A 131,924-nucleotide genomic window follows, 5' to 3' on the forward strand; every position below is an offset into this window, starting at 1 on the left:
CAGATTTTTTTTCTCTTCAAGGCATTAATTGCCACCTAGCAGCAGAGAAGGGAACTGCACACTAACTTTGGACTTCAATTTTAGAACACTTCGGTTTTAAGGGCACGTTACCTGTTTGTTTGTTTGTTTGTTTTTCAAGATTTATTTTTTTTAAAGTAATCTCTACACCCAACATGGAGCTTGAACCCACACCCTGAGATCAAGAGTCACACACTCCATGGACTGAGCCTAATGTCCATGGACATGGACACATTATTTATGTCATAACCAATACTTAAAGAATTATTAGGCTACTGATAGACTAGGGTTTGAATTTTTTCTCTCTTGTCATGAGGGAAGAAAAAGAAATATAACAAATTAAAAATTTTGGTGTATTTATAAGAATGCTCTTTCCACCATAAAATGTCTGTTTTTTTGTTTCTCAATTTACCCTTGCCACCTCAGCAATAGGCCAAAGGAAAAGAAATGCTGAAGTCACCCTGACAGTAAAAAATGCTGGCATTGGCTTATTAAAGGAAGAAATGTGTGTTTTTATACAGAAAGTGGTTTCCCAAATAATCTCGGGTTGGATTTCTAAAAAACAAGATCAGAATAGATTTTATTTTGCTAAGACAATAAGAGGTCATTTATTTTGAAAATTAGAAGACATCTTCTTATACAGAACTAAGTGATTTCCAAACCAAATGATTATCCAAATCTGTTGAAGAAGGACATCCTTATTTCAAAGTTTACCAGTCACATGTTTACTTTTATAGCACTCAGCCCTACTGAATGCCAAAACTTCAAAGGAGAGTCTCTATTATTATGTTTCATAGATCTTGACAGTTAAATAAAAATAACTTCCTGGGGCGCCTGAGTGGCTCAGTCAGGTGAACATCCAACTCTTGATTTCAACTCAGGTTGTGGGATCAAGCCACGCAACGAGCTCTGTACTGAGCATGGAGCCTGCTTAAGATTCTCTTTCTCTCTGTCCCCCACCCCAGCTGGAGTTCTCTCTCTCACTAATAAAAACAAAACAAAACAAAAAAAATCTTCTTTTTCCAAAGACATCCAGATGGTGAAGAGACACACAAAAAGATGCTCAACATCACTCACCATCAGGGAAATATAAATCAAAACCACAATAAGATATCTCCTCACATCTGTCAGAATAGCTAAAATAAAAAAACACAGGAAACATCAAGTGTTGGCAAGGATGTGAAGAAAAAGGAAGCCTTGTACATTGTTGATGGGAATGCAAACTGGTGCAGCCACTGTGGAAAATAGTATGGGGGTTCCTCAAAAAACTAAACATGGAACTACCCTATAATCCAGTAATCACACTACTGAGTACATACCCCCAAAATACAAAAACACTAATTCAAAGAGATACACACATCCCTATGTCTATTGCAGCATTATTACCATAGCCAAACTATGGAAATGCCAAGTATCCATCAATTGATGAATGGATAACAAAGATGTGGTATACATATGCAATGGAATATTGTTCAGCCATCAAAAAGAATGAACTCTTGCCATTTGGAACAACATTGATGGAGCTAGAGAGTATAATGCTAAGAAAAATAAGTGAGCTAAAGACAAATACCATATGATCTCACTCATATGTAAATAAAACAAAACAAATGACCAAAGGGGGAGGAGGAGACAAACCAAGAAAAAGACTCTTTTTTTTTTTTTAAACCTAAGCTTCACACCAAAATGGTGCTTGAATTCATGACCCTGAGATCAACAGTTGCATGCTCTACTGATTGAGCCAGCCAGGGCACAAACTCCTTTTTTTTTTTCTTTTTTTTAAATAGGCTTCAAATGCAGTGCAGAGCCCAGTATGTGACTTAAACTCATGACCCTGAGATCAAGAGTCAGACATTTAAACTGACTGAGCCATCCAGGTACCCTGAAACAGACTCTTAACTATAGAAAGCAAACTGATGGTCACTAGATAGGTAAAATGCGTGATGGGGATTAGGAGTGTATTTCTCATGATGAAAAATAAATAAAATAACTAAAAATGTTCAAAAGGAATTCAAGGAAAATTAAATATTTAGGAGGACTTCAAAAGCTAACAAGTTGGGAAAAAAAAGCTCCTGGAGAAAAGTGTGACTTATTTAAGATATTATGTATGGGGTAGTGAGTGGCTCAATGAACACTTCCATTTTGCCACTTTTTACCTAGCTAAATAATAGGCATTGCTATTGTATTGAGTCTATGAGTATATTATCACCAAGGCAACTAGCAACATTTTGGAAGACAAATGCTGGTTTTAAAATAATAATAACAGCTAATATTTTATTGAGTATTTACCATGTGCCAGGCAGTGTGTTAAACACTTTAAATGAAAAATTCACTTAGTCATCACAATGATCATAAAAGATACTAGCCAAAGTATGTCTATTTTACAGGTTTAAGCGACAACAACAACAACAAAACAAAGGTTCAGAAAGGTGAAATAAGGCATTGCAGGTCTCAGAATTTATAAGTAGCTAAGCTCAAATATAAACCCAGTTCTGTTTTAATATTGGAGTTCCCCACTGTTCAATTCTTGGAACTTTTCTCTATCTATTCTTCAGTTTGTATCTCTAAATAACTTCCCTATGATGATGACTCCCAGTTTTATTCTTTTTTTAAAGATTTTATTTTTAAGTAATCTCTATGCCCAACGTGGGGCTCAAACTCACAATCCCAAGATCAAGAGTTGCATGCTCTACCAACTGAGTCAGCCAAGTGCCCTGATGCCTCCCAATTTTAGATCTCCAGCCTCTATCTTGCCACTGAACTCCAACTCATATTCCAACAAATTATGCCTTAACTCCACTAGGATGTCTAAGAGACATCCCAAAGTTGAAATATTACAAAATTGTATCATCATCTTTGCCCCCAAAATCTGCTCCTCCTAACTCTCCATCCTTGCAGCTCACTGCAACTCCATTCTTCCATTTGTTCAGGCCAGTAATGGTAGCCATTTTGAAACTTCTCTTTCTCTTACAGGCCATATTCAACCCATTAGCAAAACATACTGTGGGTCCACCTTCTAAATACATGCAGAATCCAACTAATTCCTATCATCTGAGCATTACAATTCTGGTCCCCAAGCCATTGTCATCTCTCACTTGGATTACTAGAAGAGCCTTGATTTTATTAATCTGCTTGGCCCCCTATAGTCTGTTCTCAACACAAGGGTCAGGATAATCTTTTTAAAATGTCAGTCATGACATTTCTTGGTTCAAAACCCTCTCATAGCTATCTATCTCTCTCAGAGTCAACGTCTTTACTGTGGCCTGAAAGCCCTATACTATCTGTAACCCCATCCCATTTCCTCTCTGATTTCATCTCATTATATTCTTCCTCTGGAATTTGGTCTGTTTGTTTACTGAGGTATTCTCAGTATCTTAATGATAATGTTTAGCATATGGTAAGATCAACAAATACTTATTGAATGAATGAAAAATATCTGACTCCAGAAATTTTTCTTTTCATCATTCCCTTCTATGGGCATATTGGTGGCTCTGTGAGTTGAAGGTAGTTGGCTGGACTCTTTAGATCAACTCTTATATCAAAGTCTCACTTATGGACCAACGGAAGAGACATTTGGTCTCTTGGGGTATAAGTGGTTTTCAGTTTCTTTAAGGATGATTTGGGGACTTCGCTCAGGGTACACCTTGATTGTTAAGCAGTAGTTGCAAAATTGATCAATAAGGGTATTTAGTAGAAAGAATAGACGAAAAAAGCAGTACTATGTCTCCAATTTAAAGGCCATTTTTTGTTAGTTTAGGATTTTTCAGAATTAAATTAAAATAAAGTCTAATAAGAGCCAAGTTGAAATTTTCCCATAGACATTTAACTTTCATTGTTACTCAATTATTTAGATGATATTCTGTAATAATTGCTTCATTTCTGGAAAACATATTTCTAAACAACTCAAGTTGCCAATGGCTTTTGTACAGGCCTCACTTTTGGTAATACTGAGGGAGAGAAATTATACTATGGAGTTTAGATAAAACTTTAAATTGTTAGTCTTCCAAATTATAGCCATTAGTTCCAGTTCTATTCCAAGCTTTAGTTATTAACAGAAGAGAACCTTAGCTTCTGAATAACCAGAAAAAATAAAAATTTTAAAAAGTAGTACGTTTAGAGTGAGCTATCTAAAGGCTATGAAATGTCAATTAAATACATTGTGATACATTTGTATGATGAAGGATCTTACTGTTATACAGACACTTAAAATCATGTGGCATTAGGGGTCCCTGGGTGGCTCAGTCGGTTGAGCATCTGGTTGTTGATTTCGGCTTAGGTTCTGATCCCAGGGTCATGGGATCAAGTCCTACACTGGGCTCTGCGCTGGACATAGAGCCTGCTTGAGAATCTCTCTCTCCCTCTGCCCCTTTCCACTGCTTTTGTTCTCTCTCTCTCTCAAATAATAACATAAAAATTAAAAATTAAAAAGGCATGTGACATGAAATGTTTATGGTATACTGTTTAAATAAAAAGGCAGGTTAAAAATAAGCATTTATAATTTGATATAAATTTTTGTGGCAGGTTATTTTGTTCAGATATTAATTCTGTGTGTTCTCCTATTCCCCTGTCCCTTGTCCCCATTCAAGGAGGTATCCAGATCCTCATATTTTTGTAAGGCAAAAGTTGCTTTGAAAAACATAGGCTCTTGTTGTCTTTTGAAATAAGAAGGAGGAAAAAAAAGACAGGAATGCCTTTGAAGGTGAGGTGGAAGACAGATTCCTCAAGACTTAGAAGTCTGAAGCCCAAATGTTGAGTGAACAGCTAAGTCTTCCGTCCTGCTCTGTGACAGAGCCCAGGATGGTGGCAAAACCTCAAAGGAGAAGGCTGCACCTGGGTGCTTGGGCTGCCAGATTCACTCATTTGATTCCAGATTCCTGAGTTCCAAGGGTGGTAAAGGAATATCAGAGTCATTAGACCTGGAGGGAAGATGGCATAAAAGGGAACCTCAGCAGTAAATCAACATGGACAGACAACCAAATAATTTCCAATTATTTCCATAGTAATTAAGGCCCTAGAAACTTAGGGCCTTACAATTGTACAATGCTAGGTGGAGAGGAGATACTCAGTAAATGAGACGGACTTACCCACCAGTATGGCAGAATGGGAGCTCCGGGTTAGATTCAGGTTGGTCTGAAGAAATGCAGTATTTACTTCTGTGGAATAAGAGAGCCATACTTACAATAGGCATATGTATATATAATGTATTACATATTATTAATATTAGAAAATACATTCTCAGTATAATTTTTCTCCTTTCTTTAGATATATATTATCAAAGGGAAAAAAAATCACCAAAATTTTAATAGGGATTTTTCTCTACCTAGAGGATTATTTTTCATACTGTTTGCATTTGCAACAGTTTAAACAAGTGTGTATCCCTTTTATTATTGAAAAAAAAATTATAAAACCAACTGTAAGCTGACTTTTTTCCTGTATATTTAAGCAGGTAAAAAACATAGAAAGGTATATATCATAATCTTGGGTTCTATTCCAGCTGTTTCAGACCTACTAGTATTAATATTCTTAAAGGTATAATACAAACTCAACTTCAGGAAAAGAAAATGGGTTTTTTTCTCATTAAAAAAAAGTATCATATACCTCCTGTACCCTGTAAAATTAAAAAAAAAATTTAACACTTATTTATTTTTGAGAGAGAGAGAGGCAGACTACAAGTGGGGGAGGGTACAAAGATAGAGAGACACAGAATATGATGCAGGCTCCAGGCTCTGAGCTGTCAGCACAGAGCCTGACGCAGGGCTCAAACTCATGAACTGTGAGATCATGACCTGACTCCAAGTCGATTGTCTAACTGACTGAGCCACCCAGGCGCCCCCACCCTATAAAATTTTTAAATATTATTGAATCAGTCAGGGTCTCAGCAGGAAATAGATGGCACACTCAAAAGGCACAACTGAAGAGAGCATAATCAGAATGTGGGCAGTGAAACAGCAAGAGATGATATAGGTACCACTGCTGACTTGTGGCCAACATGGAGGGAAGGCGGGAGGTTAATAAATATCCTGATCTCTTTCTCCCACTGCCTTCTGATCTCCTGCTAGTACCCTCCATCAGCTGAGCTCAACCAGAAGCCAAGAGAGAAGGGACGCTGAGATCTATGGGGCAAAGGAGACTATCTAGCACAGTAACGTCAAGGTGAAAGCAATCTTACAATTTGGTATAAATATTTCCAAATTTATGAATTAATAGGTATAAAATTCCAGTTATAAAATAAATAAGTCACACAGATGAAAAGTACAGCATAGAGTATATAGTCATTAATATTGTAATTAACTTTGTACGGTGACAGGCGGTGACTACACTTAACATGGTGAACATTTTGTAATGCACAGAATTGTCAAATCACTATGTTGTACACCTGAAAGTAATATAATACTATATGTCAACTATACTGCAAATAAAAAAAAAATTTTAGGGGCACCTGGGTGGCTCAGTTGGTTAGCCTCTGACTTCAGCTCAGATCATAGTCTCACAGTTTGTGCATTTGAGCCCCATGTTGGGCTTTGTGCTAAAGCTCAGAGCCTGGAGCCTGCTTCAGATTCTGTGCCTCCCTCACCCACTGCTCCTTGCCCACTCATACTCTGTCTCTCTAAAATAAATAAACATTAAAAAAAAATTTTAATGGGGTGCCTGGGTGGCTCAGTCAGTTAAGCCTCCGATTTCTGCTCAGGTCACGATCCTACGGTTGATGGGTTAGAGCCCCGTGTTGGGCTCTGTGCTGACAGGCTGGGCTCTGTGCTGACAGCTCAGAGCCTGGAGTCGGCTTCGGATTCTGCGTCTCCTCTTTCTGCTCCTCCCCTGTGTGGGCTCTGTCTCTTTCTCTCTCTCTAAAATAAAAATTTTTTTTAATTTTTTTTAATTAAAAAAATGTTTTTAAGAGAAAAAATACTTCCAAATTTAAAGTTTTCTACTAGAAGAGTACTGGAAAGACAGTTTGGACACTAATCTTTCGTACTGTACAATAAATTTGGAATTATTATTACTACTGCTAAAGTACTTTTATTCATCCCTGATTTTTTAAACTATGTTAGGCACCTAGTTAGTGTGACACTTTTTATATACATATACACACACACGTCTGATTGTGTGTGTGTGTATGTATGTGGCCCCCTGTTCTCCAAGAGCTTATGATTTAATAAATGGAAATATATGTACAAATGAGTACAGTTGTTATATGCATATAGCAGGATGTTAAAGTGAGATTCTATCTCACTTTTGTGTGTGGTTCTAAGGAAGTAAATTATTCCCACATTCCACAGTGAAGTGAAGGCCATCAAAAGCAGAAATTGAAAAAAAAGCGGGGAGGAGAGAGGAGGGACTGCTTTTGCAACTCTTAACTGTCTTTCCACTTCTAAGTAAGAAAAAAAAGTTGAAGTTTAGAAGATTTTGAGAGGTCTTTTAATGTGCAGTGTGTTGACATTGGTTTTTCCTCACCTCATGCCCAGGGAAAGAGGCTTTAATGGAACTGTAATATATAGCCCTTAGAGCTGGGGGTTGTGGGGGTCACAGTGGATTAGTGTCAGGATCATGTTTGAGGAATTCATTCATTTAATAACTTCAACAGCAGTTAGTAAGTACAGGTACTATACTAGGCATAGGTGACTACAGCAGCGAATGAAATAGATGAAAAGCCCCTGCCTCCCTGGAGCCAACATTCTGGTGGAATCTGGACAAGCAAAGATGGCTGGCTAACTGCAAAGATGAGTTTTGAGTTTAGTCAAAATCTATACTCCCAGAGGTGTGAGGCAAAGCCATTCTTTGGATATCTGGAGCAGATATGGACTTGTGAAGAAAGTCACATGGAAGAGTAACAAGACTTCTACAGAAAGAAGCTGGAGGCATATAGCCCAGATGCTAGCAACTGACACTGAGCTGATTGCCAGATGGCATATTTACCCAAGTGCAAGCAAAATATTGCCCATATTTGCTCACTGGGGTAAGGTGACAATAGAGGTGTTTCCAAAGAGTGCATAAAGTAACAAGTGTCCAGTGTCAACATCTATTGAGCTCAGAGAGCATCAACCCTTAACTGCAGAATTGTATTAAGTATGTTAAGAACTCTCTTGCCCTTCTCTCTGTTGCAACTTGGGAGAATCAGGGTAACCTAGTTGGTGGTGGTAATGGAAAGGGGTATTAGAAAAGAAATTTTAGGTAGGGATACAGAAAGGAAGTCAACCACTGCCCTTTTGTCATGACAGGCTCAAGCTGCAGGAGGGAAGAGGCTTCACTCCTAAAGTTTTTATTATTTTTTAAAAATTATTTATTTTGAGAGAGTGAGTGAGCTGGGAACAGGGGCAGAGAGAATCCCAAGTAGGCTCCGCACTGTCAGCGCAGGGCCCGATATGGGGCTCGATTCCACAAATCGTGACATCATGACTTGAGCTAAAATCAAGAGTTGGGCGCTCAACTGACTAAGCCATCAAGGTGCCCCTAAAGTTTTTATTATTATACTGAACATTTTAATTACTGATCTGAGGCTGTTGAACCAACTAACTAATACTTGTGATACTTGTGTCAGGCTTCATTACAGGAGCATCAACTAACACTGGATGTGTTTTAATATACAGGGAGAAATAATAAGTTATTTGCAAATTGTACCCTACACATCTCATTTGTACAATGTGCCAATTACAGTTGCTCTGCAGAGTAACACATTGAGATTTATGGGGAAAAATTTCAACTTGGTTTTTGTTTACCATTTATTTTTTATTTGATTCTTAAAAAGCCTGACATATATTAACCAATAACCTTTAAATTGAAGAAGTACTGCTACATTTGCTGACCCAATCTTCCTACAAAATATGTTTACTGATCAATTTTTCAGTTATTGATTAAGGACCAAGATGCATTCTAACCCAAATCCCCAAAACATGCAGAGAAGAGCTGAAAGTCGTGTAAAAACTTTAGTAAGTGCCTAGGACCTTCAGTTTTGCTCAAAAGGCCAACCAAATGCCCCTTCTGATGGCTTTTGAGTGAAGCTTTGATATGAGCCACTCTGAAGAATCTAGCCAATCACTGTGAATGAAAGATATATCACAAAGCCTTAAATATTTGCTTAGGAGATAATAATCAAAAGGACAAGTTTAGGAGTAAGAGATTCACCATTTTTTTCATTTAACAAATATTAAATGAGTACCTACTATTACGCCACACTTTGTTTTAGGCACTAGGAATACCTTAGTATATAAAAAAATTTCTGGAGTGCCTGAGTGGCTCAGTGGGTTAAGTGTCCAACCGTTGATTTCAGCTCAGGTCATGATTTCACCATTGTGAGATCAAGCCCTGCATGGGGCCCTGTGTTGAGTGTGGAGCCTGCTTGGGATTCTTTCTCTCTCTCAAATAAATAAGTAACATATTTTTAAAAATCCCTACCTTGAATGTTATGTGACTCCCTGTTACATACTTACAGTAACCCCCATACTGTCCCTCCCCTTACTTTTACTTGAACTAGCTTCATTGGGTTTCTTTTCCTTGTATTCAAAGGCTCCTTCTACAAAAGTCACATGGTAGCAATAGGTTAACTTCCCAATGGAGGGGCTCCTGGAAATCAATGAGAAAATGACTAACAATAATAAACTGAGAAAGGGAATTAAGTAGCAATTCACCTAAGTAACATAAACAGCCAAAAAATACATGAAAAGACTTATTTTGCTAGTAAGCAAAAAACACAAGTAAGATTAAAGAGATTTTTTTCTTGTTTTTCTTTCTTTTTGCCTATCAGCTTGATAAAGGTAAAAGGTACTTATCCTAACCAGTGCTGGTGAAAGTATAAAAAGAGTGGATGGACTCTCAGGCACTGTAGAATATAAAATGATATAACTTTTTGCTTTTTTTGTAATTTAGTCATATATACCATAATCATAAATGAAAGTTCCCTTTGACCTGGCAATTCTGCAACTATGAATTCATCATAAGGAGGTAATCAGGAAAGTACACAAAATGTGTGTATGTATAAAAATACTATGAGTGTTTTATAAAAAATTTTCTAAAAATACTCATAGTATTTTTATACTAACGAAGACTTGGAAATAAGCTAATGGTTCACCCATAGTTAATTACTGTATTTCTACAAAATGGAATACTATGCAACTATTGAAAATAATATATATCATTACTTATGAACATGAAGACATGGCCATAACTTTTAAAGTGTAGTATAAAAAAAATAAAGCGTAGTATAAAACAGGTTAGTGATCTTATTTGCAAAACAATTACATATTTATTATACATATTTTTGAAGCATGTGAATATATACATATGCAGAAAAGAATTGCCAAAGTGTTTATGTAATATATAACAATTTTTAAATTAGTTACTTTTCATTCAACATTCATTAAATAATATTTATTAAGCATTTAGTATCTGCTAGGCATTGTGCTGGGTGCTAGAGAAACAAAAGAGCAATCTGTTAATTTAAATCTGTTAATTTAATCCACTAAATTAACAGTGATTTTTTAAAATGACAACAACTAGGGGCGTCTGGGTGGCTCAGTTGGTTAAGCGTCCAGCTTTGGCTCAGGTCATGATCTCATAGTTAATTTGTGAGTTTGAGCCAGGCTCTTTGGTGTCAACATGGAGCCTGCTTTGAATCCTCTGATCAACATGGAGCCTGCTTTGAATCCTCTGATCCCCTCTATCTCTCTCTGCCCCTTTCCCACTCACATGCGAGCTCTCTCTCAAAAACAAATAAACATTTAAATATATATATACATTTTTTAAATGATAGCAACCAGTATTGGTGAATGTAAGGAGGAGGGCACCCTCATATACTATTGTAGAAGGCACCAAATCCTAACCACTAGACCACCAGGGAGGTTTCATATACTACTGTGCAGAGTGTAAACTGATAAAACATTTCTGGAGGGCAGTTTAGCACTTTTTATGTAAAGCTTTGGAAAAATCCATCTCATTTGACCCTGAAATTCCATTTTTAGGAGTTTATTCTAAAGAAAGAAGTATTGGTGTACACAAGCAAAAATATGTATCAAGCAGGTCATAAATGAGTTGGTGAGTAGGGGGGGAACCTAGATATTAAACAGCAGGGGTTTGGGTAAATAAAAATCACATATGCTCATAATGCAGAATACTAGGGGGTCATATTTAACCTGAAAATGTTTAACAGAGGAAAAAAAAGACCAAAAAAGCTTTAAAAAGACCAAAGCTTTAAAAAGACTGTGATCCTGGGGCGCCTGGGTGGCTCAGTTGGTTAAGCGTCCGACTTTGGCTCAGGTCATGATCTCACGGTTCGTGGGTTCGAGCCCCAAGTCGGGCTCTGTGCTGACAGCTAGCTCAGAGCCTGCAGCCTGTTTCAGATTCTGTATCTCCCTCTCTCTCTGACCTTCCCCTGCTCACGCTGTTTCTCTCTCTCTCTCTTAGAAATAAATTAAAAAACATTAACAATTTAAAAAAAATAAAAAGACTGTGATCCTAAATTGCTCTGAACTTGAGCAAATCACAGAAGTGATCTGAGTCTGTTACTTCATCTGCAAAGCTTAGATCATTAAGGAACAAACTTTGAATGTGGACCTTGCCTGAGTCAGTCTAGGTACTCATCTTTCCTACTTTATAAAGAAAGTACAGGGTAGGTGGTAAGTGGGCAGGTGTTTGCAGTGCTGTGCTAAACTCTTTCCTTTGGGGATTTACCAAAAATTTTCAACAGAGAAAATAAGTGTTTCAGAAGAAAATGTCCAGCTTTTCTCAGTGGTCTAATCTACCTGATGAGACCTGAACAAAATATAGAAAAAACAAGCATCGTGCTTGATTTTGAGGCCACAGAAAGGCATTAGTGCCCTCATGGAGTTCAAAGTCTTGCAGGGAAAACTAATAATGTTAATAAAAGTGATTAATGGCAACAGAGCCTTGAAAAATGATTTCTCCAGGGAATGGAGAAAAGGATTCCAAAGTAGAAAGAAATGCGTGTACACAAGGTACTTGAAGAGTGTGGTTGACACAAACGAACGAACCAATAGTTTGTGGCCTTTCTTACAGCCTCGCTCTTCTTCCAGTCACACAACACCCCAAATCTCTGTGGACCCTGAATGAGGTGTCGAGCGGCACATTGGATCATCTGGAGTCGCAGGCGTCGTCTCGAACGATTCCAAGTGTATAGGCCGAGCAGGTGAGAAACTGGAAGGAATCTGCAATACACAGGTAATAACCACTGAGGATCCAAGAAGGGCGATTTTGTAGTGGCCGCCCCGCAGCTCTCAGCTGCCGTGGACACTCCCGGCCCAAGACTTCCCGCCAATCTCAGCCCCGCCTTCTTCCGAGGCCCCGCCTACTTGGGGGGGGTCTGAGAGTTTGAGGGTGGGGTAGCCCAGGGAGCCTATCGATATCTCTGGGATAGATTGCCTTGCCCTGCGCCGCCGCCGTCAAAACCCCGAAGGCTTGTCTGTAGATCGCCGAGCGGTAGTTTCGGCCGCGCTCCTGGATCCGCACCTCTGCTTGAGGCCGCAGCCAGACCCGCGCCGGAACCATGGTGCGTTGGATTCCGAGCTCAGGCAGGGTTGCGGCAAAGATCCGCCGACGGGGGGGAGGGGGGAGGTGGCGAGCCGCCCCTTCGGTCATCCTCAGAGCGGCCTGGGGCCACGGAGTATGGGATCCTCGGCCGACGGGAGGGTTCCAGCCGTGATTCAGCATCTCCGGCCTGGCGGGGATAGGGGCGATGGGTAGTCCGAGCGGCCTTTCTCCTGGGCGTGTTTCGCTTTCTGCCGGGCTTGGGACAGGACCTCCTCGATCAGCTAGCTGAGTTCGCCCCTCAAGGTCCTTCAGCGGAGGAGCTCAGAGCAGTTCGGGATCGCCCCTCGTGCTCTGTGTAGCAGAGGAGGAAATAGGACTTGACTTGGCTTGGGTTTGGGTTCCAGGACAGCGTCCATTTTCCTTGTGGGTCCGTCTGATTTTTCTCTCCCCTGCAGCTCTATCAGAAAGGGTTCTTTTCATTCACTTTTTCCAGTCACCTCGTTTTACAGGTGAATCAGCCGAGGCTGAGAGAAGTGGTGTTATCACGGTCACAGCCTGGGGCTCGGGGCTTCCAGTCTCACGTCTGGCATTCCAGCACTCAACTTTCTCACCTCCCTGATTATTTCCCCCAGTATTGTTCTGGTAGGCTTGTTTCAGTACCCTCATTAAAGCAGTAATGGTTCTGTCGCTGTGGCTGTTTGTGTTAACATCTAACTTCCCGAGGACATTCTTGTGTTTATTCTTCAATATGAATGTTTATAAGTACAAGGCACTGTTTTTAAGTGCAGTAAGGGTTCAAAGATAAATCTGACACGTCCCTTATAAAGTAGAAAGGGAATGTAGATAAAGAACTGATGGGAGTATGTGTTGGAATTTTGGGAGAAAAATAGAGAAGACTTAGAAAGATAGACATTTGAGCTAGGTTAAAGAAAAAGAGTGCTTTTGACCATTTATTAGGGCCCAGTATAAAGAAGAGCCTGAGGAGAGATGGGAAGGAAAGTTGACACTATGAACTTTGGGAATGGAACCCAAAGGAAATTCTACAGACAGTGGTAGAATAGCAAGTTGGAAAGATGGTTTCTATCTAGATCTGCTCCTCCCTTCTAGCTCATGATAAATTTAGAATTTGCTTGCAACTGAGTATAGCAGTAATCTTCCAGTGAGTTTGTATTAACAGCAGGTGTTAATGTTGAAACAGGTGGGAGAACATTTTTTAATGATAGAGCTTGTTAAAAATTGGAATTTGTCATGTTCTTAAGTTAACAGGACTTTTTTTCTTTTACTTTCAGTTTCGCAACCAGTATGATAATGATGTCACAGTTTGGAGCCCTCAGGTAAAAATGTTGTGTGTGTTTTTTAAATTTTTAAAAAAATTTTTAATGTTTATTTTTGAGAGGGAGAGAGAGAGCGTGAGCAAGGGAGGGATAGTGAGGGAGGGAGACACATAATCTGAAGCAGGCTCCAAGCTCTGAGCTGTTAGCACAGCACCCAACACGGGTCTCAAACCCACAAACTGCGAGATCATTGGGCGTTTAATCAACCGACTGAGCCACCTATGTGCCCCAGTAAAAATGTTTTACAATAAAAATGTTTTATACTATATCTGGGAAGTGGCTTTAGAAACTCATGAAATTGTAAGCTGTAATAAAATGGAATATAATCATTTTAGACATTCCTAGAATCTAAAATCTAAATTTATCATTAAAGTAAGTTTCCTGGTTTAAAAGAAAAATCATTTGAGTTTTAACTATACTCCCTGGGATTTGGGACCACTAAATCAATTTTAAGTATACATAAGGATTTTAAAAGATGACTCTAACATGTGTTGTTGTTTTCTCTTTAGGGCAGGATTCATCAGATTGAATATGCGATGGAAGCTGTTAAACAAGGTTCAGCCACAGTTGGTCTGAAATCAAAAACCCATGCAGTACTGGTTGCACTGAAGGTAAGTACAGCAGTAAATAAATTTTCCTCATGTAGAAAATGAAACTGTCAAATACAAGTTTCACTGTGGCAGGAATAAAATTGTAAATGTATTTTTATGTTCTGTAATGTCTCTGTTTAGAGAGCACAGTCAGAGCTTGCAGCGCATCAGAAAAAAATTCTTCACGTTGACAACCATATTGGTATCTCAATTGCGGGACTTACTGCTGATGCTAGACTGTTATGGTGAGTATGATCTCTTGAAAAGCAAAAGAAACATCCCTTTGGATTCATTCAGATATGATGTTTTAGGAAGTTGTCTGGCAAGAGTTTAGAAGTTCAGATTGTGAATACCTTAGTAGATTTGGGCTCAGTTACTAAGTATTCCAATTTTTTTTTTTTTTATGTTTCTATTTATTTCTGAGAGAAAGAGAGAGAGAGACCACATGAGCAGGGGAGGGTCAGAGAGAGAGGGAGACACAGAATCTGAAACAGGCTCCAGGCTCTGAGCTAGCTGTTGGTACAGAGCCCAGTGCGGGGCTCGAACCCACGAACGGTGAGATCATGACCTTAGCCGAAGTCAGACGCTTAACTAACTGAGCTACCCAGGCGCCCCAAGTATTCCATTTCTTGGTCCCTGTAGTAGTAGCTACTAGAATTAGCCATGTTAAGATTAAAGCTTTTGAGAAGTCACGTAAAAATGCAATGCTTGTTAATTCAGTGTATATTGTTTGAGACAATGTTATGTCTAAGAAGGGCTTGACACTTTAGTCTGGTTTCTAAGGATGGGCGGAACTACCCTTGCTTTCTTTAATATGCCAGTATTTATTAGACATTTATTTTTTGCGAAGCCCGATACTGGATACTCATTCTGTATGTAAGAGTCAGACATACATCTTATCTTCCAGGAACTTAAAATCTAGTAATGTATCTATAATACAAGGTAGAAAGTGGAGAGGAACAAGTAGATTTCTGTGAGAGTCCAGAGAAGAAGAGATCATTTCTAGTTGAGAGACATATAAGTGAAGACCTGGGGCTTTGAAACCACTTAGTATTTGAGATGAGGCTCGTTACTTAAACCATTAACTTTTAGTATTTTCTTTTTCAAGGTTATTGTTGAATACGCTAACATATAGAGCAGGTAACACAGTGCCTTTCAGGTAGTATATGAATGTATGTTTTAGGAGGTCAAAGGTAGTGAGCTGAAACTAATCTCTTAAGCCTGTGATTTAATTAGGGAAGAAAGGATATACGCACAAAAAGCCAATAGTAATGCTACTGGTGAAGATTTTCAAGTTATCCAGCGAGCCCCCTGCTCTCTTAGGTTGGCAAGATAGTGAGCTCTTGAAAATGTAAAATATGTTGCGTGGCCAAACATTTAACCCAATCTATCCAAAATATTGCCATGTAAATGTGTAATCAATATAAAAACTTCTTTAATGAGATATTTTGCATTGTTTTTTGTCCTGAGTCTTAGAAGTTTCAGGTGTATTTTGCACTTCCAATACTACATAGTGGAATACATACACACAATAGTGTTCAGGCTAGCCACTTTTCAAGTGCTTAATAGTCATGTGTAATTGGCACCTGCCTTATTGGGCAATGCAGTTTAGATAGCCTTGGGAAATGAACTTAAATAAAAGTTCTGAGGGGCGCCTGGGTGTCTCAGTCGGTTAAGTGTCTGACTTTGGCTCAGGTCATGATCTCACGGTTTGTGGTTTCGAGCCCCGCATCGGGCTCTGTAATCGCAGCCAGCTCAGATCCTGGAGCCTGTTTCAGATTTTGTGTCTCCCTCTCTCTCTGACCCTCCCATGTTCACGCTCTCTCTCTCTCTCTCTCAGAAATAAAACATTTAAAAAAATTTAAAAATAAAAAGAAATAAAAGTTCTGAACAAATAGCATGGTTCCCGCAGTCAACATTTGATGATCAGACATGACATACACATAAACGGGACAGAGCAACATGGAAAGAAAGGTGTATATCTATTTCCCTGTTGTTTATCCCATTTTCTTTAATAGTTAGATGTGGGTCTCCTCTAGAGTACTGCTTATGGATAGGAACAGCACGGGCAGGAGCATGTAGCAATGTGCTGGTATGGATTCCGTTTCTTGAGTTTGCTCTATTGGGGAAATTTCAGTCAGCTTTTAAGAAAAACAAGTAGTTACTCTTTTTGCTGGTTTAAGACCTAGAATTAAGACAATCTTGTTGACAGTGGGAAAGGATAAGACAAGAGAGCTTGCTCTTTTTCTCTTGCTCAGCCTTCTCTACTCTCTAAACTACTCAAAGACCAGGTTTATCTAAAGCTAAGGAGTATTTTAGTCTTTTTTTTTAAATCTCATGTGGCCCCAGAGTTTAGTATAAAAATGCATCCTTGTGGCATGTCTTTCTGATTTCCTTATATGGATGTAATCCATGTGAAGAAAGGAAAAAGAAATCAGACTACTTTAGATTGAAATAGCTCTGAAATAACTAATTTTTCTTGTTTCTTTTTTAGTAATTTTATGCGCCAGGAGTGTTTGGATTCCAGATTTGTATTCGACAGACCTCTTCCTGTGTCTCGTCTTGTGTCTCTAATCGGAAGCAGTATCCTTTTTATGTTAGCATTTACAGATGTGAACTTTAAAGAATTTTGATACTTAATCCTTATGTTAGTTATTGGGAATATAATACATAGGATAGGTAAGATTCTGAAAACTTTAAGATTAGTTACTTTTCAATAGCACAGTGTTTAAAATTTAGAATTGTGGGACGTTTTACCATGGAAAAAATGTGTTCTAAGTAAGGGATTGGGCTGCTCTTTCATCAGCCTGTTCCAGACATAGAGAAGCCCAATTTCAGAAAAACTATTAAGAATCATTTGAAGAGGATATTTAAAGTTTTTATTGGTGGCTCTAGATGTCCCTTCAGATTCTTGACCCCTTATCCAAAACAGATGAAGTTGTCTACATGAGAGGAGATCATTTTGCTAGCGCTCATTCTTAGATTTGGTGGATAGTCCCAATATTTTGTAAAAAAAGGTTTTTTTCATGTTTGTTTATTTTTGAGAGAGAGTGCGACTAGGGGAGGGGCAGAGAGAGAGAAGGGCACAAAATCTGAAACAGTTTCCAGGCTTTAGGCTGTCAGGACAGAGCCCGACGTGGGGCTCAAACTCACCCTGAGATCATGACCTAAGCCAAAGTTGGGCGCTCAACTGACTGAGTCACCTAGGCGCCCCCTCCCAACATTTTTAAGTATGAGGCCAAAGAAATATGGTCCTTTTATTTTCTTTTTGCTGTGATGAATTATACAACAATCAAAAAACCAAAGCTCTTTGTTAATGATGTTTAACTTGAAAATAAAGATAGTACTTTATTCTTTATTAGAATAGTTTCTTTAACTAGTTTAAGAGACCCAGATACCAACGCAGCGATATGGCCGGAGACCATATGGTGTTGGACTGCTTATTGCTGGTTATGATGTAAGTTCATAGAATATTATATTTTGATGATTTTTCAAAACTGAGTAGAAATTTTCTAATTTTTAGCTCAAAGTAAACAATTATGTGTATGCGTATATATATGTATATAATGTTTGTATATATATGTATATGTATACATATGTCTTTTATTTATTTTTATTTTTTCTATTTGTAGGATATGGGCCCCCATATCTTCCAGACCTGTCCCTCTGCTAACTACTTTGACTGTAGAGCTATGTCCATTGGAGCACGTTCTCAATCAGCTCGTACTTACTTGGAGAGACATATGTCTGGGTTTATGGAGTGTAAGTGATTTTTGTTTTGTCCCCTCTAGTCTTTAGCTAGTGAATAAACAGTGTCCTAAATGAAGAAAACTATCATCCTTACAGAAAGAGTTTTTGTTTGTTTGTTTTGTTTTATATAAACCCATGAAGTGTTTATTATTCATATCATACATACTGTTTCTTACCGCATCTGGCCATCATAGTAGTTTCAATCACTAGTGGAACTTTTTTAAAATACAAATAACAAAATACAAATGTCCTCAACCTTGAAGAGTCTTGATTCAGTTGGTCTGAAGTGTGCCCCAGCCAGAGTTGAGAACCACTGTACTGGTTACCAATTATAAGTTCTGTTAACAACTTTGAGTTTTCTATGATTCTGTTGTTATTTTTAGCCACAAAGACTTTCTGTATAAGTAGTCCATAGACAAAAAATTCCAGTAGCTATGGGAAAAAAGGGTAAAGTGTTGATGTAAGATGTGATCATGGGGCAGGTTTTCAAGTGCTTTGCTTATACAGTGGTTTTGGACTTTAACACATGTTTTTTGGACATCTCTTCAGGTGCTTGTGTGATTGTTTACCCTTCGTTCTATTGTGATGTATTGCATTATTGGACTTTTGAATATTAAACTAGCTTTGCATTCCTAGGACAAATCCCTTTTGGTCATGATTTATATCAATGGTAATCTATATAACTATATATAGAAATGTTTATGTAAGCATAATTGTTGTTGGATTCATTTTGCTGATATTCTGTTGCATTTTTTTGTGTCTGTATTCATAAGGATGATTGATCTGTAGTTTTATTTTCTTGTGATATCTTTGTCTGCTTTTGCTATCGGGTTAATACTGGCCACACAGAAGTGTTGGAGACTTTTTATAAAGAGCAAATAAATTCCATAGAATACATTATACGAAACATTGAGCTGTAGCATTTGTGAGTCAGGATTCTTATTTAATTTAGGATAAAAAAGGTGAAATTTAGTGACAAAAATCATGTATTCTCTCATTAAGTAAAATAATAGCAATGTTATTCATTATTATTAGAAGATTATATGGCTAAACATTAAAATTTTGGCTGTTTTTTGGTGATATATTTGTTATGTGACCAAAACCATAATTAATAACAGACTGTAGACCTGATAAATAAAAGTAGCCTCATATGAAGATGAAATTAAGAAATAATTGTTAATTTATTATATAGGTAATTTGAATGAACTGGTTAAACATGGTCTGCGTGCTTTACGAGAGACACTTCCTGCAGAACAGGACCTAACTACGAAGGTAGATAATCATGTTTTCCAATTTGAGATTTTAACATTACATGTTAATCATTTATTTCATAAGTATAAATAATAGAGGAGTGTATACTTAACAGTTCTTCAATTTGAGAGATGGTTGCCTTGGTTCATTCTTCGTCTTTAAGTTATTCACTAAGTGATCTGATTTTGCAGGGATTTTTAAGCATTTCTTTTTAGTGTAAAGCAATAAAGCCAGTAAGTCTTATGTAGAATGTCCTTCATTGCTTCTGCAGGTCAGAATACCTTTCTATTAACTCAATTAACAAATACATGTATTGAGCACCTACCATGTGCAGACACTAGGCATTGAGAATATAAGCACAGCAAACATCTTGGCCTTCGTGGAACATACTATCCAAGTTGGGGGAGAAACATACCCATAAGTAAAGTATATGATATATTAGAAGGTGATAAATGCCACAGAAAAAATAAAACAGGTTAAAAGGAGAAAGAATGACTATCTGGGTATAGGAAGGAGGTGTGGTGAGGAAAATTTAAAATAGGGTGGTCAAGGATGGCCTCACTGAGAAAGTGAAATTTGAGGAAAATATCTAAAGGAGTTGAGTGAGTGAGCCACTCAGACATCTAGAGCAAGATTAATCCAGGGAATACAAGTATAGGGGCCTTGAGTCCAGGACATTCCTTGTAGTTGAGGCAAGGCGACCAGTAGTGTTGGAGTCAGTGATTAAGAGGAAGAGAAGGAATAAAGTCAGATAATGTACAAACCATTGTAGGTACTTTGAATTTTATTCTGAATGGGCCGTTAGAGTTTGAACAGAAGAATACCATGATTTGATTTAGGTTTTAAAACCGTGATTCTCATTGCCATTTTGAGAACAGAGTGTAGTGGGCAACATGGGTGAAAATAGTTGTAAAACTGTTAAGATAATGCAGATGATAGCTTGTGGTGAATTAGAGCAGAGCCGTGGAGTTGGAGAGAAGGGTAAGTGGTTCAGTTTGGGGTAGGTTTTGAAACTAGAGCTAAAAATGTTTGCTAACAAATTGGTTGTGAGTGTGTGAGAACAACAAAAAATGTTGTTTTCAAAATTTTGAGCCTGATAGAGTAAGGAGAGATTTAGGTTTACTGAGATGGATAAGACAGTGGAAGGGACAGGTTTCAGGGTAGGAGTTGTGGAAGATAAGGCAGTTAGCTTAGGACTTAATAAAACTTGAAATGCCCATTGCCCATTGGAGATAGAGAACAAGCAGTTATTGGGGCCCTGGCTGGCCTAGTCAGTGGAACATGTGACTCTTGATCTCAGAGTTGGATGTAGAGCTTACTTAATTAAAAAATAATAAGTAAGCGTTTATCAGATGTGTCTCCACTGAAGTTTGGTGGAGAATGGTCTAGTCTACACTTATAATTTTGGCGTCTTTATGTAGAAATGGCATTTTTGAGTTTGGATTGGATGACACTACTAAAGGAATCATAGTTTCACAAGAGGTTTGAGGTCTGGGCCGGGGGACTCTAAACTTTAGAGATTAGAAGGTAAGTATCAGCAAAAAGGGACTAAGAAAGACGACCAGGATATAGGAGGAAAACTTGGAAAGTGAGATATTCTTGAAAACAAATGAAGAAACCATTTCAAGGAGGAGAGAACAAAAAATTGGTAATACATCAAGGGAGATGTGGAGTGAGAATTAATCATTATATTAGCAATGATGTCATGGGGAACTTGACTAGACAGTTTCATTGGAATGGTGAGCCAAAAGCCTGAAAGGAATGAATCAGTAGAGAATGGGCAAAGAGGAGTTGGAGGCACCTCCATGGAGACTTCTCTTTTGCATGGTCAGAGAAATGGATGGTGGCTAGAAAAGAATTTAGGGAAGTTTTTTGTTTGGGTTTCTTTCATTAAGGTGAGAGAAATTATAGCATGTTTGGTCCATGGTTATAGAATAATCCACTGTAAAGGGAAACATTTATGTAGGAGGAATATGAGGAAAAACTGCTAGACCAATATCCTTAAAATAGTACACAGGTGGAAAGGATATAGATGTTAGGAAATTGGACGATTCATTAATACTAACAGCAAGGGAGAGAATCTAGGGATATAGATACAAGAAAATGGATACCATAGGAGCTTGTGAACATTCTCTTTTAATTGCGTCTGTTTTTTCAGTGAAGTGAGAATGGAAAATGTTAAAAAGATGTCCAGGAGAAGAGATTGAATGATCTAGGGACCCATATAGTACAATGCCAGTTCAACTGAGGGCCTCCTTGTGGTTAACAGTCATTAACCAGAGTGATATCAGTCAGCATTTTATAAATTCATTTTGTTACAGTGATTGGATAATTATTATTTAATATGTATGTGAAGAATTTATAGCCTGATAATCGTTAAAATAATTTTTCATATCATAAAAATATTTTTTAAATATGCATTAAAATATATATTATTCTTATTTATTTAAAATGCCCATAATGCTATCACTCCAAGATGACTATCTTTTAAAATTTGGGTTTATAGTTAACTGTTGACATTTACAATTTGGAAAAGTTTGCTCAGGTATCTGGGTTTCTGATTTCATATTTTTACTGAATCATAGAGAATGCTTCAGTGAAATCATTGAGAGAAGACCTATATATCCTTATACCTCAAATTTTCACTAAAATTTTAATTTTACAGTGGATAGCATTCGCTGAGCATTTTAAGAATTGGTCTTTAATTTCAACATGTAGAACTTAGTTTCAGGAGCTCACCAACTTCAACACTTTAGAACCCAATACTTACTCTCTTTCCTTGTTAAAAACCATCATCTCTTAAACAAGAAACAAACCTGATTGTTTCTTAGGAGTTGGGCTTACTGCCTAGCTAAATGGCTTGCTCCATTACACTGGTCTGCAGCACATTCTCAGTATGAGCCAACTTGCAAATTTCTTGGTGGCATAGACCTTTGGGGTTACTCGTGATTAACAAAATATGAAATCTGCAAGTTAACAAGAGTCTACAGTTTTCTTCCTTTTTTTCTCTACAGTTGTTTTTCAAGTCTTATTTAAGTGGTATATAAACTTTTATTCTTTTTTTCACCCAACATTTAACCATAAACATATTTCCAACTTAAATTCTCTTGATTTTTAAATTTTACTTTTTTCCCCATCAGAATGTTTCCATTGGAATTGTTGGTAAAGACTTGGAGTTTACGATTTATGATGATGATGACGTATCTCCATTCCTGGAAGGTCTTGAAGAAAGACCACAAAGAAAGGCACAGGTATATAACTCATCATAACACCAGAGACTTTAGTTTTGTCATAAGCTGCTGTTCCTACCACAACTGTGTAAACCTACCATTTTTGTCTTTAATTACTCAGGCTCGAAATTCAAATGGCAGTAGGAGAACTTAGAACTGAAATACTGAGGAAGCAGTGATCTCCATAAGCAAAAAAGGGTTGATGATCTGGTTATATGTTGGCTATTTTTCACATTGCTCTGGTTGACTGGCTAAATAATTCTTTTGCTAGTCTTATTTAAGGCCTTTTGTGTTGCAGTCAGTTGAAGCAGTGGGGCTGGGACATCCAAGATGGCTCTACTCACACATCTTTTTTTTTTTTAAATATTTATTTTTGAGAGGGACAGAGTGCAAGTAGGGGAGGGGCAAAGACAGACGAGGAGACACAGAAATCTGAAGCAGGCTCCAAGCTCTGAGCTGTCAGCACAGAGCCCCATGTGGGGGCCAGAACCCATGAACCATACAAGATCATGACCCAAGCCGAAGTTGGATGCTTGACCATCTGAGCCACCTGGGCACCCCCTCCCTTTTTTTTTTTTTTTTTAATGTTTATTTTATTTATTTTTGAGAGAGAGAACACAAAACGAGGAAGAGGCAGAGAGAGAGGGAGAGACTCCCAAGTAGGCTCCACACTGTCAGAGCAGAGCTCTGCTCAGTCTAGTGAACCACGAGATCATGACCTGAGCCGAAATCAGGAGTTGGACACTTAACTGAGGGAGCCACCCAAGCTTCCCCTTACACATCTTTATGTGGATTCTCTTGGTATATTTTAGAGGGACAGTTAGAAGGCTGAGACCTGTGCTAGGATGGCTGTGTCCTCTCAGAGCCTCTCTTCACCAGGGTTTCTTCAGCAGTAGCGGCTCAGCTTGCAGAAGTTCAAAAGCTCCATAGTAGAAGCTGCCAGACCTTCTGAAAGGCTGAGGCTCAGGAGTGGTACAGCATCAGTTTTGCACATTCTGTTGGTTAAAGCAAGTCATAGGGCCAGCCATGAGTCTGTAGGAGTGAGGACTAAGGGAAAGTTCATTGAGGACCTTTGGAAACTAAGTTGGCTCTTCACAAATATTGAGAAAAGGATCAGGAAATGCTGGTCTTTTTTGTTAGATATTTAGAATACACATTGGCTATTTGTAGATACTTATTTGATAGTTGTATAATTGAAAATAAAGTGTCCTGGAGAGACACTTTTTTCTACAGTGTGAATTTTTTTCGCCTTGGAGAGGATATTGTTGGTACTATTGGGAGGAGCAAGATTTGCATTATATATAAACTTGTTGGTAAGCACCAGCACTGTTGGGGAGAATGCTGTGAGTTCCACACAGCTGGTCAGTTTGATGATGTTTTCACTCTGTTTGTTATTGCTAAAGAGGAAGAGAATGTCTAAAATGTACTGATTATATTTTAATGCTAGTAGTGATAATAAAAGGAAGGCCTTTATTCCTAAGCAAGACAAAATATGACAAAATGCTGGAATTGCTCAACGATCCTTGGGTTTTCAGACCTATAAAATTATGTCTGTTTAAAAAAAAAACAAACACCTTTGTTCAGAAATTTTAACAAGACAGTGAACTAAAATTGTATATCCAAAATATTTCCTAACCCCTTTTTCTCATAAATTCTTTCTTTTTAAATTTTTTTTCATGTTTTATTTATTTCTGAGAGAAAGAGAGACAGGATGAGCAGGGGAGGGTCAGAGAGAGAGGGAGATACAGAGTCTGAAACAGGCTCCAGGCTCTGAGCTGGCAGTCAGCACAGAGGCTGATGCGGGGCTCAAACCCACAAACTGTAAGATCATGACCTGAGCTGAAGTCAGACGCTTAACCGACTGAGCCACCTAGGCACCCCTCATAAATTCTTTCATACTGTAATATGTGTGATAAGAAGTATATATTGGTCAAGTGATTTTTTTTTTTAACCTGTTTTGTTTTTTCTTCCCCTTACAGCCTGCTCAACCTGCTGATGAACCTGCAGAAAAGGCTGATGAACCGATGGAACATTAAGCCATAAGCCAGTCTATATGTGTATTATCAAATATGTAAGAATTCAGGAGCACGTACTGATGACAATAATCTATACTTTGAACCAAAAGATGCAGGGTGGTCTTATGGTATGTTTTAAGAATCAGTCCAGATGTGTTTTTCCCAAGCCACTTCTCTGAAACCATATGATGGTATGCATTTTTCTTTGAGAGGGTCTATATAATCATTTTCTAGAAAGTATAGTTATCTGTACTAATGTTTTTATATGAAGAACATAGTGTCTTTGTGGTTTTAAAGACAACTGTGAAATAAAATTGTTTCACCTGCTGGTATATTGGGTTTTTGTTTTCTAAGTAACTTTGATTGTAAATAGTATGAGATCACAACTGATCATCTGTCATGTTTGCCAAATTAAATTGCCTTATGTTTAGTGATGGGGGAAAGTAATACCTCTTATCTCTCACAGCTTTATACCAATTTCCTGTGCACAGACTGGCTATGGAGATTTGGTTCAGAATACAACTTTCAAGGTTCAACCCTAGAGATTCTTACTAAAACCTAAGAAACCTCACTTCACAACAACTGTAGTAGCAAGATCAACAAAGGAATGTTTTTTCTTTCCAACCAGCAGATGGCAGTAGTGATAGCTCTGGTCTCAGTGTAGGGAACTTCCTGCAGAAATAACAAAGGGAAATTTTAATCCCAAACCATCATTTCCTCTTATCCTGCCCAGCCCCACACCATTGTAAGCTTTAGGTTGCTTTCCCGTTATTTTTTGTGAGCAGTGTAGATGTTGCAGAAAACTTTTTATCTTAGGCCATGCAAAATGAAATTTGAGGAAGTCTGATTTACAAAACAGTCCAACATCTTGCTGCTAAGAAGCCTAGAGGAGTTTTTCATTTCCTGAGATTCCTATCTTTCTAGAAAGGAGCAGTTCATTGTAGATAGGGAATTTGGATTTTAGACCTAATTCTGCTAATTAGTTAACCATTGTCTTTGGGCAAGTTACTTAGCCCTGTTTTAAGGAAATCCTTTGGAGAATTAGTGTGAAGGTTAAATGGGAGAATTTATGTGAAAATTTGCACATGCTAAAATTCATAAATTGTTACTTTACTTTTTTTCCAGATCACCCAAAACTTTCAAAGCTTTAGTAGATTTAAATCTCTTGCCTCTTGAAGGGAAAGTGCTAGGTGCTTTCTGGCAACCTTGTTGAGAGAAAGACCTGACTAAATATAGAAATGTGTGTGAGGTGTTGGGTCTCTGTTCTGAAAGTAGCCCCAGGAGTCTGCCATTTGAGCTTGGGATATGACCACAAGTACCCATGTGGCCATTTGACCTACAATAGAGTTGTATTAAGCACATGCAACTTTCACAAACACAGAGTGAACAAGAGGGAGTTCTCCTACCTGCCTTCAGACTCAATAGCTGGTATAGTTTGCAGGAGGCAACATAAGTGGGAGATTTCATAACCTGCTCTTTAAAGCCTCAGGCAGGTATTCTTCTGTGCCTATCATTGTGTGAGCCTCTGTCTTGAGTGATTCTGTTGTTTATGTTAACATATATGTGTATCATTTTGTACCTGTTCCGAAATGTAAATCAATTACTTGACTGGTGCTCGGGTGGGAAAAAAACGTGATCTGGATGGTACTTCAGAGGCAATTTTTTTAAATTTTTTTATTTCTAGGAGAGAGAGAGAGACAGCGTGAGCAGGGGAGGGTCAGAGAGAGAGGGAATCACAGACTCTGAAATAGGCTCCAGGCTCTGAGCTGGCAGTCAGCACAGAGCCTGACGTGGGCTCGAACCCACGAACCGCGAGATCATGACCTAAGCAAAAGTCGGACGCTTTACCAACTAAGCCACCCAGGCGCCCCCAGAGGCAATTTTAAAGATTTTTTTTTTTAATGTTTATTTTTTTGGGAGAGCAGGGGAGGGGCAGAGAGAGGGAGGCACAGAATCCAAAGCAGGCTCCAGGCTCTGAGCTGTGAGCACAGAGCCCAACTCTAGGCTGGAACTCACAAACCGCAATATCATGACCTGAGCCAAAGTCGGACGCTTTAACCGACTGTGCCACCCAGGCGTCCCTGGAGGCTATTTTAGTAATCTTTTTAATATATGATGTTAGTCTTATACATCAATCTTAGAACTTGAAATCATTTCTACCATAGTAAGATTTAATCAACTCTACTGTCTGTACAGAGTTCATTGTGGTGATCTAGTGTGGTACATTCATTCTGTTTAGCCTGTGTTAAATAATAACAATAAAATTCCTAGTCATATCCTCTCACAAAACCTATCACTGATACATAAATAATATTCAATTTACCTAGAATTTATTAGACATCTATATGTACAGCTTTGAAGAACTCCTATGGTTAAAAAATAAGAGGCAGTAAAGTAGGTGACAGGATTCAGGTTGTGGGACCAGCTTTCTCAATGTTTGACCATTTTGTGATTTTGAGAGCAAGTCTCTTTTCTTTAGGCCTTGATTTTCTCGATGGCTGTTAGGATTCTTGGTATATGACTCTCAAAAGGTCTTTGCTCTCAAAAAACTTAAATTTCACATGCATTCAAAATGGTATAATTACATAGTAGTGTAAAAAATAGAAGTCCCAAAACAAGGTGCATGTTATGATAAACGAGGAAGAAATAGTCTGTATAAGGTCATGATATCTGTTGAACAAGGTCTGTACTTAAGAATGTACATTGGGGCGCCTGGGTGGCTCAGTCGGTAAAGCATCCGACTTCAGCTCAGGTCATGATCTCCTGGTTTGTGGGTTCAAGCCCCGCTTCGGGCTCTGTGCTGAAAGCTAGCTCAGGGCCTGGAGTCTGTCTTCGGAGTCTTTATCTCCCCCTCTCTGACCCTCCCCTGCTTGTGCTGTCTCTCTCTGACTCTCAAAAATAAAAAACATTTAAAAAAAAAAAAAGAATGTACATCAATACATATACACTGCCAATGACATTTTAAGGGCAGACCTAAAATGAGGTTTTCTAAAACATATTTTCTTGCCCTCTTTTCATATGTAATAGTTTCCTAAATGACTCAGTCACGCTAAGTATCAAATTTTCTTCTGTAACACAATGAGCCTCCAGGGCAACAAGTGGGTATGGTTGGTCCCACACCATGGAGGCTCTAAACTGCTGAGCTTTCATATTGCTGTCTAGTTTTTATGCTTTTGGGGCCCCCATTTCATGCCAACTGATTGTCACTCTGATATGTAGGCTTGGAAACTGGATATTGTACTTGTAAAGTTTCATGTTAAATACATGGAAGTGAAACAACCTGTTGTATATACATCTTGGGTGGATCTCAAGGGAATTATGTTGCATGCAAAAACAATCTCAATTGTTACATTGTACAGTTCATATATGTTACATACTTGAAATGAAAAAATTACAGAGATATGGGAAATTACAGATCTTTAAAGGGATCTTTAAAATTGTTCTGTGTCATGCCTGATGGTGGTCACATGAATCTAAGCATGGTAAAATTGCATAGAGCTAAATATATAAGTGAGTGCATGTAAAACTGGTGAATCTGAATGAGGTGAGGACTGAATTATATCCATGTCAATCTCTTGGATTTGGTATTGTACTATAATGATGCAAAATGTTACTACTGAAAGAAACTAGTGGCAGAGTATATGGGATGTCTATTTAGATCACAATTATCTCAAGGTTTAAAAAAAAAATCAATGCACAGGATTTGAAAAGCATTCCTAGAAAGTGCTGCAAATGGGTGGCCTTCATGATATATTTGGGTGCTCAAAGAACTTATATTTTGCTTGATGGTTCTAAATCTCAAATAGCTAGATTCTAGATACATGAGGCAATATTTGTATTCTGTCATCCTAACTTGAAGTGAACCTGTTAAGGACAAGTTCTGTCAGATGTCTTTGTATTCATAGTATTTTGATCAAGGGTCCAAAACAAATTTTTTTAATGATAATTGGCCAGAAAAGCTCTGCTGGGAAGAGGCTGCATAGGGGAACGTGGGACCTCAAATGGGCAAAACCGAAGGTGCGATGGCTGATTGTAGCTGTAACAATTAGGTTTTTGGAGATAGGTAAAATCGTTTAAAATAGTGAGTGTCAGTCTCCCTTTGTGCATTAAAAGTTAATTTCTTGGGTGCTCAGAGAGGATCATGAGAACGGACCATTAGGAGACAAAGCGCGACCTTGATGTTGCAGTAAACCCTGCCTAACAGAGACAGATTCAGACTCCTGGAGAGGGGACGTTAAGAACTGAAATGGACCTTCATAGAATTTAGTGTTGCTTATTAGAAGAACTGAAGCGACTTTCCCAAATAGTAATCAGTTACTTTCCCTGTTTAGTAGTGGGTGAGCTAGAAAATGGCTTCCAGCTCCCAGTCTGGTGCTCTTTCCCGTTGGACCACACAGTCCTATAAAATGGGTTTCCTCTTTCTGAGCACCTCCTCCCTTGGCTGTTGTTGCAGTTCCTGGAAGAAGAAACAATTTCTAAGTAGCGTTTAAAAGACCACAGCGTTTAATTCAGCGCTTAGCTTGCGCGGAAAGCTTTACGTTTCTCCAGTACCCTATGGGGCCTGAAACAACCGTGGACTACAGGAAGAAAGTTGCTTCGTACTTGCAGAGCGCAAGCGCAGGACGGAGGAGGCATGTCCTCTCTGCGTTGCCGTAGGCGCTAGGTGGCTTGGCCTCGTCACCCCACCCCCTTCCACGTCAGCCGAGGACTGTGCGGAGCGGCGGCGGCTGCTGCGGGTTGGAGCCGGAGTCGACGGTCCCACCGTTGCCCTAGCTGCCGCCCCTTGGAGCCAGGTAGCAGGGCACAAAGCCCCCAATCTCGGAGGCGGTTGGGCTGGGCTGAGTCGGAGGAACTGGCTCTCCAGCGGGAAGATGCGGAAGGGGAGTGACTAGGCCGCTCGCGTCCGGGCCTGGCCAAGTGGAACAGGGGGCTGGGAAGCTCTGGGCCAAACGCCCCTTCTCGTCCTTGCGTACTGGCCAGGGGTCTCATCCCTCCCCGGACTCCGGGACTCCCCGTTCCAGGCCGAGGGGCTGCTTTGCTGGAGGAAGAGAACGGGGTGGGGGTGCAGCGCACCCACTGACCCGTGGACACGCAGTCGCGTCCACCCATGAACGCGATGAACTGTTGTTTTAAGGTTTTTAACTGAGTATTTGTGTGTAGGGTCTCTTAACTTAAGCAGTTCAGATAGTATGTTATGTTCAAAAAATCATTGTTCTGTTAAATGTTCGGCCGAGGCTGGGTGACTGTCACTGTATTGTGGGCCTTAGTGTTGCGGTACAGCATTCTCAAGCTCTGGGCGGGGTTGTGGGGTGGGAGGTAATATACTTTAGACCGGGGCAGACAAGCGTTTTTTAATTATGTTAGGCATTTTTATGGGACAACGTATAAATTGACTAATACTTTAAAACTCACTAGGCAAACGGAATTAACTTTAGACAGTAAGGATCGCAATAGTTACTGGTTGTGTTTCTGGTTTTTTACTTGTAATGATAGCCTTGTATTTCTTTTTCTAGATTTTCTGGGATCTAACATCCTTAAATCTTGTGTCGAGGTTTGATTATATCTCGAAACCATGACGGCTGCCGAGAACGTGTGCTATACGTTAATTAACGTGCCCATGGATTCAGAACCACCGTCTGAAATTAGCTTAAAAAATGATCTAGGTAAAGTCTGATAATATTTTGAAAATTAAATGGAGAAAAAAAGAAAATAAAAAGCTCATTTTCATTTTAAGTTTCTTTGTAATTAGAAATACTTTTGCCTAAATACTGTTTTCTATGATCTCTTTAATAGACCTGTGGTCTCATTAAAAATGGAAACTTGTTACATTTAGGCTTGCAATATTGGGTTTTTGAAATAACATCTCAATTTCTCTTAGTAAAGCTACAGAAATGTAATAGTTTAGTTGTTAGATATTCCTCAAAATAACATAACGGGTTAGGTAGTTTAATACATTATGCTGATGTATAGCTGACAGTTCTCTGTAGGTAACAGGTTAAGAATGTGTATTTGAATGTCTTTGTTTTTTTGTGCACTTCTTATTACTTAGCTTGTAAAACCAAAAGAACTTTGTTCTTTGGGTTCTCCACCTGTTGAACAAATGAAGTCAACCCTGGAATACACATGTATTTTCCAGAAAGGTTTAAGCTTTTTTAAAGCATATATACAAAAAAAAGTGGATTTTAAAAATGTATATTGTCTTCTTTCTGTGAGTGATTTTGTCAAAAAGATTTTTTAAAGCAATGCACATTCCAAAATAACAATTCTTGTTTCATTAAACTACTACAAATAAGTTTAACCTACACTGATAGCTAATCAAAGAGTAGAGTGAGAATTATGCTTCAGATCTTGGAAGTATCTTTTAGAAGATAATTTGCAGTTTGAAAGGAGACAATATTTTACTTGCCTCATGCCACCTCTTGATCAGCAGTAATGGAATACCTCCTGATTTTAGGCTACTTAATATGAAGTTTCTATCGAGATTTATGTTTAGAGAAGGAAAAAGAAACTCTCCTTTATGGCGTTTAACCCCATACTTTTATATACAAAAGCTACATACAGTTTCTTTTTTTCACGTTTATGGAAGATAATAGAATGAAATGCAAATTAATAAATTTTCATTACTATCTTTTAATTTTTTTAATATTTATTTATTTTTATTTATTAAAAAAATTTTTTTTCAATGTTTATTTACTTTTGAGACTGAGAGAGACAGAGTGAGAATGGGAGAGGGGCAGGGAGAGAGCGAGACACAGAACTGAAGCAGGCTCCAGGCTCTGAGCTGGCTGTCAGCAGAGCCCGACATGGAGTTCGAACCCACGAACCGTGAGATCCTGACCTGAGCTGAAGTCGGACACCCAGCCGACTTGGCCACCCAGGCACCCCAATTTTTAAGAAAGAGAATGCGAACAGGGAACAAGCAGAGAGAGAGGGAGACAATCTGAAGCAGGCCCCAGGCTCTGAGCTGTCAGTGCAGACAGAGCCTGATGCAGGGCTGGAACTCACAGACTGCAAGATAATGACTTGAGCCAAAGTCGGACACTTTACCGACTGAGCTACCCAGGCACCCCACTATTTTTTCTTATAATAAAAGTTTTCACTTTTAGACCCTAAGATACTAATTACAGCTGAGAAAATAAAGAGCAAAATCTGTCCTTAATTGTAACACCTTTTTCTTAATTGCAGCTGCCTTAATTACCCTCCCTTTCCAAGAAAGAAATGGTCTCAAATCTCAAATTTTGTATGTGTGTGTATGTATTATTTATTAAAAATTAAGAAAAAAATTTTTTGTTGTTCTTGAGAAACAGAAACAGCATGTAGGAGGGAGGGACAGAGCTAGAGAGGGACACCGAATCCGAAGCAGGCTCCAGGCTCTGAGCTAGCTGTCGGCACAGAGCCTTAGGCGGGACTCAACCCCACGAACCATGAGATTGTGACCTGAGCCAAAGTCGGACACTTAACCGACTGAGCCACCCAGGCTCCCCTAAAAAATTTTTTTTAACATTCATTTATTTTTGAGAGACAGAGCATGAGAGGGGGAGGGGTAGAGTGAGAGAGGGAGACACAGAATCTGAAGCAGGCTCTAGGCTCTGAGCTGTCAGCACTGAGCCTGACGCAGGGCTTGAAATCACAAGCTGTGAGATCATGACCTGAGCCAAAGTCGGACACCTAACCAACTGAGCCACCCAGGTGCCCCATATACACACACACACACACACATTTTAATGTTTACTTATTTATTTTGAGAGAGAGAAGAAGCCAGAATCCCAAGCAGGCTTCTCAGTGTAGAGCCCATTGTGGGGTTCAAACCCACAAACCATGAGATCATAGCCTGAGCAGAAACCAAGAGTTGATCACTTAACTGACTGAGCCACCCAGCTACCCCTTATGTATATGTGTATTTTTTACATTATCTCAAAAGAGTTGAGATGAAAAAAAATTTAGAAATAGTTTCTAGTTAGAGTAACAAATACTTTTTGTGTGATGATATATTGAGTTACTTTATATTTTTATTAGTCACTGGGTATGAGTTATGACTTTATGTTATCTGGAGTAGGAAGTTCTTGGTTTATTTTGGTGAATTGAATTAATAGTTGAAGTTTTCTATATTTTAGTAGTGTTCATAGAGGAAAAGGAGTTCTGAAAATTTTGAAGATGTAGGAAAAAAAGCATCCTTTACCTCACTTTGAATTGTTGGAATAAATGGAAATTGGGGTTAAGGGGACTTGAAATAGCAATGATTATAGATTTTTTTTTACAGGTTTTCTATTTAGTAACCAGTTAAAATTTCTGCTAAACTTTTAGGATTTGCTAATGTGGGAAAAGTAGTAAAAAAAAAAAAAAACTGGAACAAAAGAAGACATCAGCATTATAATACAGTTTTATGCCTTTTGGACTTTGTGTCCTTTATGTTATCAAACAGATTAGGGGAAAAATTTTTTTTTTTTTTTTTTATTCAGTAAGCTTCCGGACAGAGATAAAACCTGTTTACGCTTGCAAACCCAACTTTAGCTACTTAAAACTTAGCCCAATCTGTCATCTTATCATAGTTTTTGCTATCAGCTACTGTCACCTCTCCTGATGCTTTGTTTTTGTCATCCTCACAGAGTTTGCATAGATTGATACTTCATTATTTTTCAGTTGTTTGTTTCTCGACTTGATGTGACATGTACCAGTTTTTTCATATGTGGCAGGAGATGTAATACTCTGAAGCAGGGAGAGATGCATGAGAAGTTGGTCTGTTTTAAACAAAATTTTGTTTTGTTTTGTTTGTTTTAAACAAAATTGTTGATACTTGTGGGATAAATTTGGCAAGAACCTTTAGTGTGGCTTAGTCCAAATACTTGAGGATATTCTCTATTTTGTAACGTGAAAATATCACATCAAGGTAGGAATAGAAAAATAGCCTCTGAGGGCCAGAAAGAAATTTCGATTTACCTGCTATAATTCTTCCAAAGCTTACATCCTTTCTGTAACTCTACCAGCTGGTCATTCACAGTCTCTTGTCTCTTTGGCAACCACATGGGACTCTTTATTTGATAGCCACTGAGCTCTATCTGTTGGAACTATATTTCTAGTTTCATTCTGGTCCTCATGATAACTCCTTGAGATTATTAAAAACTTGTCATCCCTCTTTGTTGCTCCCTCTCCTAGATAATTTATTTCTATAATCTAAATAGTTGTTGTGGTGTGCTTGCCTCTTACATTCCTGTCTTCAGATTTTGAATACGAAAGGTTTTTCCATAAATTCTTTAGTATGCAGTGATAATGATATGAAATTATAGATTATTTTGAATAAAGCAGTTTATAGTACAAGTTGTTTTAGGCTAAGCAACGACAATAAACTTATTTCTTAAACCTGTTATCCTTAATTCCAAATAGTGGCTTCTAGTACATTTTAATTTCTTTCCAGTTTTTTAGGTGATTTCTAAAGAAAGATTCTGAAGTTTTATGGTCTGTAGATATGTGATGGAATTTTGGAATTAATCTACTGTATTAGTTCCCAGCCTTTTTGAGTTTGAAGATCTAATGTTGAAAACAATGCCACTGATCCTCCTCCTCTTCCCCTCAAGATAGTGATTGTAACGTTGATTGATGAAATACACACTAACTGAAAGCCACTTTGAATTCAGAAGTACTTATCTTAACAACATCTATTTACACTTTGAAAAATAGCTGCATATGTGTTTGAGAAATGTACTGTTTGGTACACCTGTAGATTCATGGCCTGTGCATTAATTTCATAGGTTGGGGACCAGAGATCTAATCCAGTGCCTTCATGTTATATGTCATGAGGTTTGGGGATAAATGACATCTGTAAGTCATTCAGCTCATTTGTAGCAGAGATAGGTGGGGAAACCTTGTCACTCTCATTAGTGCCTTTATTACTGTTACTGCTGATAAAGTGAGAAAATGTTTTATTTTGTTAATCGTAAAATTATCTGAGGAATTTTCCTTTGAAATGTGTGGGTTTCTTTTTTCCTTTAATCAGAAAAAGGAGATGTGAAGTCAAAGACTGAAGCTTTGAAGAAAGTAATCATTATGATTCTGAATGGTGAAAAGCTTCCTGGACTTCTGATGACCATCATTCGTTTCGTGCTACCCCTTCAGGACCATACCATCAAAAAATTACTCCTCGTATTTTGGGAAATTGTTCCTAAAACAACTCCAGATGGAAGACTTTTACATGAAATGATCCTTGTATGTGATGCGTACAGAAAGGTAAACCAAACCATAGTTATTTCTGAATATTTCTTTGATTTTAATTGTAAAATTGGTGGAATGGACTTAGTTTTAATTTTTTTTTTAAAATGTTTTATTTATTTCTAGGAGAGAGAGAGACACAGCACGAGCAGGGGAGGGTCAGAGAGAGAGGGAGTGACAGACTCTGAAACAGGCTCCAGGCTCTGAGCTGGCAGTCAGCACAGAGCGTGACGCGGGGCTCGAACCCACGAACCGCGAGATCATGACCTAAGCGAAAGTCAGACACTTAACCGACTAAGCCACCCAGGCGCTCCAGTTTTAATTTTTAAAATTAGATCTTGCATGAGATAAAAGTTATTGATGTTTAGAACTGAAGTTGTAAGTTACTGTAAAAAGTTTTATTGTTACTTTTTTGAGACATTTTCTATACATTTTTATGTGTTCTTAATAAAAAAACAGTGACACATAGAATATGAGACATTGCTGTGATAAGTAAAACTTGATTTGACAGGGGCACCTAGGTGGCTCAGTTGGTTAAGTGTCCCACTCTTAATTTCGACTGAGGTCATGATCTCACAGTTCACATCTACTGTCAGTGTGGAGCCTCCTTGGGATCCTCTCTCCCACTGCTTCCCTTGCACATGTGCACAAAGCACTCTCACTCTCTCTCAAAAATAAGTAAATAAACTTTAGAAGAGAAAAATTGATTTGACAGGAGTCTAAAGGAAATTGTCTAGTAATCTAGGTCTGTTTCCTCAAACCCACTTTCTTATTTTTTCCCATAGGAAAATTTTGCTCTTAAAAATTGTGTGTTGTTTTGTAAAATGCTGGAACTCAACATTTCATATTTAAATTTTATCAGGATCTTCAGCATCCTAATGAATTTATTCGGGGATCTACTCTTCGTTTTCTTTGCAAATTGAAAGAAGCAGAATTGCTAGAACCTTTAATGCCAGCTATCCGTGCTTGTTTGGAGCATCGACACAGCTATGTTAGAAGAAATGCTGTTTTGGCCATCTATACTATCTATAGGTAAGTAAAGGTACTCCTGTGGCTTTGTTTTGTGAGGCTTGTTTTCTTTTAGACTAGAGGCTCCAAAGCAGTTACTTGCAAGTCATGTCTTTTACAGATACTGTTTGGTTTGGCATGAACAGTATTTTTTTCTTCATATCATTATGTTGTCAACATTGAAAAGATCTGACAACATTGGGTCCTGGTTTCTGTATGACAATATGCTGAAATTGAATGACAGTAGCCCCCTTTAAATAAGTTGTACACTCTCCAGTTTACAGTGCCTATCATGCTCAACTGTAGTATCTTCAGTGCATTTAATTAATTAACTGGTTTAGACCCTGTAGGTTTTGAGTTTTTTGACCTTGTTGTTGAATTTTCTTTATATGGAATGTGGGTCTTGTCTTTTTACCCTTAGAGGCATAAGAAGGGAACTTTTTAATGAGAAAGGTTGCAGTTCTCAACTGACTCCTGTTCTTGCAAAGCTGAAGATTTTGGACTTTAAAAATGATTCAGAGAATCAGTTAGATAAGGCTAGCATGCTTGGTTTTTACAATCACTGGTGTCAATCCATTTAGAAGTAGGATGTAATTTTTGTGAATATCTTTGTACTTTAAGAGTTGATTGTTTTATAATTTCATAGTTCTCTTATTACTATAAGATTTTTTTTTTTTAACCTGTTAGGGAAGTGGTATTCTGTTTAATAACGTAAAGTTCTTTCTAAGTTACCACACAGACTATACAAATACCAGAATTTAAACTAGATTGCACACACAGAAATTATAACATTTATAAGACAGTTAGAAATTTGAACACTCTATATGATGATATTAAGGAATTTTAGTTTAAAGGATGATAATGGTATTATGATTAGTTTTTTAAAAAGAAACCTTAATATGCTGATATATTTACAGAAAAAATGAAAAGTGGTCTGAGATTTGCTTCAAAATAATATGGTGGGAGAAGCGGGCAGAGGTATAAGTGAAACAGAAATGACTATAAATTAACAGTTGTTGAAGTTAGGTTTTTAAGCTAGTATTCATTATTCTGTATACTGCAAGTACTTAAAAATTTCCAGAATAGAAAGTTAGTAAGTACATAAATATAGTGCATGATTAGTAAAATTTAAGGGACTCTTTTTTTTTTTCTGATAATTTTTAAGTTTATTTACTTATTTTGAGAGAGAGTGTGAATGAGCAGGTAGGGCAGGGGTAGCAAGACAGAGAAAATCCCAAGCAGGCTTCACCCTGTCAACACAGAGTCTGACACAGGACTCAAACTCATGAACCATGAGATTGTGCCTTGGGCTGAAGTCAAAAGTTGGATGATTTACCAACTGAGCTACTCAGACACCCTTCTGATAATTCTTAATAAAGAATCTTTTAGTACCTTGAGATGGTCATTATGAGCATTAATATTGTATTCCTAAAATTTATGAAAGACAATTCTTAGAGATATTCAGGTGATAGGTAGTATGTGGAATAAGTCAGCTTTTTCTTTATTGAACTAGAAAACATATAATTTGTAATTTAATAGATGAAGATGTAGGTTTGTGATTCCTACCCACAATTTTAATTGATTTAAAGTTTCAAAAGGCAGGCATCTGGGTGGCTCGGTTAAGTGTCTGACTCTTGATCTTGGCTCAGGTCATGATCTCACTTCATGATATCAAGCTCCATGCTGACAGTGTGGACCCTACTTGGGATTCTCTCTCCCTCTCTCTGCTCCTTCCCCACTCAAGTTTCTCTCTCTCTCTCAAAATAAATAAACTTTAAAAAAAAAAAAAAACTTTAAAAAAAAGTTTCAGAAAGCAAGACAATTGATAGTGTTATAAAGCTTGTTAAAGATTAAGTTTGGGGTACCTGGGTGGCTCAGTAGGTTAAGCATCCAACTTTGGCTCAGTCATGATCTCATGGTTCGTGGAGCCTGGAGCCTGTTTCAGATTCTGTCTTCCTCTGTCTCTGATCCTCCCCTGCTCATGCTGTCTCTCTCTCTCAGAAATAAATAAAACATTTTAAAAAATTGATAAAGATTAAGTTTAAGTTACTAAAATAACAGGTTTTTATTAAATATGAATATTACCTGTTTTATTTCAAGGAATTTTGAACATCTTATACCTGATGCTCCTGAACTGATCCATGATTTTCTCGTGAATGAGAAGGATGCAAGTTGCAAAAGGAATGCATTTATGATGCTAATTCATGCAGATCAGGTGAAGTACTTTTTAAAAATACTTGTGTCTATAATTCAGTGAGAATTAAAAGTACTACATAGGCCTAATCAAAGTTTTAGTCAGTAATTTTGTTTATAGTACAAGTGTTTGTATATTTTGGGGTTTTTTTAGATTTTTGAACTTGATTTGTATAAAATAATTTTNATACATACACACACTTTTTTTTAAATAAGCATTTGAGAGATATTTAATAAAAGCCACTTGCCAGTTTTTCCAGATTGAAATTGTTATGGCCCTATTTTGTGACAGTCTATTTTGGGGCTCTGAACCTGTTTTTCCTTCTGTTGGTATACCTCTAAAATGGTTTAAGAGCAAAGAGTAGTAGCTTCGTATTAAGGTTTGCCCGGAGTCTGAAAGAAGTGTGGCCTTCAGTGTAGATGTGTATCCTTATTAGGCTCTTCCAATTTCATAAGTTGGTGTCAACTCTGCATTCAGCTCTGCTGGTGGCTTAGCAGTGACTGTCCATACTTTGGTGGCATCTGATCTTGGAATTTTTGCTATCCAGTATTACCAAAATGTGGAAAATAATATGCAGGAAGACTGAAAGATAAAGAATCTATCCATTTCTCTGAAATCTAGATGCTGTCATTTTATCTTCATGAACAAGATTGTAAGAAAGCTGCTTATTTGGGCCAGAATATTTTGTCTTCTTGTAGAGTTGGTTTTATTGACCTGTATATTTGGTGTTACGCTCTTTACCTACATGGGGGGACATAATCAGAAAAAGTTCAGTAAAATTTCCTGATACTTTCGCTGTAGAGATATTGTTGAGGTCACAGCATTCAGTTTATGAGAATCAATGAAATTTTTCTTTTAGGTCTTAGAAATAGAAGTAACCATGCACCTAAATAACTGGTTTATTTTGATTGTATGGGTACTCTGAGTCACGTAACACATAGTGTTTTTCTCCTCCATTTAGCTGCTAGAAAATTCAGACCCCAGATTTGTGGCCCATTTCTAGAAAGTGTATTTTTCTTAGATTTATGTGTTAACGTTTTTTTCCCCTTTATTTAATTTTTCTTTCCCCTGCTTGCCTCATTTGTTTTATATTCAGTTGTGTATGTTTAAGATTGTATCAAGTAAGTTCTTTTATTGAATGAAGTGGAATTTGATAGATATATTTTTATTTTGTTAGGATCGAGCTTTGGATTACCTAAGTACTTGCATTGATCAAGTTCAGACATTTGGAGACATTCTTCAACTGGTTATTGTTGAACTAATTTATAAGGTAAGACTGATCTATAATGGGTAAAATAAACTCCTAAAATAAACTTCAGCAGTTTAAGACAAGGTTAAATCCTCTCTTACTGGAATGCTGCTTAATTGCTGGGATAACGTTTTAATAGTAGAAATATTTTATAGCATAGCCTATGAAAGACTTTTTTTGTTTCTTTTTTCCATTGGTTTATTTTGTTTTCCCAGCACTTCCTGTTTTCCTAAACTTCTGTAAAGAATTCTATTAAAAACTCATGGCTTGACTCAATACAGCTGCAGAGAAATCATTGTGCACTATTCCATACCTGAATAGATTATGAATCAGGCTTTGGAATAAAATTCAAGATCTTTACTTGAGTACATACCAGACTACTTTGAAAATCTAAAAACAAACCGAAAAAGATTAAAATATTTTCCATGTTCCTTGTTTGTAAAAGAGAATAGAGAGACTTTAAATATGTAAATATGACATTGTAGGCCATTGACAAACAGGGAGTCTAAAGCTAGGTAAGAGATTTGGGTTTTAAAATGAAGTGCTTTATTGGCAACATTTAAATTTGTTGTAGCCTTTGAAAGAATTGATTGCATCTTAATGTTCTGATAAAAGATGTAATATCCAGTTTTGCTATTGATATCATTGGAGGAGGACAAGAAAAATACACATCAGGAATGACTTCACTAAATAGGATGACACTGACAAAGTACCTACAGCAGACACTGCTGGTTACAGCTGTCTTTGATTCTGAAAGAAAAGGCCCCTTTCAATACAGGGTGCCAGTCATTTGGAATTGGCATTTAAGATGAAACCAGACTGTAAATATATACAGTAAAACTGGTTTGGGAACATAATTAATTCCGGAAACATGCTTGTAATCCAAAGCACTTGTATATCAAAGTGAATTTCTCCATAAAAAATAATGGAAACTCAGATGGTTCATTCCACAACCCAAAAATATTTACGTAAAAATGATTACAGTACATAATACAAAGTAATAAAGAAAATACAAAATATAAAGAAAAATAAATTAACCTGCACTTACCTTTGAAAATCTTCACGGCGGGTGTCAGGGAGACAAGAGAGGAGAGTTATTGTGAAGGACAACTTTCACCATCACTAACAGAATCACTGCTACCTTTTGGCTCCATGAAATCTTTTTCTTTTCATGTAACTTTAACCAGGAACCTATCCATGACACTTGCTTTTGCCTCCTTTTGAGGATTTTATGGAAATGTGACATTATATTATCGTTAAGCAGATTCATGCTCACACTGCTACAGCCTTATTTGGGTGGTGCTTTTCTACAAAGTTTTGCACTATTTCCCACATTTTACACATCTCCCTAATGTCTTTTGAAGTGAGGGATTCCTCCACCTTTTTCTCTTCCTCTTCTCAGAGGAGATGCAGACATAGCCTTCTTATAAAATCTTGCAGGTTCAGCTACTTGTATACCTCATTGGTACTTCTCAGTGATTTCCCTCTTAACTTACACCATAATCGTCATCTTCTTATCGTCTTTCTCTTCAACCTTTTTCTGCATGAAGCCATTGTATATGCTCGCCTGGATGTTGACTACAGTATTAATAAACAGTTGTCATATACTGTATTTAATGTAACTGGGAATAAGGCAGCAGAGGAAAGAGTCTGTATCTGCAGGCAGGCTGGCCTAGAATGAAGCAAAGCATTCCTAAGCTTACTCTTGTATGGAAAAGCAAAGGACTGTCCGTAGGTGTTTTGAAGTGACAAAAAAATAACACTAGTGCCTGTTGTGGGCACCTTCCAGCATTCTGAAAAATCACTGATTCCTGCCAAACACCACAGCCTAGGATGCATCCGAGCATGGAAGACAATCACAATCCGTCCATTAAGAGAGAAAGAAGAAAGATTGGCTCAGTTATGATCATGTGACTTTTGGCATTCTGTACTACTCGTATTGCAAGACATCACTTGTTTATCAACTTAAAAATTATTAGAAATGTTTCCTTATCTTGCAGAACACTTGCAGAACGAGTTACTTGGAATTCAGGGTTTTACTATAGTTCTGTGTAATTCATTTTATGGGTTAGAGATGCCACTGAGGTTCTCAAAAATCGGGACTATCTGTTATTCAGAGACTTCTTTGTCTAACAGAATCCAGTTTATAGCAAGAGGGAATAGTGTTTGAGTCATGCCTGAATAGGAGAGATTTGACTGTACATATTTTAGGAAAATCTGACAGAAATACCAACATCAAAAAAAAGAGTAAGCAATATTTGCTTCATAAGTAAAGGTATTATAATATATTGAGGACAGCATAGAAAATTAGTTGTCTCCACAGAATGAAATATAGTTCCAAATAATAAGTAATAGTACTAAAAAAAGGGAGTTATCATTCTTTAAGAACAGAGATTTTCCTTTTATTAGATATTGAGATAACAATCATGTTTTCCTTTTTGACATTACATCCAGAATAAAAATTTAGGATCAAATTTAATATCACAGTACCCATATTAGTGCACTTGGTTAATGAGTTTATCCTTGATTTTGTTACTTTACATTTTCTTTTTCTATTTCATTTGTGTATAGTATGCGTATCTTTTATTATAAACCATTTGAAAACCTTTTGTGAAAGAGAGTATTTACGAATGAATGAATAATTGAATGAGTAGCTATAACAATTACCCGAATTAAAACCTATTTCCTTCTGAAATTACTAGTCACAGTGTCTCATCTCATGTTGGGTGACATCCTTAGATGCCCCTAAAAAGACTATGTTTAGCCTTCAAATTATAAGAACTAGCATCCCATGAGCTGACACCTGTAAAAAATCTGTTTGAAAGCAAGTATCCTTGAAGTCCATTGAAACCTAAATGTTTTCTTCTCCAGGTCTGTCACGCTAATCCATCAGAAAGGGCTCGTTTCATTCGCTGCATCTATAACTTACTACAGTCATCTAGCCCTGCTGTAAAATATGAAGCCGCTGGAACCTTAGTGACACTTTCTAGTGCACCCACCGCAATCAAGGTACTGCTTATTTCTTCTGGTGCCGGTTAGTGATACATATACTGTCTCAGCACTAATGATTTAGTGGCATTGCCATTTTCTCTGTGATTACCTGGCACAGAGACAACAATTTATACATTTTGTGAACTTACTGGATGCCTTACATACTCCAATGTTTTTTTTCTTCCTTCCTGCTTTCATATATATATGTGGGGAGAAAGACAGAGAATACTAATATTTCTAGTTTCTAGAGAATGATACTGGTATTTTAAGATCACTCTCCATACTTTAATTACATTAAAACCTAGATCTGGGAAAATGAATTTTGGATACTACATGATGGATCCTAAAAAGATTACAGTACTTATTTTAAATAATGGAATATTAGCTTACTCTTTAATTTACTGTATCAAGACTGCATGACAAACCTCTAGTATATTCAGAGAATGAATTGTTCTATAAAACCAGCTTGTATACATAGGAGACTTGATTGCTTTGCCCACCAGTACTTAGAAAAAAATTTTCTAACTCTTTATTTGAAATAATTTTAGACTTACAGAACAACAAAACAACAGAAGTTGTAAAAGTAGGACAAAGTTCACCCTTCACCAGCTTCCCATAATGTTCATGTCTTATATAGCAATTGTATAATTGTCAAAATTAAGAAATTCCCATTGCAACAATATTGTTAACTATAGGCTTTATTTGAATTCCACCAGTTTCCCCACAAATGTCCTTTCTTGGGGGCCAGGATTCAATCCTGAATCCCATATTACATTTAGTTGTCATGTGTTAGTCTCCTCTAATCAGTGACACTTTCTTAAGCCTTTCCTTGTTTTTCATGACCTTGACACTTGAAGAGTAGTGGCTCACTTTGTAAAATGTCTCTCAACTTGAGTTTGATGTTTTCTCACAGTTAGATTGAGGTTAGGTGTTTTGGGGGAGAATACTGTGGAAGTGATGTACCTTCCTCAGTATATTAGATCAAGAAGTACATTATTTAAAAATATTATTAGTGGTGTTAACCTTGATCAGTTAGTGAAGACGGTGTCTGCCAGATTTCTCCACTGTTGATTTATGATTTCTCCTTTTGTAATCAGTAAATAACACGAGGGGTGCCTGGGTGGCTTAGTCCGTTGAACATCCTACTTCTGCTCAGGTTATGATCTCACGGCTCATGAGTTCGAGCCCTGCGTTGGGCTCTGTGCTGACAGCTCAGAGCCTGGAGCCAACTTCAGATTCTGTGTCTCCATCTCTCTCTGCCCGCCCCTCCCTCCCTCCCTCTCTCTCTCTCTCAAAAATAAATAAGAAAACGTTAAAAGAAAAACTGTAGTCAGTAAATAACATAGAAAGATACTTTGAAATATCCTATTCCTGCTCAAACTTAAACCAACTAATTGTAGCATTTCTGTACAGCAATTTTTTTAATGTTGATTTTGAGAGAGAGAAATCACATGGGGGAGGGACAGAGAGAGAGGGAGAGAATCCCAAGCAGGCTCTACACTGCCAGCACAGAACCTGCTATGGGGCTTTAACCCGCGAACCATGAGATCTTGACCTGAACCACAGTAAATAGTTGGGCATTTAACTGACTGAGCCACCCAGGCACCCCTCTGTACAGCAGTTATTAATGTGATATTCTAATCCTGATTTTCTATTTTCCTCATTCTACATTTAATAATTGGAGTCCTGCAAGGAAGACCTGTGCTTTTTCCTCCCTCCCCCTTTCTTTCTCTCTACATGTCAGCATGGCTATTTCATTCTGTATATGTAGTCATTGTTATTTATTTTATCAATTATATTATTCCAGCTTTGGTTATTGGGAGCTTTTTCAGGTTTGCTCCTTTGTCCTCTGCTTTTAATGAGTCAGGGCCATCTTCATAGTCTTAATTTTTTTGTATTGTAATGCAGGTGTGTTAGACTTTGCACCTAAACTAAAAGGTACTCAATAGCTGTATCTTAGGGGATACTCTGCTTTTTTCTGCCTTGTTCCTTGGTTTCAACTCTTAATTTTTGACTGTTAATATTTCTGTCTATAGCAGCCCCTTTTCATGCCTTTAATTTGTGATGCTTCTTAACTTTATTAAACTTGAGAATAATGAGATTTGTTAGAATTTAGGAAATAGAGGAACACATTCCTTTGGGGAAAATGCGTAAAGTTTTAGTGCAGTTCTAGTGAGTATATTTTGGCTTCTTGGGGGCTTATTTCCCTTATCTTCAGATTCTATGTTTAAGATGGATGTGTTCTTAAAATTTGTTTTCTTTTATATAGGCTGCTGCTCAGTGCTACATTGATTTAATTATTAAGGAGAGTGACAATAACGTAAAGCTCATAGTTCTGGATCGATTGATAGAATTAAAAGAGCATCCTGCTCATGAACGAGTACTACAGGTAAACATTATCTGAAAGAAAGAAATCCTAGATAAAATCTTCTTCAAATTGAGATAATACTTAAGCCTTGCTATCTTGGTTAACTTAAATTCTTGGCAACTGGGCACTTTGAAGTTTGGTCAACTAGGATGTAACTTTTGAATCACCATAGCCTTTGGGGTTTTGTTTTTGTCATAAAAATAATTTCTGAAATGAATTAATATGTTATATGCATTCTATTTGTACTGCATTGGGTATTCTTAGTAATAGGAATACATTTATTTTCATTTGAATATTTATAGTTTTTGAAAAATAATCATGCCAATTGATTGAGAATAAAAAATAATTGAATTGGGGCACATGGGTGGCTCAGTCGGTTGAGCATCTGACTCTTAATTTTGGCTCAGGTCATGATCTCACAGGCTCATGGGTTTGAGCCCTACATTGGGCTCTGTGCTGACACTGTGAAGCCTGCTTGGGATTCTCTCTCTGCCCTTCCCTTGTGCCTGCATGTGCTCTCTCTCTCTCTGAAAATAAATAAACTTAAAAAAAATAAATTCTATGGAATTATCAGCATACCTCTTTAATCTGTAAGAATAATAATTGTGATACAAATAAACCCCCATGACAGCTAACTCCAGTGCTATTCTGGATCAGAGCAGCAACAAAAAATTTGCTAATACAGGACATTTTTGTGACAGTTGGAGAAATCTACATTATAGACTGTGTATTAGTTAATATCATTGTTCCCAGTGTTAAGTTCTCTGAATTTGACCATTGCACTGTGGTTATGTAAGAGCTTGTCCTTCTTTAGAAGTGTACACTACGATGTTTAGAAGTAGAGAGAGTGTAATAAAGTATATGCAGGAGAATGTTAACAACTTGTGAATGTAAGTGAAAGTTACACAGAAATTGATTTTTAGAACTTTTTTATCAGTGAAATTTTTTGTAAATAAAGTCTTTGAGAAGTAAAATCATGTCTAAATTAGTTTTGCTATATTTAAAATTTTTTTTAAGTTTATTTATTTTGAGAGAGCACACGTGAGTGCACAAGAAGGAAGGGCAGAGAGAGAAGGAAAGAGAGAATCTCAAGCATACTCCACACTGTCAGCATGGAGCCCGATGCCAGGCTCAGTCTCATGAACTGGGGCATCAAGATCTGAGCAGAAATCAAGAGTCAGATGCTTAACCAACTGAGCCTCCCAGGCACCCCTAGTTTTGTTATATTTTAAGATATTTTTCTGCCATAGGATTTTTTAAAGTATGTGCCTTTAAAACATTACATTTTTTTGCAGAGCAAAAATAACCTTATCACACTTAATGAAATGATTATAATTTCTTATTACCCAGTGCCAACTTCAAAGTCACATTTTCCCAGATGTTCCTGAAATGCACTTTTGTTTGGCTTGTTCCTGACCATATGGCTTACTGGTTATGTCCTTTATGTGTTAGTTGGAGCAGTATTTTTTTTTTCATGATGTGGGCTTGTTGAAGGGACCAGACCAATTGTTCTGTAAGATGCTCTTCCTTATGGGTTTGTCTGATGACTTTCCAGTTGTGTCGTTCAGTTTGTTTCTCTGGCTCCTGTATTTCCTATAAACTGTATGTTTGATCTAAAGCTTGATAGAGTCAGAGTAAATGTAGTTTGCATCATATGTGATATTATATACTTCATATTGTATTACATCACGACCCCCCAGTACCTGATTCTTCTACCACCAGTGGTTTTATTATTGATTAAAGAATTAAAATGGTGATAGATACCCATTCTGTGGTTAAGATTTTTCTTCTCTTAATAATTGTATTAATTCTAGATTTTTTGTTCTTTCTCAGGATCTGGTTATGGACATCCTGAGAGTATTGAGCACACCAGACTTAGAAGTACGCAAGAAAACTCTGCAATTAGCACTGGATCTTGTCTCTTCTAGGAATGTTGAAGAGGTAAAACAAAACTCTGAAAGAAAGCACTGTTGTAAGCTGTCAGACCAAACATGGTATAATTCTCACTTACTATTATTTTCTTCTCCAGCTGGTTATTGTTCTGAAGAAGGAAGTGATTAAAACAAATAATGTGTCTGAGCATGAAGATACTGACAAATACAGACAACTCCTTGTGAGGACATTGCATTCTTGTTCTGTCCGATTTCCAGATATGGCTGCAAATGTTATTCCTGTGGTATGTAATTCCAGTGACTTGACTTTTGAAATCCTCTAAAAGAATAAAAAGGATATTATATAGCAGTTAAACTCTGGAACTGTCTAGTAGATTCACTAAATCTTGTGGTCAAACAGGCTCTTTGTGTTCACTGTTGAGCTCAGAAATTAAGGACTCTGACTTCTTCCTCTTACATCTATGTCAAAAAAGTAAACAGGGAGTCTGAGTGGCTCAGTTGGTTAAGTGGCTGACTCTTGATTTTGTTTCAGGCCATGATCTCAGGGTTCATCATTTCAAGCCCTTCATTGAGTTCTGCACTGACAGTGTGGAGCCTGCTTGGGATTCTCTCTTTTTCTCAAAAATAAATAAACTTTTTTTTTTTTAAGTAAATACAGAAAAACATAGCGGCAAGAGTACTTTCCATGGATTATTATTATTGATGTTTGTTACAATTACCTGTGGTAAAATTATGCTGTGTATATGTGATTCAGTAGGGCAGATAAGTATTTCTCTCAAATAGTTTTATCTCTTTAAAAGTTGAAGGATTTAGGGGTGCCTAAGTGGGTCAGTTGGTTAAGTGTCCAACTTCAGCTCAGGTCATGATCTCATAGTTCATGAGTACAAACCCCATGTCAGGTTCTGGGCTAACAGCTCAGAGCCTGGAGCCTACTTTGCATTCTGTGTCTCCCTCTCTCTACCCCTCGCCTGCTCACACTCTGCCTCTCTCTGTCTCTCAAAAATAAATAAAACATTAAAAAAATTTTTTTTTAATTTGAAGGATTTAGGGGCACCTGGGTGGCTCAGTCGGTTAAGTGTCTAGCTCTTTGTTTCAGGTCGGGTCATGATCTCATGGTTTGTGGGTTTGAGCCCTGCATTGGGCTCCACACTGATGGTGCGAAATCTGCTTGGAATTCTCTCTCCCTCTCTCTCTTTCTGCCTCTCCCCTGCTTGCTCTACCTCTCAAAAAAAAAAAGTTGAAGGATTTAGTTATAGGAAAAATATACATACCTAGAATCTTTGGCTTCTATCCCTCTCAGGTAGATGAGGTATGTTACTGTAATTTGAAATTTTGTCTTTGAACTCCAAATTTCTTCTGAAATGATTTTGCTTTTAGTTACAACAGAGGTGTATCCAATTAACTTATTTTGAGTTGTGTATTTCCACCTTTTGTTTTATAATAAGTGAGGGTTTTTTTTTGTAGTAAACTTGACTGCACAAAAACCAGAAAAGACATTGTGACTTTGTTTACATAACAGTACTTGTCTTTCAACTTTAAAAAAAAATTTTTTTAAATGTTTTTTATTTCTGAGAGAGAGAGAGAAATAGAAAGACAGCGTGAGCAGGGGAGGGTCAGAGAGAGAGGGAGATACAGAACCTGAAACAGGCTCCAGGCTCTGAGCTAGCTGTCAGCACAGAGCTCGATGCTGGGCTTAAACCCACGGACCATGAGATCATGACCTGAGCCGAAGTCAGACGCTTAACCAACTGAGCCATCCAGGCGCCCCTTGTCTTTCAACTTAAATTTTGTTACATGTTTGAAAGTTATTAATTATATTTCTTGTGAATTTGTTTACTTCTTAAAACTTAGATAATTTTCTTTCTGAAAATTCTATAACTTACCCTATATTTCTTTTTTTTCCTTTTAGTTAATGGAATTTCTCAGTGACAATAATGAAGCAGCAGCTGCTGATGTCTTGGAGTTTGTTCGTGAGGCCATTCAGCGCTTTGATAACCTGAGAATGCTTATTGTTGAGAAGATGCTTGAAGTCTTTCATGCTATTAAATCCGTCAAGTAGGTTTAAAGTCTGTTTAACTGTAAGGTCAAGCAAGCATTTTACCAGTTTCTTTTTTTAAAGGATCAGTTGATAGAAAATAGAAGGGGGAAGAAATGAATCAAAACACTAAAATTAACATAGGTATCACAATAAACATCGCGACCCCCACCCTCTGTAAATCTGTAGTCTATGGGCAAAATTTGTTTTTGTAGGTATGATTTACCTAGATTTCTCTACCCATATTTCCTCTAAAATGTAGTGAATCCTAAAGTGACTAAGGAACATATTTTAAAGGGTATCACTTTTTGGATATCAATATTTATCTCCCCCAGTAGCATTTATTAAAGTGAGGGATTGAAACTGCAGCCCAAATCTGACATCATGCATTTCCCTTAAAATAGCCTTTACTAATGAGAAAGGACTGTTGCATTCAAATTTTGCTTCATTGAATGCATCTGATAGGTGGTGTATAATACCATTTGTATTATGTCTGCCTGGATAGAAAAGAAAGGACCATTGGAAAATTGTTTTTATGATATGACAGTGTATTGATATTTATGGAGGTGAGAAGGATTTGCTTCCTTTGTGAGAAAAAAAAGTATACCTAAGTTTTGCCTTCAATGGCCATCATCTCTTAGAGCTTTAGTTTCTAAAATTTTGTTCTGAATAAATTTAATGAAAATCTTAGGGAAAAGGTAACTGAAGATATTATTCAGTTTCACATTAAGAAATTTTTTTTTTTTAATGTTTTCTTTCTTTCTGAGAGAGAGAGACAACGTGAAAGGGGAGGGTCAAAGAGAGAGGGAGACACAGAATCTGAAACAGGCTCCAGGCTCTGAGCTGTCAGCACAAAGCCTGATGCGGGGCTCAAACCCACAAACTGTGAGATCAAGACCTGAGCCGAAGTCGGCCGCCCAACTGACAGCCACCCAGGCGCCCCATCTATTCAGTTTAACATTTTAAACTAGAGAATTGTTAGTTTTACTATGGTTTTTGAGGTTTTTTTATTACCAATCCTTTGCACTCCTTCCTTGTAGATGGTTCTTGTTTAGCATCTTGCCTGTTCTTTTCAGTGCAATAAAAAATGAATTACTTTTTATATCAAAATAATATACTTTTTATAGTAGTAAGTGATTAAAATAAAATTACCTTAATTCTGTCATAAATGGAGGAGAACACCTTTCTGGGAAACATGGTGTTTTATTTTTACTAACGAGTTTACCAGTTTTAGAATATTTGTAATAATAATGGATGAGAACTCTTATTTTCTTATTAATCCTTGTGATTTCTGGAGAAATGCAAGGAAACTTAGTGTCTTTATTATATTCTTTTTTAAAATTTCATCCATAGCCCCTTGGAACTGCAGAACCTTGTTGTTTTCCTTGAGCTTAAATTCACAGAAAACCATCTGCTTCAAGATTTATTGGGATTGTCAGTGTTTCAGAACTTGTGTTCTTCTCTTAGGATTTACCGAGGAGCATTATGGATCCTGGGAGAATACTGTAGTACCAAGGAAGACATTCAGAGTGTGATGACTGAAGTCCGCCGGTCCCTGGGGGAGGTATGTTTTACTTTATTTCTTTTTTTTTAATTTATTTTTTCTTTCATAGTTTATTATCAAGTTGGTTTCCATATAACACCCATTGCTCATCCCAACAAGTGCCCTCCTCCATGCCCACCACTCTCCTTCCCCCATCAGCGCTCAGTTTGATCTCAGTATTCAAGAGTCTCTCATGGTTTGCCTCCCTCCCTCCCCTCACTATTTTTCTCCTTCTTCTCCCCCATGGTCCTCAATTATGTTTCTCCTAATCCTTCCATAAGTGGAAGCATATGGTATCTGTCTTTCTCTGTCTGACTCATTTCGCTCAGCATAACACCCTCAGGTTCTATCCACGTTGCTACACATGGCCAGATTTCATTCTTTCTCATTGCCATGTAGTATTCCATCATATAGATAAACCACATCTTGATTCATTCGTCCATTGATGGACACTTTAGGCTCTTTCCATGATTTGGCTATTGTTGAGAGTGCTGCTATGAACAGTGGGGTACATGTGCTCCTGTGCATCGGCACTCCTGTATCCCTTGGGTAAATTCCTAGCAGAGCTATTGCTGGGTCATAGGGGAGTTCTACTGTTAATTTTTTGAGGAACCTCCACATTGTTTTCCAGAGGCACTGCACCAATTTACTTTCCCACCAACAGTGTAGGAGGGTGCCCATTTCTCACCAGCATCTAGAGTCTCCTGATTTGTTCATTTTAGCCACTCATCTAGAGTGAGTTCATTTTAGCCACTGTGACCAATGTGAGGTGGTATCTCAGTGTGGTTTGATTTGTATTTCCCTGATGATGAGGGACGCTGAGCATTGTTTCATGTGTCTGTTGGCCATATGGATATCCTCTTTGGAGAAGTGTCTGTTCATGTCTTCTGCCCATTTCTTCACTGGATTATTTGTTTCTTGGGTGTGGAGTTTGGTGAGTTCCTTATAGGTTTTGGATACTAGCCCTTTATCTGATATGTCATTTGCAACTATCTTTTCCCATTCCGTTGCTTGCCTATTAGTTTTATGGATTGTTTCCCTTGCTGTGCAGAAGCTTTTTATCTTGATGAGGTTCCAGTAGTTCATTTTTGCTCTTGATTCCCTTGCTTTTGGGGATGTGTCAGGTAAGAAGTTGCTGTGGTTGACATCAAGGAGGTTGTTTCCTGCTTTCTCCTCTAGGGTTTTGATAGTTTCCTATCTCACATTTAGGTCCTTTATCCATTTTGAGTTTATTTTTGTGTATGGTGTGAGACAGTGATCCAGTTTCATTCTTCTGCATGTTGCTATCCAGTTCTCCCAGCACCATCTGTTAAAGAGGCTGTCTTTTGTCCATTGGATACTCTTTCCCACTTTGTCAAAGATTAATTGGCTCTACATTTGTGGGTCCAATTCCAAGTTCTCTATTCTGTTCCATTGGTCTATGTGTCTGTTTTTGTGCCAGTACTATACTGTCTTAATGATTACAGCTTTGTAGTAGAGGCTAAAGTCTGAGATGGTGATACCTCCCATTTTGGTTTTCTTCTTCAGTATTACTTTGGCTGTTCGTGGTCTTTAAAGTGTTTCCGTACAAATTTTAGGATAGTTTGTTCTAGCTTTGAGAAGAATGCTGGTGCAATTTTCATTGGGATTGAATATGTAGATTCCTTTGGGTAGTAATGACATTGTAATAATATTTATTCTTCCCATCCATGAGCATGGAATGTTATTCCATTTCTTTGTGTGTTCTTCGATTTCCTTCATAAGTTTTCTATAGTTTTCATCATACAGATCTCCTATATCTTTGGTTAGGTTTATTCTTAGGTATTTTATGGTGTTTTGTGCAGTTGTGAATGGGATCAGTTTCTTGATTTCTCTTTCTGCTGCTTCATTATTGGTGTATAAAAATGCAACTGATTCCATCAACGAATGGACGAATNATGGAGGAGGGCACTTGTGGGGATGAGCACTGGGTGTTATATGGAAATCAACCTGACAAACTATTTGTAAGAAGAAAAATAAATAAAAATAAAAAACAAACAAAAAATGCAACCGATTTCTGTACGTTGATTTTGTACCCTGCAACTTTGCTCAATTCATGGATCAGTTCTAGTAGGCTTCTGCTGGAGTCTGTTGGGTTTTCTATGTAGAGTATCATGTCATCTGCGAAAAGTGAAAGTTTGACTTCTTCTTTGCCAATTCTGATGCCTTTTATTTCCTTTTGTTGTCTGATTGCTGATGCTNAATAAATCCATTTTCATTCATGATTTTGTCTCTTTGGGTGCTCTCTCTTTTCTTTTAGAGAAGCCTGGCTAGAGGTTTGTCGATTTTGTTTATTTTTTCCAAAAACCAACGCTTGGTTTCATTGATCTGTTCAACTGTTTTTTTAGATTCTTTATTGTTTATTTCTGCCCTGATTTTTATTATTTCTTTCTCTTCTTCTGCTGGGTTTGGGGTGCTCTTGTTGCTCTCCTTCTGGTTCCTTTAGGTGTGCTGTTAGAATTTGTATNTGTCTAAGTTGTCCAGTTTATTGGCATATAATTTTTCATAGTATTCTCTGATGAGTGCTTGTATTTCTGAGAGATTGGTTGTAATAAATCCATTTTCATTCATGATTTTGTCTCTTTGGGTGCTCTCTCTTTTCTTTTAGAGAAGCCTGGCTAGAGGTTTGTCGATTTTGTTTATTTTTTCCAAAAACCAACGCTTGGTTTCATTGATCTGTTCAACTGTTTTTTTAGATTCTTTATTGTTTATTTCTGCCCTGATTTTTATTATTTCTTTCTCTTCTTCTGCTGGGTTTGGGGTGCTCTTGTTGCTCTCCTTCTGGTTCCTTTAGGTGTGCTGTTAGAATTTGTATTTGTGCTTTTTCTAGTTTCTTGAAATATGCCCAGAGGGCAATGTACTTTCCTCTTAGGACTGCCTTTGCCACATCCCACACAAACCCGTGAGATCATAATCTGAGCCGAAGAAGTAGGACACTCAACTGACTGAGCCACCCAGGCGCCCCTGCATACTTGTATTTTCATTTTCATTTGTTTCCACATATTTTTAAATTTTTTCTCTAATTACCTGTATGGCCCATTCATTCATTAGTAGGGTGTTCTTTAGTCTCCATTTTTTGGAGGTTTTCCATACTTTTTCCTTTGATTGATTTCAGGTTTCATAGCATTGTGATCTGAAAGTGTGCATGGTATGATCTCAATTCTTTATATTTATTGAGGGCTGCTTTATGTCCCAGTATGTGATCTATCTTGGAGTATGTGCCATGCGCACTTGAGAAGAAAGTGTATTCCATGGCCTCAGGATGTAGAGTTCTAAATATATCTGTCAAATCCATCTGGTCCAATGTGTCATTCAATTCCGTTGTTTCTTTAGTGATTTTCTGTCTAGTTGATCTATCCGTTGCTGTAAATGGAGTATTATAGTCCCCTGCTGTTAGCACATTCGTATCCCTAAGATTGTTTGTTTGTGATTAATTGTTTTATGTATTTGGGTGCTTCCATATTTGGTACATAGACATTTATAATTGTTATCTCTTCCTCGTGGATGGACCCTGTAATTATTATATAGTGTCCTTCATCTCTTGTTACTGCCTTTACTTTGAGGTCCAGTTTGTCTGATATGAGTATGGCTACTCCAGCTTTCTTTTGCCTTCCAGTAGCATGATAGAAATTTCTCTATCCCTATACTTTCTTTTTTTTTTTTAATGTTTTGTTTTGTTTTCCTGAGAGAGATAGAGAGACAGTGTGAACAGGGGAGGGTCAGAGAGATAAGGTGACACAGAATCAAAATCGGCTCTAGGCTCTGAGTTGGCTGTCAGCACAGAGCCTGGCATGGGGCTCAAACCCACAAACCATAAGATCATGACCTGAGCCCAAGTCGGACGCTTCACCGACTGAGCCACCCTGGCGCCCCCCCATCCCCTTACTTTCAATCTGAATGTGTCCTCAGGTCTTAAATGAATCTCTTGTAGACAGCAAATAGAGGGTTTTTGTTTTTTTTATCCATTCTCCTACCTTATGTATTTTGATTGGAGTATTTAGTCCATTTACATTCAGTGTTATTATTGAAAAATATGGGTTTAGAGTCATTGTGTTCTTTGTAGGATTCATACTTGTGGTGTCTCTGGTTCCTTGTGTTCCTTGCAACATTTCCCTCCTAGAGTCCCCTCAGGATTTCTTGTAGGGCTGGTTTAGTGGTGATGAATTCTTTCAATTTTTGTTTCTTTGGGAAGACTTTTATCTCTCCTTCTATTCTGAATGACAGGCTTGCTGGATAGAGGATTATTGGCTACATATTTTTTCTGTTCATCAGATTGAAGATTTCCTGCCATTCCTTTCTGGCCTGCCCAGTTTCAGTAGATAGATTTGTAACTACTCTTATAGGTCTCCTTTTGTATGTTAGGGCCCTTTTATCCCTAGCTGAGAATTTCAGAATTCTCTCTTTGTTCTTATATTTTGCCAGTTTCACTCTGATATGTCGCACAGAAGATTGATTCAAGTCACATCTGAAGGGTGTTCTCTGTGTCTCTTGGATTTCAGTGTCTGTTTCCTTCCCCAGATTAGGGAAGTTCTTAGCTATAATTTGTTCAAGAACTCCTTCAGTGCCTTTCTCTCTCTCTTCCTCTTCTGGAATTCCTATGATATGGATATTGTTCTGTTTGATTATATTGCTCAGCTCTCAAACTCTCCTTTCGTGTTCCTGGATCAATTTATCTCTCTCTTTCTCAGCTTCCTCTTTTTCTATAATTGTGTCTTCTAATTCACCTATTCACTCTGCCTTTTCAGTCTGTGCATTGGACACTTCCATTTTATTATGCACCTTATTTATAGCAGTTTTTAATTCATCACAACTATTTTTAAGCTCCGTAGTCTTTGTAGCAATAGCTTCTCTGATGTCTTCCATGCTTTTTTCAAGCCCAGTGATTATTTTATGACTATTGTCCTAAATTCTTGTTCAGTTATGTTGCTTATATCTGAGCATTTCTTTAGCTGTCATTTCTTCCTGGAATTTCTTTAGAGGAGAGTTCTTCTGTTTTGTCACTTTGGCTAGCTTTCTGTCTCTTGTTAGTTTTAAAAGCTTGTTATGCACTCTGCACCTGTGAGTACTGCTATATTAAGGAAGGCTCATTGACTGTCTAGGGTCTGTCCATTCAGGAAGTGTTCTTTTAATGTTGTCTCTTCTTCTCTCGTTGTTTGATTATTTTATTTTCCTACTTGTAGTGGCATTTGGGACTCCCCACCAAGTGTGCTTTGACTTGTTTCTTGAGGTAGCCCTGGAAGAGAAAAGAGACAGACACACAGGGAACAAAGGCACGCAATTGCACAGACAAATCCAACAAACAAGCAAACCGAAAGGGAAAAAGAAAAAAGAAGAAAAAGAAGAAGAAAAACCTGAAAAGACAAGGGACAGTCTAAAAGCATAAAACTGAAATTCCCAAGTACAAATAGAGACCAGGGTGTATGCAATGCTGATTGGAAGAGCATATACACAGAGAGAAATGACAGGGTGGGGAGGAAGCAAAAGTGGAGGAGAAATGACCAGGCAGAGAGACTAAGAGGCTTAATTCAGAGAGAGAAAGAGGAGAATATAGTAAAAGGAGAGGAGAAAGAAACGAAGATAATGTTACTCAGAGAAACTATGTAGTCTGATTACTGCAGAGAGAGAAGAAAGGTAGCGGTGGAGGTGTAGAATATACATCTAGAGAATGGGTTAAATGTGACTGTTTAAGCAAACCAATGGCCAGAGTGCCCAGTCCAGCAGGGGGAGAGATATGGGTGAGACAAGGGGAAAATATATCTGAATAGAAAGAATTGATCCAGAATTAATCACGGCAGTACATCTATGTTGGTCTTGCCTCCGGCTCTAGTAAAAAACAAAAAGCAGCTCTCTAGCGGGGATGGGTGTGGTTTGGTGTAGGCGAGTCTTAGTGTCTACTGTGTTCCGCTCCCTGAGGCCCCACCTTGGTGGTTGTCGGGAGCAAAGTGGTGGCTCCCCAGTCCCCTCTGGAACCAAGCATCACAAATCTCTCCCTTGCATCCAATCTCCCTGTGCCGCTGGTGCAACCACATTGGGCTGTGTTCTGTGTCCCAAGCCCCGCCTGGTTTCCAGGTCTTTGTCCAAGCGCTTTAGTGATACTGCCTGAAACACAGAGCGCAGGTTGGCCGCTTCCCCACCGCTGGGGGTTGAGCCGGAAGGGCAGTGGAGCAGTTTCTCCTTGCGCCGCCTGGGACCAAGAGCACCCAGTTCAAAGTCAGCACCCCAGTTAGAACTAAGAACAGTCTCCGTCTGAGTCAAGGTTTTTCTCTTCTCCAGGGACAGTTCTATGAGCAGTTTCAGCCATTCTTTTCCTCTCAACTCACCGCGGCTGCCCTCGAGGGGGGCTCCCTCCCTTCTGTGTCTCCAGTCCTGGCCTGCCTTTGTCTTCCCTAGTTCGCACTCACGCACTTACGAGGTTACCTTCCAAGTTTACTTGGTCTCTTTCTCTTCCCAGACTCCTGAGGCTCAGTGTCCTATGACTTCAGGCTTTCTCTGTTTGAGAGGTGGGGGCCAGCAAAATGCACAGAGCTCCCAACTTCTCCACCATCTTGTAAATTCCACCACTCCTGTTATACTTTAGAAAATGCCACTTTATGAGGTGGTGTTTACTTCAGTAAAACTGACTTTTATGTGGTGGTTTGCTTTTGTGTTTTTAGTTGCATCAGGGTTAAAGAACACTGAAAAATATGTCTTAATTATCCCTATAATTAAGGCTTAGAGGCTGTGGGAAATTAGGAGTATCCCTCTCCCTTGTATTGAGCCACAACACCTGTTCTTTTGTCTTTATTATTTACTGTTTAGGATAAGCTTTTATTTGAACAAAAGGTTCTATGTTTTAAAAAAAGACTTGTAAAACTCTGTGCTAGGAGACTGTAAATATTATAAGAACTGGGCTGACATTAGAATATTTCTGGACTAAAACTGGCAGCATTTCCTCATCCAACCATATGGTAGAATAGGAAGAACAGTGCTTGTCAGGGCACCTTGGTTGCATTCTCGCTTCTGCTGGTAATTAACTCTGGGACCTTGGATCTAAATTTCTTAACCTCACTGGACTCTTTTAAGTTTTTCATTTATGAAATAAGGGAATTGACAGTTAATGATTATAGAGCTCCTAAGTTAGATGATTGAATTGGTGTTGAGGAGTAAATATGTAGTAGCCATTTATTACTTTTTTAAAGGTAGTTGAAGTTATTATGTACACATACGTCATGTTTATTTCATTTTTAGCATAGGTGCTATTTGGGTTAGGATTTCAGGGGAAGGGATAGAGAAGAGTTAAGGCTTAGTGAGTATATACTTCGTCTTAGTCACTGTCCTAAGCATTTTCCTATAAAGTAACTTGTATGAATAGAATTAATATTTCCATGTAAGAGGGTGAGAAACAGAGACTCAAAGTAGTTTAATTAACTTGCCCAGAACCATTCAACAAGTAAGTGGCCTCCAATTCCAAAGCCCTCTTCTTCTCCCTACATTGTCCAGCGAAGGAAAGAAAATTGAATGCAGAGTCGCAAAAATCCCCTCGAGAGAATTGCCTTCTCCATAGAAATGATTGAACATTTAAATATGAATTTGCTTGTGGTTGAGATTATTACTAAATTGATATTCCAATTGATTTTTAGATCCCAATTGTAGAGTCAGAAATAAAGAAAGAAGCTGGTGAATTAAAACCTGAAGAGGAAATGACTGTGGGGCCAGTTCAGAAGTTGGTGACCGAGATGGGCACCTATGCAACTCAGAGCGCCCTTAGTAGTTCCCGACCCACCAAGAAAGAGGATGAAAGGTAATTCATGGCACCTATGCCTGACCGCCCATACTGTTTATCACTCCTGTGATAGAACAAATGGTTTTTCTCTTACTAGTTTGGTTTTTTTTGACCAAAATGGAAATCTTTGCCATTTAAGGTACTTGAAAGGAGGACATTTAATTTCTTTCTCCCAGGAATTGTGTTAATGGTTTGAATCCTCTGCTCCTTAAAACTATTTTCATTGAAATAACTGTTCTGTTTAAAATTATTTTACTCACATAGAAAATGAGAAGTAGAGGTAATTTTGTGAGTTTCATTGTCTGTATTAGCACTTGGGAAACACGTTTTGAAGATTTTCCGCTTTTAATTGATGGAATAAAATTTTGATGTTTTCTGCCTTATTTTGCACTCCCAACTTTAAAATGAAGATAAAAACGATGCCTAAAATTTTAAGTTGATTACTATATGATAGACACTGTGCAAAGTAGCTTGTCTCTTAACAACAACTTGTTAAAATGCAGTATATTATTATCCCCATTTTATAGAAGAGGAATTTGAGGTTTTGAAAGGTTTACAATTTACCCATAGGAACACAATAAAATAGGCTGGAATTTGAATGTAGCTCATTGGCCCCAATACATACGTTGGTAATCATTTTCTCTTTCCATATTCAGTGGCTCTAGCATCTTTGGAGGATAAGCTGTAAAATCATGCATATTTTCCTTTTTCCATTCTAAGAGCTAAGGATGAAGCTGATTGAGAATCCTCTTCACTGAAGGGTGGCAGTGAGATTGTTAAATAGGCTGATTGGAATCATTTCTGCAAAAGCTGTATGCTGCTTAAGAAATGGTGGGTGAGTTTCACATTTTGTGATTGCTTTGCAGGCCTCCCCTGAGAGGATTCCTTCTGGATGGAGATTTCTTTGTTGCTGCCTCACTTGCCACAACTCTGACCAAGATTGCCTTGCGCTATGTAGCTCTGGTTCAGGAGAAGAAAAAGCAAAATGTAAGTTTATTTGTCCTATATTTACTTAGCAAATATTGAGTGCCTAAAATATACGTTAAACTATGAAGGACCTAAAAGGAAAAGCTGAAGTTTGACAAGAACTCCTGGTGGGAGCACCGGGGTGGCTCAGTTGGTTAAGCCACTCTTGATTTCAGCTCAGGTCGTGATCTCATGTGGTAAGATCGAGCCCCATGTCGGGCCCCAGGCTGACAGAGGGAAGCCTGCCTGGGATTCTCTCTCCCTCTCTCTCTGCTCCAGTCCCACTCATGTGTGCCTGCCTGCTCACTCTCTCAAAATAAATATTTAAAAATACATATCAAAAATAAAGAGCTATGGTAATGGCGGAAATGGACATAGTAATATAACGTTATTATAAAATTAACAAAATAATACGATAATGGTACCCTGTGGAAGAGATGTAAAGGTTTATAAAGCCAGTCGTTTGTTCACTAGGATCAGGCAAGGCCCAGTAGAGGAAGGACCTCTCTCTCCAGTATCTTCATTTAGTCAGTCATTGTCTATTTTATCCTAGATGTGTCTCTTAAGTGGGTTTTCATTTTTATAGGTTTTTGGGTTTTTTTTAGTTTATTTATTTTGTGAGAAAGAGAGGGAGAAGAGAGAGAGAGAATCACAAACAGTCTTCCTTCTGTCAACATAGAGCCCAACACAGGGCTCAATCTCACAAACTGAGATCATCACCTGAGCTGAAACCAAGAGTCAGACACTTAACCAACTGAGCCATCCAGGTGCCCTCATTTCTATAGTTTATGCCTTTATCATAGCTTCTAACCGTTCTAACTGAACACACATTTACAATAATACACTTCCATTTCCCCAATCCCTACTGCCATCCTTTTATGCTGTTGTCTTGCTTTTTTTCTTTTATTTTACAGAGAGAGAGAGTGCAAGTGGGGGAGAGTGACACAGGGGGAGAGAGAGAGAGAACCTTAAGTAAGCAAGAGAGAGAGACAGACAGAGAGAGAATCTTAAGTAGGCTCTATGCTCAGTGCAGAACCTGACACGGGACTTCATCCCACCACCCTTTGTAAAAAAAAGTCATTGTGGTGGAAAACAATACAGAAAGCCGGGGAGGGGGGGGAACGGGAGGGGGGTACTGGTCTAGATTAGAAGGGACTGAACAGAACAGAGAATAACAGCCAACTAAGATTCATGAAGCTGATCCTGGATCAAAACAACAATAGAAACATTTTGTGACATTAGGAAAGTTTATTTGACTCTTAAGTGTACAGTATATATATTTTGGGATTGCTCTGTTTCTCAGGTGAGATAACAATATTGGGATTGTATAGGAAACTGCCCTGATTCTTAAGAGGTGTATGCTGAAGTACTTCTGTTTTGGGATAACGTACTTTCATATGGTTAGCCAAAAAGGAAGTGGACACATACAGGTAAAATAAGAAAGTAAATGTGGCATAATGTCAGCAACTGGTAAAATATATCATTCTTTTAACTTTTTTGTAGTTGGAATTTTAAAAAAAGATAGCACTGGCATGTGAAAGGGGTAGAGTAAGGGAAAGCAGTTAAAAAGCCATTGGTGTCTTTCAGTTGAAGGTTAATGAAGGTATTGGAGGGTGGCAGTTAAGATAGGAAGAAAAAGGGTGTATCAACTATATGAAGATAAAATCTAAAGCATTTGAAATCTTATTCAAGTGAAGCAAAAATTAGGTTTATTCTTGGATTGTGAGTTCTATAATAAAGTGACATTATTGAATTGGAGAATGGTGACAATAATAATCCATTTCTCTACTTTTCTAGTCTTTTGTTGCTGAAGCTATGTTGCTCATGGCCACTATCCTTCATTTGGGAAAATCCTCTCTTCCTAAGAAGCCAATTACAGATGATGATGTAGATCGAATTTCCTTGTGCCTCAAGGTCTTGTCTGAATGTTCACCTTTAATGAATGACATTTTCAATAAGGAATGCAGACAGTCCCTCTCTCACATGTTATCTGCTAAACTCGAAGAAGAGAAATTATCCCAGAAGGTAAGGTATACATGCTTAAGTCATAAAAGCGCTTTGTTGTTTGTTTTCTATTTTGTTGATTTTTCTCTTCTCATATGTGAGGGCTGTCTCTATAGGCCCACAGAAAGCTGTCTGCCTTCCCTTCTGTATTAAAGAGAGACGTGTGTATTGTTTTCTCGACACAGAAAGAATCCGAAAAGAGGAATGTGACAGTACAGCCTGATGACCCCATTTCCTTTATGCAACTAACTGCAAAGAATGAAATGAACTGCAAGGAAGATCAGTTTCAGCTGAGCTTGCTGGCAGCAATGGGCAACACACAGAGGAAAGAGGCAGCAGATCCCCTAGCATCTAAACTTAACAAGGTAACAAAATGTCAAACACATTGGTAAGTTATTTAAATTGGCCACTTAAGAAAGAAATAATCAGGGGCGCCTGGGTGGCTTAGTCGGTTAAGCGTCCGACTTTCGCTTAGGTCATGATCTCGCGGTTCGTGGGTTCGAGCCCCGCGTCGGGCTCTGTGCTGACTGCCAGCTCAGAGCCTGGAGCCTGTTTCAGTCTGTGACTCCCTCTCTCTCTGACCCTCCCCTGCTCACGCTGTTTCTCTCTCTCCTAGAAATAAATTAAAAAATAAAAAAGAAATAAAAAAAAGAAATAATCAGGAAGTGGCTGGTCCCATTGTTTTTTAAACAGGAATTTGTTTGTTTGTTTGTTTGTTTGTTGGGGGAGGTGTGGGAGATGCAGAGGGAAGAGGGAGAGTATCTTAGGCAGGCTCTACACTGTCAGCACAGAGCCGGGTGCAGGGCTTGATCTCCCTACCATGAGATTATGCTCTAAGCCAAAAATCAAGAGTCAGATGCTTAAATGACTGAGTCACCCAGGTAGCCATGGTCTCACTGGTTTTAAAAGAAAAATAACTTGTTACAAAGCATTAGTTTTTGTCACGTCACTGTGATTGATAGGTTCATGAGATATGAATTAATATTCAGATACTGGGACACCTGAGTCTCAGTTAAGCGTCCAACTTCAGCTCAGGTCATGATCTCACAGTTTGTGAGTTTGAGCCCCACATTCGGGTCCTCTTCGGATCCTCTCTCTCTTCTCTCTGTCCCTCCCCTGCTTGTGTGTGTGCTCAGTTTCTCTCTGTTTCTCAAAAATAAACAAACATTAAAAAATAATAAAAATAAAATACTTAAAAAAACTCAGATACTGATAAAGTATTTTACTACACAGCAGTATTATAAGTCCAATAGATGGTTTTATAACTTGTTCCAGTTGTTTGTGGAATCATAGACTAACACATAAATTGGGAGATCCTTAAAGGGTAACTAAAACTTTTAAAGCGCAGGGCTCTGGCCTCTACTCTGACACCCTGCCCTCAGTTTCTTCTGTCCCCTGTTATTTTATAGATTTTTTTAAATGTTTGTTTATTTTTGAGAGGGCGTGAGCACCAGTGGGGGAGGGGCAGAGAGAGGGAATCAGAGGATCTGATGTGAGACTCAAAACTCACCAACCATGAGATCATGACCTGAGCCAAAGTCGGACACTCAACCAACAGCCACCCAGGCGTCCCTTGTCCCCTATTATTTTAAACAGAGTGACTCAACTTTTATAGTCTTTGTATTTTGAGTGCCATATAGGATTTTAGTAAGAAAACTATTCTACTCTTAATATGTAAATTTACAAATCAGTGATCTAGTTCAGTCCCTTATCTATAAGGTGAGTAATAGATGGTCTAGATTGATGGTCCAAGATACGGTTAGTAGAATTGGAACTACTGAAACACTTTCTTTCCCTTAAAATTGGGAATTAACATTAAGAGTATTACAGTTATAAATTGTTTTTAATTTATTTTTTTAAATTATGATATAATCTATGTTATATAACATCAAATTTATCCTCTTTAGTATTCTTTTTTTAAAATATTTATTTATTTAGAGAGAGAGAGAGCACATGTGCACAAACAGGAAAGAGGCAGAGAGCAAGGGAGAGAGAATCCCAAGCAGACTCCTCGCTGTCAGCACAGAGCCCAACACGGGGCTGAAACCCACCTTGAGATCATGACCTGAGCTGAAATCGAGTCAGACACCTAACTGATTGAGCCACCTAGGCACCCCAATCCTTTTCACATTCTTAAGATACAGTTCAGTGGCACTGAGTATATTCACATTATTGTGCGGCTGTTACCAACATCCATCCATCCCTAGGAGTTTTTTCATCTTGCAACGCTGAGACTCTGTGCCCATTGAACAGTGATTTTCCACACACGTCTCCCCTCATTCCCTGACAACCACCAGTCTGCTTTCTATCACCATGAACTTGATTGCTCCAAGTACCTTATATTAGCAGAATCATACAGAATTTGGCCTTTTGTGACTGGCTTATTTCATTTAACCTCTTCAAGGTTCATTCATGTTATGGCATGTGTCAGAATTTCTTTTTTTTTTTAAGGCTGCATAATATTCCATTATGAATAATTATTTATCTGTTTATCTATTGATAGACACTTGGATTGCTTCTACCTTTTGGCTGTTGTGAATAATGCTCTTTTGAACATGGGTGCATGGTATCTCTTTGAAGCGATACTTTGATTTTTCAGAGGTGAAAGTGCCGGATTATAAGTCCCTTATCAGATGTATGATTGGCAAATATTTTCTCCCATTCTGTAGTTTGCCTTTTTACTCTGTTCATAATGTCCTCTGATGCACAAAAGTTTTTCATTTTGACATAATCCAGTTTTATCTGTTTTTTCTTTGGCTGCATATGTTTTGGGTGACAACATTATGTTTAAAATGCTATATACTTGGGGTGTTTTTTAAAAAATATGGTTGAGAGAAGCATATAAAATTTATCCTTATGGAATTACAAGCGTTTCTTGCTATATAATCTGTTTTGTTCCTAAGCTTAGATAGCAGGGACTACCATATGATCTGGATTTTATTTAGTTCCCAAGTTTTGGAGAGGAGCTAGTAAGTTTATATGAGGAGGGATTTTACTGAAAATGTATCCAAATCTATTCAGTTCCTAAATTGAAATAATGTTTAATATATTTGCCCATCTTTCTCCTACTGAGCTGTAAAGTCTAGGACCTGTTATTTCTAATGTCTCTGTTTCAATTACCCACGCCTACATTATAAAACAATTTTATTATGTCTATTTCAAAATGATTTGTCTAAGCACATCTGTTAGTTACCTAACAGAGTTAGTCATTTAGATAGGATATATTTGGTTAAATGATCTCAGTCACTTGATTATCTATTTTTGTTTGACAGGTCACCCAGTTGACAGGTTTCTCAGATCCTGTATATGCAGAAGCTTATGTTCATGTCAACCAGTATGATATCGTCCTGGATGTACTTGTTGTGAACCAAACCAGTGACACTTTGCAGAACTGCACATTAGAGTTAGCTACTCTGGGTAAGGACATTAACCATAAAGGAAAGATATTGTTACATAGCAAGTCTTTATGACAGATTATTAAGGGAAGTGTACAAGTTTTAGTATAAGAATTCTCTTGAGTCTTTGTGTCTTTTTTTATCAAGGCTTATTAGGTTTACATTTAATATTCTCCTTCAGCTCCAATATTTTGAACCTCTGTGACACTGCCTTTCTTAGGTTTATGCTCTCGGTACATCCAGATGTGTTCAGTAATCTAGCAAATACCAGTTTTTCTAGATATTAAATAAGAGCTATTTAAGTTATGGATTTACCTCATGATTCACTTAGTTAAATTTTTAATTGCCTTAGAACAAAACTAGGGATTTTCTGAGTTCATAACTGATACCTACCAGTATGGCCAAAGTAGTATATGATTGTTACAGTTAGCAACTTGAGATGTCTTTTTCTTCTTAATAAAGACACATGGATCCTACTCTCTTCTGACCAGTTCTACATCTGGTTTTGAAGTTGGGAAATACAAATTATGTACAGGAACAGTGAGCACAGTGCCTCTCAGAAATGTCATGTGGCTTAAGCAAGAGTTAAAGGACTTTGAGATATCAAGGGAAAAGATACTTCTCTGACTTGTCTTCCTCAGTATAGCTTGATCCCTGTATATATAAAAAAAACAAAAACAGTTAACTGTGTTTTTAAGAATTTATAAGTCTTAAAAAAAAAATAAAAAATAAAAAATAAAAAGAATTTATAAGTCTTTCTGTGGACTATTTTATCTTTTTATAATGGAGTATATTATAGTTTAAAACTCAAACTTTTTGAGAAATTTGTGTTCAGTCGTTGAAATAAAATGGTATGCCCAAAGTATATACACACACACATGATTTAAATATAGAACTATTCTGAGAAGCCTGTTTAAAAAAATGTGCATATTGATGTGCATAAGATGTTAAATGCTTTATTTTTTTCCTCAAAATATTTGAATCCTAACCCTTCTCTTGTTCCTTGTTTTGCTAGAAGCAATTAAGTTGCATACATTTTCAGATTTTATTCTTTGGGAGATGTGTGATTTATGATTTGAGAGATATATATATAAATAATGTATTTTTAACCATATCTAAATGTTTTTTCAGGGGATCTTAAACTTGTGGAAAAGCCATCTCCTTTGACTCTTGCTCCTCATGATTTTGCAAATATTAAAGCTAATGTCAAAGTAGCGTCAACAGAAAATGGGATAATTTTTGGTAACATAGGTAAGGAATTATTTTATAGCCTGTAATGTTTGAATATTTGTATTAAAGAATTTCTCTAAGGAGTATCTGTATGCCATTTCTTGAGGACAGCACCTGAAACTATTCCATTCATTCATTCATTCACCCATTCATCATGTATGAGGCACCTGCTTTTGTACTAAGCACTGTACTATGTTCATGGATGTACGGAAATGAACCATAGAGGGTTACTGTCTTCAAGAAACTGCCAAGCAAAAGGGGAGATAGATAAGTAAATATATAAGTACAGCACAATGTGATAGGTGCTGGTTTATATAGTTTATGCTTTGAGATCATATAGGAAAAATGCCAACCCTACAGAAGGCTTTACAGAGGAAGAGAATATGTTATCAAAGGATAACTTTTGAACTGAGTCTAAAACTTTGTATAGGCATTGGTTCCCGGGCCATCTAGGGACTAACTTACACAGAGGTATTTAGTCAATAGCATTTTTTTAAGCAAGTCCTGTGATAGGGATGGGCTACCATGGTGAGGACAGCCGATCTCTCCTCAAGTAGTTTGTGCTAAGGGAGAAGAGATAAGTAGAATGGATACATGTGATACAGAATGGTAAGTGCTAAGGAGGAAGCTTGTGCTGGGTAAAGTGGGAGTGTAGGCAGACATTTGGTCAGTTTTCTCAAAGTGTGGGGGGAGTAGGGAGGGAAGATTAGGAAAGGCTTTGTGGGACAACTAAATGCTCAAGTGGCTTTTTGAAAGATTATTAAGTGTTCCACAGATAGGCAAGGATTCAGCTGGAACACATGCAAGTAGTTTGATGTACTTGGAGTTCAAAGCGGGCTGGGGGTACTAAGGTTAGGAAGGTTAGTAGGAGCTATATTTTACTTGTCATGTTAAGGATTTCAGTTTGTCCTGATGTAAAGGGGAGCCATTGAGGATTTATAAGTGAGTTATGTGATTAAACAGCACGATAGAAGACTGATTGGAGGAGGCAGAAAGGTTAACTAGCAGATTATTTTAGTAGCACAGGTGAGAGATGACAGAGCCTGACCCAGTGCAGTAGTGGTTGGGATGGAGAGAAGGGCTGAATATTATTGATATTAAGGAGATAGAATTCTCAGGATACAGGCTGATTAAGGAGGAAGGGGCTAGAATAACCCTCAGATTTTTTTTATTGCCTTTCTTATGTTGATATTTATAACAGCCACCAAAACAAGGAATACAGGAGAGAAGGACAAATTTGAGAGAAAAATTAAATCTTGAGCATGTTGAGTAATAAAGTATCTAAAGACATCAAAGGGCAGTTTGATAGGAGTCTGAACTAGAGACAAATATTAGTTTGAAAGCCATAGAAATGGAAGAATCCCCCCAGAGAGGGCATGAAGAGGGATTTGAAAACCAGATCTAAGAGAACAGGAATATTGAAAGCTTATCAGCCGAGGAGAATCCTACAAAGGTATCTGAAATGTGGTCAAGAAGAAGTTAAGAAAAAAATCTTCAAAAAGAATCTGAAGCTTCAAAAGGTCAAGTAACATGAAGTCTAAAAGCAGGGTCCTTTGGATTTGGTGAACAGTGAAATGAAATAACGCTTTTGGTGTGTGTTGTGCCAGTGGTGGTGGGTTGAAGACTAGGAGATGAAGACATAAAGACAGTGACTATAGACTCTTCTGAATGTAGAACCTTGGTTTTGTTAAGAATGAGAGAGGGTAGTAGACTGAAGAGAAGTCAGGGGAGGAGGGAGATCCGCGAGTATGTTTACAGGGAAGAAAATCCATAGAGAATACAAAGATAAAGACATGAGTGAGGGAGGTAATGATTGGTGGAATGAAGTTCTGAGCCAAGGCAGGGATCACAGATGGCAGGAAATACTAACCCTGAAGAGAAGAAATAGAACTTCCCTGATACGAAGGGTAAGGAGGTAAGAAAGGATTCCGAGAGAGATAAACTTGTTTTTAGATAATGGGCTGGAAATTGAACGAACAACTTCTTGGTAACCTCATTTTTCTCTGAAAGTGTGACGGTGGGGGAATGTCAAGAGAAGAGGCTCCAATCAGATTATGACTTTCTGCTGTGGAAAAGGCAGTCATAGAAGCAAATAATCTTGTATCATTAAGCACTATGGCTTCTCAGTATTCATTCAAAAATATTAGTTTAAGTACCTCTGGGAACTCTACTACTTAAATATCCCCCTGGGGTGCCTAACACACTGCAACTGCTATGTATTTAACAACTGAGTTTGAATCCTGCCACTTCCACTTAATCAGCTCTGTGACCTTGAGCAACTTACTTGACTTCTCTTTGTTTTTGTTTCCTCATCCATAACATAACAATATTGCAACGTAGGATTGATGGGAGTATTAGTTAATATTTGTTAAGCAAATATTGCCTCTGGTGATTCAGGACCTTTGTGTGTGTGTGTGTGTGTATTGCAGTTTATGATGTCTCTGGAGCAGCAAGTGACAGAAATTGTGTAGTCCTCAGTGACATTCACATCGACATCATGGACTATATCCAGCCTGCAACTTGCACTGATGCGGAGTTCCGTCAGATGTGGGCTGAATTCGAATGGGAAAACAAAGTTAGTCTTTGGGAGATATCTTTGAACTTCTTATCTTCCTTTTTGGCTAGTGTTGAGGGGTTCTCTGATAACGTTAGTCCCACTAAAAAGTGTCAGATGTGAGAAGCTGTCTCTTGATATCTATTCTTGCAAATTAGTCTTCACCAGAAATTATGCAGTTAGGTCTGTAAGTTGCTATTGTAAATCGATGAGGGTAGCAGTTCTATGATTAATCTGATTGATCAAGACATTAAAGACAATATTCCATCCCTTGCATGTATAAATAATAATTCATCATTGAATCCAGTGTCCAAAAGATGTTTTACAGAGTCATTGGCCTTGATTTTTATTAGAAATATTTTATATGCGGCATGTTGATCTTGTATGAAGTTATCTATGTAAGAAAGTTCTGATCCCAACTTACAGTTTGTTGGATTTTGTAGAGATGTCATTTACTTTTTTTCTTGCCCGACCTCCTCACTATAACTACTATGAAGGAGGTTCCACATGAGCTGAGTGTTTTTTCAACCTGAAGATAAGAAATCCACAACTTTCTCATTGTAAGGATTCTGATCTGCTTGACTTTTTCCCTCCCTCTTTGCAGGTAACAGTTAACACAAATATAGTTGATTTAAATGACTATTTACAGCATATATTAAAGTCGACCAACATGAAATGCCTCACTCCAGAGAAGGTAAGATTTAACTGAGAACTTCTTAAATCTGGCAGAGAGTAGTATGGCAGATTCCTGGCTTTGTTGGATTTCCTTTAGTGTATTTTTGTTTCTGTTGAGCATGAGAAAAGCAGTGTCATTCTGGACTAGTTAAAAAAAGTTATCCCATGGAATGTGTCAGTCCATTTACCCCTTTCTACTGTAGTGCACCAGCCTTCTTGTTACCAGTGCAGGGACCTGTGTGAGAGTAAAGTTAGTTTTCCTTGTCAGTCTTCTCGCTTTCAGCTAAAGGCTTCTTCCAAAATAGGTTATGATACTGGATTTAAAAATGTCCATACTCTCTTTTCTCTTGGCTCTCATTATGGGTCAGAATATATCTATTTGAATACAGAATTTTGAATACAGAATTATGAAAAAAGACTAGAAAGAAAAATTAAACTGAGATTCTATGGAAATTTTTTTCTTTGTAGTATTTCTGCAAATGTTATAATACTAATTTTATCAGTAAAATTCTGCTAAATAGGTTTTAAGTTCTAGCAGATACATAAAAAATACTATATGCCCAGTACTGTATGAGCTGCTGGATGTACAGTAATGAACAAAACAAAAATGGTCTCTTCTTCCTTCTGGGAGCTTAAGGTCTAGTGGAATCAGAAAACACTGTAAGTAAACAGAGAATATATATAAATACAAACTGGAATAAGTGCTGTCTTTTTGAAGTCATTTTTCCTGAGGTGTAATACAGACACAGTAACCTTCACACTTTTACATAGACAGTTCTATGAATTTTGACACATTTAAGTAGTCATGTAACCACCACCACATGGTAAGTTCTATCTTGAAAAATGATAATTTACCTATGCTGGTGGGTCCTGCTTATATGTAGTTTGCTAGTGAAGCCCTGAATTTATTACATATTTCTTCCAGGCTCTTTCTGGTTACTGTGGCTTCATGGCAGCCAACCTCTATGCTCGTTCCATATTTGGAGAAGATGCACTTGCGAATGTCAGCATTGAAAAGCCAATTCAACAGGGACCAGAGGCCCCTGTTACAGGCCACATAAGAATTCGTGCAAAGAGTCAGGTAACAATTAAGGGGTTTTTTTGAGATCATCTCTGAACTGAATAAAAAGGAAGAATTCATTTCTTCATTATTTCTATATGTAGTATTCTCTGTCATAGTAGTGTTTTATGTATTAGATGTGTGTATGTAATAATAGTATTCTCTGAATAGAAATAAAACTTTTGCTTCATTAAAATGGCCCACTTTTTGGGCCTTTAATTCTGGACTATTTGCCTAAGATAACAAGATTGGTTCCCGTAGAGTGTTTGTGAAATGGGTTCTCTAGAGTTTATGAAATCCAAGCTACAAATCTGTTGACTGTTTATAAATCTAGAACTAAAAGTACTTGACAAAGTAAAATTCTGCTGAGTCTGTTTTGTATCTCTTTGGTTTCATTATTATTATTTTTTAATGTTTTGTTTATTTTTGAGAGAGAGAGAAAGAGTACAAGCTGGGGAGGGACAGAAAGAGGGAGACAGAAGATCTAAAGCAGGCTCTAGGCTCTGAGCTGTCAGCACAGAGCCTGACGCGGGGTTCGAACTCATGAACCGCAAGATCATGACCTGGGCTGACATCGGATGCTTAACCAACTAAGCCACCCAGGTGCCCCTCATTATTGATGTGGTATCATTGAATGGGGACTTGGTTAAGATACAATAATCTACTGGTTTTATGTAGTTTTAATAATTATAAACATTTTCATTCTTCTTTACAGGGAATGGCCTTAAGTCTTGGAGATAAAATCAACTTGTCTCAGAAGAAAACTAGTATATAAGAATTAAAAAAAAAAAGTCCTTGCAGTTTTACAGTTAACATTAGGTATGGGCTTACTGGACTCCTACATCTTTTGTACTCTCTCATGCTTTATGTTATATAGAATCTGAGTTCATGCTGAATGCATTCCAGCCAATAATTTATAGCCTTCCCTTAAATCAAGATTGAGTTTAAAATTATAGTTTGTCTTTTGTCTTAACAGTTCTGAATACTGTCCTTAAAGTATATAATATTTCTCACAGGTACCAAGACCATTTTCAAAGTACAATAAACAGATCTATTCCTAAATCTTTTGTTATTTTATAAATAAATCTATAATTACATAATTTTAGTTATGTAGCAATGGATTTCTTTTAGTTGGTTACACTTTGTTTCACACTTTTTAAATGTTTTTATTTTTGAGAGAGGGAGAGCACATGCACATGAATGGGGGGAGGGGCAGAGAGAAAGGGAGTCAGAGGATCCGAAGCAGACTCTGCACTGACAGCGGAGAGCCTGATGCAGGGCTTGAACTCACGAACCATGAGATCATGACCTGAGCCAAAATCAGACATTTAACCGACTGAGCCACCCAAGTGCCCCTTTTTTCTGTTTATTTTATTTTATATTTTTAAAATGGGTTTCTGTTATAAATTTAAATCACCTCTTGAGTTGTGTATATACAAACTTTATTAAGAGAATTTACAGGGGCACCCGAGTGGCTCATTCAATTGGGCATCCAACTCTTGATTTTGACTCAGGTTATGATCTCACAGTCAGTTGTTAAATCAAGCCCTGTGTTAGGCTGTGCGCTGGGCATGCAGCCTGCTTGAGATTCTCTCCCTCTGCCCCTCCCCCATGTGTGTACATGCACTCTGTCTCTCTCAAAAAAGAGAATTTGCAAATTGAGTGATATGACAGGTGCCTGTGTGGCTCCGTCAGTTGAGCGTCCAACTCTTGATTTCAGCTCAGGACGTGATCTCGCAGTTCTTGGGTTCAAGCCCTGCATTGGGCTTTGTCCTGACCTGCTTGGGATTCTCTCCTTCTCTCTCTGCCCCTCCTTTACTTGTGCTGTCTCTGTCTCTGTGAAAATAAACTATTATTTATTTTTAAATGTTTATTTTTGAGAGAGAGAGCACGAGTGGAAGAGGGGAAGATAGAGAGAGAGAGACACAGAATCCAAAGCAGGCTCCAGGCTCTGAGCTGTCAGCACAGTGCCTGAGACGGGGCTCAAACCCGGAAACCATGAGATCATGACTTGAGCTGAAGTTGGATGCTTAACCAACTGAGCCACCCAGTTGCCCCAAAATAAATAAACTTTAAAAAGAAAAATTCAGTGACATGAAATGAGACAGGTCTTGCGTTACTTGACTGAGTTTTACTTATTTACTATTTCAACAACCAGTATCTCCAGAAATGCCTTGTGTTCTAAAGGCTTTTCTCTGGAATTTAGCTCTAGGGGGAAAGTATCAAATAATTTGAGAAAATAGATCCATCTTTAGTTTAAAAAAGAGTATTATGAACCTCGACTTAAATAAACATACTATTCTTTTTAGAGAGAGAGCACACAACCAGGGATAGTGGCAGAGAGAGAGAATCTTAAGCAGGCTCCACACTCAGTGCAGAGCCTGATGTGAGGCTTGATCCCATGACCCTCGTTCATGAGCTGAGCCAAAATCAAGAGATGCTCAACAGCCTGAGCCACCTGGGCGCTCCAATAAACATACTACTGTTAAGAAACATACTAGTGTTATCCTGAATCATAATGAAAAGTAATAATCCAAAATAGATCTTTTAATCGTTCACATTTAGCCGCAAGTCTTAGTTTATGTTTCTTAGGAATTCCATTGGCTACAGCCAGTTCCTGAGGCTGCACTGGGAGGAGTCAACTCCAGGGGATTCATAAAGCTGTGCTGTCCCATGTCTCCTCCGAGCCTGACTCCCTCCTCCCCTTTCCTTACTTTACACCAGGGCTTGGGCACCTTCACCCCTCAGTGTGATTCCAGATGGCTCTCTGTGCTGAGTTCCCCAGAGTCTGACTGTGCTGCCCTGTTGGCCCTTGCCTTCCTTGGGGATGACTGAGGTAGTCTGATCCTTTAGCTAAGTCTGAACATTGAACTATCATACTTTGTCTTCCAGCTAGGCCACAGGCTACTTTCAGGATGTGTCCATAGGTACGGTGTGTGAAAGAACGAGAGCAGCATCTTCCATTTCAGCCCTTGAATGATTTATTTGGAATATAAAGGAAATTGATACCTTGTATGATGTCATAAACTTTGAAGCCACTTGCTTTTTTAATCAGAAAGAACCAGAGGATTACAAGGCAGTTGAGATTCCAGAGCAGAGATCTCAAAGCAAAGTGAGTGGCTGCCAGTGGGGAAGATACTAGGAATGCAGGAAAGGGGTCAGTTTGATGCACTGAGTCAAGTGCTGGAAATTTATGATGAGAGCAGAGGAACTGGTGGAACTTTAGATCATTCCCCAAACTCTGTTCCATTGAACATTGGCTTCTTTGATATCATTAGGTATTCTGGGAGAAAAAGATTTCCATAGTCCAGTAAGTCAAAAGCTTCATATCGTCCTGAACAGGAAATTCCATGTACATTAGCATACCAGAAATTCTAAGAGAGCTCCTTCAATAAAGAAGCATGTTAATTTGGTTTAACCTAGCATATCTTTTTTTTTTTTAAACACTGTATTTTCTTTTTTGAAGGAGAGAGCATGAGCAGGGGAGGGGCAGAGAGACAATAGAAATCAAAGTAGTCTCCAGGCTCTGAGCACCCAGCACAGAGTCGATGTGGGGCTCGAAACCACAAACATGGTATCATGACCTGAGCTGAAGTCGGATGCTTAACCGAGCCACCCAGGCACCCCTAACCCAGTGTATCTTAATCTTACTTGGTCAGAAAATCCATTTTTTATAGAATACCTATAGTTGATATAGGACAGAAAAAGTGACTTAGCATGTTAAAGGTTTTAGTTTTATAGTTACAGTCAACCAGTATTGCATTTAAAATCTCAAGGAATTCTGCATCTACATCTAATCTCTCTTGATAATATCAGAAAATTGCCTGCCTAACATACTAAAGCCAATTGGTGGGATCAGATTGGCTCACATTGCTGTTTTCTTAAGTTCATAAATTTAAGAGAGGAGAACAAAGAGAAAAAAGGTAATACACTTGTCAGATGTCTATACTACATTAAACTATTTACTTCATTAGCATTTTATTAGCTTCATGCAGTTAATAAATGTGAACTGAATCGGATAGCAGCACTACTTAGAGAAAGCTATTCACACTGTGCTGTCTTAGGATATAATATACATTTAAAGGTTGTGGTTGCTCATATTAGAAGATATTATATAATAGGACCATGATGTGTTATAAGAGAATAAACTTAGTATCTGACACCAGGTGAGGGCCTAATAACAGAAAAGGTATTGAATGAATAAACCTGTAAATCTTACAAGAGAATTAAATGGCGCTTCTGTTTTGCTGTAGTGACACTAGAGGGAGCTCTCAGTGCTCCCTTAGAGCTCTTAGGAAGGAAGTTACTTTCATTTTGGGATTAGAAGTGATTGGAGTTTAGGGGCGCCTGGGTGGCTTAGTCGGTTAAGCGACCGACTTTCGCTTAGGTCATGATCTCGCGGTTCGTGGGTTCGAGCCCCGCGTCGGGCTCTGTGCTGACTGCCAGCTCAGAGACTGGAGCCTGTTTCATTCTGTGATTCCCTCTCTCTCTCTGACCCTCCCCTGCTCACGCTGTCTGTCTGTCTCTCTCTCTCCTAAAAATAAAACATTAAAAAAAAAAAAAAAAAGTGATTGGAGTTTAAAGGACTTTTGTTTTTAGGTTTATTTATTTTGAGAGAGAGCTTGTGTGTAAGTGTGGGAGGGACAGGGAGAGAGAGAGTCTCAAGTATAGAGCCTGATGCAGGGCTCAAACTCACAGACCATGAGATCATGACCTGAGCAGAAACCAAGAGTCAGATTCTTTTTTTTTTCTTAATTTTTTTATAGTTTATTTATTTTTGAGACAGAGACAGAGCAAGAGCATGAGTGGGGGAAGGGCAGAGAGAGAGGCAGACACAGAATCTGAAGCAGGCTCCAGGCTCTGAGCTGTTAGCACAGAGCCCGACGCAGGGCTCGAACCCACGAACTGTGAGATCATGACCTGAGCTGAAGTTGGATGCTTAACCGACTGAGCCACCTAGGTGTCCCTCAAGAGTCAGATTCTTAACCAACCGAGCCACTCAGCCACCCCTTAAACTGTTTTTATAAAAAGGAAAAACAAGGCACTTTTCCTGTTAGCAAGGAGATTGATATTAGTGCTATTCCACTAGGTGGAATAGAAAATCATGCTATTTTCTACATGATTTATAAATAATATAGGTAACAAAACTCCTTTCAGGATATCTAAAAAGACAAGAGATCCATAAATTTTTAGACACTAAATAGTATCACAGGTGAAATAACTGTGCTACATTATTAGGTAACATAAGTAGTTTTACTGGTGATTTTTTTTTTCTTCCACATTGGTAAATGTTCTTAGCTAATAATTTATAGCCTTTCCCTTCAGTCAACATTTAGTTTTAAATTATTGTTTGTTGTTGTTGGTTTAACAATTCTAAGTACTATCCTCAAAGTAGGGTCAAGGCCTATCTGCTGCCTGCCTTAGCTGTCCTCACCCATACTCTCAGCACACCATTCATGTCATCTGTCCTTGCCCCTAAGCTGCGCTCTCCACCCCCAGGATCTCAGGTGCCTAAAGACATAACCAGGTATAGTGTAGAAGTTCAGTATAGAAACAGAAAAATGTGGACTCCTGTATTCCACTTACTTGCTGTGTTCTTAGATAGTGATATAGCTGTCTTATTGAGTGTTTATGTGTGCGGGGCAGGACATTGAGTGCTTTTTCCATGACCTAAATAATCCCCCCAGTGACTCTGAGGAAATATCATCATTTACAGATGATGATTCTTATAGTCTTAGGAGAGGGTAATTAATTAAGGCTTGATAGTAAGAGCTGAACCTAGATATAAAGCCAGACAGTCACACACTGTCAGACAGTGTCAGACAGTCACACACAACTGGTGTGCAGCAAGTCACACACTGCCACCACTGTCTACTCTGTGCCTCAGTTTCCTCACCTGTAAGGTGCTTATAATGTCTACTTAACAGAGTTGATGTGTGGACGAAGTTATATCCTGTATTTAATTGTGACTGTTTGGCACATAGCACATACTCCTCAGTAAATGTTCATTCCATTTCTTTCCTCATTTCCTTCATTCCTTAAACTGCAGTGAAGATGGAAACCTGCACTCACTCTCTTCATACCTCCCTCTGAATTTGGGTCCTAATTCTGTACTCTCCTTGAATGCTTTTGTCATTTAGCACCAGTTCAAAAGATTCTTCATTTGTCCAGAATTCCTTAAGTGAGGTGTCATTCACTGGCCCTCAACTTTATAACGTTTTTTGTGTCAAGTTTTTTCTTTTCAAATTTGTATTTAAATTCTAGTTCATTAACATGCGTCAATTTTTTAAAAAGCGTTTTAAAGTTTATTTTAAGAGAGAGGGAGCAGGCATGGGAGAGACGGGGGTGGGGGGGGAGAGAGAGAGAAAGAGAGGGAATGAATCCCAACCAGGCTCCGTGTTGTCAGTGTTCAGTGTGAAGCCCGAGGCGGTGCTCGAACTCATGAACCATGAGATCATAACCTGAGCTAAAGTCAAGAGTTGGACACTTAACCAACTGAGCCACCCAGGTGCCCCCATGTCATGTCAATTTTTTAATTAGCTCTTGGCACTTCTGCTTATCCACTGTTATCACAGTGTCTGTCACACCCATATACCTCATATGATAAATGGTCAATGATGAACATACCGGTTTTATTTGCTTTTAGAATGACAGTCACATGAGCAGTTCTTTAAAAACTGAGCCCAGCGTTCTGTGCAGCCAGCTTATAGTAATAACATGATGTTAGAGTCGCTCAGTCACCACGTCAGTTCTAGCAGTCTGACCTTTTTCTCTTTATTTTCTCCACCTAGCGATGGCAGGATCTCTTTGATTAAGAAGTCAGTTATGCAGTGAAAAAGAATGCAAGTGGGATTTGTATCTTTCATCTGGGGTTCTGTGTATCACTGTGGGATTCTGAGAAAAGAGCTCTATGTCTTTCTGAATAATTGTAAAACCAACAAGATTTACCAGTGGAATGCAGCATGGTGGGCTGAAACAATCCTCGAATGAATCTTCTGAACTCTAATCTCTGTTCTCTAAGTAACTTTCTGAAAGCAGATACATCTGTGTGGGCCTATCTCCTTATCTCTAAAATGAAATAATTCTGGGGGCGCCTGGGTGGCTTAGTTGGTTGGGTGTCCGACTTTCGCTTAGGTCATGGTCTCGCAGTTCGTGGGTTCGAGCCCCGCGTCGGGCTCTGTGCTGGCTGCCGGCTCAGAGCCTGGAGCCTGTTTCGGAGTCTGTGTCTCCCTCTCTCTCTGACCCTCCCCTGCTCATGCTGTCTCTCTCTCTGTCTCCTAGAAATAAATAAAACATTTAAAAAATTAAAAAAAATAAATAAATAAAATAAAATGAAATAATTCTGTTAGCTGACCTCCAGGGTTCCTGGCTGAAAAAACTCATATGAAAAAATAAAAATCCTTGTGTTTTTATAGCTACCTCTTTAACAAATTGTGTCATCAGCTGGGATGTCTCCTGGATATTACCCACAGGCCACTTAAAATTCACATTGTGAAATGAGCTTACCTTGCCCTTCAAACTGTCCCTCTGCTATGTTCTTTGTCTGGTCATTGGTGCTAGAAACCCAGTGGTCACCTTAACTCTTCCCTTCCATATCTCATCAGACACCCAAGTCCCATGTTCTCCCTTCCTCGGTGTTTCTATAATCTTTTCTTCTCGCCCCTACCACCATCGCCCTAATTTAGACTCTTGTCATCTTTAGCCTAGTCTGCAGTGGCCGAACCATACATTTCATATATAATCCTACATTTAAAACCTACACTTTCATCTTGACCACATGCAACAGTAGCTATACAATTCCTTCACCTACTCAGACTCTTCGCTGGTAATACCACTTTGAGATACCTACCTGAAGAAAAAGTCTAAAGATTTTAATGTATTTTTTATAATGAAAATTGAAAACAACTAGGACACCCCACGGTGAATATTAATAAGCAAATCGTATAAATTATATACTGTATATATCAGAGGACCCACTAGACAGTAGATGCCCAATAAATTCTGAGTGACCAAATGAAGGAGGCATGGAGCTATAAAGATAACAGGGTGTGGATTAAATCACACCATTGACATGTGCCTATGAAATAATGTTAGGTGGGGAAAAAAGATAGCACTCTCTAAGAATGTTTCCTGCATTAAGATGATTCCCGACATGTCACAGAGCTACTACTGCCTATCTCTCAAGTGAATAGAAAACCAAAATCTCACATCTGTCATATCACTAATACATCTTGAGAATAAATGCTGTCTACCCCCTGAGGACACTGGGTGTGGCTAAGATATTTCATTGGCCACAGTCCCCGAGTCCAGCTCTTGTGATTTTTAGATCTGTGATCTTGATCTCTGGGGTTTAAGTGGCTGAAAGCTCAGCTTCTTTTGGGCCCACCCAGAGAGCTGGCATCCCCTTGTAAGTGAGCACTGCATTCTCTTAGAAGAGGGTGGGGACTGAATCACCGTACAGGACTTCACAGCCAGGGACGGGGGGGAAAACGCCTATCTGGCTCCAGGAGTCTGGGAAAATTACTGAACTCTACTAAGCTATGTAAACTATTTCTTAAAGCCCAACAACATTAAAAAGTAAATGTAATTAGTCATAATCAAAATGTTCTCTTTCTATGAAGTTAAGGTCACACTTTTGTTTTTAATGGCCCTGTGCTTTGAGTAAAGGTGTGACTCATGACTGTTGAGAACACGGTTTTTAAACTATCTCTGCTAGTACACTAGGGTTCTACTGGCTAGACCAGTGTGTTCCCATGGCTGAAATCAAATATCGGTGGTCTTTTTCATAGGTCCAAGAAAAGCTGGTAGAAAGAATTTTGTCAATTTTATGTTTTTTCTCCATACATGTTCTCACCACATTAATACCTGCTACCAAATTTAAGAAGTAATAAAGAAGTATTATGGGAATATTTGGCTAGCTGAGTGTTCTTGGTCTAAATAGCTTTTCTTTGTGGCCACGTGTACCCCTCGTGGTTTTATGTTGCATACCTATGTTTTCTGCAAGTAAACTCTTCCTCGTTCATCAAACTGAATTAAATGTGTTACTATCATGGGGTCAGCAAAGGGTAACTTGATTTCTAGATGCTCCACCCCTGGCCTATGTGTCTGTGTGAAATATGACTTATAAAATCCAAAAGTTCTTACGTAATTCATATGGATCATATACTCACAGGCACCATTTACCTTAATGAAAATAAGCCTTGGTCATGGAAGTACAAATCCAAATTCAGGTAGTTCCTGGCTTACGCCTTCAGTGTAACAACCTCTGGAAAAGTCCTGGAAGAGTGTCAGGTTTTTGACACTCAATCTGTAAGATTTTCCCCTTATTTCCTAACCTAAGGCACAAGACGGGGACTTTCTAGGATCCTTGGGTTCTAACTACTAAGAACCGCGATGTATCTAGTGCCATGCTATGTCCTGGAGTTATTAAGGCTAAGATTCACTTTGGTGAGTATTTTAATGACCACACAATAAACACCTAATCAGAGCACCATTTAATAAGTCTTTAGACTTAGACATGAGAAAAATGTGCCAGCCGCTGAGAGAGCACAGAAAACTGGTAACAGAAGAAAAGTATGATTTCACAAGAGGTGACATTGGAACTCAGCCTTGAAAAGCGAAAATTTGCCTGCTGAATGTCACTTGAGGGTTAGAGAGAAGGGATACCAAAGCCATTCCAGCCACAGAATAGTTTGGGTACTGTCACAGAGGGGCATGCACAAGAGAGATGGGTTTGCTCAGCATAGGGTGTGTTGCAGGCCCTGGCAGAGGGTGAGGGTGGAGATGGTGGTGGACAAGGGTCAGAGCATGAAGGACAGGCTGAGGCATTTGAACTTTATCTTGGAGGGAATGAAAAACTATTAAGGATTTTGAGTAGATGAGCGAAACATTTGCATTTAGAGAAACCTCTGGCTAATGTTGGGAGAATAGATTGGGGGCATGAGAGACCAGTGAGGAATGTGTTGTAGAAGTCAAGAGTTATTTTGACAGAAGGTGGTGTGGAGGGCGGGTCATGGGGGAGGGGGTGGCAGAGAGAGTGGAGGACAGGCTTCCCTAAGGACAAACACTGCTCTGATAAGTGGGTGGGGTTGCTAAATCTGCTTCTCCTCAATATATAAAATCCTTACCCTTCCTGTCTTTAAAGGTTACTGAAATGGCACTTTACATAATCTGTAAAGGCATGTACAAATGTGCAGAGTAGTTATTAATAGTATTGTTATAATGATTTTTATCCACAGAACAAATACCATGAAGTTGAGTGATATGAAATTGCCTCTTTTATGGCCAAAAAAAAAAAAAAACAAAACCTCAGAAATTTCATATGATTCAGCCTAATAGTTTGTGACTTTTCCCCTGTTCCTGCCTCCTTTTTGGGCATATCATTGTCCCCCTGCCTTTTTTTAAGATGAGCAATACATTCCATCAGAGGGATTCCCAGGAATTCTGGGAAGGCAAGAGTATAAAGTGTACCAGCTTTGGAATCAGATTTTTCTCTGTAATTGATTAACAGCAGTCTTGGACTAGTCGGTTCATTTTATCCTTCCCCTCCCCCCAATCTGGAAAATAGAAATAATGCCTGACTCGCAGTGTTATTAAATGAGAAAAGTCATGCCTTGTGGCATGTAAAAGGTGTTGAATAAAAGTTAGTCTCAACTCCTCTTCCCTCAGCCCCTACTCATTTTTCCTACTTGTTCACAGAGGGCTGGGCACAGAACCCCAGTTATCTGCTTTCTTGTGTCCCCAGAAAGCTGAGTGAATAGCTGCATACCAGGGATTTGGGTGTTTAAGAAATGTTCAGCTGTCATAATAACTTCAAGCCAAAACCTTTTAAACTAGTGACCATTTAAACTATCAAACATGATTCCATGGAATTGTCTTAGTGCACAATTTGTGTCAAATTGTTCCGGAATGCCACAAGCCTCGTCACTTTCCACATCATTCAGGAAGTTACTCATTTAGCACTTCCAATAAACTCATACATACAGACTGTGTCATGTTCCTCTGGCAGTGTAATCACCTTCCCCCCCTTTTAATGTGATAACTGCCTTTTGCAGAAGAAAAAGAAAAACAGTTGTAGTAGTATTCATTTCCTTATATTGGTGCCTCTGAATCCAACCCAAAAGGTGAAGTCAAAATTGCTGACCTTCCACGCTCCTGGGTCCCAATAGAACAACTAGATTTTTGCCTCAGTCTCCTTGCTTGACATTTTCCCTTACGAGGAGTTCCAATTTTGTATTAATTCAGTGGTTTTTTTCTTCTTGAGCTGCACCTTTGTGTAAGCATCATTCTTGCGTATGTGGTGAACAAGACAGACAAAATCTTTGCACTCTTGAGCTTATGTTTTTGCAACAAAAATAAAATATTTTCAGAGTGGATGAGTGCTCTGCAGGAAATAAATAGGCTAATGGGACAGATACTGGCTGGTGGAGGGTAACGGTAGAAAGGGTTGACAGGGAAGTAAGGCAGGAATATGGCCCTGGGGTAGAAATGAGTTTGGTACATTTGAGGAGCAGAATGACCGAGATTCCTGCTTCCTTTTTGCTATAGAGGGATAAAGTGGTAGAAGATGCAGTAGGAGAGGAAGACAAGGAGCAGATAAAAATTATTCTCTGAGGGGTACCTGGGTGGTTCAGTCAGTTAAGCGTTGACTTCAGCTCAGGTCATGATCTCACGGTTCGTGAGTTCAAGCCCTGCATCAGACTCTCTGCTGTCAGCACTGAGTTTGCTTTGAATCCTCTCTCTCCTCTCTCTCTGCTCCTCCCTCTCAAAAATAAAATAAACATTTAAAAAAATTATTCTCTGAGCTTTGACCCCAGTTTCTCTGGAGGGTTGGATTCTGTAGATAGCTATAGACTTGGACCTTTTTTTTTTTAATGTTTATTTTTGAGACAGAGAGACAGAGAGACAGAGAGACAGAGAGACAGAGTGTGAGAAGAGAAGAGGCAGAGCAAGAGGGAGACACAGAAACTGAAGCAGGATCCAGGCTCTGTGCTGTCAGCACAGAGCCTGATGTGCGGCTCAAACTTAGGAACCGTGAGATCATGACCTGAACTGAAGTCGGTTGCTTAACCACTGAGTCACCCAGGTGCCCCAGCAGTTAATAACATGTTAAAAATGCTAGTAATTTTATATTCTTTCCAAGGCAAAGAATAGTTTAAAAAAATTTTTTTAATGTTTATTTTTGAGAGGGAGAGAGTGCAAGCGGGGCGGGAGGGGCAGAGAGAGAGGGAGACACAGAATCTGAAGCAGGCTCCAGTCTCTGAGCTGTCAGCACACAGCCTAGTGCAGGGCTCGAGCCCATAAATGGTGAGATCATGACCTGAACCAAAGTCAGCAGTCAACCAATTGAGTGCCCCTGTTTATTTATTTTTCAGAGAGACAGAGCATGAGTGGGGGAGGGGCAGAGAGAGAGGGAGACACAGAATCCGAAGCAGGCTCCAGGCTCCAGCTGTCCGCACAGAGCCCAGCACGGGGCTCGAGCCCACAAACCATGAGATCATGACCTGAGCTGAAGTCTGATGCTTAACCGTCTAAGCCACCCAGGCGCCCCTCCAAGGCAAAGAACAGATAAGTGACTTGCCTGACAACATGGATAATGAGTAACTGTGCTGAGGCAGAAATGACGTTTGTTCCACATGAACTATGGGCTAGACACAGTGCTAGTGTCAACATGGAGATAACTTCTGGCACTTCCCTTAAAACTCACAGGTCACAGCACTGTGGCCCTTCAGTGACCATCGTGGGAGAAAGGCATCTAGATGTCCACACCCACCAAGACTGTAGGTGACATACACAGAAATCAGGATGCTATTGGGAAGGGGGACATGGATGCTGAACAGCCTATGTTGACCATCTTTATTCTCTTGTCTCAGGCTACATTCCAGTCTCGTGTTCTGTTGCCCCTTCAAGATAGAGCCCCTCACCTCTTCTCTGAGGTTCATCTATAAAATGGGCATACCATGGTTTTCATTATTGTTGGCCATGCAATAGGAATAAGGCCCAGCTTTGAGTGGCCAAGCTTCCAGGAATGAGGTGGGTCCCCACCAATGCCCTTTGAAAAAGTAAGATGGGAACCATCAGAGTTTGGGAACCTAGGGAACTGAAGAAGAAGGGAACCAGATAGAATCAGATTTTTCCTTACAGTTGTTGAAGGAAAAAGTGAGAGGGAAAGGAGATGGGCAGGGGATGGGGGGAGAGGGTAGTCCTCCAGCAGCCTCATTCAGATGTGACACAATTATAGGGTGTGTGATAAGTAATGATTCCTTTAAAGCCCTGCTGGTTTCCTGGGAAAGCTGTTTCTAGGTTGACCCACTGGGCTCTCTTTAGTTCCCACAGAAGACAGACCAGACAGCCTGATGAATGGCCTTCATCAGATGGTTGGGAAGAGGCTCGGAGGCAGAAACTGAAGCCCATGCCTCATCTCTAGGGTATCTGAGCTGTGCATTCTCACCCTGACCCTAAGTTGTTGACAGCAAATTGCAAAGAGACTAAGCACGTGTCATTCCCATGGCAGCCAGACCCGTAATAGAAGCAAAGAAAATAAGCTTCTGTGTGAGACCAAAGAAGCTTCTTTTCCCTTTGTCCAAAGAGCAGTGGGGAGGTGGCACACAATGGCATGTCTGTAGCCCTGGGTTCTCTCTAGTTGGGTCTCCACCGCTGCCTCGCCAGGAGTGGAACATCTCTCCTCTTGTTGGGCTTAATCTTCAAGACCCAGCTCTTCTGCCACTTCCTTTGCAAAGCCTGCTCAGGCTCTCCCTAACTGTTCTTTTTGTGTGCTCACATAGCATCCTGTATTCCTCCATTATACCAGGTAGCAGAGCTTAGCATGTTACCATGTCTGTCTCCTCTGTTAGACTATGAACTCCAAAGTTAGGGACTCTGTCTGATTCATCTCACTATCGCCCTTGCCCAGCTCAGTGACCGACAGGCTTAGCACTCAGCAAGGTTTCTTGAATAAATGAACCTATAAAGTGGAGATAGCCTTCATCCCAGTGCTCTTCCAAATCTGGGAGTCAAGAGTCCAAATGCTACCATTAACTCCCCGTGCAATAATGATAATAACAGTTCACATGTGGACAGCAGTTTGAAGTTTACAATGCAGTTTTGCATCAATTATCTCTTTGATCCTCACACTGAGCCAATTATGACTTTATCATTTCACAGATGGGAAAACTGAGCTCAGAGAGGTGAAGTAATTGGTTAAGTTGCTCAGCATGTAAGTGATGGGGCCAGAAATGGAACTCTGACCTCTGACCCAGAGCATGTCTTCTCTTTATTACATGTTGGTACTTTGACTGCTGGGACATCCTTGTTCCATTATGAAACAATCAGGAAGACAAAACCCTCTCCATTATAAACTTTAAGTTCATGGCGGATTACTCCCTTCACCTCCTGCTTAATGGAAACTTGGCTGTCCCTCAAAGCCACACCTCCCCAAATTCTCTTCCACCCTCTTGATTGGAAGCTGCCTATCCTCACATATTCCAGTGGGGCCTCCATTGGTGGTCCCGCCATTTCCCATGGACACCAACCTACCACTGCACTTCTGTCACATGCAAATTTACTTCCCCTTTGAGGCTTATGCCATCCATTTCAACGCATCAGACCCTCTGTCCCCAGGGCTTTGAGTCTTGAATAAGTGACCCAAGAATGGAGGACGTGACAGGAGGGCCTGTCCTTAAGGCACATGCCACCTTCCAAAGCATCTTTTCAGTAGTTGTCATTTGGCCACCTCGGTCCCGAAAGTCTTCTCCACTTTAAGCCCTGCCATCACCAGGTCACTTCACCATACGAAGCCATTTACCGTCCTGGTCTCTGTATTCCTTAATGTTGGCAGTAATAACCAGTGCCTTACATCCACGGTTATACCCTGGACCTTCTCAGGACCTGGAACCACTCCCTTTGAGAGGTCTTGAGGTCTGGTGCACTGCATCTCTGACGTCATCCCCGGTTCTCTGCCCCCTCACTCTCTTGCTCTGCCATGCCTGCTCCTGGACACCCCAGTTAGCACAAGGCCATTGGCTTCACTATATTCTTCCAAGTCCATCACCCACCTTGGTATTTCCGGTCCTTCCCTATTAGCCTAGACCTTACAGTGCAGTGTGAATACCAGCATTACCCTCTTTCTGCCACGCCCATTCTGAGAAGCTTAAACTTTGTATCAGTCCAACCTCTGCCTTCTCAGTCGCTACTCTTGGGCGACTGAACACAACCACACTGACTTAAAGTAGCTGTGTGGTCATCCCTCACGGGGGCTCTCCTCGGTATTGCAGTCTTGGTCAACTCTTCCCAATAGGTGCAAATTCGTTAACTAACAAAACTGATTAACCTCTTCATTCATTTGACAAACATTTGTTTATCAACTGTTACATGCCAGGCAATGTGCTACACGTGAAACACATTAAAGTAGACAAAAACAGTCCACAAACACGGTGCCGCCTTCACAGAATTGTGGTCTGGCAGAGGAAGGAGGTTTTGTCCACTGTGTGCAAACGTGTACTCACAGCTGGGAAGAGTGCAAAGGGAGAAATTCCAAGTACCGTAACAGCACCCAACAGGGAGACCCACCCGAGTCCGATGGGCTAGAGAAGTCCTCCCTGAGACACTGACTCTTGATTTCAGAACCAAAGGAACGGTTCAGATGAACTAAGTGACAGGAGTGGGCGTGGTGGAATGGAAGGGCTTTCCAGATGGAGGGAAGAGTATCTGTGGAGGTCCCAGGGCAGGAAGAAGGAAGCAAATGAAAGGGGGCCCTGTGACAGTGCATGGAGAACACTGAGGGCAAGGCTGGAGAAGTCAACATGAGCCAGATTTGGGGGGCACTTCAAGGATTTTGAACCACTGTAGGGTTTTATGTAAAGGAGGGCATCATCTGATTGGCCGTGTCTACTACAACCCACTTGTAGTACACTGGAGAGGTTGAACGGAGATGAGGGAACCAGATAGGGAGTTATGGTCATTGTCTACTCAGTGACTAATGGCTTAGTGGAGATAGATTTGAGAGGCTTCTTCCAACTCCAAAAGGCCAATAATCTACTTCTGATCCCTCCCGTCGCCACCATGACTACCATCATGTTTGTCAATTGACTTGCTTCCTACTTCTTAAGAAACTAAAAATATCAAGTGTGAACGTTCTCTGTTTCCTGCCTCTACACCCACACATGTACCTAACTGCACTTCCTTCTGTTCCTTCCTGCCAATCTCAGAGAAAGAGGGTCGGGTCTCCTCTCTGAGGCCCATCATTCCCTCTTCCGCCTTCTCTAGGACCAATACCATGCTCCATTGCTTATTCACTCCCTGTTTTATAACAACTCCAATTCTCTTCCAATTAGACAAACAAAAATCGAAGTCCACTCACCTCCTGTCACCCTCGCTGCTACCTCAGCTCTCTCTTTCCCTTTATAACAATTTGTATGTAGCCTACCCTCCCAATGTCAGGGACATTGGCGCTCACCGGATAGTCCATGAACTCCTCACATTTCCCAGTTCCTTGGAGTTAGGCAGGCATAGGTTACTAGCATCTCACTTTGGACTAAAGTATAGAGTAGCTGAAATGTGACCTTCCCACAAGCCCTCTTCAATGGCTGAGGTCATTGTGAAGGAGGTTTTGTCCTCCAGAAGTTACAACCTCACGATGATGGAGACTCTAACACCCTGAGCTCCTTGATGACTGTGTCCAGCAGTCCCCCTAACACATAGAGTGTAAGAAGGAAACAAATTTTTGCTGCGTTAAGTCACTGAAGTTTGGGGGGTGGTTCATTACTACAGCATAGCCTAGCCTAACAAACACATGCACTGTCTCTACTTCCTCACCTCTGTGCACTTTTTAAAAAAGAATTACATTATTTATGACATAGTTTTTAGTCCTCAGACTCCTCTCTACTGACATTTTATTCAGGCAAATGTCACTACAATTCTTTTATAACTAAATCACCTAATTTGATTTCTTTTTATCTTATGACCCATATGATACTTTTTTCTCACTCTATCAAAATGGAATCAAATGGCTTTCATCAAGTCAAACCCCCATTTAAAAGACTTTTATGACTTCCAAAATCAAAGCTTATTAAACTGACATTTGAGATCCTCAACGATTAGCCACGATTTAGCTTCTCCTGCTCTCCATTACATAGCTTACACATTACTCAATACAGCCTTGATGAGCTCCTCCTCCTCTTTGACCTTCATCATGCTGTTCCCTGCACCTGTCACATGCTTCAGTCCTGGTTTCTCCTGTCGAGCAATTTAGACACGTGTGCAAAGATGCTTGTGTAAGGATTGCTTATAGTAACAAAATATTGGAAATGACCTAAATGTCCATCTCTAGGTGACGACTTAAACAGATTTTGGAAAGTTCATGCAACATATACTATGAAGACAATAATGACGATGTACAGTCATTCAAGTTTTATTAAGTATATAAAGCAGTGAGGTATACATTGTCTCGCATTTGTTAAATTGCATAGAAAAGATCTGGAGAGTATACCTCAAAACGTTAATGGTCACAAATGAAAAAAAAAATTAAGTGGACTCCATCAAAACTGAAAACTGTTGTGCTTCAAAGGTCATCATCAAGAAAGTGAAGAGACAGCCCAAAGAATGTTAGAAAATTTGCAAATCATATGTCTTTTTAAAAATTCTTTTTAACATATATTCATTTTTGAGGGAGAGAGAGAGAGCAAAAGCTAGTGCATGAGTGGTGGGGGAGGGGTAGTCGGAGGGAGACAGAGGATCTGAAGCAGGCTCCATGTTGTGAGCACAAAGCCTGATGTGGGACTCGAACTCATGAACCATGAGATCATGACCTGAGATGAAATCAAGAGTCACTCAACCAACTGAGACACCCAGGTGCGCCTGCAAATCATATCTCTGATAAGATACTTCTATCCAGGATATATAAAGAATGCTTACATCTCAATAATAAAAAGACAAGTTACCCATTTTAAAAATGGGCAAAGGACCGAAATAGATATTTCCCCCAAAAAAGACATACAAGTGGCCAGGCAGCACATGAAAAGATGTTCAAAATCGTAAGACATCAAGGAAATGCAAAACAAAACCACAATGAGATACCACTTCACACCCACCAGGGTATCTATAATCAAAAAGGCAGATAACAACAAGTGTTAAGGATGTGGAGAAACTGGAACCCTCATACACTGCTGGTGGGAATGTAACACAGTGCTGCAGCTTTAGCAAGCAGTCTGGTAGTCCCTCAGAAGATTAAGCATCAAGCCATCACGTGACCCAGTGATACCCCTCCTAAGTACAAATCCAAGAGAAATGAAAACACATCCACACAAAAACTTGTACATGAATATTCACATTATTCGTGATGGCTAACAAGTGGAAACAACCTCAATATCTATCAACATGGGTAAGCAAACTATGGTAGATCCATGCAATGGAATATTACTCTGCAATGAAAAGAAATAAAGTCCTGATACATGGGATGACTTGGATGAACTTTGACAGCATTATGCTAACTGAAGGAAGCAGTCACAAAAAACTCGCATGATTCCATTTGTATGAAAGGTCTGGAATAGATAGATCTGCAGAAACCGAAGTAGATTTGTGGTTGCCTAGGGCCGAGGGGGGAGGGAATTGAGAGGAAATAGGAGCTGACTGCTAATGGGTACAAGATTTCTTTTGTTGTGATGAAAATGTTCTAAGACTGATTGTGATGATGATAGCACAACTCTGAATAGGCTAAACACCGTTCAATTATATACTTTAAATGGGTGAATTCTAAGGTATATGAATTCTATCTCAACAAACCTGTTTCAAACTTAAAATGGTTAAAGGTATTGTTTGATAAAGCGTGGAAAGGGATAGTGGCGTCGATAGGGAAAAGGGGAGATGAATTTATAAGAAATTAATCGGCAACTTTGGCTTAAGCAAAAATAAAAACAGAAAGTGGGTAGGGAAGAATTTATCGGCAGGATACTCAGTTCATAAACTCAAATTCTTGAATAACCAAAATGTGGTAGGAAAGCAATGAGGGCAGCCCCAGGGAGTTTGGTAGTAGGAGCTTATGGGTCCTCTCTCGGGAGGGCTGTCAGTATGCCTCTGCTCTAGTGACTGCTCGCCTCAGGAGTTTCCATTCCAAGTTTCAAGTACCTGAGAGAGAGTATTCATTGTCTCCACTGAGGTCAGGTGTCCACCCTTGCATCAATCAGCTCTGGGTGAGGGGAGCAGTATCACATAGCAAGGACCTAATTGCAGGAGGCCTTTGCTTGTGTATTGGATTCACTAGTACAGTAAAAGGACAATGGCTGTAAGTGGGGCAGAAAAACAGGCACAGGAAATACTACTATTAAGTTAAAAAAAAAAAAAAAGTCAAGGTCCAGAACAGTGTATAGAATAAGATTCATTTTCTTCTTAAGAATTTCTCTCTTGTGGGGCACCTGGGTGCCTCAGTTGGTTAAGCATCCGACTTCAGCCCAGGTCATGATCTCACAGTTCGTGAGTTCGAGCCCCATGTCGGGCTCTGTGCTGACAGCTAGCTCAGAGCCTGGAGCCTGTTTCAGATTCTGTCTCCCTCTCTCTCTGACCCTCCCCTGCTCACGCTGTCTCTCTCTCTCTCAGAAATAAATAAAACATTGCAAAACAAAAAAAAATTAAAAACAAAAAAAGAATTTCTCTCTTGTACAAATGAAAACAGGGGCCAGGTAGGTGACCCACAAGTGTTACAGGCAGGTAGAGAAGACCATAGAGCATGCCGGGAACTGTGGCAAACTAGGGAGTGGGTCCTACATTGAAAGCAATCAGATGCAACTCCATTTCAGCTGATTTGGTCCTTTAGGAATGCAAGTCCTCTGTTGCTAGATCTTTGGATTTCTCAAGCAAAGCCAAACACTTGATTTGTATGTCAAATTTCCTGAGTTTAAAAACCCTCTGGGGACCAAACAAAAATCTCTATGGGCTGTATCTGTCTGCAGGCTTCCGGTTTGCAACTTCTGATGTACATATTTGTATATAAATAGTGTTTAGACACTGAGTTTGTATTGGCTGTGTGATCTTGGATAAGTTATTTCCCCTCTAACATGTAAAATGAGGACAATCGTCCAATCCTTCAGAGTTGCATCCATGAATGAGCATAAAGTGTTCAAGAGCTTTCAGTTAAAGATGGTGGATTGAATGCACACACATAATTTTGCTCTCTCCTGAAAACCCATTAAAACTATAGTAAAGGGATTTAGAGAAACAGGGATTCACAAGGATAGGAGAGAAAGGAGAAAAGAGAGGAACAATAGCATTTTGGAATCTGGGAAGTGGATGGACAAGTGGTAACTGACTTGGCAAACCTAAGAAACCATATCTTTTTTTTTTTTAATTTCCATTATTTTATTTATTTTTTTTACAAATAGTTTATTGTCAAATTAGTTTCCACATAACACCCAGTGCTCATCCCCACAAGTGCCCTCCTCCATGCCCATCCCTCCTCCCCCCCATATCCATCAGTCCTCAGTTTTTGTCAGCATTCAAGAGTCCCTCATGGTTTGCCTCTCTCCCTTTCCCCCACCATTTCCCCCCTTCTTCTCCCCCTTGTTCCTCCATCAAGTTCCTCCTAATCCTCCTATACGTGCAAACATATGATATTTGTCCTTCTCTGCCTGACTTATTTCGCTCAGCATAACACCCTCAAGGTCCATCCATGTTGCTACACATGGCCAGATTTCATTGTTTCTCATTGCCATGTAGTATTCCATGGTATAGATAAACCACATCTTCTTGATCCATTCATCTGTTGATGGACACTTAGGCTCTTTCCATGTTTTAGCTATTGTGGAGAGTGCTGCTATGAACATTGGGGTACATGTGCTCCTATGCATCAGCATTTCTGTATCCCTTGGGTAAATTCCTAGCAGTGCTATTGCTGGGTCATAGGGGAGTTCTATTGTTATAAGAAACCATATCTTATACGTGAAGAGGGACAAGCAGAGAGCCGACGTGATTTACACTATGGAATTGTCAAAAAAGCTCAGGAACTGAGGACAAAGGAGATGGAAACTAAATTTAAGAAAATCTGTGTTCAAGAAACAGATTCTTAGAGTCTCCTCCTTATCTTATTCCCCTGAGTGACTATCCCTTCTCTACTCCAGCAGAAGACTAAAGAGTTCTTCTCGAGAATTAAAAAAGGAGAGAGTCCCTTTATTAAGGGATGCATGGTCCATCTGTGGACTAATAAATATATATCTACTGAAGGCTGAACACCGAGACCTCCCAGCTCCCCTCCCCTTCCTGGATCCCAGAATGTAAACAGCCAGGCATCTATCCTCTGGGCATGATTAAAACACTTTCTAGAGGAACTAATCAGCCAAACAGGAAACAAACAGAACATAGTGACTTAGGGGGTGGGGGGCGGGAGGGGAGGCAGTGTTCTCTGACAAATGGCCCAAGATCATCCCACAGTGAAATTCCAGATCAACAAACTTTGCCCATATGTTCAACGTGGACAATCAGTGTTTAGTGTCCCTTCTTAAACAAGAGCAGACAAGGATTAATAAGCATCTGAGTAAAACTTCTAACAGGAAAGATAAGACCAAATAAACAAACAGGTAAAAGTAATTTGGAGGAAAGAAAGATAATGCAAGAAAAGGGAAATTTCTAAATCACTATTGTTAATACACTTACAGACACAAAAGATCTTTCCTTGCTACTTTTTTAAATGTTTATTTATTTTTGAGAGAGAGAGACAGAACATGAGCAGGGGAGGGGCAGAGAGAGAGGGAGACACAGAATCTGAAGCAGGCTCCAGGCTCTGAGCTGTCAGCACCGAGCCTGACGTGGGGCTCGAGCTCACAAACTGCAAGACCATGACCTGAGCTGAGGTCAGGCACTTAACCAAATGAGCCATCCAGATGCTCCCTTTGCTATTTTTGTTTTATTTTTTTTTTAATTAAACTATCAGCTATCAGCTATCAGCTATCAGCTATTAAGCTATCAGCAGAGAACCCCACGACCTGTGAGATCATGACCTGGGCTGAAGTCAGATGCTTAACTGACTGAGCCACCCAGATGCTCGCCCCCTTTGCTCTTTTTAAATAAAGGAACATGCAGAGTCAAAACAGAGCCTGTAGATATGAAAATCATAATACAGAAATGAAAAATTCAATAAGAATATTAGAAATTAAAATCGAAAAACTTCTCAGAGACTCAGAGGGAAATTCAAAGAGATGAAAGATGGGATGTGTTCCTCTGTCTTCTTCAGCATCGGAAGTATATTTATAGTCTCAGTTTTATTTCCTTGTCTTCTAAAAATTTTTTTAATGTTTTATTTATTTCTGAGAGAGAGGGAGAGAGAGACAGCGTGAGCAGGGGAGGGTCAGAGAGAGAGGGAGACACAGAATCTGAAACAGGCTCCAGGCTCTGAGCTAGCTGTCAGCACAGAGCCTGACATGGGGCTCTAACTCAAAAACCGTGAGATCATGACCTGAGCCCAAGTCAGATGCTTAATGAACTGAGCCACCCAGGCACCCCTATTTCCTTGTCTTCTAATTCTTTATTATCTGTGTTATTCTGAGTCTGTTTCTATGGATTGACTTTTCTTCCCCTTACAGGTCTTTCTGCTTCTTTGCATTTTTGGTGAGTTTGATTTGATGCCAGACATTGTGAACTTTACATGGATGAGCACTAGACTTTTTTGTTCCTTAATTATTTTGAGTTTTGTTCTAGGATTCAGTCAACTTGCTTGGAAAGAGTTTGATCCTTTAGAGGTTGCTTTGGGAGCAGAGTCTAGTGTAAGGGTACTTTTGGCTCCATTGTGAGGCAGTATCTTTTTGGATTTGGTATTCTTCATATGCCCAACATATTATGAGGTTCCTAAACTCTGGTTGCTGGGAAAATAATCTATTTCCAATCTCGTGTGAGCACCAAAAATTTTCCACCTGATTCTTTCAAGTGCTCTTTCTGTAGCCTCAAGTGGTTTCTTCAAATGCATACAATTATCAGTACTCAGTTGAAGACTTCAGAAGTTTCTGTGGATCTCCAGTGCAACTCTGTTCTGTCTGGTATCTCACCCTGTGAATTCTAGCCATTTTGACATCCCTGAACTACCAACTAGCTCAGTCTCTTCAACACAGGGTGTCTGCCTGTTTTTCCTAAGTGGTCCCTCCATGCACTGCAGCCTGGAGGTACAGTATTTGGACTCATCTTATTTTTTCTCCCACTTTTAGGGATCAGTGTCCTGCACAGCCTGTTGTCTAAGGTCTGAAAACCTTATATTATTTATTCCTGGTTTTAAGACTGTTTTAGGCAGGAGGTTAAATCCCAGTGTCTGCTAGTCCATCTTGGCTGGGAGTGAAAGTCCCCTATTCTAATAACCTCCCACACTTTCCCCAGGTATCCTCTCTCATTGTTCAAATTTAGTACACCCCCATTGGATTGGGCTGGGAATATTTAGATGACAACTATAAAAAAGAGTATAGGGGAGCCTGGGTGGCTCAGTCAGTTAAGCGTCCGACTTCAGCTCAGCTCATGATCTCGTGGTTTGTGGGTTCGAGCCCCGCATCGGGCTCTCTGCTGACAGTTCAGAGCCTGGAGCCTGCTTCGGATTCTGTGTCTCCCCTTCTCTCTGCCCCTCCCCTGTTCATGCTCTGTCTCTATTTCTCAATAATAAATAAATGTTAAAAAAAAATTTTAAGTATAAAATCCCATAATTCCCGTAGGGCAATAACTCTAGTTAGTGTTTTGTGTACTACACAAATCCCTCTTTCCTGGTGTCATTTCTTTTTTTTTAATTAAGCTTTTAATTTTAATTCCTGTATAGTAAATATACAGTGTCCTATTAGTTTCAGATGTACAGTTTAGTGATTCAGCACTTCCATTCATCACCTGGTGCTCATTACAAGTGCACCCTTTCATCCCCATCACCTATCTCACGCGTCCCCCACCCACCTCCCTTCTGTAACCATCAGTGCGTTCTCTATAGTTAAGAATCTGTTTCTTGGTTTGTTTCTCTCTCTTTTCCCTTTTGCTCATTTGTTTTGTTTCTTAAATACCATGAATGAGTGAGATTATATGGTATTTGCATTTCTCTGACTTATTTCATCTGGCATTATACTCTCTAGCCCCATCCTTTTTTGGCAAATGGCAAGACTTCATTCTTTTTAATGGCTGATTGATATTCCACTATATATATATATATGACAGTATATGTTATATAGGACATTATATATGTTATATATATAATCCTATATATATATAGGACATTTTTATACACACACACACACACACACACACATATATATATTCCTGGTGTCATTTCAACCCTTCCAAACCCTATGAACCCTCCCTCAATCTCCTTCCTCTAATTACTCCTCCTTGGTGCACCCTTAAATGTTAACTGTTTTCTCGCTTCTTACTCAGTATCTACATTCTCCCTGCATGATCTCTCATCTGTTATCTGTGACTTGAGTTTTCTCATTCACCTGCTTACAATTCACAAATTTATATTTCCAAATCTCTCCCCCCAGTACTCCGGTCCCAAATAGCCACTTGCCTAATGAACATCTCTAGTTGGACGTCTCCCAGTGTGTCCCAGACAGAACTCCTTATCTCCCCCCACAACCTAATTTGTATCTTGGTTCCATCACAGCGAATGGCACTTATATCCACATTTCTTCCCAAGCAGGAACTATGGAAGCCATGCTCACCTATTCCTTCTTTTTTCTTCTTAATCCCTGTACATTTCCTGGAGGCCCTTACTTCTTATCTAGTTCATCTCCTAAATATCTCTTTTCTTCAAACCCATGCCCTGGTTTTCCCACATTCCTGTTCTTCACACCTTCATTATCTCTCACCCAGACTATTGCAACAGCCTCTTATCTGGTCTCTGGGTAAGTGCTGGGTACACTGTGGTCTTTACAAAACACTCTCTTGTTTAAAAACTCCTCATTGTTCTCCATCACTTACAGGATAAAGTCCAAATCCTTTAGCTTAGTAGATACACGGCTCTTCACAGCCTGCCCCCAGACTCCCTCTTCAGCCCTACATTCTGCTTCTCCCAGATGCGTTCGCCCCCAGTGTAGCCTCTCTCTGCCTTTTTACAGGCACTTCTTTCTGCCCAAAAAGTCCTTCCTCATTTTCTCTGTTTGACAAACACCTTCTCATATTTCAGGTTACAGCTTCAGTGTCCACTTCATCAGGGGCTCTCTCCCTGAAGCTCCTCGTGAACCAATTCTGTCCTTCCTCCTGTGCCCTAATGGTTCCTTCACCCAGCCGTTACTGCACTAGTCACAGTGGCCTATGGTTACACATCCTCCTCTATTTCTCTTGCTAGACTGTACACTCTTTACAGACAGCAGCCACCGTATTCCTCTAGGTACTTATCTAACAAAAGCTCAGTACAGTAGAACTCGGCAAAAGCTGGGTAAGTGTTGGTATAATTCTTGATTTCCTAACTGAGATCCCTAGGAGACTTCCGAGGGCCCCCTGAGTGCTGTGACATTGTTATGGAAAATTGTGTGTTTTGAGGGTATCTTCCTGGAAAGAAGATTCCTTCTAGTCACCAGATTTTCAGAAGGGGCCTGGATTCACAAAAGTTAAGTACTTCTACTTAGGGAGAAGGGGTAGCCAAGAAGTTGCTTTTAGAAACCTGAAACTCAGAGCCTACACTTCGGCTGGGAGTGGGGTGCTTGCTGTTGCCCCTGCTGTCCCTTGGTCCTGTGATGAGGGCAGACATGGAGGGGGGTGTGTGCCGCAGCTCTGGACCACAGGTGGGAACAGTCAGAACTGGATTCTCAAAGCCTCAGACCCTCCTCTCCCTGCTTCGCGGTCTTTCTCTTTTATGCTCATGATTTTGCGTACCAAGATGCATGCAAACTTAAAATTCAAACACACACAGGCACACACACACACCCCTCTGCATGCACAGAAGTTCCCCCGCACACACACACAAACACACAGCCAGGCACACACAAACACATTCATCCACATGCACACAGATAGAGATGCACGCACACACCGGCCACATACAAATGTGTGTTCTGGGTCACACGCACCCTTGTCCATGCCGGCTCCATTCGTAGCCACACACACAGAGACAGCCACGCATGTGAGAATCACCCGAGCCGGCTCCCGCCCATCCTCCTGCAGAGAGCGAGCGCTGTCCCTGGCATCAGGCCCAGGGAGACAGCCGAGTGGAGCCATCTGTCAGGCTGAGGTCCCTGCGCCGCCCATCCTGCCTGAGCTCAGACGGTCGGCACGCCGGGCACGCAGCCTCGCTATTCTCTCTGGCTGAATCATGCTGAGTGAGCTGGCTCGGCCAGGGTTTATCAAATCGGAACAGAATTTTGGCAAAACAGATGACTTGTGAGCTTGGCATTTGTGGGCCTGGAAGGTGGAGACCCGTAGGAGGAGGAAGGAGGCGTGGACGGAGGTGAGGAGAGACGAAGATTGCCTTCTGATACACTGAGAGGTGATGGAGAGCTTTCAAGAGGCAGCATGGCACAGGGAGTTGGGTGCCGGGGGCAAAGTCAAAATAACCAGATTCAAACTCCAGCTCTGGCGTTTAATAGCCACGTGACTTTAAACATGTTCATTTACTTCTTTGAGCCTTGGCTTCTTCTATAAGATTGGCCGAATAAAATCATCGAATGCACAGGATTGATAACAGAATTTGGTAAGATAAGACTTCAATTATTGCAGTGCCTTGGGACATAGAGGACTTAATAAAGGGTGACTATCATAGTCGGAGATCATGAGGGTTTAAATAGAACAGGTAGAGCAGCCCTTTTAACTCACCATCCCATCCCCACTGGGTGGCCAGAGTGGGTACTCTGGTATGGTCTCCGGTCCTCATCTGCAAACGAAACACCTCAATCCACCTTGCACTCCAGAGGCCCCTTGTGTGTCTTCCTGCTGTTCCTCAAACCCCCAGCTCGAGTCTGAGAATCAACACTGGCCCTCTGATGCCAGCCTTCACCCCTGCACAGCTCTGGCTACTCAGCCCATGCAGCTCCCACCAACCCCATTATCCGATTTGCATAAGAGTAATAAACAATAGCAGTACGCAGAATTTATTAAGCCCTCAATGTGCTGGAAATTTGCAAAGCAAATCCAGTTCAACCCTCACTACAACCTTATCAAGTGAATACTATTATTATCCCCATTTTACAGCTGAAGAAACTGAACTACCAAAAGATTAGGTGACCTGCCCCATTTAGACAGTGAGTATATGTCATGCTGTTATCTCAGGGATTACTTAGAAACACTGGCAATTAAATCATGTTACAATGCTAAGATGCACTGATGCGGAGACACCTAAGATAAGGGGGTGAGGTATAGGGAAGGTCCATTACAGAATCAATGAAATATAGTAATTGTTCCTTAGCTGGGTTGTGACTGTAAGTTTGCCTCTGGGACCTAAAGTACTGCCCTCAATTTCACATTTATTGACCACTCCATAGAACAGACACTGTGCTAAGTTCTTTTTTATTTATTTTTTATTTTTTATTTTACAAGTAGTTTATTGTCAAATTGGTTTCCATATAACACCCAGTGCTCATCCCCACAAGTGCCCTCCTCCATGCCCATCTCTCCCCTCCCCCCCACATCCATCAGNAATACTTACTGAGCACCTGGGTGGCTCAGTTGGTTAAGCATCCGACTTTGGCTCAGGTCATGATCCCACAGCTTGTGAGTTCAAGCCCCACACCGGGCTTTGTACTGACACCTCAAGGCCTGGAGCCTGCTTTTGGGTTCTGTATCTCCGTCTCTCTCTGCCTTCCCTCACTCACAGTCTGTGTCTCTCTCTCTCAAAAATAAACATGAAAAACAATTTTTAAGACTTATTATTGAAATACAGTTGATATACAATGTTATATAAACTTCAGAGTATAACACAGTGAGCTGACACTTCCATATATTGCCCAGTGTTCACCATGATAAGTGTAGTCACTGTCACCGTACAATGTCACTACAATATTATTGACCATATTCCCTATGCTGTACATTCCATCTCCATGATAGGCATTATATGATGCACATCGTTAGTACAAAGTTCTTCTTATGAGAAGTTATGTAATTTGTTCAAGGTATCATCATAACTCATGAATCTCAGTTTCAAAACCAAGCCTATCTGCCTCCAGAGACCTTGCTCTTAACCATCATACAAGTTAGGGTATCTTCGCTCAACCTAGACAGCTGTTCCCGGAGTTTCCTCCAAATGTCTCCTCAGGCTGGCTCTGGGGCTGAGCCACAGCTCTTGTCCTGGTGATTCCCAACACTAGAATTGGTCTTGCTGTGGATGGGTGGTGACTGGGTGGGGGCACTGTTGTGGACTAAATAGAAGGCTTTTTGTGCCATCTGTCTCTGGGGGGGATGACCTCTCAGCAGGCACTTCTTGCACTGGGCCTCAGTTACCCCATTGGTAACACGGAGAGAATAATCCTACTCCTGGTACCTGCCAAAATTAGTATACTCTTCTTTGAGATTATAAATGGAAGAAATCTGCGTAGTTAGTGCACTTGTAGACTGTCTCCCATAAACAGCCCCCATCCAAAGTTCCAGCCTTAGTACCCAAAGGTTTTCACCAAACTAGAAAAATCTCCAAAGGATCCTCACCTCCCTGCCTTGGTTCACACCTTTCCTTGTATCTGAAAAGCCTTCTCATCTTTACCTATCATAGTCCTACCTTTCTATCAAGGCCCTGTTCATAGGCTTCCTTCTAGGAGATATTCCTGGACAGCAATCCTTGAAGTGACCCATTTTTCTACCTAACCTTTGACTATAACCTTTAAGTCATGTATCATTCATAGCCTTGCCATACAACTATTAACATACAGGACGTTTCTTCTATGGTAGACTTGTGTTGATTTTTGCCTGCCCAACATCTTATCCCTGTTTTGGTGAAAGCAACTTGATTTTCCTCTGGGGAACCCCCTTCCCTCCATTGTAGTCCATATGACTTGGATGAAGTTGACCGCACTTCCCAAATCCAGAGGTAGGCATGCGCTTTAGGTCTTTTCAGAGTCACTGAATTGATCCAGAAGGAGGACAGATGATTCAACAAAATCACTGAGTTACCCCTGGAGTTTTTCCTGGAGCTACTGGAATAAGAAGCTCTATTTTTGCTATGATCAGATGAAAATCTGGAGTTGTGAGGGGCTTTCACATAGAAAAAGAATTCCTGAGGATGAAGCTACCCAAGAGCAGATTATGTCGAAAGACTTAATCTTCATGATGACATTGTTTGCAAACCCTTGGATCTAGGTTTAGTTATTCCTAAAGCGAAAAGTAATCTGCCTAGAACAAATAAATTCTGTCCCATGCACATGTTTCTCTGAGTTGGGTTTCTGTCATATATATTTAAAACACACTAACACAGGGGTGCTTGGATGACTCAGTCTGGTAAGTGTCCAACTCTTGGTTTCTGCTCAGGTCACGATCTCACGGTTTGTGGGTTTGAGGCCACATCAGGCTCTGTGCTGGCAGTGCAGGGACTGCTTGGGAATCTCTCTCTCTCTCTCTCTCTCTCTCCCTTTCTCTCTCTCTCTCTCTCTTTTCCTCCCTCCCCTCCCTCACTTGTGCTGTCTCTGTCCCTCTCAAATAAATAAATAAACTTAAAAAAAAAACCTCACACTAATACATCTCCAACTTGTTTATGGACTTCAAGAGGACAAGGCCCGATCTTTTTAGCTTGACATTTCTTTAGGGCCCAGCATACTCTCTACTAAGATACAGGGTCCTCAAGAAAGGGTGTTGCTGACTGATGGATGGATGTCCAGTTCATTCCATCTTCTTGACTATCTACAATGAGCTAAGCACCAAGATCACAAAGATTAATTAGAAGTAAGCCTCCTTATGGAGTTCAGAGCTGGGTAAGGAGAGCTATGAAAGCAAACACATGATAATATATAACCCAGGCTATAATAAAAATCTGAAGAAATTTTTGTGGGATCCAGGAAGGTGGGAGGTTTGGAGAGATAGGATCTGGGAAGGCTTCTCGGAGGAAATGACGTCAGAGACAAAGTCTTAAAGAACAAACAGAAGCTCCTAAATAGAGAAGTGGGAGTGGGAAAAAGGTATTCTGGGGATAGGGTATTTCAGGCAGAGGGAAAAAGATTATATATAATTACAAAATTTATCAGAGGATCCTCATCTCTTCTTCCTCTGGCTTCTTCCCACACTATTCCCTCTATTTCTCTGCCTCATATATCGATGGAAAAATTGCAGTGATTAAGAGCACAGTCCATGAGCTCTGAAAGATTTTGGTTCTGCTACTTACTACCCGTTTGACATTGGGCAAAGTCACTCCCATTTTACAAATAAGGATAATAGTTTTATTTGCCTCATAGGATTGTTGAGAACATTAAATGAAATGACAGATTTAAGGAGAGGGCCTGGCACAAGGTAGTGCTCAAGAGATGTTAAATGCTATTATTTTTATTGTCCTAGTTAAGAACCTTTAAGCACCGAGGAACAGAACGCCTAACTCGCACTGGCACAAACAGTGAGGAGATTCTTCATCTCCTATAATGGGAGTCTTGAAGTAGAGTAGACTCCAGGCGTGGAATAATCAGGGCTCTGACTCCATTTCTCTACCGTTCTCCCAGCCCTGCCCTCTTCTGTGTATTGGCTTTGTCTGCAGAATGGCTTTCTTCATTGTCTAGAGATGGCTGTGCTCCGTGTCCTGAGCAGCTGTGACAACATGCTTCCTTGTTCACATCCATCACGACAGAGAAAACAAAACAAAACAAAACAAAACACCCTCCTCCAGATAGAAATATAAATCCCTTCTTTCAATCTGTGTAGGCCAGCTTAGGTTACGAGCCTTCTCCTGGACCAGTGACAGGGACCAGGGGGTTCACTGTGTTAACTGTCTTCCTGAACCGGTCACTGGTAAGTAAGGTTGGCTTCCCGGGAATGCTTAGACTCATTGGGATTTATTTGTGGAGTCAGAGGTGGAGTCCAACTTTCTCCCGGTCACATGGCTGCATCACAGCAAGAGGGGAGGGGTCCTATTAGAAACAGGGAGGAATATGTGGATGTTGGTTGGGCAACCAACAGCATCCTCCATGATGATAGCTATTGAATTTTTTGTATGCTGGCTCACATGGGTCTCTTCAAGGCTTAGGCTCAAATGGCTCCTTACTGGCGATGTCGACCTTGACCGTGAAACCAGTTACATGAAATAACATACACACTCCCCTCTCTCCTCCACTCCTCTCCTCTGCACTTCCTGCCTCCCCCACCCTGCGTTAGTTTTACCTAAAGCACTTACACCTACCACCCGATATGTCATGTACTTTTGGCTTGATGTGTTTATTGTGTCTCCTCCCTCTAAAAAACATGCGTGGGTGCCTCGGTCGGTTAAGCGTCAGACTTTGGCTCAGATCGTGACCTCATGGTTCTCGAGTTTGAGCCCTGGTTTGGGCTCGCGCTGACAGCTTGGAGCCTGGAGCCTGCTTCAGATTCTGGGTCTCCCTCTCTCTCTGCCCCTCCGCTGCTCATGCTATGTGTGTCTCTTTCTCTCAAAAGTAAATAGTAAAAACGTTTTTAAAAATAATAATAAAAAGCCAATTCTATGAGGGTTTAGTTTATTTGATGCTGTACTCCTAGTACCTAGAAGAGTCCTGGCTCATGGTAGGCACACAATAACAGTTTGTTGAATGAATAAGTGATTCTGGCCAGACCAGACTCCTCTTGTCTTCCTCAGAGATGGCCACCTGTTATGGGGCCTGGGAATGGCCACAGCTTCCTCAGATCCCCTCGTCTTCTCCCCCTGCTCTCTCTCCATAGACTCCACCTGCATCTGTCTCCCTGTCCCTCTAACGTCCATCTGCAGAGCAGGCTGACATTTGTCATTTTGCTTTCTTTCCATACAGAAGTGATTATCAGTCTTTTTCTTTTCCCTCTTCGTGCTAAAGATTACCACTTGTTCTCTACATGCACAATGTACCCAAATAAAATTTAAGACCCTGGGTGGCTCTTCCATCTTGTTGTTTAAGGCATAGCATCTCATGTTTTTGAGAAATACATTTATGTTTTTAGATGTGTTTGAGAAGTTCATATGGAGTTCCTATAGGTTCTTCTGAGTCTACACTCCATGGCTTCCTAAATTTTTACCCTCTTTGCTCTGCACTGACAGTGGGGATCCTGCTTGGGATTCAATCTCTCTCTCCCTGTCTTTCTGCTCCTCCCCCATTCATGCTGTCTCTCTCTCTCTCTCTGTCTCAAAATAAAAATAAATATACTTTAAGTAAATAGATAAATAAAATTTTACCCTCTTTGAAGTCTCCTATGTATGAATATTTTTGAAAACTTAATGGAAGGGCACCTGGCTGGCTCAGGTAGTGGAGCGTGTGACTCTTGATCTTGGCATTGTGAGTTTGAGCCCCATATTGGGTGTAGAGATTACTTTTTTTAATGTTTATTTGCTTTTGAGAGAGAGAGAGAGAGAGGAGGAGGGGCACAGAGAGAGAGAGAGACAGAATCTGAAGCAGGCTCTAGGCTCTGAGCTGTCAGCACAGAGCTGGACGCAAGGCTTGAACTCACAGAGAGATCATGACCTGAGGTGAAGTTGGACGCTTAACCGACTGAACCACCCAGGTGCCCGAAGACTACTATTTTAAAAATTAAAAGAAATTATTTTCAGGGAAAAACTCTGTTTTCCCTCCATACTTTCCCCCACCTTAAAACCTGTCTGCCTCTAATGATGGACATGTAATAGGGCATTTGTTTCTTGGGCGATATTTTCTAATTGTAGGACTGGACAAAAGAGTAATAGTAAAAGTAACAACAGGTAACTACGTATTTGCTCAGAAATGCACAATGAACCATGCCAATTGCCCTTTTCTGAATTATAAAATTACTGTGTGCTCATATTACTTGTTTCCAGTAGAAAGTGAAAGTCTCTCCATCTTCTCTACTCTTATGCTCTGAGGTAACTACTGTTGTGGAGTTAGCATATATTCTCTAGATTTGTTCCTTTGGATGCATGGCACGTACACAAGCGTTTCAGATCCGAGTTGTTGTCAGGAAGCTACCCGGGCAAGGATTCCATTTTCTAGCCATCCTTGTGTCCAGGTGTGGCCACGTGTACAGCTTTCACCAGCGATGTGTGAGGAGAAATGAGGTGTTATTTCTGGGCTGAAGCTTTCAGAAACTTGAGGGTGCGTCTTCCACACCCTGTTCTCCTTCTGCCCAGTGAAGCCCTGGGAGGTGGCAGAACCACAAAATGAAAGGGTTTTTGAATCACTGAGGGGAATGGGGCCGCCAGCCGAACAACCTTGAACGTCAGATGAGGGCGAGCTCGACTTCCGTTACGTTCGAGTCTTTGTGCATTTGTGGGTTTACTTGTTGCAGCAGCTGGCAGTACCGTACTTAACATAGTGTGTGCAGACTCAAACTATTTTACATTACATTAAATTCACCTACACAAATTAAAAAAAAAAATTAGAAAAAAAGGATCACCTGGTAGAACCATGATCTTATTTGGCTTTCACAGCTGCAAGAGGCCATCTAAGAGATACGGCCAAGAGGTGGGAGAGCCAGAACTGGAATCTGGGCCTCAAAGCCCCAAAGCCTGTGTTCTTTTCAGTGCCCTCATGCCAGCTAGAAACTATCTCTTTGATGATCCTAACATGTAAGAAGGTGTTATTTGTGAGGCTTCTTTGATGACTCAGAACAGCTGCATTCCCCTGAGGTGGGGGGAGGGTAACCCAGGTGAACTCTGCCCACCCAGGAGTCTGTGGCTTCCTGCCTTCCTCAGTTCAAGGGTTTTTTAGAGAAGGAGCCTTCAAAATGATCCTATTTCTCAGAAGACATAGTGTGATTTGACAAGCACAGGCTAAAAGCCTGCCCGGGGGCTGGGGTGTGAGGGTTTGGTGAACAGCAGTGGAGACCAGAAGAGCTAGAGCCGAAAGCTTCCTTCTCCAGTCTGACATGATCACCTCCCCAGCACTCAGAGCTTACAAATAGTTCGTTTGTGTCCCCAGAGGGGGCTCCCTCCTGCAGGTCACAAACACCACCAGAAAGTAAGCTGCAGAAAGCCAGATGGCCTCAGCTCTCATGGGCTTCCAGGAAACTCAGCAGTTCTAAGAAGCCCCAGTTTCCTGCCCCACATCCAGAGCCTGGGTGGGGAAAGTCAGGGAGGCCCTCACTCACTGCGCCCTTCACCCCAGCGCCCCACCCTGGGGAATATCTCTGTGTGCACAGCTGCTCACAAAAGCAACATGAGCACCAAGATGGGGTGAGAGGAAGGCTTCTCAGCTTCTCAGACACTGGGACCCCCGCTCCTCAGGGACACCGTCCACACCCATTTCGCCTTGGCTTAGCAGACGGCTATCACCTCCTGAGCTGAAGATGGGTCCAAAGGTGAAGCAAAACAACTGATAAATCAAAGGTATTTCATTGTGGCTGTGAAATTTAACAAATCAGGGCTTCTCAGTATGGGAGCCAGATAGCTCTGGTGGGACCCAAAATGATTTTACGGCTTCCACATAAACACCAACATTAAGTAATACTTAATTATTCCCCTTTTCGCTCCTTTTCAACAATTTTGATTACATCAAGCATGTCTTTTAGGTGCAATCAGTCTTTAACACCTCTCTGATTACCAATAAGACTGCAGAAAGAGAGGGAGAGAGAGGGAAGGGGAGAGGGAGAGGAAACACAAATAACGTTAGAAATAAAAATGGGGTCATGACAATTGGTACAACAGATACTAAAAAGACCAGCAATAAATATCTTCGGAAATAATGTAATGGTTTTCAAAAAGATATCCTTTACAAAAGCAACACCACTGTATGCATCTGGAAACAAATCTAACGAAAGGTGTGTGCCCAGCCTTTATCAAGAAAATCATAAAACTTTAATGAAAAGCATAAAATAAATCCTAAACAATTCTGTGTCTCTCTCTCTACCCCTCCCCCACTTGCACTCTGTCTCTCTGTCAAAAATAAATAAACATTAAAAAAAAATTTTAAGCCTACACAAATGAAGAAATACAGCATAAATAGGAAGACAGTGCAATATTATAAAGGTGTCAGTTCTCCCAAATTATTCTAGAAATTTATATAATCCCAATCAATATGCTGACAGGATGTGTGTGTGTGTGTGTGTGTGTGTGTGTGTGTGCATGTGCATAAGTTTTTCTAGCTGATCCTAAAAAGTATTTGGAAGAGCAAAAGAGGCTGCCACTTTATATAAGGTGCTCAGGAAAGGTTTTTTGTGAGAGATATTTGTGAGGAATGAAGCATTCTGGGCAGACTGAGCCAAGCCTCTGAGGCAGCAGGTGGCTTAGAATACTCAAAGAATAAGGGTGTCTGGGTAGCTCAGTCGGTTAAGCATCATACTTTGGATCAGGTTATGATCTTGTGGTTTGTGGGTTTGAGCCCCGTGTCAGGCTCTGCGCTGACAGCTCGGAGCCTGGAGCCTGTTTCCGATTCTGTGTCTGTCTCTCTCTCTGTCCCTCCCCTGCTTGCGTGCTCTCTCTCAAAGATAAACATAAAAAAAAATTAAAACAAACAAACAAACAAAAACAAAGAATATGAGGAGGTTGGTGTGGCTGCAGTGGACTAACTGAGAGAGTGGTAAAATGAGGCCAGAGAAGCATCCAGGGGCTAAATGCAGTTAACTGGGAGATGGGAAGCCAGGAGTTTTTGAGCAAGGAGTGACCCAATCAGAACAAACATTTTTAAGATTTTGAAAGGGTTGGAAATAAATATTAAGTAAACATGTTTTCAGATGGTATGGAAGTACAGTAAATGCTATGAAGGGGGCATGTGAAAAGAATTTTGGAAGTTCTACTTTAGATATTTCTTAGGTCACAAATTTGGTCTTTCCAATTCTGCTCAGTCTAAACTGAATGGGGGGCGGGGTGTGTGGGGAATCTATGCAGTAGATTCTGCAGTATGGTGAACATGCAGTAGGGCCGGGCAGGGCCCGAGTCTTCTTCCTGCTCCTTTGGCTTGGGACTGATGCCTTAGGAGATGTCCCCTGTGGCTGGGCCTCCAATTACAGTCTCCCAGGGAGCGGGTCCAAAAAGCAGAAACTCTGTCCGCTCTTGAAAAACATCACTGACTTCCAGGCTAATGAGGCTTAAAGAAGGCTAAAGGTGAAGGGGACTCCAGAGAGAGAAATAAAAATAATAAATTATCATACAAGTAGCGTGTCCCTAAGGGAACTCATTTTCTCTAAAAAACAGTTCCTTTTCTGGCATTCCCTAGTGCAGTAAATGGCAACACCGCTATTCAGTCAGTCAACAAATATTAATTAAGCATGTGTTGTCAGTAGGGGATTCACTGTGATGAGCAAATGGGCATAGTCTCTGCCCTCATGGGGCTTATAGTCTAATGTGGAGAGAAAGGCAATAAAAAATAAAGTACGTTCTTACAAAATATAAAGTGCTGCAAAGGAAACAAACAGGGTGATGTGAGAGAGCGAGGGTACTACCGGCAGCAGGTGGGCCACATGTGACCCGCTGCCTTTTCTTTGTACATAAAGTTTTGTTGAAACACCTCCATGGTCATTTGTTTACATATTGGCTTTGCTTGCTTTCCTGCTACGGTGGCAGAGTTGAGCAGCTCAACAGAGACTGCATAGCTTTCAAAGCCTAACATGTTTAGTGTCTGGCCCTTTACAGAAAAAGTTTACCTACTCCTGTGATAGAGGATAATGGAGAAGCCTCTTTCCTACTAATGTCCAATAGAACTTTCTGCAATGATAGAAATGTTCGGGGTCTATTCTGTCCAATATGGTAGCCACTAACTGTGTGTGGTGATCAGCACTTGAAATGGGGCTAGTCATCGAGGAATTTAAATTTTGCCTTATTCATTTTATCTATCTATCTATCTGTCTGTGGTCTGTGTATCTATCTATCTATCTACCTATCTATATATTTATCTATCAAGTAGGCTCCACACTCAGTGTGGGGCTTGAATGCATGACCCTAACTAAGGTCAAGAGTCACATGTTCTACCCACTGAGCCAGCCACGTGCCCCCCCCCCACCACTTTCTTCCCTTACTCAATTTTAATTTTTGGAAATTTATTTATTTTAATTAATTAATTAATTTTTAAAAAATGTTTATTTTTGAGAGAGAGACAGACAGAGCACGAGCAGGGGAGGGGCTGAGTGAGAGGGAGGCAAAGAATCCAAAGCAGGCTCCACGCTCCAAGCTGATAGCACAGAGCCTGAGTGGGGCTGGAACTCACAAACTGTGAGATCATGACCTGAGCCAAAGTCGGGGCTTAAACTGACTGAGCCATTCAGGTGCCCCTTAATTAATTTATTTTTTAATGTTTATTTTTAAGAGAGAGACAGAGCATGAGTGAGGTAGGGGCAGAGAGAGAGAGAGAGGGAGACACAGAATCTGAGGCAGGCTCCAGGCTCCAGCTGTCAGCACAGAGCCTGATGTGGGGCTCAAGCTCACGAATTGTGAGATCATGACCTGAGCTGAAGTCACACACTTAATTGACTGATCCACCCAGGCGCCCCCATCAATTTCAATTTTGGGAAATTTAAAGTTAAACAGCCACACGTGACTAGTGACTACTATGTTCAACATCATAGTTCTATACAATGACTCACTTCAGAAACATGGGGGCACCTGGGTGGCTCAGTCAGTTAAGCGTCCAATTCTGGATTTTGGCTCAGGTCATGATCTCACAGTTTGTGAGATTGAGCACGGTATCAGGCTCTGTTCTGACAGCATGGAGCCTGCTTAAGATTCTCTCTCTCTCTCTCTCTCTCTCTCTCTCTCTCTCTCTCTCTCTCTCTCTCCATCTATCTCTCTTTCTCTCCCTCCCTCTCTGTCCCTCTCCTGCTCATACTCACTCTTTCTCTATCTTTCAAAATAAATAAACAAACTTAAAAAAGTAAAGCTCTTCCCTGAATCCTCATTTCTTCTTCGCACTTCTAAATATCTCTTAACGTCCCCATAAGGCAATAAAACCCAAAGTCAAAATGTTAGTTCAGCATAATTAAAGTCATGTACACACGTGTACAAGGATATACAGAAGTGTGTATCTAGTACTTGGAAGCTACTACTATTGTGGGGAAGCATGGTGGGTGATTCTCTTTTGCTCTTTCAACATTGTCATTAGTACTGTTGAATCATTATCTTTAGTAAAAATCTGAGATGAGTCTGTGCTTGGTTCCTTTGCTTGTCAGGAATGAAGAATCATTCCATTGATCTCAAGTAGTGTGTCTAATGTGTATGAGACAGAGAAATGAAGAGGGATACAAGCTTCTCATTGACCCTAAGGAGAGGACCCCTATTGTAGTGTGGCTGGGCTGGAAAGTCCGGAAGGTGGCTCTGGATCCAAACAGGCTCAAGGGACCTAAACTCCAAGGCTTCCTTAGACCACCACTGCACTGGCCTATGAACGTGACTCAGTTACTGGGCAGGTCTGCACCTCTGCTCCATTTTCTCAGTTCTGTCTCCACTTAGAGTTTCTGATTCCTCCTGATTCCTGTTTCCTTACACCTTTTGTCTGCTCACCAGGCTTGCGCCTGGTTCTCTCTACGTCGTAACCCTCAAACATCTGCTCCTGTTCCTAAATGCCTCATTCTCGTGGTGTTTCTGTTTTAAGTTTCCAAATGACGAAATATGTGTTTTCCCGACTCCTTTTTTTGTGTCATTCCACGTCGTAGGTCATTGGCTGGCCCGTGGATTGGTTTCACGTGGGTTCAAGTTCTCTGCTTCCACCTGCCCAGGCAGCTGTAGCCAAAGGGAAATAGGGTCACATGGTCAAAGCAGGGCTGCCCTGGGCTGCAGACGGTTGAGTACAGCAGTTGAGCTCATTGACGTGGTGAATACCAGCCTACAGTGCTGCACTGGCTGGGACCATCTCTGGGCACCTGAGTCTGTGGTAGTGTGATTCTTCCATGAGGCTTTGACTCCTGAAGGGCTGGGTCTGTGACCTAAATTGACTCTCTTTACAGCCAGAAGTTCCCAGATGGTTGCTTGGTTGGGGCAAACCCACAACCTTCCCTTGCCCCAAACTCAGACTTCCCCTATCCCTTCCCCAATTTGGAAATGCTTCAGCAAGGGAGGGAAGGCCAATGCTTCCCACGTGTGGGTCTTAGAGCCACAGAGAAACACTGCTGTCCCTGGGGAGGAGCTCTGTTGCAGAGGCTGCTGGAGCATTTCTGATTTTCTGCTCTGGGCCTTAGTAATTCAGGGATGATGTGGTCAGAGCCTGAAGGGATAAATTAGCTATTTCACCCCTTGCAGCATTGGCCTGGGCTCGGAAGCTTGGGCCACCTATGACTCAGAGCTGAGTTAAGGAATTAAAGCTGCTGCCTCCCAAATTTGGCAAGGACAGCAGTGGGTGGTGGCTGCACACGCCCTGGGAATCTCCTAGGCAGGCAGAGTGGGCTTCACTTAGCCATATGGGGGTGGGGGTAGGGGAATCTGGACGTTTTCCATTCCCAGCACGCCTTCCGCAGCTGCTCCTAGTGCCTAAAATAAGCCAGCAGACGCTTCCCTTTACCTTTGGAAGCTTTGGTCCCAATTAAGATGCAACTCCCTGTACTGTTCAAGAGTGTCCTCAAACTTGACCTCAGTCCCACGGGCTTTATCAAAGACTGAGTTTCACTTCCTGTCCTCTTATCTGGTTTGGAGAGGGAGATAGCAGGGGCCTGAGGGTATCTGTGTGTGTGCTGGAGATAGATGTGGGAGCTGGAATTGAAAGAAGAAATGCATTCAGAATTGGGGTTGTGAGGGGGTGTCTGGGTGGCTCAGTTGGTGAAACGTCCCACTTCGGCTCAGGTCATGATCTCACAGTTTGTGAGTTTGAGCCCCTCATCGGACTCTCTGCTGTCAGTGCAGAGCCTGCTTTGGATCTTCTGTCTCCCCCTCTCTGCCCTTTCCTACTCTTGCTGTCTCTGCGCTCTCTGGGTGGCTCAGTCAGTTAAGTGTCTGACTTCGGCTCAGGTCATGATCTCACGGTCTTTGAGGTCGAGCCCCGTGTCAGGCTCTGAGCATCAGGCTCTGTGCTGACAGCTCAGAGCCTGGAGCCTGCTTTGGATTCTCTGTCTCCTTCTCTCTCTGCCCCTCCCCTGCTTGCTCTCTGTATCTCTGTCTCTCTCTCTGGAAAATAATAAACATTAAAAAAAAAAAAAAGAATTGGGGCTGGGGCTCCATTGAATGCAGATTATAACAGAGCTGGACCTCTAGGGAGGACCTGGGTTTAATCTGGCTATGCCACAAACTCTCTCTCTCTAAGTTTATTTATTTATTTTGAGAGAGAGGGTGAGTGGAGGTCGGGAAGAGGCAGAGAGAGGGGGAAAGAGAGAATACCCAGAAGGCTCCATGCTGTAAGCACAGAGCCTGATGCAGGGCTTGAACCCCTAAATTGTGAAATCATGACCTGAGCCAAAACCAACAGTCGGATGTTTCACCAACTGAGCCACCCAGGCGCCCCACTACAAACTGTCTTAAGCAAGAGGCTTAATCTCTCTGGGCCTCAGTTTCCTCATCTGTAAAATGAAGAGGTTGAGTGAGGAAGTCTCTAGGGGCCTTTCCAGTTCTGAATTGCTGGACCTCAAACAAATGCCTTGTGGAGGCAAACCAGTGAGAGGAGAAAATTTCCACGGGACTCTCTCCTGTTAGGCTTGGAAATAGTAAGAGCAGAAGCAGTGGTTTGCACCCAAAAAGCTGGAGAACAGGGAAGGCCGCTGAGCCGAGGCTCCGCCAGCTTCCAGCCCCGAATTCCAGCCGCTGGCACCTTCACCTCCAGTCTGACTGGAAAAATGTGTCCCTTCTTCAGGACACCTCGCCGCTGTCTTCCAGGAAATTGCCAATAACTCTACAGATCTACAATGTGCGCGCTGCGAAGGGCACTCTGGGGTTGTGCAAAGCACATCCTGCACATTTCTTGAGCGGTGCCCTCCCATGCCACCACGTGCTCTGTGAGGCTCAGGAGGCCCTGGGTTCCATAAAGACTGTACCATAGAGCAGAGGTTTGCAAACCGCTCGGCCTCACCCTCAGAGAATGATTCTGATTTAGTGAGTCTGGGTGCACCTCGACGATGCACATGTATCACAAGTGCCCAGGTGATGCTGATGCTCCCTAAATGGGTACCACGCCCTGAGAACCCCTACGATAGAGTATTAGAGAAGAAAGGAGTCTCAGGGGGGACTCTCCCCATCTTCCTTTCTTACAGACTAGGAAACTGAAGGAAAGTGAGTTGCAACATGATGGAGCTGTGACCTGATTTCTGGTCCAGTCCTCTTTCTACTCCATCACCTTGCTGTTCCCGGGAGAGTGATATTGACGGAAAACCCAGCACCTTCCTCCGCCTTCCTGGAGGTGTTTGAGGAGAGGTGAGGTTGAGTCGGGGCTCACTGGAGGCAGGGAGAAGGACCATTAAGCCTCTGGAAGACCCTGGGAAATTCCTTCTCACACTCAGGCTGCACTAGCAGGAGCGGAGCCTGGACTCACCAAGGGGCAGCAGCTCCACACCCCAGCAAGGGAAGCCCTTATCCAGGGCAGCCAGTTCAGAAGCAACTGCGTGAGGCTGTGGTTTGCTGCTCCAGCTCTGCCATCCCTTGCAGACTTCAAATGCATTGTTTGGCATCCAGGTCTCAAACCCGGTGTTCCGTCCCTGAATTCTGAGTCTAGTTTCTCTATGAGGCACTAATCCAGCTTCTGCCTGAACACCCTCAGTGAGCAGAAATTCATGCCTTCTCAGGCATCTTACTATCTTCAGATAAGTACCCAATCTGAAGTAGAGAATTCCTCTTCGAAGGAATACATGCATGATGCCCACGGGTTTCCTAAGGACCAAGCACTAAGGACCAAGCCCAGAAGGGCTCCCTCATGCCTATCAGCTAAACATGTGCTCAGTCAATATCTGTTAAATGAATGTATTGGGATGGGGGTGGGTGGGCAGAATCAAGCTGAGTGGAAGACTGGCTTTATCAACCGCTACTTATCAATGTAGACCATTCAGCCTCCACATGCTTATGTGATCTGGCCACTGACGGCCAGTCCAGTCTCAGCGATCACCACTTTCCCCACACTTATTACTTATGAACTTTACATTTATTTGTGCGGCTGTCAGAATAGTGTCTACCTCTTCCACAAGACTGGAAGGCCTTTAATGCAAGGACAGTGTCTGTTTTGGTCACCAATGTCTCCCTAGCACTCAGCCACATGCTTGCTACATCATATGTGCTCAGTAAATATTGCAAAAGGAAGGGGGAAGGGATTGTTTACTCTGTGGCAGGCCCTTGTTGAGCTCTCTCAAATCCTTATTTGAAAAGGCAGAATAGAGGCGCCTGGGTGGCTCAGTTGGTTAAACGACTGCCTTTGGCTCAGGTCATGATCTCACAGGTCATGGGTTCAAGCCCCGTGTTGGGCTCTGTGCTGACAGCTCAAAGCCTGGAGCCTGCTTCCAGATTCTGTGTTTCCCTCTCTCTCCCTGCCCCTCCCACACTTGCAGTCTGCCTCTCTCTCTCTCTCAAAAATAAATAAACATTTAAAAAAAATTAAAAAACAAACAAAAACAACAACAACAAAAAAGAAAAGGCAGAATATGTATAAATAAATCATTTGGCTTTGACACTGAGGATAATACTCCCAAACAGTGCCTACTTCCAGAAAAATATTGGGTGGATGTTAAAGGCTAAGGAATCCAAGATACAAGGATTCAAAGAAAATAGAAGTTTCTCTCTCTTCACAGAAGAACCCCAAGGTAAGCAAGCCAGGGAGGCAGAGCCCTTGTGATCCACACAGTCATCAAGGGCCCCAGTTCCTTCCATCTTACTGGTTTGCCATCCTCAATGCCATTATCTTCACCTGCATGGTCAAAGACAGACTGTGTGTGCCCTATGCGTGTTTCAGTTTGTGAGAAAGGGATTGAGTAGAAGTCCAGAGCAAACGATTTTTTGTTTTAACAAATGAGGCAAAGCTCCAGCCTTCACTTCCACTCACAGTCCATTGCTGATCACTTCGTCATGAGACCACACCTAGCTGCACACTAGCTAGAAAATGGGTGGCCATTTGCCTAGCTTGCTGTGAAAGAAGGGGAGGATGGATTTGAAAGGAGACCTGGTAGTCTCTGTCACAAGGGGCCTTGTAATAGTAAATAATCATTTATTGAGCAATAAATGTAAATGTAAATGAGCAAGCTCTTTACATACTGCTACGCAGGAATCTCCAAGATATGTTGTTAGATGAATACATATGGCACAGGTGCCTGGATAGTTCAGTTGATAAGCATCTGAGTCTTGTGAAGCTCAGGTCATGATCTCGGTTTGTGGGTTCAAGCCCTATGTCGGACTCTGTGCTGACAGTGTGGAGCCTGCTTGAAATTCTCCAGTCTCCTTCTCTTTATCTTTGCCCTTCCCCTGCTCGCTCTCTCTCTCTCAAAATAAATAAATAAATAAATAAATAAATAAATAAACTTTTTAAAAAAATGGCATGGGGTGCCTGGTTAGTTCAGTTAAGCGTCTGACTTTGGCTCAGGTCATGATCTCATGGCTTGTGAGTTCAAGCCCCACGATGGGCTCTGTGCAGACAGCTCAAAGCCTGGAGCCTGGTTCAGATTCTCTGTCTCCCTCCCTCTCTCTCTGCCCCTCCCCTGCTCATGCTCTGTCTCTCTGTTTCTCAAAAATAATAAATAAACATTAAAAATGTTTTATTTTTTATTTTGTTTATAAAGAAACAAAAATGGCACAGAATAGTGAGTAGAGTATGCTACCATTCATATAGAATAGAGTAAAAAGAATACATGTATTATTTTATATTTTATATTTGCTTTTGTAGTCATAGGATATTTCTGGAAAAATTCAGAAGAAACTAGTAACAAGGGTGAGGAGGGGATTGGTTGAGTGAATATCTGTGTTACATACTTTGTATGCTTTTCATTTAGGACCATGTGAATATATTGCCTATTAAAAAAGAAGGAAAGGAAGGAAGGAAGGAAGAGGAAGACGACTGGAAAGGAGAGGAGAACAGAAGAGAGGAGGGCAGGGCAGAGGAAGGAAAAAAGGCTGAAAAAAAGGGAAGAAGCAAGAAAAGGGAGGGAAGGAAGAAGCGAGGGAGAACGCTCTGGCCTTCTCTCCACACAGCCACGCTGCTGTCTCTGCTCTAATGGTCCCCGAGATCTCTGCTCACCAGGCTCAGCCATTCCCCTGCTGGCAACTACTACTGACAGTATTTGGGTATCACGCAAGGCACTGCTCTCCTCTTGGCTCCTCTGGCCCAAGTGCAAGCCCAAGACAAGACCTTCACTTCAGTGCCCCATAGGCCAGCAGGGACCAGCCCATAATACTAACAGAAGTGACTAACGATGATTCCAGAATAAAGAGAGGGAAGAATGACAAAAGATGATAGCTTCCTACAAGAGCACAGACTCAGATCCTTCCTCAGGATCTCCTGTGATCCATCACCGTCGCTGTTCCGGGTCCAGCCTCAGGGCATAGCAGTCCCTGCGGCGCCAGGAGCCCTCCAGGACAGAGACAAGCTGGCCCTGGACCCCAGGGAGAGAAGGAAGTTGTTCCCTTACCCCGGTCTGTGGATTGGCTCACCAGAAATTATTTCCAGCCAGAGGACTGAACTCTTGTCAGGATGATTAACAATGGTAATATCCGTCCCCTTCTGGAAGCATCCCCTGCATGCCCACAAGGGTGTATTTTGGCTTTATGGTCCTCGAAAGACACTCACAAGAATCTGACTTGAATGCATTTCCGATGTCTTGTCAGTGGGCTTTAGAAATCAAATTAGGGTATGTAAGCTAGGGTCTCAACCGCTGACCCAGGGGAAATATGCCGAACAGTTTCAGCTGGTCTCTTCAAAGAGCTCAGAAATCCTGGGCTCGAGTCTTTCCCGGAATCAACTTATTACATAAAGAACAACCACCACTAGCACCAGATCTCAGATACAGTACGAGAAATAGGAGAAAGATAATGGCACCAAGAGCCCGAGATGAGATCATTATGGTTACTGAGCAGGACACAGAGCTCTAAGCCTCACTGCTGCAAGAAAGAATGATTACGGATTGTGTAATTGTCCTTGTTGGGCGACAGGGCATTTGTCCACAGATACAAACTTGTAATTCAAGGAAAAAGCTGTCGCAGATTCATACAGATAAAGGATGGTGAGCAAGAACATAAACAGTGCCTTAACGTGGCAGTGTAGCAAAAACATCAAGGGAAACACCAGCTGTGCCCGAGGGGCTGATTCCAGAACTCAGTGGGGAGGTGAGTAACAACAACAACAAAAAACGTTTCAGGGGAGGAGTCCACCTCAGAAGGGGAGGAAGCAAGGGCAGCCTGACGTCAGAGATGGTTGTCTGGCCCAGACTAGCGTATTTGGATTGCAGTGTGCTGCCCAGAGAGTCGTCCCCTGTGCGAACCCACAGTGGACACTTTGTTGCCTCCAGCTTCCATTTTAATAGAATCATGATTTTTTTTCATCTATCCTCTCCTCCCTCAATTAGCCGTGCACCTCAGGGAACGTAGACTTTGCCCCCAGCTCCAAGGGATAGGCTGACTGGCTGCTCTAAAGGCAATCTTACCCCCTTGGCCATGATCAGTCTAAGGATATGCTTATGCCCTAATTCTGGCCAGGGAGAGCTGAGAAATTCTGCTGGAGGATTCTGGGGAAAGTTTCTTTGTTTCCAAGAAAGAGAGGTAGAGAGATGTTCTCTCTTCTTCCTTCCTGATACCCGGAATGCTTACGTCATCTTGCAGCTTGAGGGATGAGATCAACATCAAAGATGACATAAAGAGAGAGCTGGAAAGAACCAGGATTATGACATTGTTGAGTTGCTGTGTGAATCTGGGAACCTACCCTACCTCTTAAGCTTAGTTTAAAGCAAATTTCAGTTGGGAATTCGGTCACTTGCAAGTGAAAGCATATAGTCCTTCAATGTATTTTGGAGTCAAACTATTTATCAGGTGCCGGGCAAGCAGCTTTAAATGATAACACATCTCATCTCCACTTCCACAGAGCTTACTGTAGAGCGGAGGAGGGCTAGAGATCAGACGGCTGATTCCACAATTTTTTAATTGTGATAGTGTAAAATGGTACAAAGGAGAATGTGCAAAGAGAAGATTTGATCTTTTCTGCACATTCCTGTCTCAGTCTCTCTCTTAAGTGGATTTTTTTCTTTTATTTTTACTTATATTGAGAGAGAGGTAGAGAGCAAGCAGGGCAGGGGCAAAGAGAGATGGAGACAGAGAAGCCAAAGCAGGCTCCATGCTGCAGGGGCTCAAACCATGCTCCAATGTGGGGCTCAAACTCATGAACCGTGTAATCATGATCACACGTATTTCCCCTGGGTCAGCAATTGAGATCTTGAGATCCCATCTTACATACCCTAATTTGATTTCTAAATCAAGAGTCGGATGCTTAGCCGGCTGAGCCACCCAGGCACCCTTCTTAACCGGACTTTTTCACTTCAGTTGTGCTTCCTGGAAGAAGATAGCTTGTACTCGTTTCTAAGTTTTGTTTCTTGGTAAGGGCTTGTGGCATTCATTTGATGACTAAAGGGATTTCCATAGACTTTCAGTATAAGACCAAAGCTGACATGCTTCTGTGAAAATTGTGGAGCCTTAAACTTTATTCCTTCTTGGATGGAAGGCAACCTGCGGTTTGCCTAGGATGAGTAAATCCTATTTCACTAACCAGCAATCCTGACAGATTGCCAAGAAATCCTGAGAAATGAGATAACTGGGAGGGCCTGGGACGGTGCTTGGGGATTGCTCACAGTGGTGCAAGTATTGAGTAAATGACAAGTAGGTCTTATATTAGTCATCAATTAGAGGACTTGTGGTTACAAGATAGCAAAATCAAGGTCTTTTTTATCTTCTTTACTCAGAAATCAGCCAACACAAACAACAAGACCTATAAAAACAGCAAGTCCATCTTTGATGATACAATCGGAACGAGGGAAAGCAGCCGGGGAGATTGTCTTAAGGAAGTGGTGGAAGATAAAGCTGCTCCAGCAGGTCCCTGGGGTGCCTCACACCCATCTCCTCATCCCCTCTGATTTCAGCCACAGCTCAACCTTGCCTGTCCTGGGAGCATCGTACGCCGAGCGTGCGACTTGCATCTTCTCTTTTTGTGCTAGAGACTCTTTGGGATTGTGAAAGCTGCCTATTCATGTACATGTGAAAGTGTATTTTGGGGGGGGGAGTTGCTTCCCTTTCAACCAAAAGGGAAGCAAACAGTAAATAAGAGCTCCAGACAGACAGTTCAAGGAGGCATGCTGTACCTTCTCTAGCCCCCACTGTCCACAGTGACAATCTCAATAATGCACCCGTACAGGGCTTTTCCTTCTTCTCTTGACTTGTTTTTCTTGGCTTCCTTACTCCTGCTTCTAGGGATTGTCTCCTAGATAGACTACCTGCACCCTCGCTTTTGTCTCAGGCTCTACAATAGGGAGAACCCAAACTAAGGCGCAACGCATTTGTAGAAGGGGACACTGGCAAGCAGCAAATCAGCTTTCCCTGCAGTACCTGAGAAAGTACCCTGTGGAATTGAGGGGCACTAGATGCTCTGGAAGGCAGATCCACCAATGAATGAGCCAACTGTCTGCCTGTGGAGAAGCTACAGAGAAGCTTTATATCGACAGTGCCTGCCCATAGGCAGATTCGAGTCAGCATTGAAATGGCACACTCTTCTCTTCTGACAGAGGAATAGTAATTAAAAAGTTGTTTTTAATGTTTATTTATTTTTGAGAGAGAGACACACACACAGAGTGCGAGTGGGGGAAGGACAGAGACAGAGGGAAACACAGAATCTGAAGCAGGCTCCAAGCTCTGAGCTGTCAGCACAGAGCCTGATGCAGGGCTCAAACTCACAAACTGTGAGAACATGACCTGAGACGAAGTTGAACGCTTCACCGACTGAGCACCCAGGTACCCCAGAAGAATATTAATTTTTAAAAACAATCTCAAACCTACAGAAAAGTTGCAGGTATAGTACCCACCGAGGTATTTTGAAAACTGATGAATTTTAATGTATATGTGGAATAACTTCTATCCCCCTGAACTATTTGAGAGTAAGTCACCAACAGGATGGTCCATCACTACTGAGTACTTTAGTGTGTATTTCCTAAAAACAAAGATATTCTCTGGGACGCCTGGGTGGCTCAGTCGGTGAAGCGTCCAACTTCGGCTCAGGTCATGATCTCATGGTTCGTGGGTTCGAGCCCTGTGTCGGGCTCTGTGCTGACAGCTAGCTCAGAGCCCAGAGCCTGTTTCAGATTCTGTGTCTCCCTCTCTCTCTCTGACCCTCCGCTGCTCATGCTGTCTCCTCTCAAAAATCAATAAAACATTAAAAAAAAAAAAACAAAGATATTCTCCTACTAAGCCACAGGATAGCCATCAAAACCAGGAACTCAGTGTTGACACATGACAGCCATCCAATCTTCAGACCCCTTGTACGTTTCACCAATTATCCCAATGAGATCCTTCACGGAAAGGCGTGCCAGTTTAGAATCACGTGTTGCATTTAGCGGTTGGGTCTCTTTATTCTCCTTTCATCTGACACAGTTCTTTAGTCTTTCTGTGACATTCACGACCTTGACACATTTGAAGACTATAGTCCAGCTATTTTGTAGATGGTCCTTCAGTTCAGGTTTGCCTGATTTTCAGGTTATGCATCTTCAGCAGATATATCACAGGAATGATGTGTTCTCACTGCATTCTATTATATACGTGGTTTTAATTTGTCCTCCCACTAATGATGTTCACTTTGATCACTTGGTTAAGGTGGTGTCATCCAGGCCTCTTCACTGAAAAATGACTCTTTCCTCTTGTAACTAGTATTATTTATTGTGGTTAAAAACAAACCAAAAAAAAAAAAAAAGCTTAACATAAAATTTACTGTCTTAACCATTTTTAAGTGTACAGTAATGTTAACTATATGCACATTGTTGTGCAGTTGATCTCTAGAACTCTTTCATCTTGTAAAACTGAAACTATATCCATTGAGCAACAGCTCCCCTTTTTGTAGCTAATGGGTATTTTTGTGGAGACATGTTTTAAAACCACACAAATATTCTGTTCTTTAAGCTTTCGGTTTACTCCTTTATTTATGTCAGTATGCACTCATTGTTTCCTACTTTATATAGTGGGTTGTACTCCCTCATTCTTTATTTTGATGTGCAAATTATTCTAGACTTGGCCAGTGGGCTAGTGGGGGTCCTCTCAAGCTTGTTCCCATGTCTTTTTGGTATGTCCCCATTGTTTTCTGACCATTTCCTTACTATCTGGCACAAAACGATGTTTCAGGTTCATCTTGTGCTTTCCCTGACTGAATCCTGGAATCAACCATTTCTCCAGGCTCTTCTTCCATGTGATGGAGAATGGTTTTTAGAACCCCAGAACTGAGTACTAGGTCTGCTCATTTGCTTGAGATATTGCTGCTTCCAGACCCTAAGAATGAGCAGCTAGGAAATATATCTATGTATATCTGTGTGTGAGTGTGTGTGTGTGTGTGTGTGTGTGTGTGTGTGTGAGTGATGCTCACATACAGACATTTGTATGTATATTTATGGGGGACGGGCAGAGAGAGAGGGGAACAGAGGATTGGACGGGCTCTCAGCAGACAGCAGAGAGCCCGATGCAGGACTCGAACTCATGAACTGTGAGATCATAACCTGAGCGGAAGTCAGACGTTTAACTGACTGAGCCACCCAGGCGCCCCAATACCACAATTTCTAATTCAACACTGCATTCTGTTTTTCTCCCTTTCACTATTTTTAACTCTATACTCTGACAGTGAGAAAACTTTTGGATGTAGAATGTCCTGTTGAGTGAAAAAAAGGAAGTTACAAAATAGTATGTACCCTATGAGATCCCCCTGTTAAAATTAATCAAGTTAATCTGCATTGCAAAAAAGTCTAGAAGAATATGGATCAAACTGTTTTGTTTTGTTTTTTCTCAGAAAAGCAGGTTTATGGGAGCTTTATACTTTCTATATTACATCTATATTTATGGTATTAATTTTTTTTTTTTTGTTTTGGCCAAGAGCAGGAATTATTTTTTTAACAGGCTACTGGTGGCTCTTTTCCTACTGCCCCATGGTCCCACTAAAGCCCACGGCCAAAGGAAAAAAACAAAACTAAATACCTCACCTTCTAAAGAGAATAGCCTATATTTGGGGGTGTACCCCCACATCTTTCAATCTTCTCATGGGCTTACAAATAGGTACAGAATTTGTTCTGCCACCACCTATCAGCCCTCCACTACTATGCCTCCATTTCCAAAATATATTAAAATACAGAGTAGGGAAGACAGGGGAGATTTCTTTCTTTCTTTTTTTTTTTTTTAATGTTTTATTTATTTCTAGGAGACAGAGAGAGAGACAGCGTGAGCAGGGGAGGGTCAGAGAGAGAGGGAGTCACAGACTGAAACAGGCTCCAGGCTCTGAGCTGGCCGTCAGCACAGAGCCCGACGCGGGGCCCGAACCCACGAACCGCAAGATCATGACCTAAGCGAAAGTCGGACGCTTAACCAACTAAGCCACCCAGGCGCCCCTTAGACAGGGGAGATTTCTTGAGGGTAGTTGGTCCTGTGGAGTCAACAGCATTTATTCCTGGTGAGTGGATTTTTTCTTCTCTATCTGACGGCTAGTTGTGGGGCATGGATGGGGTCATTGGTGGAAATTAGAATTGCAAGGAGAGGAGACCAGAATTCTGTTCCTCGGTTGGACATCTGCTTGGGCAGCCGACGAATGAACTAGGTGCAGTGTCTAACTGAGAGGAGAGAAGAAAACTGGAGAGGGGTGCAGGCCAGAGAGAGAAGGGGGGACACTGGGATAGCCTGCACTCTCACTGCGCAGAGCTGATAGTTTTCGAGTGCCCTGAAGGTCAAGTGAACACCACAGATGGCAGGGAAGTTTGAGCCCCCGCACTGTTGTTCTATCTAAGAGGCTCCCTGCCAGGCTGGTGAACCCACCGTTAAGAAGCTCTACAGTGTGCTCAGGGTTGCTATTCAAAATAAGTAGCTAAAGGGCGCCTGGGTGGCTCAGTTGGTTAAGCTTCTGACTCCGACTCAGGTCATGATCTCGTGGTTCACAAGTTCGAGCCCTGCATAGGGCTCTGTGGTAACAGCTGAGAGCCTGGAGCCTGCTTCAGATTCTGTCTCTCTCTCCTTCTCAAAAATAAATAAAAATATTTTTAAAAATAAGTATTTAATAGCTGGGTGGCATGGATGCTGTTTCATCAGAATATACACCAGACACAAAAAAACGTTGGCTGTGGTGCTGCTGGCTGTCACCCTGACAATGTTCGCTGAGAGGGGATGGAAGAGCAGAGCTCCGTCACCCACATGGGTGTGCTGGCTTTTTTACCCACTTGTCCCTCCAGCTGCATTCTCCATCCTTCCTACCCTGCTCTGTGCAGGAGACTGACTTCTGTGGACCTCGTCATCACTCTGCCTTGCCCTCTGGCTTCCAAGTGGGTCTGGGTGATAGGAGACACCAGGAAGAGATCAGAGGCTGGGAGGAAAGACAGATACACACTACCCTCCATGCCGGGCCTCAGTTGCACAATAGCCTCACTTGTCTTCCTGTGGCCACAGCCTTAGGTGTCCGCTCTCTCATGGTTAACAATTCCTTCCCCGTCCCCATCTGGCCTGCCTTCTGGAAGCCTTTCCCACGACCACCCTGCTACTTCAGCAGTCTTGGTCGCTTCCCTCAACCTGTCCACTCTTTTGCCAACAGTCCTTTCACAGAATATTTCCAGTCACATTTTTGAAGGCGGCATCTGTTTCCTGCCTGGAGTCTGACAGATCTGTCAGACGGCTCTGTCATAGGGAGGTTTCTGCCATTCCCTTCCAGAAAATTCCCACATGTTCTCCATGAGAGAGCCTATGTTTGGAAATCTGACAGAGGTCATCCTTGGCTAGTCACTATCAGCCAGAGAAGCAACAGCAAGCAACAGAGGGAAAACTGTTACCAGAGACAGTCAAATTAAGACATGTGTCCCTTTTCTTCTTGCCCGCTTCCAAAAACTAGAAGCTTAAAGTAGGAAAATGGTTATTAGTCTCTGACGTGCCCAGTAAGAGTACCCCTCTCACTGTCTGGATTCTAAACAAATTGAGAATTAGACAAAGAATAAGTTAGGTAGATGGTAACCAAAATACGATCTCTTTCACAATCAAGGCTAAGTTGAGGCATGTAGCTTTCAGTAAGAACCAAACAAGTCAACTAGCTCAAATCCAAAATTATGCACACTCGCTGTCCAGGGGAGGCAGTGCTGGACCGCAGCAGCCCTGCAGACATAGGGTCCTGCCCGGGTAAGACTTACAACAAGGAGGAACAGAAGATAACTTTTGCTTCCTGCTGGCGTGCTTTCACCCAAGAAAAATAAGGGGGAAAAACCAAATCCTTGAATCAAACATATCCAGACTATTTTCAAATTTATGAGTCAGATAAGTCACTCTACTTTCTGTCCACAGAGTAAATAAAGGGGTATGTCACACTAATAGAGCTCTCTCATTTTGAAAGAAGACATCAATAAGGGGGAGCCCTTCCCCTTATTAAGGAGAAGAGGTGTCTTCATGCTGTATTTCACCCCCTGCTTCCACTCTAAACAATCAGGGTCCCAAACTAAGCCTGGGATGGAGGAGTGGAGGAAATATAATTTATACCTAATTTAAGATTAAACCTTTTTAATCCAAATGGATGATAGACCCAAATGCAGGAGCTAACACTATAAAACTCCCAGGAGTAAATCATGACCTTGGGTAAGGTAAAGCCTTCTTAGGTACAACACCAAAAGCAAAAGAAACCAGGGCGCCTAGGTGGCTCAGTCGGTTAAGTGTCCAAGTCTTGATTTCATTTCAGGTCATGATCTCACAGTTTGTGAGTTGGAGCCCCGTGTCAGGCTTTGTGCTGACTGTGCAGAGGCTGCATAAGATTCTCTCTCCCTTTCTCTCTGCCTCTCCCCCACTCATGTGAGTGCCCTCGCTCTCTCTCTCTCTCTCTCACTCTCTCTCTCAAAATAAACTTTAGGGGTGCCTGGGTGGCTCAGTCAGTTAAGCGTCCGACTTCGGCTCAGGTCATGATCTCATGGTTCGTGGGTTCAAGCCCTGCGTCGGGCTCTGTGCTGACAGCCAGCTCAGAGCCTGCTTCAGATTCTGTATCTCCCTCTCTCTCTGACCCTCTCCTGCTAATGCTGTGTCTCTCTTTCTCAGAAATAAATAAAACATTAAAAAACTTTTTAAAAACTTTAGAAAGTTTTTTAAAAGTAAAGCAAAAATAAATAAATGGGACTTCATCAAAATTTAAAATTTCGTGCTTCAAAGGACACCATCAAGAGTGTTTCTAAAAAGGCACCCCACATAATGGGAGAAAATATATGCAAATTATACATCTTACTTGTATTCAAATTATGTAAAGAACTCTTACAGTTTAATGATTAAAAGACAACCCAATTTAAAAACGGGCAATAGACTTGAGGGGCACCTGGGTGGCACAGTTGGGTTAGTGTCCGACTTTGGTTCAGGTCATGATCCGAGTTTGAGCCCCGCAGCAGGCTCTGTGCTGGCAGCTTAGGGCCTGGAGCCTGCTTCAGATTCTGTGTCTCCCGCTCTCTCTGTCCCTCTCCTGCTCGTGATTTATCTCTCTCAAAAATAAATAAACATTTAAAAAAATTTTTAAAAAGGATATAGACTTGAATAAACATTTCACCAAAAAGATATACTAAATGGCCCTTAAGCACACGAAAAAATGCTCAACACCACTGATCGTTAGAGAAATACAGTTGACCTTTGAACAACACAGATTTGAACTGTGCAGATCCAGTTAGACATGGATTTTTGGGGGATACATACAGTCTAGTACTGTAAGTGTATTTTCTCTTCCTTATGATGTTCTTAATAGCATTTTTTCCCTCCAGCTTACTTTATTCTAAGAATACAGTATGTGATCATATAACATATAAAATATGTGTTAATTGTCTATGTTATCAGTAATGCTTTTGGTCAACAGTAGGCTATTAGTAGCTAAGTTTTTGGAGAGTCAAAAGTTACATGCAGATTTTTAACTACATGGGGGGCTGGTGTCCCTATCTCCTGTGTTGTTCAAGCGTTAATCAAAACCACAAGAAGATACCACTTCATGTCCAGTAATGGCTAAAATGAAGAAGAGAAAAACCAGCATTACTGAGGATGTGGAGACACTAGAATCCTCATCCACTGTTGGTGGGAATGTAACATGGTAGAGCAGCTTGGGAAAATAGCCTAGCAATTCTTCAAAACATTACACCTAGAGTTACCAGATGACCCAGCAATTCCAACAGAAATGGAAACGTACATCTGCACAAAAACTTGTACGTGAATGTTCACAGCAGCCTTATTCACAATAGCCAAAATGGAAACAAAATAAATGTCTATCGATTGACAAGTGGAGAAATAAAATGCATATTATTTGCAAATAGAAAGGAACAATGTACTGATATATCCTACAAAAAGCATAAATCTCAAACGCATTAGGATATCTATCTATCTAAAGAAGCCAACGTAACAGAGGAAAAAGAAAATATTTGCAATACAGAGTGCAGAGTTATACTTCAGATATAAGCTCTGATTATTCCAGAAGAGCCTGGAGCTGGAGAAGCAGGGAAGGTGTCACAGGGTTGATGATGTTTTGGGTGAGCTTGAAAGGATGAGTAGGCATTAGCTAATTGGTGAAGATGGAGAAAGAGCCTTCTTGGTAAAGCAAACAGCATATGGTGACTGCAAACATAAAAAATGAATTCAAGAAATATTTACCAAGTGCCTAGTATGCGTTAGAGAGGCAGGCACTGGGATTCTGCTATGGGAAAGATTATGTGTAAAGTTCTTGGGCCCAACGTCCACCCTGGACCACTTAGCCAATGATGGGGATGAGAAATAGGATTATGTAGTAGTAATATGGCTTTTGGGGGTAAACTCCCGAGATGAGGCAAATAGTTTCTATAGAGAAGTCGATACTTCAATATATGTCCCACTGTGGCTGTGAAGGTAACAGTTTTGTCCCAGGCTCTGATGGGGTCTGTGCACTGTTGACAGCTTTTCCTGAGTCTCCTCCAGGTTACACATCCCTCACCCTCCAAAGATGTGTCCCATACTCTTTGCTAGTAGTTCAAGTTGTGCCACCAAGGGATGGACAGTGAGTGACAGGCCAGGGCAAACACACTCTGCATCTGAAGGAAGCAGGGAGGCTGGAGGTGCAGACTCTGAGAGTCTGGCCTGAGGACAGTTGGGCTGGCCCCAAAAGAGGCAGAGAGGATATAGAAGACAGATGCCTAGTGTAAAAGGCTCCCCGCTAGGCAGCTCAACTCTGCCTCAGAGTTATTTCCATGAAATTACCACCCCGAGGCACTAATAAGGTGATCTGAGAGGCAGCCAGTATTTTGCATAATTCCCAGTAGGCCGGTACTAAGTGAGGACCATGATCATTCCCTTGTATCTTCCAAGAACAATAAGGGTGCGTCGATGAATGTCATTGAAGGAGCAGAAGCGGAGGGACACCTGGCAGCCCCCTGTTGCAGAGCCAACCCAAGGGACCCTCTGGAATGGGGCTGGGGGAAGAGACAAGTGTAGCTGTTGGAGTGTTGCTCCAAAATTGTCCCATATCTGGGTCAAGCAAGGTAACTGTAGCATCTCCCTGGCTCTAGGTTCCTCCCTTCAGCCTTCAAACATGCTCAAGCCTCATTCCACGTACACAAAACCCTCCTGCACCCCCTCTCAGTTGCTGAGTTATCTCTCTGCTCCCCTCCAAAGTCAGTCTTCTGGAAAGAGTTTGCCTCTGCTGAGTTTATGGTCTCATCTGAATAATTCCCAACCAGTTGTGAAAGTGGATCTTCCTCACTCCTCTGTAGGATCTAATACTAATAGGATCCTCGGTGATCTCACCCACTCCTCACCAGTCCATTACACGCTGACAACTCCCAGCTCCCTCTTTTCTGAGCTTCCAACCTCTTTATTGCCCTACTCCCAGGATAGACCGGGTCCCCCGATTCAATATTTATACAATTGAGCTAATCATCAGTTCCCTCAAATTTGCTCCTGTGATGTTCTTGAGCTCAGTTAGTGTTAAGACTCTTGTACTCAGACACAAAAATAAGAACCCTAAGAAATATTCTACCCAATCCATCTTCATGTCTGATTTCATTGACAATTGAACATCTCCACTGCCTTCCATCTACCTTCCTAACTCCCACCCCGATTTCTAGCACCACTGACTTAGTTCAGACTTCAGTGTCTCTTATATGGACCTTGAAAGAGTTTGTTAACAGGTTTCTCTACTTTTCATCTTTCCCTCCCTGGATTCCATCCTTCATATAACTGTCTAATTGAAACAGAAATCTATGACTCCATCAGCTGGTTGAAAGTCCTTTCATGGTTCTCGCCATTTCCCTCAGGATAAAATCCAAATCCTGGACCCTGAATCCATGATGAAGGGGACCTGATAGGAAGTCTGCTGGGGAAGGGTTGAGAGAGGTTCTCCTCACAACCGAAACGGGATGGACCGATGCTCCTCTTCTCTTTCGGAGATGAAAGGTCTGCTTGTGACATCTGGAAATTCTTTGCTCATCTCTTAACCACAAGGACAGATATTGCAGACATGCTAAGGAAAGGCGAGCAGAAAGATGGAAAGCACTTGGATCTTGGTGATGTCCCTACGCCACTAAATTAACCAGCCCCGGAATGGCATACTTTTAGATTTCCTGGAGCATTGGGTAACAAATGTCCTAATTATTTGATCTAATTTAGTTAGGTTTCCTGCTACTTGAAGTCAAAAGCACCTTAAATAACACATTTATACCATGTTTTGTTTCCCTTTTTTAAAATAGAGAGAATACCAAAGACTGTGTTAAAATGAAGTGTTCTAAAAGAAAAAAGAAGTCTGCTGTGACCCTCCTAGGAAGTATTAGGTCTGTGTTTTCATTTTGTTTACATAGTAATAGGGTACCTTCCTTTGTTGTGGTATTTACAACAGATTTTTTTAGATTTCTTTTAAGATATTACAGCCAAAGCAGTTACTGCAGCAGTGGACGGCCAAATGCATTCCCAAATTCAGTCTCTTACATGTACAAACAAAAACTTCCCCACCCCTCAGAGCCATATCTAGCCTGCTTCAGCCCTTAGGTCAGCGTCAGTGTAAGGAATATAATAATAGCTAGTCAGCTACATTCTGTGGAGAGCTGGGTGTCACAGCTCATCTCTGCTGAAACATCTAGTTATGCTGGGCTGGTCGTCATGGAAACACAGCTGATGATGTGAGCATATGGCCTAGAGCCTCTGTCTCTTACATTCCCAGTGAGGGAGGGGAGCTGGTACTTGAGAACAACACCACAATGTCCTATATTATCTGCTATGCTTGTTGAATGATGGGGAAGAATAGATTGCTGTGGAGAGAGCTGAACTGGGGGTGTCGGGAGGAATTAGAACTTAGAGAGCACTGGTTCCTCTGAGAACAGACACTGAGTAAGGCCTGTGTACATAAAGCGTGCACAGATGGACCTGCGGAAGGCGGAGGAGTGGAGGGGTGGGTGCAGGGTAACAAACGTAATGAATACTGACTGTGTGCCAGACACCGAATTACAAATAATAATAATAATTGGCATTTTGGGAACACATAGTAAGTGCAAGGTCCTTTCCATCATTATTTCATTTAATCCATGCAACAATCCATGAAGCTGGCTCCATTATTCTTCCGATTTTTCAGGAAAGGAAACTCAGTAAATGATTGCCCAGAGTCACACAGGTCGGAAGCGGGGAAGCCCAGGTTTGAACCCAGGGCTGTCTATCTCCAGAATATATGCATAAACATATGCGATACTGTATTTCTACCAAGATAAGTACTTTGGATGTCTTATTTTATTAAAAGAAATGGCTTGGTATTAGACTTTGCACCAAGCTTATAAAGATGTAGTAGAAGGTGCTTGTCTGAAATATCGTCACATATCACAAATGAGAATCTTTCGAACTGTGAGCTGTATTAAAGCATAAGTCTCATGACAATTCAGAGAGGTTGCTAACATCATTTCCATTTTACAAATGAGGAGTCTTATGCTCAGATGGATGAAGCAATGGTCACACGGCTCGTGGTAAAGAGGGAAGAGAAACCAATGGGTGTCATTCAGAGCCTGTGCCCCATCCATCCATTTCCTACTCTGCTGTAGGGCCCTGTAGGCTGCCCCTCCTTGTCCAGTGTGACTGCGGCTGCCATATTGGGTTAACTCCAAAGCCCACTCCTCTCTGCCCAAGAGCCTCAGGTACTTAACCGCTTTCTCAATTTCATGGTCGAACTTCGTCTGCCCAGACCGAAACAATCAAAACAGCCAGCATCACAACTAGAAAATCTAACACGGCCAAAGTTGAACTAAAGCTCTTCTCCCGTGAAAACTCTCTTCCTCTCATACCCCAATCATAGATGGCACCGTCATTTACTCAATTGCTCATTTCCAGTATCACAAGGGTCCTCCTTAACATTGCCCTCTCTTTTCCCTTTTTCATACTGAATCTGTCATTGAGTCTTGATGGTTCTACTGAATTGGCCTCATCTCCTCACTACCCTAACCCATTCCATTTCCACTGCAAGAGTGTCTTAGCAGGCCTCTGTGGCTCTACTCTTGCATCCATGTAATCCTTCGAATCCAAGTCTCCACGCAGCAGACTCTTACCATTACACTTGGGATTAAATGCTTTCCTGGGACTCTTTAAAGAATGTCCAAAATCTTTCACATGGCTTCTGTCATCTTATGCTCTGTTTTGTGTTCCCAGAGCATCCTCTCCTTTCCCTCCACAGCACCCATCACATGTACGATCATTATCTGTTCGATGTGTCTCTGCATTAGAGTCCAGATCCTGCATTCTAGACCCCGCTCTGCCATTCACGGTGTTGCCTTGCTTTTATGCCAGTCTCTATTGTGTATCTTTGTTTGGGCGTCTGTGTCCTCTACTGACCTCTGAGTTCCTTTGGGAGGAATTTGACTAGAAACCAAGTCTGTCTGACCTCAGAACCTAAATTTCCTAAATCTTGTGGCAGAACAAGAATTAGAAAAATAATTGTGCAGATGAGGAAACTGAAGCCCAGGATGGCAAAGCGATTGGCCCAGTGTCACACAGAGCCAGAGCGGGAACTCTAGCCCCCTGCCTCTTCATCCGGGGCTTGTTCCTGCAGCCCACTGTCTCCCACACAGCAACACCTGGCAGACGCTAAGGGGACCCAAAAAGGCAATCCCCACATCTTCCCTGAGTATTGGCATTATGACTACTAGACTTTCCAGGGTCTCTGTATTCTTTCCATCCAGAATCTGCATTAGAGCTTAGCTCTGGATGAGCTCTGAAGGTTGTTCTCTCTGGGCCAAGGCAGCACTGCTCATTTGCTTTGCAAGGGTCCTGGGAAGCATCTGGAAGAAGGGGACATATCCCTGTCTGGCCCTGGGGGGACGCGTCTGGGTTTTGGGTTACCACCTTTTAGTCCTTGGATACAGCTTTCTTTGGGACCCGTGTGGGACTCTGCTAGCTCAAGAGCAGCTTAGGACATGTTACAAGTAGGCATCATGTCAGGTGGACCAATTGGGAAAGGATGGGGCCTCAGGAGCCCACTTTAAACAACCTCCCTTCCTCAGGCTGGCTCAGTGTCACTTGGTGGCCCTGAGCTCTCTCCTCTGCAAGGTGCCTTCCTTCAGGGCACGAATTACCCCACCAGATGCTGCAGCCTGTCAGACATGCTGAGCCCTAGAAATTCTTCCCCTCCTCTGGCCATTTCTCTTGATCCTGTGCAATTTGTTCAAAGCATATTCACCACTTACCGGTTTTTCTTTCTTTCTTTCTTTTTTAATGTTTATTTTTGAGAGAGAGAGAGAGAGAGCGCCTACATGTGAGCGGGGGAAGGGCAGAGAAGAAGGAGACAGAGGATTGGAAGTGGGCTCTACATTGACAGCGGAGAGCCCTATGTGGGGCTCCAACTCACAGAACCATGAGATCATGAACTGAGCCTAAGTCAGACACTTAACTGCTTAACCTACTGAGCCACCCAGGTGCCCTACCACTTACTTGTTAAGATGAGGTCTAGAGAACTCCACATTCACACCTACTGTTCCTCATCAGCCTCGTGAATCATGGCTCTTCCTTTCCTGGAGTTCATAATCTTGTGAAAGAGACCAGGAAGGAATCCAAGGTTGTTCTGAGGAGTCACCCAAATTGTATCCATTTATTTCCTCTCAGAATCAGAAATGAGCACATTAGTGGGACCTCGTGAGGAGGTCCTGACTGAGGGACCTATAGGCTGGTGGGGGAAGGTACAATGAGGAGGCAGGGAGTAAGGGGGAGCCAAGGACACTGGAATTGAGGTCAGGAAGCCTCAGCCCATCCCTCCACGGATGTGTAATCTTCGGCAGGTGGTCCCTTTGCTGGTGCTCACTTTCCTCAGTGATGTCCAGGGGGCTGGCCCTACTGATAACTAGGATCTCCATCAGGGTGGACATGCCATCACCCCTGTAAAGAGCTCGTCAGACAGCCAGAGCAGGGGATCCCCACGTGTGGTATACACAGACCACACACATTATGTTCACATACGAACACATCAGGTTAGATGATCTTAGGAGGACAGAAGATGAGCATTTTCTATTTTAACGGTTACATATTTTTTTAATGTTAATTTAGTAGTGAGAGAAAGAGAAAGAGAAGGCAAGGGGCAAAGAGGTGAACAGGATCCAAAGCGGGCTCTATGCTGACAGCAGCAAGCCCAACATGGGGCTCGAAACTCACTGACTGTGAGATCATGACCTGCGTGAAAGTCGGAGGCTCAACCCACTGAGCCACCCAGGTGTCCCGGTGGCTATGTATTTTTAAATAAAGTGCAGTATACTAGGGAAAATATAAAGCAAGCACTTAAAGAATAGGTATATTTTTTCTTGGGAAAAGATTTTTGTTAGACTCTTTTAAAGTATTCACTAACTAAAAACACATGTGACATAAAGACACAGCAAAACAGCTGACGGTAGTATATAAAGGACTGATACCCAAGCAATGTGGATTTAGAAAACATCCCATTTCCCCCCAGAGGACACTTACCCTGCTTCATCTTTTCCTCTGTATTAATCTTCTTTCCCAATAAAGAGAACAACATATCTGATCATGGTTCCTTTCACACCTTAGCTCTCTCTTTTTTTTAGTGTTTATTTTTATGAGAGACAGACAGAGACAGAGACAGAGACAGACTGCCAGTGGTGGCGGGACAGAGAAGAGACAGAGATAGACGGAGACATAGTATCCCAAGTAGGCTCCAGGCTCTGAGCTGTCAGTGCCGACCCAGAATGGGGGCTTGAAGCCTTGAACCATGAAATCATGACCTCAGCAGAAGTCAGAGCCTGGAGGCTTAATGGACTGAGCCCTACCATACACCTTCTCTGCTGGGAAACTCAGAACTAAATTCAAAACTCAATCTCAGGGGGTGGCTCAGTCGGTTGAGCTTCGGCTCAGGTCACGATCTCACGGTTGGTGGGCTCAAGCCTGGCATCAGGCTCTGCTGACAGCCAGCTCAGAGCCTGGAGCCTGCTTCTGATTTTGTGTCTCCCTCTCTCTCTGACCGGCCCCTGCTCACGCTGTCTCTCTCTCTCTCTCAAAAATAAATAAAATATTAAAAAACATTAAAAAAGAAACCTCAATCTCAAATATTTTTATCGATCTTTACTTTGGCAAGGTGTGTGTTTGCTTTGGATCTGCTCTCCTTCCTATCTCTCGATTACCATTTTTCTGTGGAGTCTTCCATTGTAAATTGTGGAAAGTGGAAAGCAGTGAGGTGCCATTTGTACAAGTAACTTTCGAAATTAAAGAACTAAAAAGCATACATCTGATGAGCAAGGACTGACATCGGCTTAGGCTTTCATAACCTAGGAAGCAGGTTTCACATATCCTTTCTTAGGTCGTTTTTATCTTCATTAATAAGACTCAGAGCTACCCACTGGGGTAAATATTAGCATTGTCCCCATGGATGTCACAGACGGGAAACTGGGGCATAAGGCAGCAGAGGACCTGCTCATGGTCACGAGTGAAGAGCCGAATCTGTCCTCGAACTCTCATTTCCATATTTCTTCGGTCACCATAATATCTGGGTTTTGTCTTTTTAAAACAAGCCGGACAGCCCCCTGGGCGGGCAGGCGGGGCCAACGCCAGCCGGGGAGGCCGGCCTGGGCCGCCGAACG

At 40.8% G+C, this 131,924-nt stretch overlaps 2 protein-coding genes across 2 annotated transcripts; both read left to right on the plus strand.

Annotated features, from left to right (window-relative positions):
* The first annotated feature begins 12,424 nt into the window (after window positions 1-12,424).
* On the plus strand, window positions 12,425-24,994 carry PSMA1 (proteasome 20S subunit alpha 1). The gene is made up of 10 exons (XM_077761152.1): window positions 12,425-12,511; window positions 13,782-13,826; window positions 14,336-14,437; window positions 14,558-14,661; window positions 16,911-16,999; window positions 17,803-17,873; window positions 18,049-18,178; window positions 19,359-19,438; window positions 22,558-22,668; window positions 24,627-24,994. The coding sequence occupies exons 1-10, from the start codon at window positions 12,509-12,511 to the stop codon at window positions 24,681-24,683; spliced, it is 792 nt and encodes a 263-aa protein (XP_077617278.1). The 5' UTR covers window positions 12,425-12,508; the 3' UTR covers window positions 24,684-24,994.
* Window positions 24,995-29,346: 4,352 nt separating this feature from the next.
* Window positions 29,347-70,914, plus strand: COPB1 (coat protein complex I subunit beta 1). The gene is made up of 22 exons (XM_077761153.1): window positions 29,347-29,455; window positions 30,176-30,325; window positions 34,654-34,883; window positions 35,728-35,897; window positions 37,974-38,088; window positions 39,245-39,337; window positions 42,188-42,325; window positions 44,577-44,696; window positions 46,509-46,616; window positions 46,705-46,851; window positions 48,477-48,622; window positions 50,070-50,166; window positions 57,783-57,943; window positions 58,792-58,912; window positions 60,689-60,916; window positions 61,081-61,260; window positions 64,168-64,312; window positions 65,422-65,541; window positions 67,950-68,095; window positions 68,679-68,768; window positions 69,675-69,830; window positions 70,525-70,914. Exons 2-22 carry the CDS (start codon window positions 30,235-30,237, stop codon window positions 70,582-70,584), a joined length of 2,862 nt encoding a protein of 953 aa, XP_077617279.1. The 5' UTR covers window positions 29,347-29,455; window positions 30,176-30,234; the 3' UTR covers window positions 70,585-70,914.
* The last annotated feature ends 61,010 nt before the right edge of the window (window positions 70,915-131,924 follow it).

Source organism: Crocuta crocuta, unplaced genomic scaffold, assembly GCF_008692635.1.
Source record: "Crocuta crocuta isolate KB4526 unplaced genomic scaffold, BGI_CrCroc_1.0 scaffold233, whole genome shotgun sequence".
In the NCBI taxonomy this organism is placed as follows: Eukaryota; Metazoa; Chordata; class Mammalia; order Carnivora; family Hyaenidae; genus Crocuta; species Crocuta crocuta.

Coding starts and splice junctions, on each gene's coding strand:
- PSMA1 (XM_077761152.1), top strand. Junction 14,438..14,557: donor CAGTACTGGTTGCACTGAAG/GTAAGTACAGCA, acceptor GTCTCTGTTTAG/AGAGCACAGTCAGAGCTTGC. Junction 14,662..16,910: donor GCTGATGCTAGACTGTTATG/GTGAGTATGATC, acceptor TTTCTTTTTTAG/TAATTTTATGCGCCAGGAGT.
- COPB1 (XM_077761153.1), top strand. CDS start 30,235: ATGACGGCTGCCGAGAACGTGTGCTATACGTTAATTAACGTGCCCATG. Junction 57,944..58,791: donor ACCAAGAAAGAGGATGAAAG/GTAATTCATGGC, acceptor ATTGCTTTGCAG/GCCTCCCCTGAGAGGATTCC. Junction 64,313..65,421: donor ATTAGAGTTAGCTACTCTGG/GTAAGGACATTA, acceptor ATGTTTTTTCAG/GGGATCTTAAACTTGTGGAA.